This window comes from Gorilla gorilla, chromosome 13, assembly GCF_029281585.2.
Source record: "Gorilla gorilla gorilla isolate KB3781 chromosome 13, NHGRI_mGorGor1-v2.1_pri, whole genome shotgun sequence".
NCBI lineage: Eukaryota > Metazoa > Chordata > Mammalia > Primates > Hominidae > Gorilla > Gorilla gorilla.
Genome location: NC_073237.2, coordinates 30,863,188 through 31,006,767, shown reverse-complemented (window position 1 = coordinate 31,006,767; position 143,580 = coordinate 30,863,188). Strand labels below are relative to the sequence as shown.

Below are 143,580 nucleotides of genomic sequence, written 5' to 3'. Positions count from 1 at the left end.
AACCTCCGCCTCCCGGGTTCAAGCGATTCTCCTGCCTCAGCCTCCCGAGTAGCTGGGATTTCTAGTAGAGACGGGGTCACTCCAAGTTGGTCAGGCTGGTCTCGAACTCCTGACCTCAGGTGATCCACCTGCCTCGGCCTCCGAAAGTGCTGGGATTACAGGCGTGAGCCACTGCGCCTGGCCAGGATACAGAATGGTTTTATTCCCAAAGAAACTCTCATGCTACATCTTTATAGTCACGTCTTCCCCATAACCCTAGCCCCTGGCAACTACTGATGAGTTTTCCATTGTCATAATTTGTTGTTTTTTAAAAAATAGACTTCTAAGAGTAGTTTTAGGTTCACAGCAAAATTGAGCAGAAAATACGGACGGTTCCCATATTTCCTCTGTCCCCCCAACGGGCACAGCCTTCCCCACTATCAGTATCTCGTGCCAGAGTGGTACGTTTGTTACAACTGATGAACCTGCATTTGGTACATCATTAACACACAAAGGCCATAGTTTACATTAGGATTCACTCTTGGTGTTGTATGTTCTGTAGGTTTGGACAAATGTATAATGGCAGGTGTCTACCATTAGAGAATTGTACAGAGTAGTTTCACTTCCCAGAAATTCTCTGTGCCCTTTTTATTCTTCCTCCCTCCCCACTAACTTCCGGCAACCACTGATCTTTTTCTGTCTCCATAGTTTTGCCTTTTCTAGGAAGTTATGTAGTTGGAAACATAAAGTATGTAACTTTTTCATTTTGACTTCTTAATAAGATGCATTTTTCTCCTTGTTTTTTCATGGTTTGATAGCTTATTTTTTATTTATTTTTTTTGAGATGGAGTCTCACCTTCTCCCCCAGGCTGGAGTGCAGTGGCGCGATCTCAGCTCACTGCAACCTCCGGCCCCCGGGTTCGAGCGATTCTCCTGCCTCAGCCTCCCGAGTAGCTGGGATTACAGGTGCCTCCCACTGCACCCTGCTAATTTTTGTATTTTTAGTAGAGACAGGGTTGCACCATCTTGGCCAGGCTGGTCTTGAACTCCTGACCTCGTGATGCACTCGCCTCAGCTTCCCAAAGTGCTGGGATTACAGGCCTGAGCCACCACACCTGGCTTTTTTTTTTTTTTTAAGTGCTTAATAACATTTATTTATCCAGTCATCTACCGAAGGACATCTTGGTTGCTTCCAAGTTTTGGCAATTATGAGTAAAGCTGCTATAAACGTCCATGTGCAGATTTTTGTGTGAATATGTTTTCTATTTCTTTGGGTAAATGCTAAGTAGTGTGATTACTGGATTGTATGGTAAAGTATGTTTAGTTGTAAGAAACTATCAAACTGTTCCAAAATGGATGTATCCTTTTGTATTCTCACCCTTGGTGAATGAGAGAGTTCCTGTTACTCCACATCCTCACCAGCATTGAGTGTGGTCAGTGTTCTGGATGTTGGCCATTCAGATAATAGGTGTGTAGTGGTATCTCATTTTAATTTGCATTTCCACATGTGGAAATCTTTTCATATGCTCATTTGTCATCTCTATACTTCTGGTGAGGTGTCTGTTTCAGGTATTTGACTCATTTTTCAATTGGGTTGTTGTCTTACTGTTGAGTTTTAAGAGTTTTTTGTATATTTTGGATAATAGTTCTTTATCAAATCAAGTTTTTACAGATATTTTCTCCCAGTCCATGGCTTGTCTTTTCATTTTCTTCCTTTTTTGTTTTCGAGGCAGGGTCTTGCTCCATTGCCCAGGCTGGAGTGCAGTGGCATGATCATAGCTCACTGCATCCTTGAGCTCCTGGGCTCAAGAAATCTTCCGGCCTCAGTCTTCTAAGTGGCTGGGACTACAGGCACGTGCCACCATGCCCGACTTTTGTGTGTGTGTGTGTGTGTGGAAATGGGGTCATGCCATGTTGCTGAGGCTGGTCTCAAACTCCTGGCCTCAAGTGATCCTCCCACCTTAGCCTCCCAGAGTGCTAGGATTACAGGCATGAGCCACTGCATCTGGCCTCATTTGCTTGACAGTGGCTTTTACAGAGTAGAAAATTTTAATTTTAATGAAGTCTAGCTTATCAGTTATTTCATGGATCATGTCTTAGGAGTTGTATCTAAAAAGTCATTAAACTCAAGATCATCTAGATTTTCTTTTTTGTTATCCTCTAAGAGTTTTATGTACAGTTTTGAGTTTTACATTTAGGTCTGTGATCCATTTTGAGTTAATTTTTGTGAAGACTGTAAGGTCTTTATTTTATTGTGTCTAGATACATTTTCTTACATGTAAGTGTCCAATTATGGCATCTCTTGTTGAAAACACTATCTTTTCTCTATTATATTGCTTTTGCTACTTTGTCAAAAATCAGTTGAGTGTATTTCTGGGCTTTGTATCCTGTTCCATTGATCCAGTACCACACTGTCTTCATTACTGTAGATTTGTAGTAAATCTTGAAGTTGGGTATTGTGAGCCCTCCAACTTTGTCCTTCTCTTTCAACATTGAGTTTGCTATTCTGGGTCTTTTGCCTCTTTGCGTAAGCTTTAGAATTGGGTTGTCAATATCCACAAAATAATTTGCTGGGATTTTGATTGGGATTGTATGAAATCTGTAGATTAAGTTGGGAAGAACTGACGTCTTTACCATATTGAGTCTTCCTGTTCATGAACATAGAATATCTCTGTGTAGTTCTTTGATATCCTTCATCAGAATTTTGTAATTTTCCTCATTTAAATATTGTATGTATTTTGTTAGATTTATACCTAAGTATTTTCACTTTGGGGCTGCTAATGTAAATGGTATCATGTTTTAAATTTCAAGTTAATCCCAAGCCCTAACCCTTGGCAACCACTGATCTGTTTTCCATTATTATAATTTTGTCATTTTGAAAATGGTATAGAAATGGAAGCATATAGTATGTAAACTTTTCGCCTTTTCAGATTGGTTTCTCTCAGCTTGGTTTATGATGATTTTAATGTTATCAATAGAGCAAGCAAAGTCTTAGAGACTGAGTGTCATCCTGCATGGGGAAAGCTTCTCATTCTGTTAGAGGAAACTGGAGAGCAGACATCCAGAAAGCTTTGAGAAATACTGGTATATTGATTTAGAAAATTGTTTTTTGTATGGCAATGAAATTTGCTTAAGGGTAATATGTCTCTTTAGGGCATGATTGGTGACGTGGGATGTATGAATTCTAAATTTTTGTCTGCCACTTAGTTTAGATTACTTATCTATTGAATATTTCCCAGGCAAGGGGAGTTAGCACATGATGAACAGGACTGGAGATCTAATTACAAATGATAGTAAACCAAAGTGCAAAATAACAATGTAAAAATGTCAGTTTAAAATGCTGCACATGGTTGAGCTGCTACTAATCCTGATGTTTTTGTCTTGGGGTGTGGTGTGATCTAGATTGTCAGAAGCTTCAGTTCTGGTAAAAGAGAAGGTGGGGACTTTGTTTGCTGTGCCCTCTCTCCCCGTGGTGAATGGATCTACTGTGTAGGGGAGGACTTTGTGCTCTACTGTTTCAGTACAGTCACTGGCAAACTGGAGAGAACTTTGACAGTGAGTATTACTTACTAAGTTCATCTAAAGAAATATGGTAAGACTTGCGTCTTTCTGAACTCTGAAGTATGTGCCTTTTCCAGAGCTATCAATGTGACCCTCAGTATAAAATATGTTGTTTTAAAACATTTAGCTCCATGTCAAATTCAAGAAGTAAAATTAATGTCAGCTGCTATGATGATCCCCAAATCTCAGTGGCTTAACACTATATAAGTTTGTTTATTTTTATTTTATTTTATTTTATTTTGAGAGGGAGTCTCACTCTGTCACCCAGGCTGGAGTGCAGTGGTGTGATCTCGGCTCACTACAACCTCTGCCTCCTGGTTTCAAGTGATTCTCCTGCCTCAGCCTCCCAAGTAACTGGGACTGCAGGCACGTGCCACCACTCCTGGCTAATTTTTTGTATCTTTAGTGAAGACGGGGTTTCACCCTGTTGGCCCGGCTGGTCTTGAACTCCTGACCTCAAGTGATCCACCCGCCTCTGCCTCCCAAAGTACTGGGATTACAGACATGAGCCACTGCGCCCAGCCTAAAGTTTATTATTATGTCACAATGTGATGTGAGTTGGAAAACTCTCCTCCATCTTTCTCCTATGCCATTTGGAATATGTGGCCTCCCAAGATCTCTTTTTCCCTTCCACCCACATCTGGAAGCCTCATCAGAGTGATTTATTGCAGATCTGTACACCCTAACCCTGTGCTTTACGTGTTCCAGGTGCATGAGAAGGATGTGATTGGTATTGCACATCACCCTCATCAGAACCTGATTGCTACCTACAGTGAAGATGGACTCCTAAAGCTCTGGAAACCATAATTCAACTTTTCTTTTTAAATCAGCTTGAAAGCACGTACTTAAATGAAGGCATATTCATGTAATGTGCTTTTTTTTTTTTTTTTTTTTTGCCAGCTTTTCTAAGCAAATAGATTGTCTGAATTAGTCACAGAATAATTTTGTGAAAATTCATGTTTAAGTAGCAACTACCCTTTCTTTTTTTATATATTTTTAAGGTATTAGTTTATCTTCTTCTAACTGGTGCAGTCACTTAATGTTTTCATTAATCTTCGACCTGGAGAGTGAAATACTGATATTTCTAGAAAAAAATTCTACTCCTTTGATTATTTGAAATGCTGAGGAAAATGTCCCTCCCATAGTAAAACTTGTAAATAAGGAACTATATCATATTCAGTAGCTGTGTTCTGTTCCATCTTTTTTTTTTTTTTTGAGATGGAGTTTTGCTTGTTGCCCAGGCTGGAGTGCAGCAGCACGATCTTGGTTCACTGCAACCTCCGCCTCCCAGGTTCAAGCGATTCTCTTGCCTCAGCCTCCCGAGTAGCTGGGGACTACAGGTGTGCAACACCATGCCTGGCTAATTTTTTTGTATTTTTAGTAGAGATGGGGTTTCACCATGTTGGCCAGGCTGGTCTCAAACTCCTGACCTCAAAGGATCCACCCGCCTTGGCCTCCCAAAGTGCTGGGATCACCCGCGTGAGCCACCATGCCCGGCCCATCTTTTTTTTTTTTTTTTTTTTTAAGATGTTAATAAACTTTATACCTTTCTGGAGACTTTGTTCTAAAATGTACATAAATGCTCATCTAGTTAACATATTTACTTAGAATGTGGGAGGAGGAGTGACATTATTATCCCTGAATCTCAAGTACAGCAGAAGTGAACTCCTGGGATAGTAGGATAGACTAACATGTAAAAAGGCCAGGTGATGCATAGGTTCTCATTTCACTGCCCTCAGCCTTCCTCTCCTTCTGAGCTGTGCCTTCTCACACGTTCAGTCAACTCCAGGAAATATTGTCTCCATCTTCTGGATAGAACTAGTTGCAGGATCCGTTACAAGAATTCAGAGTTTTGGCATCTCCCCTTTGTATGTTGTAGGAGAAGGTTTGGCATTGAAAATGTGCTGTTGTTCCAAAGAAAAATTAGCAAAGGACTTGAGATTTAGAAAAGTCTCCTTTGTAATGTGCATCATTACCAGTTATCTAAAGAAAAACATGTAAAAGCCAACAAAACCCTTGAAAATATTTTGCATATGGATGTCTGTTTCACGTTTCAACTGAAGATGTATAGAGCACCTCTGATGATGAGGAAGATACCATGCTAGGCAGTACTTTCAAGAACGTGAGTTCTTATTTCTGCAGGCCTTTTGTGGCCCCTTTTAAATGTTAGCATTTATTAGGTACAAACTAGTGGGGAAGGTTTTTTTAAAAAGTTTTGCAGTCTTGTAATTTACCTTTTTAAAAAATTTATTTCATTTTTCTGAGATGGAGTCTTGCTCTGTTGCCCAGGCTGGAGTGCAGTGGTGCCATCTCAGCTAACTGCAACCTCCACTTCCCAGGTTCAAGCGATTCTCCTGCCTTAGCCTCCCAAGTAGCTGGGACTACAGGCGCATGCCACCATGCCTGGCTAATTTTTGTATTTTTAGTAGAGGGGGGTTTCGCCATGTTGGCCAGGCTGGTCTTGAACTCCTGACCTCAGGTGATCCGCCTGCCCTGGCCTCCCAAAGTGCTGGGATTACAGGCATGAGCCACTGCGCCCAGCCTTGTAATTTACCTTTGATGGTGACCCGAAATGCAGTATGATCCTATATGTGGCACGTAGTAATGTTCAGTGTTTGCTGAATTAATTCTGGGCAGCACTAAGAAATTCCTCTTTCCCAGTCATATTCTATAACACATTTCCCATTTGCCACAAAACCTGCAGCTTTTTGGTCCAGGTAATGACATTTGCTGCCATTTTGATGATTTAAAAATGGTCATGGGAGTTGAACATAGTCATGAATTCAGGATTCCTGAGCATGTAGACAGTCATCCCAGTGGAAAGACACGTTCACTTAAGAGAAGTTTAAGTTAGAGGAAACAGTTTATGCTAAAAAATTTTTAGAAAAATCCTTGAGAATTTTTGATTTAGTCTTGACCTCATGAAGCTGGTAGTTATGATGTGCATAGTTTGTACCACCGTTTATGAAGATGGAGAATCTAGTCAGCACGTGTTGGTTTATTCTAGGAATTTTTATGGAGCATTTCTGTTGCTGGCACCAGGTGCTGAATATGGTTAAAAAAAGACTCGTTTCTGCCTAAACATAGGGAAGAAGAGCAAATTAAAAGGAGTAATTAAAACTGATAAAAGCTCAAGTTACCTTTGTGATGATGAGAGGCGGGGCAGTTAACGCGAAAGGGTTGGGAAAGGCTTCCTGGAGGGACTGGAGGGCGGTCTAAGCACAGGGAACCTAACCGGGGACTCCACCGTGGCATAGCAGCAAGGTATGTGCCGGGCAAAATGATAGGTGTCTTGGGAGACCAGGCAAAGAGAGCTGGATTAGGAGCCGTTAAGTATATATTTTTCTTCTTTTTAAATAAAATAATGCACTGGGTGAACATGTAAACGCTAAGTTGAAAATCTGCCTTTCCCAGGTAACCCTTGTTAATCTTTCTACAACTTCATTTCGTACAAACCTGAAAAACACACTGATTTTGTCTTTAAATGGGCACACGCTGCTTACACTCCTCGGCGCCTAGCCTTTCTGAAGCCCCACGCGGCCGTCCCTCCAGCACTGAAGTCTGGGACAGCCCAGCTCCCCTCCAGCGCCCTCAGCCAGACCGCGGCGGGGTCGGGCCGCGCACGCGCAAGGCGGACGGCCGGATCTGGGGCGCCGCTGCTTCGGGTGGGCGCGAGGTAGGAGTCCCATCTTGGGTCCAGGGCCGGTAGAGCCCCTTACCGGAGGTAGGGAGACTGCGCACCCGCTAGAGCCAACTGTCAGGGCCTGCAGACGTCGGGTGTCGTCACTGTTACAAAATTGGCGGTCACATCGTCTTAAGGGCCGGTGGCAGCGGCTGCGCGAACGGGAGTTGACTGCCGGGAATCAGTGCGCACTTCCTTCTGAATTGGGCGTGTGCAGTCGGTTCCTAGGGAAGTGCTCTGCTGCAGCCACCAGATTTAACGGATGCTGCTCTCTAGCACTTAACATAGAAGCTAAACTACCTGGCGTTAAAATTAATTCCATGAGCATAAGGACATTTGTCCTATCCCCTATTCTGCTGTTGAATTAATGACTGGAAAATATTGCGCGGAGGTATTTGGGGGTAGTATGGCTTTTTTTTTTTTTTAACAGCAAATGGTATAAATCTCAGGTACAATTCAGTATCTTCTTCACCAGTTGTTTTTTTTTCAGCATGTATTATTACTACCACTAACAGCCTCTGTTGAGCCCTTCATTGCTATGTAAGCAGCCATATTTAATTCTCAGAACAATGTAATGAGGGTGCGCAAATGCACATGAAGAAACAGGTTTCCAGACGTGAGGCACCTAACTTAGTCCAACTTGCACGAAGCTCGCATTGAAAACCAGATGTGACTCCAAAGCTAGGTTTTTTTTCTCTTGCCTCACTCTCAATATTGCTGTCAGTTCCTCCTCAATCTTTAGGTTTGGGCAGGGACAAAGAATACATGGGTTGTTTCTCCACGTGCTGCAAACACATTCACCTAAGCAGAGCACAGGTAGTGAGATGAGTAGAGAGAACTGAATTAGAGGATTCTGGATGTCAGTCTTTGCTGTCACTTCTTTTGGCTTGTGCTAGAACAGTGGTTCTTAAAGTGTCACCTGATAGACACATTCTAAGGTCCTATCCCAGACCTACAGAATCAGAAATTGGTGGTGGGGCCCAGCAAGCGTGCTCAAATTTGAGAGCAGGTAGACTACAGGGTAGTTTCCGCATATACAAAAGGTGTTTTAATTCTTGCTGTCAGTCTCAGAAGTTTCATGCTGAGATAACCAAATTTAAATGATAAAGGTGCAAGACTGACTCTTAAAATCACATTTTTCAAATTGCCATGGCTTGCTAGTGTTCTCATTCACTGTGCTTTTACAGCTTCATTTTCCACTATTTTAAGAGAAGAAATTGCTATGAAGTGTATGTCCAAGTGAGGAAGTTTCCTGGTCTGAGGTTGTTTAAAACTTACAATAGGCCGGGCACGGTGGCTCAAGCCTGTAATCCCAGCACTTTGGGAGGCCGAGGTGGGTGGATCACGAGGTCAGGAGTTCAAGACCAGCCTGGCCAACATGGTGACACCCTGTCTCTACTAAGGATACAAAATTAGCCGGGCATGGTGGCACACGCCTGTAGTCCCAGCTACCTAGGAGGCTGAGGCAGGAGAATAGCTGGAACCCGGGAGGCAGAGGTTGCAGTGAGCTGAGACTGTGCCACTGCACTCCAGCCTGGGTGACAGAGCAAGACTTGGTCTCAAAAACAAAAAAAAAACAAACCAAACTTGCAATAGCAAGGGCTGCCCATTATTTAACCTTCCACGGCAATTTTAACAGTGGTATTCTGTTCCAAGTGGTTAATATTAAATCCATGTGTCAGTGTTGGTGGCTTTCAACCTTGGCTGCGCATAATCATTTTGATGCTTAGGCTACACCCAGCCGAGTTATACAGAATCCCTGGAGGGTGGGACCTGATGAGTGTTTTAATGTTTCCCGGGTAATTCCAATGGTAGCCAAGGTTAAGAACCAGTACCGTGTGTACAAAAAAGTTGAGAAGCTAATTTCACGTACAGAAAATTTGCCACTGTTCCAAGAGCACTCTCAAGCGACATAATTGGCCTCTACTCCTATTCCCTACAAGTATGAATGGGCAGGAGAAGCATCACAGAGAAAGCAGAGTTAGTGCTGGAACTTGTATTTTTGTGGATGATGACCTTGGTTAATGTTTTAAGGGGCTTTGTTTTTTCATAGGCTCTCCCTCATTATATTGTTCTGAGAATTAAATATGGCTGCTTACATAGTAATGAAGGTTTCAACAGAGGCTGTTAGTGGTAGTAATAATACAAGCTGAAAAACTACACAGACAAACCTATCAGTTTCTGCCTCTTCAGGATATAACTATTAGGTTAGTGCAATAGTAATTGCGGTTTTTGCCATTAAAAGTAATGGCACATTACTTTTGCACCAACCGACCTAATATGACTTTCTTTTAGTGTTCTTAGGATTTTTAATTGTAAAACATGTAACAAATTTTCCTAAACAATTGTGCAATTCAGTGGCATTATTTACGATGTTACGCAACCACTATTGTATTTCCAAAATGTCATCACCCTAAACAGAAGCCCTGTAACATTGTCAATTAACTTCTCCTTCCCTTCCCCTCAGCCTTTGGTACTGTTTCTGCCTCAATGCATTTGTCTAGTTTAGTTCATATAAGTGAAATTATACAATACTTGTCCTTTTTTATCTGGCTTATTTCATTTAGCATGTTTTAAAGGTTCATCCATCTATCAAACAGTAAAGTGCTTCATATTTGGGGGAAGTATAAAAAGTATTCCTTTTAATCGCTGTGTATTTCACAGTGTATGTACACATGTATATTGAGAATTGAGAGATTTGTATGTACACATTAACCATTTGTTGGTGGACAGTCAGGTTTCCCCTTTGGGCTGTTGAGAATGCACAGTAAACACTGACCATACGAGTTTTTTTTTTTTTTTTTTTTTTTTTGAGACAGAGTCTCGCTCTTGTCGCCCAGGCTGGAGTACAATGATACAATCTTGGCTCACTGCAACCTCCACCTCCTGGGTTCAAGCGTTTCTCCTGCCTCAGCCTCCCAAGTAGCTGGGATTACAGGCGCCCACCACCACACCCGGCTAATTTTTGTCTTTTTAGTGGAGACGGGGTTTCACCATGTTGGCCAGGCTGGTCTTCAACTCCTGACCTTTAGGTGATCCGCCCGCCTAGGCTGCCCAAAGTGCTGAGATTAGAGGTATGAGGCACCGCGCCCGGCCTTCATTCGTTTTTAATTCCTTTTGTATAGTCATCCCTCAGTATCCATGGGGGTACTGGTTCCAGGACTTTCCATGGATACCAGAATCTGAGGGTACTCAAGTCCCTGATATAAAACGAGATGGTTATTTGCATATAACCTACACATGCTGCTTAATTTAGCCATCTAGCTCTAGGTTACTGGTAATACCTAATACAATGTAAGTACTATGTAAACAGCTGTTGTACTTTTAACAGCTTAAGTCTGTACATGGTCAGGAAACAATTTTTCCCAATTGTTTTTGATCCAAAGTTGACTAAATCCATGGATGTGAAACCCAAAAAGGAGGGCCAGCTCTGGGTCATGTGGTAATTCCATGTTTAGCTTTTTAAGCAGCTGTCAGACTTTTCTACAGCAACTGCAACATTTTACATTACCACCAACAAAGTACAGAGGGTTCCAATTTCTCCATATTCTTATTTTCCATTTTTTGGATTAGAGCTATCCTATTAGGTATGAAGTGGTATCTGGTTTTTATGTGCATTTCCCTTATGACTGACAAACGCTGAAAACCTTGTGTGAGATTTGTAAAAACTTTTAAGTGTCCTATAAACAATGCTTTTTTTTTTTTTTTTTTTTTGAGACGGAGTCTTGCTGTCACCCAGGCTGGAGCGCAATGGCGCGATCTTGGTTCACTGCAACCTCCGGACTGGGTTTGAGCAATTCTGCCTCAGCCTCCCGAGTAGCTGGGACTACAGGTGAGTGCTACCACACCTGGCTAATTTTTGTACTTTTAGTAAAGTACACCACGTTTTCACCAAGTTGGCCAGGCTGGTCTCAAACTCCTGACCTCAGGTGATCTGCCTGCCTTGTCCTCCCAAAGTGCTGGAATCACAGGTGTGAGCCACCATGCCCGGCCTAAACAATGCTCTTAAATGCATTAAAATACAGGTTGGGAGATTTTTAGAATTTGTACATAAACCCAGTGAAAAGTGAAATATCACAAAGCACTTTTTTGAACACCGATCAATTATACTTTCCTGAACATCTGCTTCACATCTCTAACTTTAGGGTAGCTGTGGGTGGCTGGCACAGACTAAAAGGAAGTTGACAAACACTGATGGTTTGGGAACCTTATTTTTTCAACACAGTTTTTCTCCTTTTTAAACTTGTATTCTTTATGAGAACTTGTTCTCTCATGCTCACTCCAATGTTTGCAGTTTTGTAAGTCCCCTTCTTCTTGGCTCATTACCCAGTCCTCCACTTTTACTCCCATCCTATTTAATATTATTTAACTATAGTTCAATAGTACTTTTGTATCACTCATTCAGACTAGCTAAAATCAAGCTATGTATATTAGTTAAAAGCCAAAATTTGATGATCTGGGAAAAAAAAGCCTGTAGTGACACACATTGGAGATGCTTTGTAATTAGTATATTAAGGAGACAATACATTTCAAGAATTGCTTAAATTCTGATACCCAGATTTAAGCACGTGAACATATGAGACTTTTAAACATACAATTAAAGCTATTCATCATAATTTGCTATACTACCAACATTACTTTGGAGCAAAAGTCAAATGGTTTAAAGTAATCCTGTAACATACCTAAAGAACACCTTCCTATATTACGCATGCAAATTCTCCACGTAAAGGTCTTTTCACTTTAATTTCTGTTACCCAGCTCTGAAGTCACTACTTGGGCTTATCATGGTCCACAGACAAGGAGGGGGGCAATGACCAGGACTGGTCAAGATATATATATGGATATATATATATATATATGAGAATGGCACAGCAGAAGGAAACACAATTCTGGAAGTGCAAGCCTTCAAGAAGCAGCATATTATGATAAACCCCTCCTACAGAAAGGTATCATTTTTATCACTGATACCACAGGATAAATTATATATTACGCCATCTTCAAGTAACAGTTGAGGCAACAGAATAAATGCAGAGGCATTACAATGAATCCCACACTTAATATAAAGAACTATACAGACCAACACTTCTCTACAAAATTTTTTTTTCCTCATTGCCAGTTAAATACAGAGTTTTACTTTCATAGCTTAACAATGAAGGGTCATACACTGAAGCCAATACATATACCTAGCATTTCAGTCTAAGCTTGTCCACGTACATAGCTGAAGTCAATTACAAGGTTTGGCCTAGAAATGCTAGGGGAACTTCTTTGTAGTTTTTACAGGTATTAAACTTCATCTTGCACACTGAAGTCATCATACATACAGGGCAAAGTCAGAGCTTTTATATTTGCGTTTATTCTTCATTTAACTTTTTAAAACACTACTATAGTTTATTAAAACAAAAACAAGAGCAAGTAGTGAGCATATTATGATTACAGTCCTTCACTCATTCACTACTGCACATTATATGCCAGCAGTGAGTGTTATTCACTGGCCCATTAAGAGGTCTGACACTGAACACCACCTCTGGGATGATGTTCATCATCCTCATATGCTTCTCCATTGTAGTGGCGCCGTCTTTCCTGATTTGGATCAAAGTCCACCAGTTCTACTTGATCCATCTCATCAGTCTCTTCCACTTCCTTCCTCTCGGGTAGGAGTTTTTCCAGCAAAGACAGTTTATCAGGAGAGAGAAAGCCATTCTCAGGAAAGTTTACCTTCAAAAGAAACTTTCACTGTTCAATCTGATTTCATCATTAGCTCCCTTAGAGTATCATGGACCCATTTTCCCAAGAAAAACACAAGTAAACACGTAATATTTAGGTGAATCTGCCAATCTCAGGTTAGAACAGGCTCTAAAAAGGCACAGTGCATAGCACACTCTGAACTAGAGTTCAAGGATTATGACCAGAAGTCAGGCTTTATTAAAAATGATTGTATTAAATAAAACTGCACTTTAACAACCATTGTTCTATCCAGCAAACTGACTTTTTAATACCAAAACCCATCCTGCAACAGCCTAACCCTTCTTACGACATATTTAAACAAAGCTATTCTTACTCTCAAAAGGGTAGTTCTTCCTTACCAAAGATGTTTTTAGGCCAGGCGCGGTGGCTCATACAATTGGGATTACAAATCCCAACACTTTGGGAAGCTGAGATGGGCAGATCACCTGAGGTCCGGAGTTTGAGACCAGCCTGGCCAATATGGTGAAACCCCATCTCTACTAAAAAGCCCAGCGTGGTGGTGGGCACCTGTATTCCCAGCTACTCAGGAGGCTGAGGCAGGAGAATTGCTTGAACCCAGGAGGTGGAGGTTACAGTGATCCAGGATCGCACCACTGCACTCCAGCTTGGGTGACAGAACAAGACTCCCGTCTCAAAAAGGAAAAAAAAAAAAGTTTTAATTAATATTTTTATGGTGACAGGCCAATTTAAGACTCAGGAAAATGACTGGATTGCTGTATACCTATTAACAAATCAAGCATTACACTATTTTGCCAAGAAATCTGCAATTATTATAAAGCACCTCTCAACTTTAAGATGCCAGTTACAACCTTTCATTAGTAAAATACCCACTTGTCCCACACACCCTTCCCACAACCTATCTTTAAATATCCAATTAATGATGCAAAAAACCCCATCCTCAACTTGTTAACAAAGAATGCTCAACATGACAGGAATAAGTAGTTATTAGGTAAATTTTCTTTTTTTGAGACGGTCTCATTCTGTCACCCAGGTTGAAGTACAGTGACACGATCTTGATTCACTGCAGCCTTGACCACCTAGGCTCAAGCAATCCTCCCACCTCAGCCTCCCGAGTAGCTGGGACTACAGGTGTGTGCCACCATGCCTGGCTAATTTTTGTACTTTTTGTAGAGATGGGGTTTTGCCATGTTGCCCAGGCTGGCCTTGAACTCCTGAGCTCAAGCGATCCACCTGTCTCGGCCTCCCAAAGCACTGGGATTATAGGCGTGTGCCAGTGGCACGTGGCCAGATCCATATATTTCTTGCTGTGGAAAAATGTAAGTTTCAGGTTCTTTGGCATTCAGAAATTTTAATTCTTTTTTTTTTTTGAAGAGACAGGGTTTCACTATGTTGCCCAGGCTGTTCTCAAAACTCCTGGGCTCAAGGGATCCTCCTGCCTCAGCCTCTCAAAATGCGGGGATTACAGGCATGAGCTACTTGCACCTGGCTGAAATTTTACTTTTTTATCAGATTTAGTAAGCCAATTGTTCTCAAGTATTCTTAAAGTACATTACAGCTTACCTTAAATTCGATGATTAGGCGACCCTTTTCATATGGTCTACGATAAATTGGCATGCCTTCATTTAGTACACACTTGATATCTCCATGCTTGACAATCTGACCTAAAAACATCGAAGCCAAGTTCTTCCTTAAGTATGGTGACATTTTTATGAGGCAGGGAATATAAAGAACAGAGCACTATCCTAGCTCATTGGCAGGAGTAAAACTTATGTGGCAAAGCAATCCTGTTACCTTTCACTTATGGGTTTTCCAAGGGGTGACAAGAGAGCCAAGACCTTATAACTTCATCTAAGCCCAGAGAAGGATATGTAACCGAGAAAGAAAAACAATGGGTTTCCCTCAGTGCCTATACTTCACTTGGTTATCAGGAGACAAGGAAAATACTAGAATAGAAAAGAGAAGCTTAAGCTTGCCTAGTTCCCATACCTGGATGAGAGGTGATGACGATGGTTCGGTTGTCAAGAGTAGATATTGGCTTCTGGAAGCCACACAATGCTTCAACGAGCTGTATGTCCATACACATGAAAAGGTCTTCTCCTCGTCTGCATAAAATATGACACATATTTATATTTTTCAAATCACCAATCAGTAGATGTACCAAAGCAGGCTGTTTTTTTGTTTAATAAAAGCAAAGAGTCTTTTACAAAGACACCCTTTTCTTCCCCCATTGTAAAAATCAAGCAGAGCAGAGATCTGGGAAGAGCAAACATGTGGAACCTGCCAGCCCCGTTTCCTAGATAAGGATTCAAAGTCATTCCACACACTCTAGGCAGCCTTTACCATTTACCATCCATGAATTGTTTCATTACCTAGTTTTAAATCTGGTTCCTCAGAGGGGGAAAAAAAAAACAACTCACAAGAGTGAGGGTTAGGCCAGGCACTGTGGTTCGCATCTGTAATTCCAGCACTTTTGGAGGCCGAGGAGGGTGGATCACCTAAGGTCTGAAGTTCAAGACCAGCCTGGCCAACACGGTGAAACCCCATCTCTACTAAAAATACAAAAAATCAGCCAGGCGTGGTGGCGCGCACCTGTAGTTCCAGCTACTCGGGAGGCCGAGGCAGGAGAATCACTTGAATCTGGAGGCAGAGGTTGCAGTGAGTTGAGATCGTGCCACTGCACTCTAGCCTGGGCAGGGTCCTAGATAATTTAGGCTCTATGAAATTAAACAATGAGGATATGTCCAATTTAAAGGGACTCTAACAATTTCCTCATTGATGAACCTGAAATAATAGTTCCTGGCATATTGTGAGTGAACACAGCCTTTCATATTTAACGTTAACAGCCCACTTCCTCCTTCTCATGCTTAGACTTTCCTTTTCCAACCCACATTAATAGAACATCTTTAGGCTGGGCGCGGTGGCTCATGCCTGTAATCCCAGCACTTTGGGAGGCCGAGGCAGGTGGATTGCCTAAGGTCAGGAGTTCGATACCAGCCTGGCCAACATGGTGAAACCCGTCTCTACTAAAAATATAAAAATCAGCTGGGCGTGGTGGTGGGCGCCTGTAATCCCAGCTACTCGGGAGGCTGAGGTGAGAGAATTGCTTGAACCTGGGAGTTAGAGGTTGCAGTGAGCCAAGATCTCACCATCGCAATCCAGCCTGGGCCTGTTGAGCAAAACTCCATCTCAAAAAAATAAATAAATAAATAAATAAATAAAACATCTTTAATACCCTTCTCAAATGACAGCATCAAAAGCCTGAGCTTGACAACATTTCCCATTATCTTCAGACATTTGTAAAATATTAGTCTTTTTTTTTTTTTTTTTTTTGAGACCAAGTTTCGCTCTTTTTGCCCAGGCTGGAGTGCAATGGCGCCATCTCAACTCACCGCGACCTCTGCCTCCTGGGTTCAAGTGATTCTCCTGCCTCAGGGCCTGCCACTACACCTGGCTAATTTTTTAATTTTTAACAGAGATGGCATTTCACCATGTTGGCTAGGTCGGTCTTGAACTCCTGACCATCCGCCTCGGCCTCCCGAAGTGTTGGGATTACAGGCGTAAGCCACCAAACCAAGCCGAAATATTAATTAATCCTAAACTAGTTTAAGATGTTCCCAATTTCACCTCCACTCCATTTAAAAAAAAAAAAAAAAAGGTGGGTTCTTACTGTCACCCAGGCTAGAATGCAGTGGCATGATCATAACTTTGAACTCCTGAGTTCAAGCCACTCTTCTGCCTCAGCCTCCCCAGTAGCTAGGACCCTGGCCTCAAGTGATCCTCCCACCTCAGCCTCCCAAGTTGCTGGGAATATAGCATGCACAGAGGGTGTTATGTTAGCCATGGATCACAAACATTTGCTGTTAATCATCCATCTTTCTTGTGCTTCAGTGTTCATCATACTCGTTATTTAGCTCAAAATGGTAGACCTGAATTTATACTTAGTACTGAGTTCCAATTTAAGTTTCCTACAGAGATGCTTTTGGGTATTTATAATTAAAAGCAATTCAATTTATCATAAATAAGATTGAAAACTGGTGAGAGCTTTAAGGCACTTAAATTGCTTTACAAAGATTGAGGGCAAATTTTTGTCCAGGGATGTTTTCCCCACCCATCTGCTGCTTAGGTTCACACAAAACATCTAACTGAAACACATTTTCAACGTTCCATACTTAGAGACAAAAAGCTAAAAATCTGACCCTATGTATTCAACCTCTTATGATCTGAACAATGGTTAACAATCTTCCTGAGAAATAGGTTCTAAGAGTAATGGAAAACACTTTAAAAAAAACAAAAACAAAAAAAAACAAAACCAACAACCCAAATATGTAAGATATCAATTTGAGTGGTTGGTAAAAGTCTTTACCGAGTAAAAACAGCATGGTCCTTCTGATCTAACACAATGATAATATCGCCTGGCTCCAGTCCTGGTTCTTGGTCTCCTTCACCATGGAATGTTATCTTCTGGCCATCTTTCATGCCTAAAAACAAAACATTAATTTTGTACTTTTATTAAATATCCAACTAAGGTCAGAATCATAAAATCTATACAGAGATGTTTATGCATAAAAATCACAGAAATGACTAAGAAAGCCCACTTAAGTAGTTCAGTCCAATTTGCTCCTGAAGAAAGGTATCATAGTGGAGAACACAAACTCCAGAGGCAAAGAGACTAGCCTTCAAATCTCAGAGCTGCTATTCACTGGCTGGATTACCCTGGGGAAGTAAGCTGCATATCCTTTCCAAGTTTCAACTTTCCCACAGACACCTACACCTCATTAGCAATATTTAGAGTATTAACTCAACAGGTTTATGCTGGTACTAAACCATGACTGGCAAACACTGGTTATAACCAAAAAATGTTAATTAACTATTTCAGTTTCATTACTTATAACACATCAAATTACTTCTATTAAAAGTCTAACAGCAATGTAAATCAAGACCCTTCTATTGTAGTATTTATATATAAAACTAAAAAAATTTTAAATCTATAATCTTCTCTTGAGATAGGATCTTGCTCTGTTGCCTAGGCTGGAGTGCAGTGGCACAAACATGGCTCACTGCAGCCTCCATCTCCTGGGCTCAAGTGATCCTCCCACCCCAGCCTCCCGAGTAGCCAGGACCACAGACCAGCTAATTTTTGAATTTTTTTTTTTTTTTTTTTAATAGAGATGGGGGTTCTCATGTCGCTCAGGCTGGTCTTGAACTACTGGGCTCAAGGGATCCTGCCTCGGCATCCTATAGTGTTAGGATTACAGACCTGAGCCCCTGTGCCTGAAAATCCATATTTTAAAGAACTATTCAGTATAGTCCCCTTAAAAAAAGGGTAATTACACTTTGAGAGGCCGAGTCAGGAGGATACCCTGAGGATAGCACCCTGGACCACAGAAGTTCGAGACCTTGTCTCATTTAAATTAAAACAAACAAGCAAACAAAACAATCAGTGCTAGACACTCCCTTAGCCCATGTGGTCCATAAAATACAAGGGGAGGAGTCTTTTCTAACAGGGCAAAAAACACGCCTTTTTTTTTTTTTAAACTGAGACTTCGTGCCCCTCACCTCTGACCCACATATTTTAGTTCAGTAAGGGTTTGGGCAACGTCTCTTAGAACATAACTCATGTAAGAAAACCTGTGTTTGTAGAGTATTACACCAAAGCAGTTATCTCCTGATTATTTCCCAAGATCACTCTGGTTACCTAACAGAGCAATCATGTTTCACCTTTACGTATGGAAAATGTTAATCCTGTATAAACAGAGCCAATAGTACAATGAATTCCTACATATCCATCCAATTTGGCTTCAGCAGTTACTAACTCATGACTAATATTTCATGTATTACACCCCTACGCATGCCCCCCACATATATACTTTCAAGCAAACTCCAACTATATCCATTAACCCACAAATACTTCAGTACGTACCTCTTAAATAAGTACTTAAAGCGCTATCAGTATCATACACTGACAAAATTAAACAATCTGTCTTTAATCGTGTATTGAGGCAAAATAACTTGTTATGCTAGGGAAGCAATTAAACTCAGCTAGGTTTTCCTGAATAAAGAGCAAGGGTAGGCATAGCACAAATGCCTTCACTTGCTATATAGTTAGGGCATTAATTTCAAGTTCTCACTTACAGTCCATTGTTGATAGGTTCTTGGAAATTGCTTTAAATGAAATGACACATAACAAGACCAATTTTTTTCCCCTCAGCTGTGTTATAGTGACATGACATTATTTGAGGACCTGCATGACATTATTTGAGGTCATTCTGCTAGAAGTCCCAGTTTCCAAGAACCTATCAACAACGTTAAGACTTACTCTATATGCTATCGGTATCAAGAACACCTCAAAGTATAAACCCTAGGCATGGGCCCACTAAGGGGGAAACACAGATTTATTAAGTTCAACAACTGGCCAAGGAAACTTATTTTTACCTTTCAATGTACTACATTCTTGGGTGGAAAACCCTGGGGGTCAGAGAGGCCAGTATCATGAGTCACATGATAGAATCCTATTGCAGCCACTTATGTTAATGTAGATTTGTATATTAATATGGAAATATGTTCAAATATTAACAGTTCCAGATTGGTATCATACCATAGTACAGTATAATAGTAGACCCATTTATAAACAGCAAAATCTGAAAAGAGATTACCATAATGTTGATTTAAGTTTCCTTCTGGGGTTATACACATTTCTTAAAATTTCTGCAGTGTATTGCTGTAATACATTTTAAAATGTTTTTGCAAGTTCACAAGAGTAAAATTTAAAAATTGACAAATCAATCAAATCCCGAGAATACAAAAAAAAGGTTACATAGTTATTTCTAAATCTGGAGCCCAATGGGTAGGGAAGTGTCAAGTCTAAAAAAAGGAAAAGTAGTCTAAATTATTTCAAATCAATTAACGGAGCATTTAAATATAACAGATGGGCAAGTAAGCCAATTAAGTGGGCCAATACGCTGATTTAAACAAGCCCAGGCCAGGTATGGTGGCGCACACCTGTAATCCCAGCATTTTAGGAGGCCAAGGCAGGCAGATCATTTGAGGTCAAGAGTTTGAGACCAGCCTAACATGGTGAAACCCCATCTCTACTAAAAATACAAAAAAAATTAGCCAGGTGTGGTGGTGCACACCTGTAGTCCCAGCTACCTGGGAAGCTGGGGCAGGAGAATCGCTTGAACCCAGGAAGCGGAGGTTAGAGTGAGCCAAGATCGCATCACTGCACTCAAGCCTGGGCAACAGAGCAAGACTACCTCAGAAAAAAACAAAAACAAAAACAAAAACATGCCCATTGGTTTAAAAAATAAACATGAGGCGGGGTGCGGTAGTTCATGCCTGTAATCCCAGCACTTTGGGAGGCCGAGGCAGGTCATCACCTGAGGTCAAGTGTTCGAGATCAGCCTGGCCAACATGGTGAAACCCCGTCTCTACTAAAAACACAAATCATTAGCCGGGCATGGTGCTGGGTGCCTGTAATCCCAGGTACTTGGGAGGCTGAGGCAGAAGAACTGCTTGAACCCGGGAGGCAGAGGTTGCAATGAGCTGAGATCGTGCCATTGCACACTCCAGCCTGGGAAATAAGAGCGAAACTCCGTCTCCAAAAAAACCATGAATTTTAATGAGACCCAATTCTTCACCCAACTCCCCTTTCAAATCCTTAAAAAGTATGCCTATCCCTTGATCTAGTAACTCCTAATTAAGAATGTGTACAATTAATTCTAATTTTTTAAAAGATGGAAGAACTATGGTTTAACAGGAGAGAATTAAGTTTGGAACACTATTCAATCATTTACAGGACCACAGATTTCAAAAGATGATCCTGTTATATTAAATGAGGAGATTCCTAATATATTCTGTATTAGTAATACACCAATGTGCAAAATTATATCTCGATAAAAGAACATTATTTACTAAGCTGCTAAGAGTTATTTCTGATTGATAGGATCATATATAACCTAATTAAGAATGATTTTTAAACAATTATAAAATGTTAATAATAAATCTGCCACAGCATTCAAGACTTCAGAATAAGTAACTCAGAACTCACCTTTGTCAATATGAACTTCTAAAATTTTCTTCTCTCGAACTATCTTCCTTCCGTTGCAGCTTTTACATCTATCTTTAGGACTGATCCGCTCCCCATGGCCCTGGCACTCCATGCACACAGATTGAATTTGCTGAACCATTCCAGGTCCTATCTGATGAATTCTTATTTGCATTCCAGTACCTCGGCAATTGGGACAGCACTCTACTGCTCCTTTCTTACCTCCTCTACCTAAATTTAAAAAGAAAATTAAATAATGTATGAATTAGTAGTGTATACAGTAGTAAATGTTTTAAGAAGACAATTCCTAAATGCTATACTTTTAATATTTTCGAAGTCTGATGGAATGCTACCCTCTGAATGTACAACTGATGAGATCATTCTAATGAGTTTCATTCTTATTAGAACACACTTTCCAATAAATAACTTTTACTTATTACAAAAAAGATACCAAACTAGCTTGATCCCAACTGTATTTAAAATATACACAGAAAAAAGTGCTGATATTTCTTTAGGTGGGAGGTTTTCAGTTGGTTTTCTTCGTATCTGCCCTCCCCTCCCCCAAAATCTAGGTAGTGTACATGAGTCAATTTTACATATCTATCTAGAAGTCTTAGCTCCATTTTCAGGTGTCATATTAAAGGTGCTTTAAAAAACAAAACAAAACAAAAAAACACCGTACCTTCACATTTGTCACAAATCACATTCTTTTGCAGAGCCAGTTTTCTTGTTGCACCATTATATAAGTCTTCTAGGGTTACTGAGAGCTGATGTACAACATTTTTACCTAAAACAAAGTATTTCTCATTGCAAATCTGTTTAAGATGCTGGATCTTATTTGTGCTAAAGGCACTATAAAGAATGTGGCAAAGAATAATAAAAGATGAGCCTCACAGGGTACATCTGTTGACTACCTACTATATACACAGAATGTTCACATTATCACAGATGATCCTCAAACTGTGATGTAATCACAGATGAGGGAAAATCAGGTCAGAGATTAAATATTTGCTTAAGGGCACAAACGTGGCCATCTTGGAAATATGGTAAGCAAAAGCATTACCTTCAAAGTCACTTGAGAAAAACCAATGTTATTTAAAAGGGCACATTTCACAATAATCCAAACATTCATTTCTGTCACAATATATTTTTTGAAGCTTTCACTTCGTACCGTATTGAGCAACATGGGCAATTACTTCATCCAAAAATTCTGTAGCACAGTAAATTCTCATTAATCAAGATTGGCCAGGGAAGCTGATGTATTTATTAAGTCACCACAGAAGAGTATCAATTTCTACTTCTTCCTGATTTAGTAGAAAACAGCCCATTTACTGCTGGGCCAGCACTGGTTGTTTTGAAGGCCAAATTTCTCATACCTTTTATAATAGCATTACCCAACAGAACTTTCTGCAGTGATAAATGTTTTATATCTGTTCTGTCCAACGTAGCAGCCACCAATCACATGTGCTTATTGAGCATGTAAATGTGGCCATTTAGACTAAGAAACCGTATTTTTGTTTTTGTCTTAAATTAATGGAGCCACACATGGCCAGTGGCTACTAAGGAGTGCCTTACTTCACTTAAATCAGAATAGGAAATGGAAGGTCAAGATCTCATAAGGACACTGAGGTTAGAAGTATGAAGTCACCTGCTAATAAGTTAGTAAGTTCCTAACTAGTGATCCTTCCACAAAGACTTATTCACAACAATATTATTGCCTTTCCACCAACTGAAAAAAGTTCTCAAACTCATTTCTGTACAACATGCCTAATGAACATTTTAACTTTCTAATCAAGCATGAAATACCATTAATTATGTCCTTCTGCTTATAGTTCCACCTTTAGTTTTGGCACGCTAAAATCTAGCTGCCCTTATTTTGAACAGTGTTGAGTATAAGGAAGGAAAAATAAAGCTTCTAGAGCTTGATGAAGCACATTTCCCCAAAAATAACCTCTCAATATGATCATAAGCCACATAAAACAGCTTGCCAATGTTAACCTGCAGGTTCTTTGTAAGGTAAGTGAAAAACCACCACTACTTTTTTGTGGACAAATTCTAACAATTTACTAAGCAAGTCATTAGGATTGTGGACTTTCTTTTTAAGGAGTTTAAGTATCTTAATAAAAACATAATCCTTTCCTTGAAGATCTTTAAAGAAAAACTGAATAAACAATTTCCCAAATCTTTCTGAACCTTAAGAAGCTCAAAGTGAAACTTAATGGCTTGGCCATTCATTCTAAAACTGGTTCTGCTCATCAGCCCTTATTTGTATACACTATACTGGAAATAAAGTGAGACTGATTTCTCTTGAACATTTTACTCCTATAAGCAGTATTTCTAGAGCCCATAGGCCACTTTCCTGATAAACATATTAAATACATAATTTTGACACAATAAAGCTGAAACAAGATTAGATAGATGGCAGGCAACGAACCAGTTTTCAGCCCTGGCTCTGTTGGCTTGCTATATGAGCTTGAAGAAGTTTTAGGTTTCTGAACTTTAACTTACTCCCATTTGAAAAAGACCACTGTACCTACCATCAAATTCCTTTAGGGAGTGAGGGAACACCAAATAAGATCTGTAAAAAGGGCTTGGAAAATTATATTGCTATATACTTTGTCCTTTTTTTTTTTTTTTTTTGAGACAAGAGTCTCGCTGTGTGGCTCAGGCTGGAGTGTAATTGGGCGATCTCAGCTCACTGCAACCTCCACCTCCCGGGTTCAAGCGACTCTCTTGCTTCAGCCCTCCTGAGTAACTGGGATTACAGGCACGCAACACCATGCTTGGCTAATTTTTGGATTTTTTTGTTTTTTTTTGTAACAGAGATTCACTCTTGTTGCCCAGGCTGGAGTGCAGTGGCGTGACCTCCGTTCACTGCAACCTCCGACTCCAGGGTTCAAGCGATTCTCCTGCCTCAGCCTCCAGAGGAGCTGGGATTGCAGACGCCCACCACCACGCCAAGCTAATTCTGTAGTTTTGTAGAGATGGGGTTTCACCATCTTGGCCAGGCTGGTCTCGAACCCTGACCTCAGGTGATCCACCCACCTCGGCCTCCCAAAGTGCTGGGATTACAGTATGAGCCACAGCACGCAGCCTGTTCTCATAATTTGTTTGATAATATCTAAGATTTTTGGAAGCAGTCATTTGCTACCACTCTGTTGGCTATTTTTTAGGTCCCTTAAATCTCATTTTAAAAAAAAGCGACACCACTGGCCGGGCGTGGTGGCTCACACCTGTAATCCCAGCACTCTGGGAGACCAAGGCAGGTGATCACCTGAGGTTTGCAGTTCAAGACCAGCGTGACCAACATGGTGAAACCCCATCTCTACTAAAAATACAAAATTAGCCGGGTTTGGTGGCGCATGCCTGTAATCCCAGCTACTTGGGAGGCTGAGGCAGGAGAATCGCTTGAACCCGGGAGGTGGAGGTTGCTGTGAGCTGAGACCACGCCGTGGCTCTCCAGCCTGGGCAATAAGAAGGAAACTCCGTCTCAAGAAAAAAAAAAAAAAACCACAACAAAAAAACACGACACCATAAATCAGAGGCAGTTTGTGGTCAGTTTGCAACATTATACCAACATGTAAACAAGCATTTAAAATGGGTGATTTCTCAAAGATCTGCTCTGACCAACAGCTAACTTTAGTTAGCTGCACAAAGACTAGATTCTTCTTACCTCTCCTCTCTCTCTGCATCCTTCCTCCTCCTCCAAAAAACATATCAAAGATGTCCATGGGGGAGCCAAAACCGCCACCTGCTCCACCCTCTTTAATTGCCTGTTCTCCTCCTTTGTCATATAATTCCCTTTTCTTTGCATCAGAGAGAACTTCGTAGGCTTGAGAAATCTGTTTAAACTGTTTGAGAAAAGAGGAGTGAATTTCATTTTTTAAAAAACAAGTGTTACCTAGCTACATTACACTTGATCTTAGCTAAAAAGGCCGAGAAGTGATCATAGTTACTATATTAGATACTCGATTTCAGGCCATAATAGAAATACTATACGTCTGGCAAAAAACTATTCAGATATGTTTAAGAGTAAATACTATTCACCTTCTCTCCTTCATTTGGATTCTTATCAGGATGGTACTTCAAGGCCAGTTTCCTATAAGCCTTTTTCAATTCTTCCTGAGTAGCATTGGGTTTGACCCCCAAAACATCGTAGTAAGTTGTTTCTTTCACCATCTTCTACTGCCTGAAATAAGAAAATGCAACTTTAACCGGCTTTCAACTGGTAGTTTTTAATAAAAAAGAGAGCTAAGGCCGAGCAATCTCTTTGCAAAATCCGATTATAAGAACACCACCTTCCCTAAATTTCACCAAAAAGGTAACAATTCCTGCGATAATTCAGCTATAAACTCGAACAGACAAAACAAATAATCATTATCGGGAAATAATTCGAGAGCCGCCTTCTAGCAGCTGGTTCCAATTTTTCCACACCAAAGCTTCCATACTAATATAACAACTATTATCTGGATTCTCCCCGTTTGCCCTAGAGGCGGTGACAGTTGTAACCAAAAGAAGCACTGATATGTTCAGTCTATCGGTCATTACACTATCACTGTCTTTGGCAAATCTGATAAACTCCATATACTCTCCAGAAAAAGACGTCTGGGCACACAGTGGTGGGGGGAGTGGTTTATAGAACAGGTTACTGGCTCCACACAGCAAGCCCTCCACCGCCCACGGCTTACAGCTTCTCCAGCCGAATCCCTCTCGCCCCTCAGGCTGGCAGAGTTTACCTGCCAGGTTTCCCCTTGCACTTGGCGCTGACCGATTTCCTTCCTTTCTCCCTCCCACCCTGGACCCAAGTGGCGGTGGGGAAAGCCCAGCCCTCAACAAACAAAGGGAGGGGAAACAGAGAAAGCGAAACCAAAATCCGCAGTCTCCGCCCGGCTCCCCCCGCAGCCCCTCGCCCCTGCATCCCTGTGCGCGTGCGCAGGGTCGCCAACCCCACTCCCCCCTACCCCGAGCGAGCACGGACGGGGAGGGCGGCCGCGGGGGCGCGCACGGAGGGGCAGCCGAAGACAGTAGCTCCTTGGAGATCCCAGGCTGGGGAGGGAGGGAGGTCTAGGAAAGGTGTCGGACCCATTCACTGTGCGTGCCGGGGATGGGTTGCCAGGGCACCACACCAGCCGTCCAAAAGGGAAATCGTGGGCCCAGGAACTGACAGCGGTCCTACCCACGCGGCCAACTGCCTCCCGACCGCGGCTCCATCGGTTTCCCGGCGCCAATGGCGCCAGCCAGGGGACTAGGGGCAGCGCGAGGGCTCAAACTCACCGGTGCGGGCTGAGGCCGGTGTGTGAGGGAGCGGGAAGGAGCGCGGAGCTGTGCGCAGCTCGAGTAGCTCGGGTAGTTACCACTCCTCCGCCTCTCACCGAGCGTTCTGGAAAGTTCCGCCCGGCGCGCCGCAGCCGTCGTCTTTTGTAGCCGAACCCGGGCGCGTCACCCGCCGGAAGTCCCGCCCTTCTCGGCCGCTGCCACCGCCCCGCCGTTACCTGGGCAACGGCGCGGGGGCGCACGGGTCGGGAGGAGCTGCGCCGAAAGGCCTTGTGGGGGTTGGTGCTAGCGCGGCTTCCAGGCGCTCGTGGAATCTTCTGGAGCCCTTTTCTCCACTCAGCGAGCCTGAGAGTGCGGAAGTCTCCGGCTGGTGGGGCATGGCCCAGGAGCAGTGCAGGTCCTAGGGTTCCCAAACCTGTGGGGTGGTCGCCTCGGCCCGCGAGGGCGGGAAGGGCTGGGGTACAGTGACCCAGCGGGAGCTGTGTGTGAACGGGAAAGCTCTTGGAACAGTCTTGCCCGCCCCCACCCCACCCTCTTACGGGCTCCTCTTCTCTTTTTGGGAACGTGGCGAGCAAAAAATGCTTGAGCCAGGTGGGTCTAGTCCCCAGACCAATAGCATAGGCCTTGGGTCTTGCTGTTTTTCACGCGTGGTCCAAGGCGGCATAATTAATCAAATTGTGAAGTTGTTAAGGCTTTTTGTGCAAGTCCAGGCCCCTAGACACATGTTATCTGCCCTGGACCTCGCTGCTTCCTGCAGATTCAGCTCAGTGTGTCTGGGACTGAGCTAAACAGTGAGACGTTTGGACCGTCTTCGATGTACAGAGGGCCGTGGACTCCTCTGGTCAGGTTTTCGCCCAGTTTGGCTACAGAGTAGCAGCAAGAGTGTCTAACTAAAACAATTTGTTTCATTATTTGACCTAACTTTTAAATCCTACGGGTCAGGGAACCTGGATGTACAATCTGCAACGTAAGACCTCGGACTTGAAAATGGTACCACGGGGGCTTAATGGGAATTGGGGTCCGCTTCTTTATCCAGGGACACAGCAGGTATGTCAGTATCTAGCACCAAGAAAGATGGAGTTTGCCACGCTCGGTAGCTCACGTGTGTAATCCCAGCATTTTGGGACGCCAGCGTGGGCTGATTGCGTGAGCTCAGAAGTTTGATACCAGCCCAAGCAACATGGTGAAACCCCGTCTCGATTTAAAACAAAAAGAGCACTGGAGATGCAGAGTTGAAACGCCCCAGTTAGACTTTAGTGAGAAGCCAAACAAGTCAAGAGACTGCCGGAGAAACCATGAGGTAGAAGTCAGTAGGGGAGAGCCTCGTATATTAACCTGATAGATCAGGGAGAGTTTCTTTGGGAAAGTGGCAATTGAGCTGAGTTTTGAAAATGGGAGGAGAGCAATGGACAAAGCACAGGGGAAGGCTATACTAAGGTGTGGAAGAATATGATGTTTTTAGGAAATTGCAACTAATTGGATATAGCCATAGCTAAGGGAGCTAGAATAGCTGGAGGTGAGGCTTCAAAGCTAGTTAGGGCATGCCTTTGTCTGTTGGTATATATGCTACGCTAAGAATTTTGAACTTTATCCTTGGAAGCATCCTCATGCTGCCTCTTCAGCCTTTTCTCTTTCATTAATTTTAACTGTGCATTCCGGTCACAGAACTATCCGCAGTTTCCCATATACACCTTTTCACCTTTGTATGCTTTTGCATTGGCTGACAGACACCTGATTTTTTTCAGTCTTGGGTGTTGCCTTCTCAAGTATCACCTCTGGTATAAAGTTTTTTGTTTAAACCAACCGTTAATAAACGTCTAATATTACCAGGCAGTGTACTAGGGCTTTGTAATACAAAAATCACGTAAGTCAGGCCGGGCGCCGTGCCTCACACCTGTAATCCCAGCACTTTGGGAGGCCAAGGTGGGCGGACCACCTGAGATCCGGAGTTCTAGACCAGCCTGGCCAACTTGGTGAAACTCTTCTCTACTAAAAATAGAAACAATTAGCCAGGTATGGTGGCACGTGCCTGTAGTCCCACCTTCTCGGGAGGCTGTGGCAGGAGAATCGCTTGAACCTGGGAGACGGAGGTTGCAGTGAGCAGAGATGGTGCCGCTATACTCCAGCCTGGTTGACAGAGCAAGACTCTGTCGAGTCTGAGAAAAAAAAAAAAAAATCACATAAGTCGTGGTCCCTGCCTTCAAGGAGCTCACAACATAGGGAACCAGAAACATAAACAGTTGAGTGTTAAATGCTAATAAAGGAAGAGTAGGGGGTGCATGGTGGCTCAAGCCTGTAATCCCAGCACTTTGGGAGGCCAAGGCAGGGGGATCCCTTGAGTCCCGGAGTTTGAGACCAGCCTGAGCAACATAATAAGATCTCGTTTCTACAAAAATTAGAGTTAGTGTGGTGGTGTGGGCCTGTACTCCCAGCTACTTGGGAGGCTGAGGCAGGAGGATGGACCTGGGAGGTCAAGGCTGCAGTGAGTGGTGATTGCACCACTGAACCTCAGCCTGGACGACAGAGCAATACCCTGTCTAAAAACGAAACTAACAAAAAAGTTAACACTTTTAAGAAGCATTCTTACGTAAAATAAAATAAAAAAACTGGCAATAACTTTCTATGTGGTCTTCGTTTGTACAGAAATGGGATCATTATACAAGCTGTTTACAGCTTGCCCTTTTCACTTTGTCATCTTACTACGTCAGGATAAATAACTAATCTGCTTTGTTATTTTTAATGGCACAGTATGTAGGCACCGTAATTTATTCCCCTACTGATGAACATTTCAGCAATTTCCAGTGTTTTACAAACTGCTGCAGAGAAATTAGCAAATACAGCTTTGAGTACTCATGCAAGTATTTCTGTTAGATGGACAGCTAGAATTGAAATTGCTGAGTCAACATGAATGCAGATTTAAAATTGTAATAAATAAGTTTCCATACTGGTTTGTAACTGCTTCCAGCAGTGTGTGAGTGGGCCTTGCCAATATGAGGGCCTTTTGTTGTTAAATCTTTGCTAAGCTTGGAGATAAAAAGTGATATCTTATTGTTTCGAGTTTCTTTGTTAGTAAGTTTAACCATGTTTTAAATGTTTACTGACTCTCCTGTCAACTGTTCATATTATTTTACCATTTTTCTGTGGTGTAATTCCACTATTTTAATAATAGCCCTTTTAGGGGTAGATATTAGTCTGTCATGTGTTACAATTATTTTCTTTAGTATATTCTTCGCTTTTTACTTAGTATCTATATATATATTTTTCGGCCATATAAAGATTTTAATTTTTATGTAGATAAATTGTGACTCTTCCTTTTTGGCCTTTTTCTTCTCTCCACCTTCCCCTTCATCAGTGCAGCATTATAAATATAAATCTGTTGTCCCAGGTTTACAGGTTACGTCTAGTACTTTCATTGTTTCCCTTTTTTTTTTTTTTTTTTTTTTTTTTTAATTAACAGCCTTGATGTGTTGCCCAGGCTGGCCTCGATCTCCTAGGCTCAAGTGATTCTCCTGCCTCAGCCTCTTCAGTACTTGGGACTACAGACACCTGCCACTGCATCTGGAATCATTGTTCCATTTTAAACTTAAATTTTTTATTCCATCTGAAAGTTATTTTGGTGTAAGGACTGAGGATTATTTGTAAGTAACTGATCTTTATTTTTCTCCAAATGGCAAGCTAGTTTGTCTAACACTAATCTTATTTTTCCTGACTAATGTGAAATCCGCCCCCCAACCTTTTTTTTGTATGTGCAGAGATAGGGTCTTCCTATGTTGCCCAGGCTGTTCTTGAACTCCTGGGCTCAAGCAGTTGTCCTGCCTTGGCGTCCCAAAGTGCTGGTATTATAGGCGTGAGCCACCACACCTGGCCACCACTTTTAATGTATACTTAATTTCAACTGAAATACATGGTACTACTTCCCTTCATTGTTCTTGCTTTTTAGAATATTCCTTGTATTTTTTTAATACGTTTATTCTTTCAGAGGAACTTAGGAATATTTCTGGCAGATTCCCCCCAAATCCCATTGTGAGTTTTATTGTGATTACAGTGATTTTATATATCAGTTTGGAGAGAATTAACATATTTAAAATGTTGAATCTTCCTACTCATGAACATATAACTGTATATTTATTTTCTTCATTTTTTAAACTAGGTCTTCATCATTTCTTCTTAAATGTGTTACTAGGCATTTTTTGTTGTTGCTGTCATGGATGGCCTCTTTTCTTACCATTATATTTTATTTCAGTGGGATATTTCATACTTTCTTTTTTTTTTTTTTTTTGAGACAGAGTTTCTCTCTTTTTGCCCAGGCCGGAGTGCAGTGGAGCCATCTTGGCTCACTGCAGCCTCCGCCTCCCAGGTTCAAGCGATTCTTCTGCCTCAGCTTCCCAAGTAGCTGGGATTACAGGCATGTTCCACCACGCCTGGCTAATTTTGTATTTCTTAGTAGAGACAGGGTTTCTCCATGTTGGCCAGGGTGGTCTTGAACTCCCAACCTCAGGTGATCTGCCCGCCTCGGCCTCCAAAAGTGCTGGGATTACAGGCGTGAGCCACCACGCCTGGCCAATAACTCAATAACCACATGGCCGTAAGTGTTCATAGAGGTAGCTGGAGATGGCTGGAGGCCTGGCAGGAGCCAAGTAATAAGGGCTTGGGCATTATGCTAAAAAGTTTGAGTTTTGTTTTGAAGGCTCTTGAGAGACACTGGAGGATTTTAGGGATGGGGTGATATAACCTGTGACAGCTGACTTTTTGTTTCTTTTCTCTTTCCTCATCTGTTCTTTCTTTTGTGAGGACCTGCCAGGCACTGCGCTAAACACTATACAAATGTTGCCATATTGTAATCCTCACAGTAACCCTCGTTTTAGAGCTGATTTGATTACATTTAAATTTCACAATAATCACTTGGGTGCTAATGCGAAGGTTGGATTCTTAGCAGGTTTTTATGGTGAGCGATCAGATCAGAAATGATGAGGCCTAAATAGAAGAAATGGAGAGGGAGAAAAATAAATACAAATATAAAAACATGTAAAGTCTTCAGGTAGAGAGTCATGGTGACTTGATGCAGAGGTGGGGAGGAGGAATGACTTCCAGCTTTCTGGCTTGAGCAACAGGATGGTTGGAGATGCCCTTCCTGGGGTAGGGAGCCCAGAAGGAAGAAGAGGAGGAAGAAGCCAGGGTAGGAGCAAAATTGGGTGAAGGAAAAGGTGAGTCCAGGTTTGAATGAGTACAACTACAGCTATACTTTTTTCTTTAGTTTACAAAGAAAAGGAGTCGGAGCCGCGGCGGTCATGTGGGACGTGGATGCAGACGCAGGCGGAGGCGCCAACTGCGGGGATGGCCAGGGTGATCACAGCTGCCCCGGGGGTGCGGACACCCCGGCAGCTCCGGCCAGCGGAGCTCCCCCACCGCACGCGTCAGGTCCTAGCAGAAACGCGGCGTCTGTGGCCAGGGGCCAGGAATGCGGCCGCACATATTCACCCTCAGCGTGCCTTTCCCGACCCCTTTAGAGGCAGAAATTGCCCGTGGGTCCCTGGTTCCAGATGCCGAACCCCACCAAAGGGTGGTTGGGAAGGATCTCACAGTGAGCGGCAGGATCCTGGCCGTCCGCTGGAAAGCTGAAGACTGTCGCCTGCTCCGAATTTCCCTTATCAACTTTCTCAACCATCTTTCTCTGGTGGTGCGGACCCTGCAGCACTTTGGGCCCCCAGTTTCCCGCTAAGCTTGGCCTGGGAAAATGCGGCGAGGTCTAACCTTGCGTCTCCTCCTAGGCAGTGCATCCATCCTCCCTAGGGCAGGGAATTCCCACAGTTGCTACTTTCCCGGGAGGGCTTCATGGTCGGCCTGTACTGCCTTTGTGTGCTCGGGGGTCCCTTGTTTTCTCTGGTTCTTAAATGTTTGTTACCACAGAAAATAAAACTGAGCTACTATTAAAAAGAAAAAAGAAAAATTTTTATCTGCACAAAGTGGAAAGTAAATCCTAACTAAAATGCTATTTTTTATGTTTGTATAAATTAATTTAAATTTCTTGGAATATTTAGTTTTTAATTAACTCGGGCCAGATTTTTATTTATTTATTTATTTATTTATTTTTTGAGTAGCACCAATTTGTTGTGGTTCTTCTCTTCTGACTACGTACAATTTCAGTCTTTTTTGTGAACTCTCTCCTTCATTCCTACCCCCACTCACCACCCCTCATTTTTTTAAACTGAACTTCATATTTAAGAATAGTTTTAGATTTGCGGAAAAGTTGTCAGGATAGTAGAGTTCCTGTTATTCCGCACTCAGTCTTACCTATTGTTAAAATTTACATTAAAATGGTACAGTTCCCACAACTAATGAATCAACGTTGATACATTATTATTAACTAAAGTTTGTTCTTTATTTGGGTTTCCTTAATTTTTCCCTTTTCTGTTCCAGGATCCCACCCAGGACACCACATTACTTTGAGTTGTCATGTCTCTTTAGTCTCATCTTGACTGTGACAGTTTCTCAGACTTTATTTTTAAGGACCTTGACAGTTTTGAGGAGTACATATCTTTCTTTTTGAGACAGTCTCGCACTGTTGCCTGGGCTGGAGCGCAATGGCGTGATGTTGGGTCACTGCAACCTCCGCCTCCCAGGTTCCAGCAATTCTCCTGCCTCAGCCTCCCCAGTAGCTGGGATTATAGGTGCCTGCCACCACGCCTGGCTAATTTTTTGTATTTTTAGTAGAGACGGGGTTTCACTATGTTGGCCAGGCTGGTCTTGAACTCCTGACCTCGTGATCCACCCGCCTCGGCCTGCCAAAGTGCTGGGATTACTGGCATGAGCCACAGTACCTGGGGAAGTACAGTCTTTTTTTTTTTTTTTGAGACAAAGTCTTGCTCTTGTCCCCCAGGCTGGAGTGCAATGGCGCAATCTCGGCTCACTGCAACCTCCGCCTCCTGGGTTCAAGCGATTCTCTTGCCTCAGCCTCCCGAGTAGCTGGGATTACAGGTACCTGCCACCACGTCTGGCTAATTTTTGTATTTTTAGTAGAGATGGGGTTTCACCATGTTGGCCAGGCTGGTCTCAAACTCCTGACCTCAGGTGAACCGCCCACCTCGGCCTTCCATCGTAGTAGAGATGGTGAAACCTCATCTCTACTAAAAATACAAAAATTATCCAAGGTGTAGTGGCATGTGCCTGTAGTCCCAGCTACTCGGGAGGCTGAGGCAGGAGAATCACTTGAACCCAGCAGGCAGAGGTTGCAGCAAGCTGAGATCGTGCCACCGCACTCCAGCCTGGGTGACAGAGCGAGACTTGGTCTCAAAAAAAAAAAAAATTAAATAAAAAATAAAATTTTGGTTTTCATTTCTGACTCCTGGCCAGAGGTCCTAAAACCGTTGAAATTTCCTAAGTGATAAGAGTGAAAGTGGTATCTTGTTATTCATAACAAGCCCCTTTCAATCACATCTGAGATTATATTAATGAAGTGACTTTTGGAGAGCCCGAAAGAATGGGAGGGGTGGGGGGGCGCTGGTTGCTAGGGCAACTAACCAAGTGATTAGAGGGTTGGAACTTTCAGCCTCACACTATGACCTCCAGGGAGGAGAAAGGGGCTGGATATTACCAGTGGGCAATGGCCTAATCAATCATGCTTACATAATGAAGCCTCAATAAAAAAAACCCTAACCAAAGGGGTTTGGAGAGCTTCCAGGTTGGTGTTGGAAGGATTGAGCTCCCGGAGAGGGCCTTGAAGGTCCGTATCCCTTCCCCAAACTGAGAAATGTAAAAATTATTTCTAAGTTCTGTGAGCTGTTCTAGCAAATTATTGACTCTAAGGCAGTTGTGAGAACCTCTGTGCTGTGGTCTGAATGTTTGTGTCCTATCAGAATTCATAAATTGGAAATCCCCAAGTTGATGGTATTCAGAGATGGGGCCTTTGGGAAGTGACTACGTCATGGGATTAGTGCCCTTACAAAAGAAACCCAGGAGAGCTTGTGAGTCCCTTCTGCCATGTGAGGACACAGCTCTGTCTACAAACCACGAAACAGGCCCTCACCAGACACCCATTCAGCTGGTGCCTTGATCCTGGACTTTCCAGCTTACACAAATGAGAAATAAGTTTCTGGTGTTTGTAAGCTACCCAGTTAATGGCATGTTATAGCAGCTCAAATAGATGAAGACACCCCGATTCATAGCCAGTCTATCAGAAGTACAGGAGACCCTGGACTTGCTATTGGTATCTTAAGTTGGAGGTAGTCTTGTGAGACTGAGCCCTTAACCTGTGGGATGTGCAATAATGTTGGATAATTAGTGTCCACATTGAATTAAATTGTAGGATACCCAGTTAGTATCTGCAGAGAATTAGAGAATTGTTTGGTTTCAAGCCCCTCCACCCCCAACATTTGGTTCAAAGTATTATGAATAGAGGAACAGTTTTATTTTTAGGCAAAGATTTTTGTCTGTTTTGTTTTATAATATATCCCAAGCATCTAGAACACTGCCTGGTACAGAGTTGGTACTCAATAAATTATGAATGAATATGCATTTTGCCAGAATTTGTGCCAGGTACTGGGCATATAGTTGTGAAAAAGCGGAGATGGTTCCTGGCCTCTTAGAACGTCCAGCCCAGCACTACACAGTCCGGTGATTTTTCTGCCTGCCTGGGCTGCCCTACTCTAACATCAGAGTGCCTAATTGCTGAGCTCAGAGTAGACTTTCCTCTTAGCAGTGAGTACTTTTCAGATAGTTTTGTTTTTATGCTTTTTTTAATTCTTAAAAAATGGGGGGGGGGGAGTGTAATGCATTCTATTTAGTCACTCTAAGTTAAAAGTCCACAATTTTCCTCAATACAGAGACAAAATAGTGTTGTCTTTAAAGCTCCAGGCCTGGTAGAAAGCCGAAAGAAGTCGTGAGGTACATTCAGTTTACTTTTTCTTTCTTTTATTTTTTTAAACCTAAAGGAAGATGGTTCTAATGTTTTATACTACCGAAGAGTGAAAGGATATGCAGTAAACATATTTATTGCTGTCTTTTTTGTAAACTGGATTGCTCATTTATGAGATCCTGACCTATTTCTTGAGATCTTCTCTGTGCTGTTTGTTGAAATGAATTTTTACATGGCTAAAACGCTTAAGAAAAAAAGCTAAAATTGAGTGTATTGAGAGATTATCTGCTGGTTCAGCACACTTCAGATGTTGTGTCAGCAACAATACTTTCTCTCACCCTGTTCTCACACAGGAAATCACACCATCACGGGAAACTACAAGGTTGGGAATATACCTGGAAAGTGGAAAGAATTCGGGAAGAATACTGCTGCACAGATATGAGACTGAACAAAATGACTTTTAATAGCCCTTCAAAATCTCAGACTCTTGGTCTAGATAATACAAACTCCTAGATCCTATTTGGCATCGTTTATTCAAAAAAATTCAGTTGATAACATTTTGTGTATATACATCTTCTAGATAATTATTTTAATTCTTCACCTCACCTTGTTGTCAAATGTATTCTAACTTAAGTTTGATATTTTATCTGAATTTCCTTCCCTGCACAAAAATTCAGATGCGGATGTGAATTGTTTTGCCCCATAATCTTGTTGTCAGAAAAAAACTGATGAAAGGAAACTCTCATGGAAATAGCTTTGATTAGTTATAAACAACTTCAGTGTGTCCTATAAGCCCATGATATGACACCAAGATCTACTCTGTAAGATTAAAAAAAAGTTTTCTTGCATGCTTGTGGCAGCAACCTTGTTTTAAGATTGGTGTATTGTGACATTCTCAACAAAACACAGAACAAAAGAAAATACGGGATGGGCGTGGTGGCTCACACCTGTAATCCCAGCACTTTGGGAGACTGAGGCAGGCAGATCATGAGGTCAGGAGTTCAAGGCCAGCCTGGCCAACATGGTGAAACCCTGTCTCTACTAAAAATACAAAAATTAGCGGGGCATGATGGTGTGCGGCTGTAATCCCAGCTACTCGGGAGGCTGAGGCAGGAGAATCACTTGAACCCGGGAGGTGGAGGTTCAGTGAGCTGAGATTGCGCCATTGCACTCCAGCCTGGGCAATAGAGTGAGGCTCCGTCTCAAAAAAAGAAAAGAAAAAATACAACTCAGGCAATGACCCTTATGCAAGATCTTCTCTAATGCCTTTGATAATTTATAAGGCGTTATCATTTGTGTTCCCACATCACGCAGTGTACACACCTCCGTCATAGCATTTATGCAGATGTGTATAATGTATTATAAACATTGAAGGCAGTGCTTTCTTCCAGAAGGGTTTACAGCCACTTCCAAGGATACAACAAACAGAGACAATATACCCCAAGATGCCATACATTAAAAGTGTGGAGAATGAAAAATATAAAAACACGGGTAGTAACAAAATGGAACCAGAGACAAAGCTAAAATGCATACAAGAATGACCTTCACATTTGCTAAGCTGGGCCATGAATTTGTCTCTAAACTGACAACCTCATTGGTCCTACAATTCATGGTATCTGAAGATAAAACATCAATCCAGTACTCTGGAGAAGTAAAACTATTCCTAGAATGGAGATCAGATTGGAATGTCTCCCAGGGATGCTTATAAAGAGCACATTGTGTTATGTGAGGAGCAGTGTCCTTGACAGTATCCCTGACCGGGTGACCAGTGCAGAGGGATGCCTCTGATGGCAGCACAACAAAGGGCAATTTGCTGAGCTACAGCAATACTACTAGGGTGGAGGACTGTCTTGGTGATCATGGCTTAGCAATGTTTTATCTCCAGCACCTAGTATAGTAATTGGCATATAGCAAGTGTCAAGAAGTGTTTGTTGAGTGAATGTCTAACGGACAAGACCCAGTTTAAGGGCCCCCTTTAGGGCGGCTCCCCTGATTACCAAGACCTGATGTCCTGCTCCCCAGCTCTGCATCCTTTTGTTAAGGATGTCCTGCTGCTCCCCAGCTATGCATCCTTTTGTTAAGCTGTTAAGTGGTACAGCTATGGAATATTTATTCTACTGTTGGGTTAAACTGCCATTTTCTACCACCTACCATGATTTCTAATAAACTGCCCTTTAGATATTTTTGTGTTAAATTTCCCACATCTTCTCCAAATATTGGAGTGAGGCCAGGGGTCTTTGTTCATACACACTTGCTGGTGGTGGTAGTGGTGGTTCATCAAGAAAGTCCTGTACTTACCAGACTGAGAGGTCAGTCCTCAGGTAACCTTATGAGTGCTATTGGGTTAGACTCCTACATCCAGGTTGTCCCTCAGAGCAGAGGCAGGGCTGGTAATGGTGCCAGAGTAGGCCTTTGCCATCAGTTTCTGTGCTGAGCACTGGGAAGACCTAGGCACAAGCCACAGTGGTATCAGCATTAAAAGGGACTCTGCACTGAATTAGCAGCTACTGACTAGGGTCTCTTTACACTCCTGTTGGGATATGGAGTTGGGTTGAGTGCATAGGTTGGAGTTCAGTTATTTTTAGCTGCCACAGTTAGAGCCCTAGGGGTGAGGCCTGATGTAAAAGTCTTTCTTCCTGGTGGTTGCCCCCGCCTGTCATTTCTTTCATCTCCCTGTTATCATTGACATTGAAAAGGCATTTTAGAGCAGGAGCTTGGTCTTTTTTGTTGTTGTTTTTTAGACGGAGTCTTGCACTGTCGCCCAGGCTGGAGTGCAGTGGCGCAATCTCGGCTCACTGCAAGCTCCGCCCCCCGGGTTCACACCATTCTGTCTCAGCCTCCTGAGTAGCTGTGACTACAGGCACCTGCCACCATGCCCGGCTAATTTTTTTGTATTTTTAGTAGAGACGGGGTTTCACCGTGTTAGCCAGGATGGTCTCAATCTCCTGACCTTGTGATCTGCCCGCCTTGGCCTCCCAAAGTGCTGGGATTACAGGCATGAGCCACCACGCCTGGCCCTCCATGAGCAGCTTCCTACCTGCCTAGTCATGATGTTGTCTTCATCGTGAAGAAGTTGTGATGAAGATAACTGTTCATCTGCTGTGTAACTTTACCTTTTTCTTTTTTTCAACAGCAATGGCACTGTCAGATCTAGGACAGGAAACTGGGAAAGGCATTGTAGTGGCTAACAATACAAATTCTGGAAACTGAATCCTGGCCCCGCCACAAACAAGTTACTTATTTTTTCTGTGCCTCAATTTCCTTGTCTGTAAAAGTGGATAATAATAGTATCTAGCTCATAGAGTTATTGTGAAGAGTAAATGAGTTAACATGTACAAGGTGTGCAGAAGAGTATCCACACATAAATAAACATTAGTAAATGTTTGCTAATAGTAATGGTCATAGAAATTATCCTATTCAAACAGAGGAAATAGTAGAGCTAGTAAATCAACATTACATTGATTTACTAAAATATTGATTGAGTACCTACTATATGTCAGGGTCTTTTCTAGGTCAGTAAAACAATGTTGACTGTGACAGACACAATCCCTTTTCTCATGGAGCTTATGAATGAGTGGGGCACAGACATTAACATTTACACAAGTATATAAGGCAACTCTTCTATTAGGAAGTTGAGCCTTGACCCAGATTTCAGACAATCTTATGACTTCCAGAACGTGGTAGGAATAGTGCCCCCACCCTTTTTTTAAAAGCGAGTGTTCTGGTTATCTAATGCTGTTTAGCAAGCTGCCCTCAAAATAGGTGACTTAAGGTAGCAATCATTTATTTAATCAGAATTCCGCAGTTGGGGCAGGGCTTAGCAGGGATAGTGCATCTCTGTTCTGTGTAGCAACTGCTAGGGTGGCTTCCCTAGGGCTGGAGGACCCACTTCCAAGCTGGGTCACTCATATACTGACTGTTACTGGCTGGGAGCTCTGCTGGGACCTCTCCTTCATGTGGCTAAGTTGGGCTTCTTACAGCATGGCAGCTGGATCCTTTGAACAGGAGCACCCCAAGAGGATAGGCCACAATGTGTAAGCAGTTATTAAGGCTCTGCTTGCATTGTACTTGATAATGTCCCATTGGCAAAAGCCAGTCACTCAGCCAAGTCCAGTCAATGTGGAAGGGGACTATGCAAGGGTAGGAATTCTGAAAGGTGAGAATCAATTAGATCTGCTAAAGTAATTGGCTACTACAGAGAGAAAGGCTAAGTATACATTTTCTAAAAAATTTTGTGTTCTTTTTTTTTCTTTAATCATGTATGCTATATCCTCTCTCTCTAAAATATCCAAGAAGTCATACAGGTGAAAAGTAAGGTCTCTTGTGAACCAAAGCCCTTTGGAGGGTGGTTAAAATTTTTGTTATAGGCCTCATAATTTAGGAGCAATATTATTCTATGAAAGCAGAAGTTTTACTGTGGTTAAACGTATGGTGAAGACAGTTGTTGAAATCGTATTATTTTCACATAGAGAGCTGGAGCTTTGCTTGTGAAAAGAATGACAAAGTAGGAGTGTCTCGGGGTTGTCTGAATGGTGTAAATGTGTAGACATTCAAATTTGTTGTCAAGAGGAACCAAACCATGCTCAGGAAAATGCCACTGGACGTCCAGTCTGAAGTGCAGTAAGAAAGACAAGTGGGAGAAAGAGCAGCAATGCAATATTGGAAAGACTAGCAGTAAGGAGACTGCAGGTTCAGGAGAGTGGAACGGCTCAGCACTGAGGCTGTGAAAGGTGAGCGTGTGCTGCAGCTGTCCTCAGTAGACTGAAAGCTCCTTAAGGGGAAGGGCTGTGTCTGGCTTGTTGATTCAACATGGACCCCACTGCGTGACACAGAGAAGGCACTCTAAGTGTTTGATGAATGGATACATTTAAAGAAACGCAGAATTGGAAACCATTCCCTCTCTTTAAGATTCTGGTGCCATAAAATAATTAGAGTAACCTTTTAAAAAATATGGCACTTCAGGCGGGCACGGTGGCTCACGCCTGTAATCCCAGCACTTTGGGAGGCCGAGGCAGGTGGATCACAAGGTCAGGAGTTCGAGACCAGCCTGGCCAAGATGGTGATACCCCGTCTCTACTAAAAATAAAAAATTAGCCGGGCGTGGTGGCAGGTGCCTGTAATCCCAGCTACTCGGGAGGCTGAGGCAGGAGAATTCCTTGAACCTGGGAGGCGGAGGTTGCAGTGAGCCAAGATCGTGCCACTGCACTCTAGCCTGGGCAACAGAGCAAGACTCCATCTCAAAAAAAAAAAAATATATGGCGCTCCACTGATTAAAATCCTTTAATGGTTTCTCATTTCACCCAGATATCCACATGACTTTTTTCTTCTTTCAGGTCTGTGCTCAAGAGAGGCCTCCCACACTACCAAGACATCCTCACCACTTTTTTTTTTTTTTTTTTTGAGACGGAATCTCACTCTGTCACGCAGGCTGTAGTGCAGTGGCACGATCTCAGCTCACTACAACCTCTGCCTCTCAGGTTCAAGCAATTTTCATGCCTCAGCTTCCCAAGTAACTGGGATTACAGGCGTGCACCACCACGCTCTGTTAATTTTTGTACTTTTTAGTAAAGATGGGGTTTCACTATGTTGGCCAGGCTGGTCTCAAACTCCTGAGCTCAGGCAATCCACCTGCCTTGGCCTCCCAACGTGCTGGGATTACAGGCGTTAGTCACCACCCCCGGCCATCCTCACCACTTTCTATATCCCACTTGTTTTTTCTTTATAGCATTTATCCTCACATGACCTGTATCTTTCTTTTCTTATGATCTGCCTCACCCATTTAGACTGTAAGATCCTTGAAAGCAGGAACTTTTTTTTTTTTGGAACGAAGTTTCACTCTTGTTGCCCAGGCTGGAGTGCAATGGCATGATCTTGGCTCACTGCAACCTCTGCCTACCGGGTTCAAGCGATTCTCCTGCCTCAGCCTCCTGAGTAGCTGGGGTTACAGGCGCCCGCCACCACGCCCGGCTAATTTTTGTATATTTAGTAGAGACGGGGTTTCACCATGTTGACCAGGCTGGTCTTGAACTTCTGACCTCAGGTGATCCACCCACCTCAGCCTCCCAAAGTGCTGGGATTACAGGTGTGACCCACCACGCCTGGCGAATGCAGGAACTTTGTTTTGTTCACTGTGGTAGCCCCAGCTCCTAGAGTGATTCCTGACATGTAGGAGTTGCTCAGAGTTGAATGAATGAATGAATGCAGCCAATGGAGAGCTAGAGCTGCTCTGGTTTCATCTGACTGGAGGCCAAGACCCTGAGACTGTGGGATGTGGGTATCCGTGTGGGCTCCTATAGCCATGTCTCTCCCACTTGACTAGTAAGAGGAGGTGGTCTGACAGTGCCAAGAGCCCAGGCCCTCCTGTTCTGGGAACTACTATTGCCTATCTGTGATTGTGAGATTGAGGGCCCGGATACCGTAAGGTTCTTATGGTTTGGAGATGGTGCAGAAGGCAGCCCCATCAGTCTTTAAAGTAGCCAGAGAAGTTTTCTAAGTTTCAACCCAGGACTCTTGACTGAATGGGTTCAAGAAATTGAAGGAAAGGCCCTGTGTTTGGGCAAATAGGCAAGGAGAGAGTGGTAGATGAGATTAGAGAGATGGACAAGAACTTCTGTAAAACTGACCAAACAAGGGAGTTTATTCTTAATTTGATGAGCATTGGTAAAGGATTTAAGCAGGGGAGTGACATGATCAGGTTTGTTTGTGTTTTGAATTTTTTTTCCCTTTTCTTTTCTTTATTATTATTTTTTTTAGAGACAGGGTATCGCCCTGTTACCTGGGCTGGAGGGCTGGAGTGCAGTGTCATAATCATGGTTTACTGCAGCCTTGGACTTCTGGGCTCAAGCAGCCCTCTTTCCTCAGTCTCTCAAGTAGCTGGGATCACAGGCACATACCACCATGCCCGGCTAAGTTATTTATTTTTTATAGAGACAGGGTCTCACTTTGTTGCCCAGCCTGGTCTCAAACTTCTGGTCTCAAGCAGTCTTCCTGCCTCGGCCTCCTAAAATGCTGGGATTACAGGCATGTGAAATATTTTCTCTAGTTGCAGTGTGATTGGATTGGAGGGGACAAGAGTGAATTAGGGAGAAAAGAAAGAATAACATTCCAGAAAGAATAACATTCCAGAAAGAATAGCACGAACATCAAGGAACTCAATGTACTGATGTATTGGGGTGGGGGAAAGGGTAGGAAGTTCAATATTGCTGGTACAAGGCTGGGACTAAAGAGGTGGTGGAAGGCAAGGCAGGTTAAGTAAGTTAGAAGGCATTCCTGTGCCTTTCTTCTTAATGTTTATAAGAAATTTCAGGATAGACCACTATAAGATCTGTGATTTACACAGATCAGCATTGCTGAATTGAAATAAAATTTTCCACAAACCACCAATGATATGAATGTCAGTGCTTGGGATTACAGTAATCATCTCCTAAACTCTTAAAAATTAGATCCTTGAAAGAGTTAAGAGTTAATTAGATTCAAGAAATCAGCACATAGTGGGAGAAGTTAACCAGTCCTAAAAGCAGGAGTTGAAAATAATAGAGGGTAAATTATAGTTGGAAGATTTTAAAGTGAATTTACAGGGTGTAGTTTATGAATACCTCATCATGTTTACACTGTAATGTATAGAACAGAACTGCTCAACTGGTGTCCCAATTACAGGTATGATTACCAAGAATTTGAAAAGATTATCATTAAAAAATCTTAATCAGGCCTACGCGGTGGTGCACATCTGTAATCCCAGCACTTTGGGAGGTAGAGGCGGGTGGGTCACCTGAGGTCAGGAGTTCAATACCAGCCTTGCCAACATGGCAAAACCCCATCTCTACTAAAAATACAAAAATTAGCCGGGCATGGTGGCACATGCCTGTAATCCCAGCTACTGGGGAGGCTGAGGCAGGAGAACTGCTTGAACCAGGGAGGTGGAGGTTGCAGTGAGCCAAGATCGTGCCACTGCACTCCAGCCTGGGTGACAGAGTGAGACTCCATCTCAAAAAAAAAAAAAAAATCTTAATCAGAAGCTGTGTGTGGTGGTTCATACCTGTAATTCCAGCACTTTGGGAGGCTGAGGCTGGAGGACTGCTTGAGGCCAAGTGTTTGAGACCAGCCTGGGTAACACAGTGAGACCCTGTCTCTAATTAAAAAAAAAAAATCTTAGTCAGAAATTGTATAGCTATTTTATCATGAAACCTTAATGTCATAAAGGTTATATTTACAGAAATATGCTCAATTTCCTCATCAAAAAAAATCTAAAAATATTTTACTTGGATGTGTAGCCAAAATCAATGTTATTTTCCCCAATACTTTGTTGTTTATTTATATTATTATATATAATTATAAAGAAAAAATAAGGAAATTTTTTTCACCAAGCTCCTCATAGGCCTCCCCTCAGATTTACCCCCATGTGTTCTGCAAATATTAGAATTTTATCTTTGTGCCATGACATAACGAAGTTGGGAAGCAGTAGGAGGTTAACTTACCTAAAAAGTAAATAAAATGATATCATTAGAAAATAGGAGGAGTGCATTAGGTTGGATTCCCCCAGAGCAGACAGTGTCACAAGGATTTGGAATGCTGGTACTTTGGAGATGATCCCAAGAATTACCAGTAGGAGAGTGAAGAAGTGAGACAGGGATGGGAAGGAAACCAGCAGAGGACGGGTTGATAGGCAGAGTACCCCTCTGGGCAGCCTGGGCTCAGTCTTGGTGGGGAGCGTTGGGGAGACAGTGTAGTACACACATCAAAGTTGTTTCACCCTAGGGGTGAGAAAACATGTTTACCTACTTTTTTTTTTTAATATCTTTTTCATTACGCTTAGTAGCATAAATCCCCTCACTTTAGACCTGTATATGGTCAGAGAAGGCAATGTTGCAGTTCTTGCAGTAAGAAGTTTTTGGATATATGAAACATGCAACTAAATTTATGTTTCGCTAGATTTTCATTCTGTCACCACTAAATAACTTTTATGATTTGGCATCAGACCTAGGACTGCCTATAGAAAAGACTATGTTTTGTCTTGTCCAGTTGATGCTGCCCCCAAATATCCCTTGAGTCAGTGAACTTCTGTCCCTTCGTTCAGGCTGCCAACGTCCTTTGCACTGCATCAGTAAACTGCTAACTGCTTTCCACTTTTCTGCTTTTGCCTTCCCCACTAGTCCATTCTTGCTCACAGCAGCCACAATGACCTTCATAAAATGAACATCAAATATGTTACTTCCTAACTAACTCTTCAGGGGTTTTTCAATGAATGATGAATCCACATACAGTTCTTAAATGGTTTACTATTGTCCTTGCTCAGGCCTCCTTATCTTCCTTTCACTAACTCCATTGGATTTTCACCTCCACTGGACTTCTAGCAACTCTAAAAAAATAATCTAAAAGCCCTGCTGTTGGGCCTTTGCACATGCTCTTTCCTCAGTTTGGATCACAGACCTAGAATACTTTTCCATCAAGTCTTCATGTGTTTGTTTCCTTGCTGTCTTTCTGGACTCAGTCTAATTGTCCTTTCCTCAGATAGGCCTTTCTTTCTTTCTTTCTTTCTTTCTTTCTTTCTTTCTTTCTTTCTTTCTTTCTTTTTTTTTTTTTTTTTTTTTTGAGACGGAGTCTTGCTCTGTCGCCCAGGCTAGAGTGTAGTGGCGCAATCTAGGCTCACTGCAAGCTCCGCCTCCTGGGTTCACACCTTTCTCCTGCCTCAGCCTCCCGAGTAGAGTAGCTGGGACTACAGGCACCCGCCACCTTGCCCGGCTAATTTTTGTATTTTTAGTAGAGACGGGGTTTCACCATGTTAGCCAGGATGATCTCGATCTCCTGACCTCGTGATTTGCCTGCCTCGGCCTCCCAAAGTGCTGGGATTACAGGTGTGAGCCACTGCACCCGGCCAGATAGGTCTTTCTTGACGCCCTCACAACCCTCTCCATCTCTACTGTTTCTCTGGAGAACTCTGACTAATACAACTTTCCCCAAATGCCAAAACAAAATGAGGTGTCCCAGCTATACTCTCTCTCAGAATTTCATATTTTTCCTTCTGAGCAAGTCTCTGGACCAGGCAACCACAGCCTCTGGCTTCACCTGCTTTTCCCTTAGATCAGGTAGGTACTCTGCCTCCAACTGCTTTTCCCTTAGAGCAGGAGTCTCAAAATCTTAAAGAAAGAAGGGCTTTCAGGGGGCCAGACAGGTTATATAAGTGAGTGGGTGGAAACAGTGGCAAACTGGAGAGCACATGGCAGCTATTCACAATTCTAGCTATTTGTTGTTAGACTTGGCTAGATTTATTGATTTTTCCCCCAAGAGATCAGGAATCCTGATTTTTTTTAAAAATTCTTTTTATTAAAATTTTTTTATAGAGAGAGGGTCTTGCTATGTTGGCTGGGCTGATCTTGAACTCCTGGCCTCAAGCAATCCTCCTGACTCATCTTCCCAAATGCTGGGATTACAGACATGAGCCACTGAGCCCAGCCAGAATCCGGGTTTTCAGGTGAGATCTCATTTCTAACTGTTGGAATTAAAACAAACAAACAAACAAACAACAAAACCCTGAGCAGAGTAGCCAAAAACAATCTTGAAAAAAAAAAAGAATAAAGTTCTTATAGTTCCTGATTTCAAAAAGTATTACAAAGCTATAGTAATCAAAACAGTGCAGTACTAGCGTAAAGACAGACATACAGACTGATGGAATACAATAGAAATCCCAGAAGTAAATCCTTGCATAAATGATTAAATGATATTCAGTAAGTATGTCAATACCATTCAGTGAGGAAAGGGCAGTCTTTTCAACAAATGATATTGCTAAAATCTGGGTATCCACATGCAAAAAATTGAAGTTGGAGCCTTACCTTACATAGTACAGAAAATGAACTCAAGGCCAGGCACAGTGTCTCACACCTGTAATGTCAGCACTTTGGGAGGCTGAGGCAGGAGGATTGCTTGAGCCCAGGAGTTCAAGATCAGCCTGGGCAACATAGCAAGACCTCTGTCTCTATTAAAAAAAAATTAGCCAGGCTTGGTGGGACATGCCTGTAGTCCCAGCTACTTGGGAGGCTGAGGTGGGAGGATTGTTTGAGTCTGGGTGGTCAAGGCTGCAGTAAGCTGTGATTGCATCACTGCACTCCAGCCTGGGCGACAGAGCAAGACTCTGTCTCACAAAAACAAAAACAAAAACAAAAAACAGAAAAACAAAACCACACCTCAAAAATGGATCAAAGACCTAAACATAAGACTTAAAACTATAAAACTCTTAGAAGAAAACATAAGGGAAAAGTTTCATGACAGATTTGGCAATGTTTTCTTGGATATAACACCAAAAGACAGGCAGCAAAAGTAAAAATAGGTAAATTGAAGTACTTCAGAATTAAGTTTTGTGCATCCAGGGATACAACCAGCAAGCAGAGTGAAAAGCACCCTATGAAATGGGAATCTTATATTTGATCAGAGGTCAATATCCAGAATATATAAAGAACTCCTACAACAAAACAACAACAAAAAAACCCCATTAAAAAATGGACGAAGTACTTGAATAGACATTTCTCCAAATACATACAAATAGACAGGAAGCTTATGAAAAGATCAACATCACTAATCATTAGGGAAATACAAAGCAAAACCACAATGAGATACCATTTCACACCCATTAGGATGGCTGCTATCAAAAAAAAGTAACAAGCGGCCGGGCGCAGTGGCTCACACCTGTAATCCCAGCACTTTGGGAGGCCGAGGTGGGTGGATCACAAGGTCAGGAGTTTGAGACCAGCCTGGCCAATATGGTGAAACCCCATCTCTTCTAAAAAAAAAAAAAATACAAAAATTACCCGGGTGTGGTGGCAGGCACCTGTAGTCCCAGCTACTCAGGAGGCTGAGACAGGAGAATCGCCTTAAGCCGCGAGGTGGAGGTTGCAGGGAGCCAAGATTGCACCACTGCACTCCAGCCTGGGTGAGAGAGCGAGACTCCGTCTCAAAAAAAAAAAAAAAAAAAAAAGAAGTGTTGGCAAGAATGTGGAGAAATTGGAACTCTTGTACACTATTGGTAGAAATGTAAAATCATCCAGCTGCTATGGAAAACAGTGTGACAGTTCCTCAAAATATTAAAAATGGAATTACCATATAATCCAGCAATTTCACTTCTGTGTATGTATTCAAAATAATTGAAAGAAGAAATTTTAAAAATTGTTTCACATTAAAAACAAATTTCAATGGCTTTAGGGGTACCAATGGTTTTTGGTTTCATGGATGAATTGTATAATGGTGAAGTCTGAAATTTTAGTGTACCTATCACCCGAGTAGTAGTTACACCCAATATGTAGTTTTTTTAAATCTCTCATCTTCCTCCCACTCTCTCCACTTCTGAATCTCCAATGTCCATTATACCACTCTGTATGCCTTTACATACCCAAAGCTTAGCTGCCAATTGTAAGTGAGAACATGTGGTATTTGGTTTTCCATTCCTGAGTTACTTCACTTAGAAAAATGGCCTCCAGTTCCATTCAAGTTGCTTCAAAAGACATTATTTCATTCTTCTTTATGGCTGAGTAGTATTCTGTGGTGTATATGTACGACATTTTCTTTATGCACTCATCAGTTCATGGGCATTTAGGTTGGTTCCATGTTCTTGCAATTGCAAATTGTGAAAACAGGATCTCAAAGAGATATTTATACACTCATGTTCATAGCAGCATTATTCACAATAGCCAAATGGTGGAATATACACGGATGGATGAATGGATAAAGTATGGTGTGTACATGCAATGGAGTGTTATTCAGCTTTAAAAAGGAACTTTTTACACATGATACAATGTGGATGAAACTTGAGGACATTATATTAAGTGAAATAAGCCAGTCGCAAAAGGGCAAATACTGTCTGATTTTACTGATATGAGGTACCTAGAGTGGTCAGACTCATGAAAACTGTAAGTAGAATGGTGGTTGCCAGGTGTTGGGGGAGGGAAAATAGGGAGCTATTTAATCGATACGGAGTTTTTTTTTTGAGGCGGAGTCTTGCTCTATCGCCCAGGCTGGAGTGCAGTGGAGTGATCTTGGCTCACTGCAACCTCTACCTCCCGGGTTCAAGCAATTCTTCTGCTTCAGCCTCCCAAGTAGCTGGGACTACAGGCGAGTTCCGCCACACCAGGCTGGTGTCGAACTCCTGACCTCAGGTAATCCACCTGCCTTGGCCTCCCAAAGTGCTGGGATTACAGGTGTGAGCCACCGTGCCTGGCCGAGTTTCAGTTTTTCAAGATGAAAAAGTTCTGGTGATTAGCATGGCAATATGAAGTGCCTGAAAGTCTTCACTGCCTGCCATACCTTTAGCTATGCATTGTGCCATGTGATCTTGCTTTTCTGGCCACTAATACACTATAGACAATGGACTAGGCCTAACAAGCAGGACATGGAAACTCTGCCCAATTTTGCACATTATATAGTGAATGATGTAATTAGAATGATCCAATCCAACTTCTGGATGCATGACACACAAAGGCAGGTCAAAGAAGCACCCTTAACCGACAGGGATGCTTAATTCTGAGGGAACAACAAAACTGGTCAAGTCACCAGAGTTGCCTCTTTTTATCTTGGGCAGTTGTGAACAACATTCCTCAGCTGTAAGGCCTGTGTGGCTGCTGAGATGCTGCTTGTGTTTTCCCACTTCCTTATATGACCCTAATATAAACCTGCATCTTCTCTACTAACAAAAGCAAGCCTGTCCTCTGTGTTTCTTGGAAGATCCTCCCACCTTCAGTCTTGAAGGTTCTGATAGCTCCATCATACCATTAAGTCTCTGCTTTTCCATGGAAGGAAACAATACTCCACCTTGATGAAGAATGTGACTCCTTAAGTCTCAATTTTGTTAAAGAAAAGATTATTCAATGATACTTGCTGAAGCATGGTAAGGAAGACTTTATTCAGGAACTTCATGATAGGTATATAGAGCTCACTGCAACAGGGTTTTGCAGTGGAAGAGAGATTAGGCTCAACTCCAAACAGCAGCATGGGCAAGTGGGCATTTATGGCCAAGGAGCTGTGTAGGGGTCAGTGGATGGAAAATTACTAAGAGGAAACATCGGGGTAAAGGAGTTTCTGGCTAAATAGACCTAACAGGATTCTTGCTGGAGACAGGCCAAGGTAATCAGACATCATCTGGGGGATAGTGGAGAATAAGGAACCTGATCAGATATTGAGAATAACCACATAAGGCGGGGTGGTGGTGGTGGTTCTTGCTAAACTGACTTAGCCAGGGTCTGTGCTAAAACTGGATTTTACAGGGAAGTGCACAGATGGGCCTAGCAGAAAATTCAGAAACCTAATTCAACCAAAGAATTTTTGCCAGTATGTTGTACTTGAGAAAAATTACAAACTATACTTTTACCCCCGAGATAGGGATTGTTCCTTCTGCCAAAATGCCTTTGAATAACTGCAATATGATTCTTAGGGAACTTTCTGGAATTGCTGTAAAAAAATCAGTACACGCATCTTATCCCTGCATCTTGCTTTTTTCCTCCCGGATTGCCCCTCAGTTCATTTAGTGTAGACAGCACTACAAAAAACAGGTTTCCCTGCCTCTTACCCCTCCATTCTTTCCTCCCTGCACAAAGGAGAAAGCGGACTGTAGTTTAAAAAGCAAGTGGCAGTGCTACAGCAGCTTGTCTGCAGCAGGAGAGATGGCCTTAAAGGTTGTGAACGTCTCCTTATGGAGTATCGAGAAACTGCACAGCCACCTAGAAACGTCCACAGAGGGATTGGGTCTGAAATGTCACCCAATTCAGAGACTGTGAGGCAGTGACAGGCGAGTGGCCCTCAGGCAGAGAGATGCTGAGAGAGCTGGTCCCTACAGGCATAACTGCCAGGATCCTCAGTTGGACCACGGCCCAGAGAGAACCCAATTGGGGCGGGCGCTTTTTGATCTGGGAACTGGGCAAGATTCTTTCAGCCAATCCGTTAGAGAGGTGCTGGTGACGTTACTGGCCGCGTTACAGCCGGCCTCTGACGTCATCCCGCAGCGCCGGAAGCGGTGAGGCACAGTTGAGTAACGTGAATTTGTCCGTCTCCGACTTCTGGAGGTAAGGTGGTCGTCAGCCTATCTCTTCTGCTGGCTGGGTACAATGCCGCGGGTGAGCGTTCGGCCGAGGCTGCTCCTACCCTTGAGTGATGTGCCTTGAATGACGCTGCTTTCATTCGCTGCTCTCACGGCTGCTTTCTCCGTCCTCCCCTGTTACTCCCTTGGGCTGTTTCAGCGGGCGCTCCCATTGGTCTTCGACCCACTTTGCGTTTGTTCACGTGTGCTCCCGACACCTATATGTACCTTGGTCGCAACACAAGCCGAAAAAATATTAGAGAATGGGCCCTGTCCAACCAAGGAGGCGGCCCAGCTTGTCGGGAAGGACAGCGTTTCCGCCAGAAATGCTTCGTGAAAGGCCCTTGAGGGACCTTAGCAGCATCCTCAACAGGCCTTGTAGGGAATGTCAGAAGAAGCAGTCCTTGGCCGGGCGGGGTGGCTCATGCCTGTAATCCCAACACTTTGGGAGGCCGAGGCGGGCGGATCACCTGAGGTCGGGAGTTCCAGACCAGCCTGACCGACATGGAGAAACCCCGTCTCTACTAAAAATACAAAACTAGCCAGGTGTGGTGGCGCATGCCTGTAATCCCAGCTACTCCGGAGAGTGAGGCAGGAGACGTTCTTGAACCCGGGAGGCGGAGTTTGTGGTGAGCCGAGATCGCGCCATTGCACTCCAGCCTGGGCATCCAAGAGCGAAACTCCGTCTCAAAAAAAAAAAAAAAGCAAGCCTTTCCCCATACATACCAGTGATAGTGGCTTAACAAAGCAGGGATAAAATTTCTATTTGGAATTGCTGTGGTCTAGGTTTGGAACTTTTGGGGATTGTTCATATGTGAGACAATACAGATTTGTGCTCGTTCTTCTTAGTTACACAGTTATCACTTTCTTTTTTTCTTTTTCTTTTCTTTTTTCTTTTTTTTTTTTTTGAGACAGAGTCTCACTCTGTTACCCAGGCTGGAGAGCAACGGCGTGATCTCGCCTCACTGCAACCTCCGTCTCCCGGGTTCAAGCTATCTCTGCCTCAGCCTCCCAAGTAGCTGGGATTACAGGCGTGTGCCACGACGCCTGGCTAATTTTTTGTATTTTTAGTAGAGACGGGGTTTCACCATGTTGGCCAGGCTGGTCTCAAACTCCTGACCTCAGGTGATTCGCCCCCCTCGGCCTCCCAAAGTGTTGGGATTACAGGCGTGAGCCACTGTGCCCAGCCGCAGTTATTACTTTCAAATGATCTTTTTATATGTCCACAGCTCCTGCTTGCCCTACCTTCACTATTAACAAGAGTGATAATAGTGTTGAATGCTTTTTATCAGACACTGAGCTTTACGTACTTTGTCCTTTAACTCTTGTGACAACCCCATGGTGTAGAGCAATTGTTAATACCGCTTGACACTTGAGGGAATGAAGGCTTGGAGAGGTTAAATAACTTGCCTCAAGTCACACAGCGAGTAGGTGGTAGAACCAATGTTTGAATTCAGGCAGTCCAACTTCAGAGACCTTGATCTTCGCCACTGTTCTATATTGTTTTTCTTCGACTGTCCATTAAGCTCCCAGACACCTACTCTTTGTTACCTTTTATTTTTATTTTTATATTTTTTTGAGACGGAGTCTCTCTCTGTCGCCCAGGCTGGAGTGCAGTGGCGCGATCTCGGCTCACTGCAAGCTCCGCCTCCCGGGTTCACGCCATTCTCCTGGCTCAGGACTACAGGCGCCTACCACCACGCCCGGCTAATTTTTTGTATTTTTTAGTAGAGACAGGGTTTCACCGTGTTAGCCAGGATGGTCTCGATCTCCTGACCTCGTAATCTGCCTGCCTCGGCCTCCCAAAGTGCTGGGATTACAGGCATGAGCCACCGCACCCGGCCTGTTTGTTACCTTTTATTTTATGGAGAAAATTAGGGTCATGAGATGTGCTTTCCCTCACATTTCTGCCTCTGCTTTCCCTTTTAAAGTCATCAAGATTTATACCCGTTTCCTTTTGTCTCAGAGGATGAATTGTCTCTCTAATCAAAGCAGTTTCTTTATGTTTGCTTCTGATATTTTATGCTGTCACTTATGAGACCTTGTTTTCATTTGTCATTTCTGTCTCCCAGTCGTGTATAAACAAGGCCAGGTTTCTCAGATCTCTGACACTTCCCCTTGCCAAAGAAAGAAAAACTCCTTGGTGATCCATTATAACTTTAGCTGTCATCCAATAACTTTCTTTCTCTTTATATCCAAACTGTTTTAGTGAGTATTCTGAACTCTGCCTCCATTTCCTCACCTTTTGTTTCCTTCTGTATCTAGCTCTCAGACCCATCATTCCCCTGAAATTTCACCCCAAGGTCACCAGTGACTATTGTCAAACCAGATAGAAATTTTTCGATTATTACTGGATCGGGGACTTTGCTGCTTTTGGAACTTGGTCATCCCTTTACTCCCTTCTTCTTTGCTTTACGTGTCAGTGCTCTCAGATGATTTATTCAACAAGTATTGATTGGGATACAGAGATGAACAAGACAGATAAATTGTTTTCTCTTAAGGAATTTACATTCTAGCTGTTCTCCATGTGCCTTTCTTAGCAGTCATTTCTGCTATGGGTAGTCATTTTCCTCCTTCCCTAAAATGTTGGGTGTTTCTGTTGTTTGTGACTTTGGCATATGAACAATGAAAAACTTCTTTTTTTTTTTTTTAGCTTGACCAATTTTTTTTTTATGCTTTAAGTTCTGGGATACATGTGCAGAACGTGCATGTTTGTTACATAGGTGTATACTAAGTGCCATAGTGGTTTGCTGCACCCATCAACCTGTCATCTACATTAGGTATTTCTCCTAATGCTATCCCTCCCCTAGCCCCTCACCCCCTGACAGGCCCCAGTGTGTGATGTTCCCCTCCCTCTGCCCATGTGTTCTCATTGTTCAACTCCCACTTATGAGTGAGAACATGTGGTGTTTGGTTTTCTGTTCCTGTGTTAGTTTGCTGAGAATGATGGTTTCCAGCTTCATCCATGTCCCTGCAAAGGACATGAACTCATTCTTTTTTATGGCTGCATAATATTCCATGGTATATATGTGCCACATTTTCTTTATCCAGTCTATCATTGATGGGCATTTGGGTTGGTTCCAACTCTTTGCTATTGTTAATAGTGCTGCAATAAACATACATGTGGATGTGAAGCTTGACCAGTTTTTATAAAATGATTATACTTATGTGACCACCATCCAGATTAGGATACAGATACATAATATTACCAGCATTCAGAATGAAAACTGTTCATTCTGTACACATTGCCTGAGTGAACCCATCAGCTGGCTTGGTTTTAACTACCTCCTACATGCTCCCAAATTGAAATTGTCAGCTTAGACCTCTCTGAGCTTTACCCTCACCTCTGAGTATCCTGCTGGACAGCTCTGCCTGCAAGTCCCACAGACACTTCAAATTCAGATGACTGAAACTGAACTCAGTGTCTTTCCTGGACTTAACTCTTATCACATTCATCACTAAGTCCTGATAGTTTTACCCCCTAAACATCTCTCAAATCTGTGCAGTCTTCTCCATCTCTACTGTTGTCCTTTTACCTGCAATATCATGGCCTTCTAACTGATTTCCCTGCTTCTAGGCCTGTTCCCTCATATCTTTTCTCTACACTACTCCCCTCCACCCACCCCCAGATGGTCTTTGGAAACAAGTCTGTATCAAATTCCTGCTTAATCTTTAAAGATCTGTCCATGCATTCATCCATTCTTTTCTCTAATTCATTCAGCAAACATTCATTGTCTACTGGCTTGCAAAATCCATTGAAAGTTCTAAAGTTTGAGCTTCTCAGCCAGGGCTCTGCCTGATCTGAACCCTGCCTGTATCTCCAGCCTCTTCTCTGCCTCATGCTTTAGGTTCCAGCAACACTGAATGGCATCTTCATTGGTACTGTGCTATTTCTTCTTTGTGTACTTGCCCTTGTTGTTCTCTTTGCTTGGAATCTTCTCCCTGTTTCCTTTCTCCACCTCCTGCTCCTCGCCTAATTAGGCTGCTCCTTTTCACCTAATTAACCCAGTTTATAAATGGGACTCATTTATAAAGTTTAGGTCCACCTCCTCCAGGAAATTTTTTCCTGACACCTCCTTCCTCCCAATCTCGGTTGGGTACTCTAGCATTGTGCTTCCACCCTTTGCACAGAGCAATCATCATGTTTACCACATCTACTATTAATATAATTGTTTCTGTGTTTTTCTCCTCCACAAGATTTATTTTTTTTAGATGAGGTCTTGCTGTGTTGCCCAAGCTGGACTTGAACCCCTAGGCTCAAGCAATCCTTCCACCTCCGTCTCCCAAGTAGCAGGGACTACAGGTACGTGCCACCATGGCTGGCTAAGGCTGAGTTTTTTGAAGGCTGGGCTCATATATTATCTCTTTATTCCCAGTACTAGAATGGGACAAGATACACAGGAGTGTAGTAATTTTGACTGAATGATCAAATGAGTGAAGCCAAAAGTTATATGATGCAGTGGTTAAGAACCCATTCTTTGGAATTCAAATCGTAGCTCTGGCACATATTGGCTATGTGACTTGAACATGTTACTTATCTTCTCATCCTGAATTTTCTCTTCTCAGAATGGAGTTGTGAGTGTTAAAATGAGACCATGTAAGTAAGACATTTAGCATAGTGCCTAGCACATAGTATGCACTTGATAAAGGTGCTGAAAACTGGGGGATCCTGGAGTAAAGACCAGGCCTAGCCCAGGACAGTGATCTCCCGAAACCCCTCCTCATTGTTTTGTGAATGCGTAGGCAGTGATGCAGTCTGTTAGCAGGGAGATTATAATCTTGTTTGGAAAGTAGAATTACATCCACATTAAACAGTCAGAGAACTGTGAAGGTAGTTTGACCACATCCAATAATAAGATGTAGAGAAGAGAAGACAGCTCAATGAAGGCTTTAGGGAGGAGGTGAGGCTTGAAAGTTAAATAGGATTTGGGTTTTAGGATAAAGGAATACCAGGAGACCATATTAAGAATGACTTAGGCCAGGCGTGGCTCCTACCTGTAATCCGTGCACTTTGGGAGGTCAAGACAGGAGGATTGCTTGAGGCCAGGAGTTTCAGACCAGTGTAGGCAACATAGTGAGACCCCCATCTCAAAATAAAATAAATTAGCAAGGCATGGTGGTGTGTGTCTGTAGTCCCAGCTACTCCGGAGGCTGAGGCTGGAGGACCACTTTAGCCCAAGGAAGTTGAGGCTGCAGTGAGCTGTGATGACGCCCTGCACCCAATCTGGGCAACAGAGTGAGACCCTGTCTCAGAAAAAAAAAAAAAAGAGCGATTTATTTGAGAGATGCTGTTCAGTATATTATACTTGAAGGGTATACATACAGGCATACCTCGGAGACGTGGGTTTGGTTCTAGACAACTGCAATAAAGTGAACATATGAATGTTTTGGTTTCTTAGTGCATATAAAAGTTATGTTTATACTATACTGTAGTCTGTTAAGGGTACAATAGCATTATGGCTGAACAAACAATGTACATACCTTAATTAAAAGTACTTTGCTAAAAATTGCTAACAGTCACCTGAGCCTTCAGTGAGTTGTGATCTTTTTGCTGATGTAGGGGGGGCCTTGCCTTGACGTTGGTGGCTGCCGACTGATCAGGGTCATGGTTGCTGAAGGTTTGGATGACTGTGGCAATTTTTTTTTTTTTTTTTTGAGACGGAGTCTTGCTCTGTCACCCAGGCTGGAGTGCAGTGGCGCGATCTCGGCTCACTGCAAGCTCCGCCTCCCGGGTTCACACCATTCTCCTGCCTCAGTCTCCAGAGTAGCTGGGACTACAGGTGCCCGCCACCACCCCCGGCTAATTTTTTTGCATTTTTAGTAGAGGCGGGGTTTCACGATGTTAGCCAGGATGGTCTCGATCTCCTGATCTCGTGATCCGCCCACCTTGGCCTCCCAAAGTGCTGGGATTACAGGCTTGAGCCACCGCGCCCATCCTGTCTGTGGCAATTTCTTAAAATAAGACAATAAAGTTTGCTGCATCGATTGATTTTCACAAAAGTTTTTCTGTAGTAAGTGATGCTGTTTGATGGCATTTTTTTTGCTTTTTCTTTTTGTCTCATTTATTTTTTTGAGCCCAGTTTATGGATTTTTATAGCATTTTACCCACAGTGTAACTTCTTTCAAAAATTGGAATCAGTCCTCTCAAACCCTACCACTGCTTTATCAGCTAAGTTTATATCCTCTGTTGACATTTTCTTTTTTTTTTTTTGAGACGGTGTCTCACTCTGTCACCCATGCTGGAGTGCAATGGCGTGATCTCGGCTCACTGCAGCCTCCGCCTCCTGGGTTCAAGTGATTCTCCTGCCTCAGCCTCCTGAGTACTGGGACTACAGGTACGTGCCACTACACCTGGCTAATTTTTGTGTTTTTAGTAGAGATGGGATTTCACTCTGTTGGCCAGGCTGGTCTCGAACTCCTGACCTTGTGATCTGCCTGCCTCAGCCTCCTAAAGTGCTGGGATTACAGGTGTGAGCCACTGCACCCAACCTCTTTTTTTGTTTTTTTTGGAGAGACAGGCTGGAGTGCAGTGACATGATCTCGGCTCATGGCAACCTCCGCCTCCTGGGTTCAAGTGATTCTCGTGCCTCAGTCTCCCGAGTAGCTGGGATTACAGGCGCGTGCCACCACACCTGGCTAATTTTTGTATTTTTAGTAGAGACAGGGTTTTATCATGTTGGCCAGGCTGGTCTTGAACTCCTGACCTCAAGTGATCTGCCCGCCTAGGCCTCCCAGAGTGCTGGGATTACAGGTGTGAGCCATAACACCCAGCCCTTTGTTGGCGTTTTGGTAATGTTCATTACATCTTCATCAGGAATAGATTTCATCTCAAGAGACCGTTTTCTTTGCACATCCATAAGAAGCAACTCCTCATCCATTAAAGTATGATCATGAGATTGCAGCATTTCAGTCACATCTTCAGGTTCTACTTATAATTTTAGTTCTCTTTATTTCTGCTATATTGGGAGTGACTTCCTCCATTGAAGTCTTGAACCCCTGAAAGTCATCCATAAGGGTTGGAATCAACTTCTTCCAAACTCCTGTTTATGTTAATATTTTGACCTCCTCCCATAAATTACAGACGTTCTTAAGGGCATCTAGAATGGTTGAATCCTTTTCAGAAGGTTTTCAATTTACTTTTTCCAGGTCCATCAGAAGAATCACAGTTGATAGCAGCTATACCCTTATGAAATGTATTTCTTAATTAATAACACTTGAAAGTCAGAATTACTCCTTGATCCATGGGCTGCAGAATGGATGTTGTTTTATCAAGCATGAAAACAATATTTATCTCCCTGTATAATATATCTCCATCAGGGATCTTGGGTGCATTGTCAATGAGCAGTAATATTTTGAAAGGAATCTTTTTTTTATGAGCAGTAGTTCTTAACAGAGATCTTAAAATATTCAGTCAGTCATGCTGTCGTCCAGGCTTTGTTGTTCCATTTATAGAGCACAGGCAGAGTGGACTGAGTATAATTCTTAAGGGCCTTAGGATTTCTGAAATGGTAAATGAGCGTTGGCTTCAGTTTAAAGTCTCCAGCTGCATTAGTCCCTAACAAGACAGCCTGTCCTTGAAGCTTTGAAGTCAGGCATTGACTTCTCTCTACCTGTGAAAGTCCTAGATGGCATTTTCTTCCAGTAGCATCAAAGATCAAAGATCACTGATCACAGATCATTGTAACAGATATAATAATAATGAAAAAGTTTGAAATATTGTGAGAATTACTAAAATGTGACACAGAGACCTGAAGTGAGCACATGCTGTTGGAAAAATGTCACTGAAAGACTTGCTTGACACAGATTTGCCACAAACTGTCAATTTGTAAAAAATGCAATATCTTTCAAATGTAATAGAGCAGAGCACAAAGCAGGTATGCCAGTATGTATGTGTTTCTTGGGGAAGAGAGGAGAGAGAGGGATGGGCAAGTGGGACTAGTTCTGTGAAGAGGAACGGGAGGTGAAATACATAAGCACTGTGGAGTTACAGTATGATGAGCTTAACTTCAGGCCTGAGGGACTTGAGATGGATCAGGGCAGGGCAAGTTTCCAGGACTGTGGTGGATATTATGGTAGCCCCCCAGCCATGTGGAGTTATTTAACTATTAAGTAAAAAATGTAGTTTCTCTGTTGTACTAGCTACATTTTAGATGCTCGATTGTCACGTGGTGGGTAATTTATTGGACAGTTCAGGTTTAGAACATTTCCATCATTGCAGAAAATTCTATTGGACAGCATTATTTGAGGTTACCTGATTTCTGGCCTTGTGTGGTCTATCAGATCACTTGAGTTCTTTAAGGAATAATCAGAATTTCTTTCTGACGAATCCCCTCAACTCTAGAATGAAAGATACAGAGCTGGGCCGGGCGTGGTGGCTCACGCCTGTAATCCCAGCACTTTGGGAAGCCGAGGCGGGCGGATCGCCTGACATCAGGAGTTCGAGACCAGCCTGGCCAACATGGTGAAACCCCGTCTCTATTAAAAATAAAAAAGTAGTCAGGTGTGGTAATGCACCCCTGTAATCCCAGCTGCTCAGGAGGCTGAGGCAGGAGAATCGCTTGAACCGATGAGGTGGAGTTTGCAGTGAGCTGAGATTGCGCCACTGCATTCCAGCCTGGGCAACAGCAAAACTCCATCTCAAAAAAAAAAAAAAAAAAGATATAGAGGTGAAAAATAGAGAATTGGGATTTATCCACCTAGATGTGAGAATGGATGGGATTGCCCAAAGAGAGGAACAGAGCATTCCATCGTAAGAAGAGCCATAGAAGGAAGGGAGAGAGAAGGCAGGAAAGAAAACTGGGATAATTATTACTCTCATGCAGAGAGTAAATAGCATTTGATAATTCACTTGTAAATATTTATTGTATGCCCGCTGTATGCCAAGTGTTAGATTAGGTGCTAGAGATATATTGATAAGCGAAAATGGACATGACCTCTATTGTCATAGTTTTCAGTTTATGGAGTTTTACTGGAGGGACTGGGTTGAAGATTCAGGAACACCCATCCTTCTGCACTTGCCATATTGTAAAACACTCCATTTCTAAAAGTTGGAATTGGAGGCTGAAACGGGTGAAGTTACTATTTAAGGTTGGTTACATAACCGTTGTGCAGTCACTACTTCAGCTTCTCAGGAAGTAGTAAAAACGAACACCATAACTTGAGAACTTTGGGGGAATAAAGTATCTGTATTGATGGAGGGCAGAAAGGGTAGTTCTTATTATCCTGCATCTGCCAGCCATGCTCTCTGCGGCTGACTGGATTCCTCTCTTGCCCTGCTCTCAAAATCTGTTCTCTTCTGGCTTCTCTTATTGTCAGTGTGAGTAGTCAGTCACCACATATTTCCCAATGCCTAGTGAAGACATATTTCACTTCTCAGTCTGTTACTGCTCATTCATCTGTTTCCAGCAAGTGCAAACAGATGCCCCTTGGAACGCATAGCATTTAAAAGTGGGACCTGCCCATAGCACCATCATCATTTGAGGCTCCAGGTTTAGGATTTTAGATTTATAGCTGACTCTTCATGCACCTGCATCAGCTCCTTCACAGAGACTTGCTGAACTGCCTTTTTGACCTCTCTGGCCCACGTTATATTAACAGCCTCCTCACTAATCTCTGACTCTGGATTTCTCCATGCTAGACTGCCTACACACAGCTGTTAAGTGTTCTTTAGATGCTGTTGTTTTATCTTACTGTGAAGCTCAAAACCTGGCAGTTGTCTCCTCTTGATTATGGTAAATGTAAACTTTTCAGCCTAGTATTCTTTCAACACTTCTGTCTTTTTTTGTGACTCTCTGAGGCAGCTCCTCTGGTTCAGCCAACTAAGTCTGCTTTTACCCCGACCTATGGCTTGCCATTGCCGAAATCTGTGTTGTCACTTGTGCTTTTTAAAATGGAATGGCCCCTCCCACTCCATTTCTTCTTTATCAGTCCCCTTGGCTCCTAGCCATCTCTAACCAGGAGGTTTCTGGAAGCCTGTACTGGCTAATACAGGACTTTTTACCTCCTTAGTACTCATATACTCGCACTAATCTTATTCATTTGAATTTGCATCTCCTCAGCTGTCATTTGCTCACTTTGCCTTGCATTGTCTTGTCTTTGCAGATGGTAGTGAAACTGATTTTTAAAAATCGGGTTTCTTTTTTCTTTGCTTATGGACATGAAACTTGTGCAGAGGGCATACGTGCTGCCTTGACTGTAGGCAGGTTTCCAGGAGAGGCGTGTTAGAGGCTTGAGCACTGATAAGAGTCTGGAGTCTAGAGAGGCATCCTCTCTCTGCCCATAATTCCCTGTTTCACCTCATTGGGTGATCTCATCCTCTCTCTCTTTGCCTCAGCCTCTGTGACATGTTGATGCCTCTCAAATATATGCGTTTAGTCCATTCCCCTCTCTTGAGCTTCATACCCACGTATCGCAGCTTGAGTCTTGAATCTTCCACAGGCAACTTAAACTAATTACATTTCAATATGAAGTTGGTCCTTCTCTCTTCACTTTCCTTTTTATCCCCAAATTATGTCTCCTTGTATTTTTCATTTTTGTTAATGGGCATCTTCCAAATTTGAAGTCTTTGGTGAGTGTCTCGCCTTTTTTTTTTTTCTTGAGATGGAGCCTTGCCCTATCGCCCAGGCTGGAATACAATGGTGCGATCTCTGCTCACTGCAACCTCTGCCTCCTGGGTTCAAGCAATTTTCCTGCCTCAGCCTCCCGAGTAGGTGGGAGGCACCTGCCACCACGCCTGGCACCTGCCACCACGCCTGGCTAATTTTTGTATTTTTAGTAGAGATAGGGTTTTACCACGTTGGCTAGGCTGGTCACAAACTCCTGACATCGTGATCCGCCTGCCTTGGGCTCCCAAAGTGCTGGGATTACAGGCGTGAGACACCGCACCTGGCCAGTGTGTCCTTTTATTCCTTTGTCATTCCCCAAATGTCATCAGTAATTAAGTATATCTTCCAGATTTCTCCTGGCTCTTCTTGCTCTCCATCCCCTTTGCTTCGGCCATTGTTGAGGCCTCATCTCTCTTCGGAATTTCTTGTCTCTTTCTCTTTTACTGATAGTCCACATGGCCACAAGGGTTGTTTTTCAAAAGAATATCAGCACTTCCATTGTTTTGCAGGTTGTGTATTGCACAAAATTGCCACATTCACACTTTAGAAATTGTAGGTTTGCAGCCGGGCACGGTGGCTCACGCCTGTAATCCCAGCACTTTGGGAGGCCGAGGCAGGCGGATCACCTGAGGCCGGGAGGTCGAGACCAGACTGACCAACATGGAGAAACCTAGTCTCTACTAAAAATATAAAATTAGCTGACTGTGGTGACACATGCCCATAATCCCAGCTACTCGGGAGGCTGAGGCAGGAGAATCGCTTGAACCCAGGAGGCAGAGGTTGCGGTGAGCCAAGATTGTGCCATTGCACTCTAGCCTGGGCAACAAGAGTGAAGCTCTGTCTCAGAAAATAAAAAAAAGTAAAGAAATTGTAGATTTGCATATTTATTATGACTGTCTCCTGGCAGATGGGAGTAAAATATATTGTTCTAACATCAGTATGTCATGACAGGGAAGGAAAACCTATGACACATAAAGACACCTAAGCACTAGAGAACATCTTTTTTATGTCCTTAGTTCTCTGGCAGGCAAACTCCTTCTCATCCTTTAAAACCGCACATTAATATCCCTTCCTCGTGAAGCCTTTTAAAATATTCTCCACAAGAGTCAGTCAGTCCTTTTACTGGGCTAATGCCATATTTGGTTACTCTCTTCTTGTAGTGTTTATCACGTTATATTGTATATATTGGTATATGATTCTGTCTGTCCTACTGCACTCCAGGCTCCTCAAGGACAGGGACAATGTCCCTGTTTTATTCATCCTTTGACTTTCAATATGTAGCCTAATGTCCAGCACATATCAATACATGTGTAACAGGCCAGGTGTGATGGCTTATGCTTGTAATCCCAGCACTTTGGGAGGCAGAGGCGGGTGGATCACCTGAGGTCAGAAGTTTGAGACCAGCCTGGCCAACATGGTGAAACCCTGTCTCCACTAAAAATACAAAAATTAGCCAGGTGTGGTGGCGGGTGCCTGTAATCCCAGCTACTCAGGAGGCTGAGGCAGGAGAATTGCTTGAACCCGGAAGGTGGAGGTTGCCGTGAGCCGAGATTGCGCCACTGCATGCCAGCCTGGGGGACACAGCGAGACTCTGTCTCAAAATAAATAAATAAAATAAATAAATAAATGTGTAATAAATATTTGATTGCCTAGCATGATTCAGGCAGGGAGGTAAATACTTACTCACATTATCTCATTTAATTTTCACAACAGCCTCCTGAGTCCCGTCATTATCATGGTTTATAGGTGAGGAAATTGATACTAGGGTGGTAAAGTCACTTGCCTCAAATGAACAGCTGGTAGATCACATGCATGGTGGCACCGGGTGTGGCCCTGGAGGACTCGTGCTAGTGGATCTGTTTTTCTAGTGATTCTTTTGTTTTGTCCCTTAGAGTGATGATGCGGGTGTGCTGGTTGGTGAGACAGGACAGCCGGCACCAGCGAATCAGACTTCCACATTTGGAAGCAGTTGTGATTGGGCGTGGCCCAGAGACCAAGATCACTGATAAGAAATGTTCTCGACAGCAAGGTAACTGGTCATAGAAATGTGGAGATTACTATGGTTATGTGGGATAGTGATAACCAAAGATGCATATTTTCTGGGTGATCTTGATGGAAAATCTATTGTCTGCCAAAAATACAGCTCAGGAACCGAGCTCTTTTAGCCAACACCAGGGCCCTATTTATTCCTGATTCTGCCCTCCCAGTGTGATAATGTTCAAGGCAGGGTGGGTGAAGGTTGGGAGCAGTCAAGTTCATCCTGTTACCATGGGATGGTGGAATTGAGTCCTGCCCTCCTTTCCCCAGGGACATTGCTCAGTGGGCAGCAAGATGTAAACTCTGGAGTCTATAGGTGAAACCATGTCTTTCTGAGAAGTAATGGGGTAGTGCCATCCTTTACATATTGCTTCACGCAGAGTATTATGAGACAGTGGCATCTAGCACTTGTCATAGGGTTTAGTAACATGAAAGTCCTTGCCCTCAGAAAAAAATCCTTACCATGTACCTTGTTTTTTCCTGTAAACATGCACACTGCTGGCTGGAGTGTGACCCCCCCACAGCAAGGTTTCCCAAGGGTTCTGAACTTAGAGAGTTGGCATCTGCAGCACTGATTATGATCTTTCCTATATGAGTTAATCTAAGTGGAGGGATACAAAGCCATGCTTGAGCTGAGTAGGCCCAAGATGCAGAAGCAGCGGCTGCTTCTCTCTCTGTTCCCTTCCTCACAACAGCAACTGAAGGGGCATCTATGTGGCACCCTGTCCTCTCTGGGGAGCAGCTGTGGTGGTTCTTCTTTCCTCCCTGTCTCAACTTCAGATACCTTGTTCATTTATCAGAACAGGAATGCTTAATGTTACCACTTCTCACACATGCTCAGATTGTTCTGTCTCTGCAATCATCTTTCTAGAACATTCTTTCCACTCCTTCTACCCAAAGCCACCTGAGTTTCTGTTTTCCAGCAATGTGTCTTTTACTGTTTTATCTTTTAAAGGCATCTAATAGTTGTTTTTCCAAAATAATAGTGGAAGCCTGATTTAATCCTTGTCAAGAGTTTGTGTGAGAAATGGGTCTTTTTTTTTTTTTTTTTCTCCTGAGACAGGGTCTCACTCTGTTGCCCAGGCTGGAGTGTAGTGGTGCGATCTTGACTCACTGCAACCTCCACCTCCTGGGGCTCAAGTGATTCTCCCACCTCAGTCTCCCAAGTAGCTGGGACTACAGGCATGTGCCACCACACCTGGCTAATTTTTGTATTTTTTTGTAGAGACGGGGTTTTGCCATGCTGCCCAGGCTGGGAGAAACGGGTCTTCTTTTCTGGCGGCAGAGTCTGTGATCATGAGCAGGCCAGGGGTTCTGGAATAGGGAAACTTGTGGGGATTAATTGAAGCTGCCTCATAGGGATCTTGGCAGTAGCTAAGGGAGTATGTACGCTGTTGGACATTTTATGAAAGGATTTAAACCTTTAGAAATTGGTAGGATTTGGAGCTCCAGCCACCTGCAATAACAGGTGATTGCTAATAGGCCTTTAAGGAAACACCACCTGTTCAGCTGCCGCCTGTAGTGAAGCTTGTTTTCTTTAGGGAAGATAGGAGCAAGTGCCTGGTTCTTTGTTGCATTTGTGTTTAACTTTTTCCAATCTCTTTCAGTACAGTTGAAAGCAGAGTGTAACAAGGGATATGTCAAGGTAAAGCAGGTAGGTGTATTTATAACTTGGAATTTTATACTCGATGATTTTCTTGTGCTGTTGACTTTAGGGTGTCTGTGCCAGCCAGTGAAGGCTTCTCTGTCATGTATGGAAGTGATGGAGTAATATAGGTGAACATAAGGCAAGGTGCTTGGCATATAGTAAGTGGTTAACATAGCAGTGGCTATCTTACTGTAGGTGCTGTTGCTATTATTATAATTATTTTCTGATTGTTTATTCCATAGGTAGGAGTCAATCCCACCAGCATTGACTCAGTCGTAATTGGGAAGGACCAAGAGGTGAAGCTGCAGCCTGGCCAGGTTCTCCACATGGTGAATGAACTTTATCCATATATTGTAGAGTTTGAGGAAGAGGCAAAGAACCGTGGCCTGGAAACACACAGGAAGAGAAAGAGATCAGGCAACAGTGATTCTATAGAAAGGGATGCTGCTCAGGAAGCTGAGGCTGGGACAGGGCTGGAACCTGGGGGCAACCCTGGCCAATGCTCTGTGCCCCTAAAGAAGGGAAAAGATGCACCTATCAAAAAGGTGAGGGTAGTGTGACTGGTAGATGATGTGGAGAAGAAATGAAATATAATGACTGCTTAATTGTTTTGTACACTGTAAAGTTCAGAAATGCGTGAGGGGTTATTAACCATGATGAAAGAGTCACTTGTTTGTGGCGTGAAAATCATTTGGATGAATGTTCCTTTATGTGCTTTTTTCTTAAATTCCTCAGGTAAGCCACCTGAAGGTAGAACAATAATGGCAGTGTGTACTTAACATTGAACAACTAAAGTGGATCAGTTGTTTATGCATCTATAGAAGGTTTTCATAGATCATGTAATTCACATGCTGATGTCAAAGTGGAGAATTGGTCAGGCTGTAGCTGCAGTGAGAGAGGGCAAAGAAGGTATGACTCATACTCTGGCATTTCTCGCCTTCATTTAGAACAGCCAGCTGTGAATATAGGAAGGCTGGCTGGGTGCAGTGGTTCACGCCTGTAATCTCAGCGCTTTGGGAGGCCGAGGTGGGCAGATCACTTGAGGGTCAGGAGTTTGAGACCTGCCTGGCAAACATTGTGAAACTCCATGTCTACTAAAAATACAAAAATTAGCTGGGCCTGGTGGTACACACATGCTTGTAATCCCAGCTACTCGGGAGGCTGAGGTGGGAGGATTGCTTGAACCTGGAAGGCGGAGGTTGCAGTGAGCTGAGATGGCACCACTGCACTCCAGCCTGGGCGACAGAGCGAGACTCCATCTCAAAAAACAACAATAATAAAAAACGGCTGGGTGTGCTGGCTCACGCCTGTAATCCCAGCACTTTGGGAGGCCGAGATGGGCAGATCACCTGAGGTCAGGAGTTCGAGACCAGCCTGACCAACGTGGCAAAACCTCATCTCTACTAAAAATACAAAATTAGCTGGGCTCCCTCTCCCTCTCCCTCTTCCCTCTCCCCTCTCCCCTCTCCCCTCTCCCCTCTCCCCTCTCCCCTTTCCACGGTCTCCCTCTGATGCCGAGCCGAAGCTGGACGGTACTGCTGCCATCTCAGCTCACTGCAACCTCCCTGCCTGATTCTCCTGCCTCAGCCTGCCGAGTGCCTGCGATTGCAGGCGCGCGCCGCCCCGCCTGACTGGTTTTCGTATTTTTTTGGTGGAGACGGGGTTTCGCTGTGTTGGCGGGGCTGGTCTCCAGCTCCTAACCGCGAGTGATCTGCCAGCCTCGGCCTCCCGAGGTGCCGGGATTGCAGACAGAGTCTGGTTAACTCAGTGCTCAATGGTGCCCAGGCTGGAGTGCAGTGGCGTGATCTCGGCCCGCTACAACCACCTCCCAGCCGCCTGCCTTGGCCTCCCAAAGTGCCGAGATTGCAGCCTCTGCCCGGCTGCCGCCCCGTCTGGGAAATGAGGAGCGTCTCCGCCTGGCCGCCCATCGTCCGGGATGTGAGGAGCCCCTCTGCCTGGCTGCCCAGTCTGGAAAGTGAGGAGCGTCTCTGCCCGGCCGCCATCCCATCTAGGAAACATGGAGCGCCTCTTCCCGGCCGCCATCACATCTGGGAAGTGAGGAGCCTCTCTGCCCGGCCGCCCATCGTCTGAGATGTGGGGAGCACCTCTGCCCTGCCGCCCAGTCCGGGATGTGAGGAGTGTCTCTGCCCGGCCGCCCCGTCTGAGAAGTGAGGAGACCCTCTGCCTGGCAACCGCCCCGTCTGAGAAGTGAGGAGCCCCTCCGCCCGGCAGCCGCCCCGCCCGAGAAGTGAGGAGCCCCTCCGCCCAGCAGCCACCCCGTCTGGGAAGTGAGGAGCGTCTCCGCCCGGCAGCCACCTCGTCCGGGAGGGAGGTGGGGGGGTCAGCCCCCCACCCGGCCAGCCACCCCGTCCGGGAGGGAGGTGGAGGGATCAGCCCCCCGCCCGGCCAGCCACCCTGTCCGGGAGGTGAGGGGCGCCTCTGCCCGGCCACCCCTACTGGGAAGTGAGGAGCCCCTCTGCCCGGCCAGCCGCTCCGTCCGGGAGGGAGGTGGGGGGGTCAGTCCCCCGCCCGGCCAGCCGCCCCGTCCGGGAGGGAGGTGGGGGGGTTAGCCCACCGCCCAGCCTGCCGCCCTGTCCGGGAGGGAGGTGGGGGTTCGGCCCCCCGCCTGGCCGGCCACCCGGTCCGAGAGGTGAGGGGCGCCTCTGCCCGGCCGCCCCTACTGGGAAGTGAGGAGCCCCTCTGCCCGGCCAGCCGCTCTGTCCGGGAGGGAGGTGGGGGGGTCAGCCCCCCGCCCGGCCAGCCACCCCGTCCGGAAGGTAGGTGGGGGGGTCAACCCCCCGCCCGGCCAGCCGCCCCGTCCGGGAGGGAGGTGGGGGGGTCAGCCCCCCGCCTGGCCAGCCGCCCCGTCCGGGAGGTGAGGGGCACCTCTGCCCGGCCGCCCCTACTGGGAAGTGAGGAGCCCCCCCGCCCGGCCAGCCGCCCCGTCCGGGAGGGAGGTGGGGGGGTCAGCCCCCCGCCCGGCCAGCCGCCCCGTCCGGGAGGTGAGGGGTGCCTCTGCCCGGCCGCCCCTACTGGGAAGTGAGGAGCCCCTCAGCCCGGCCAGCCGCCCCGTCCGGGAGGGAGGTGGGGGGGTCAGCCCCCCGCCCGGCCAGCCGCCCCGTCCGGGAGGTGAGGGGCGCCTCTGCCCGGCCGCCCCTACTGGGAAGTGAGGAGCCCCTCAGCCCAGCCAGCCGCCCCGTCCGGGAGGGAGGTGGGGGGGTCAGCCCACCGCCCAGCCTGCCGCCCTGTCCGGGAGGGAGGTGGGGGGTCAGCCCCCCGCCTGGCCAGCCGCCCTGTCAGGGAGGGAGGTGGGGGGGGTCAGCCCACCGCCCAGCCTGCCGCCCTGTCCGGGAGGGAGGTGGGGGTTCGGCCCCCCGCCTGGCCAGCCGCCCCATCCGGGAGGTGAGGGGCGCCTCTGCCCAGCCGCCCCTACTGGGAAGTGAGGAGCCCCTCTGCCCGGCCAGCCGCTCTGTCCGGGAGGGAGGTGGGGGGGTCAGCCCCCTGCCCGGCCAGCCACCCCGTCCGGAAGGGAGGTGGGGGGGTCAACCCCCCGCCCGGCCAGCCGCCCCGTCCGGGAGGGAGGTGGGGGGGTCAGCCCCCCGCCCGGCCAGCCGCCCCGTCCGGGAGGTGAGGGGCGCCTCTGCCCGGCCGCCCCTACTGGGAAGTGAGGAGCCCCTCAGCCCAGCCAGCCGCCCTGTCTGGGAGGGAGGTGGGGGGGTCAGCCCACCGCCCAGCCTGCCGCCCTGTCCGGGAGGGAGGTGGGGGGTCAGCCCCCCGCCTGGCCAGCCGCCCTGTCCGGGAGGGAGGTGGGGGGGTCAGCCCACCGCCCAGCCTGCCGCCCTGTCCGGGAGGGAGGTGGGGGTTCGGCCCCCCGCCTGGCCAGCCGCCCCATCCGGGAGGTGAGGGGCGCCTCTGCCCGGCCGCCCCTACTGGGAAGTGAGGAGCCCCTCTGCCCGGCCACCACCCCGGCTTGGAGGTGTACCCAACAGCTCATTGAGAACGGGTCATGATGACAATGGCGGTTTTGTGGAATGGAAAGGGGGGAAAGGTGGGGAAAAGATTGAGAAATCGGATGGTTGCCGTGTCTGTGTAGAAAGAGGTAGACATGGGAGACTTTTCATTTTGTTCTGTACTAAGAAAAAATTCTTCTGCCTTGGGATCCTGTTGATCTGTGACCCTACCCCCAACCCTGTGCTCTCTGAAACATGTGCTGTATCCACTCAGGGTTGAATGGATTAAGGGCGGTGCAAGATGTGCTTTGTTAAACAGATGCTTGAAGGCAGCGTGCTCGTTAAGAGCCATCACCACTCCCTAATCTCAAGTACCCAGGGACACAAACACTGCGGAAGGCCGCAGGGTCCTCTGCCTAGGAAAACCAGAGAACTTTGTTCACTTGCTTATCTGCTGACCTTCCCTCCACTATTGTCCTGTAACCCTACCAAATCCCCCTCTGCGAGAAACACCCAAGAATGATCAATAAAAAAAAAAAAAAAAAAGAAAGCGAAAAAAAAAAAAAAAAAAAAAAAAAAAAATTAGCTGGGCGTGGTGGTGCATGCCTATAATCCCAGCAACTCCAGAGGCTGGGCAGGAGAATCACTTGAACCCGGGAGGCAGAGGTTGCAGTGAGCCGAGATCACGCCATTGTACTCCAGCCTGGGCAACAAGAGCGAAACCCCATCTCAAAAAAAAAAGGAAAGAATATAGGGTCGGGTGTGGTGGCTCACGCCTGTAATCCCGGCACTTGGGGAGGTGGAGGCCAGTGGATCACCTGAGGTGAGGAGTTCAAGACCAGCCTGGCCAACCTAGTGAAACTCCGTCTCTATTAAAAAATACAAAAGTTAGCTGGGCGTGGTGGTGGGCACCTGTAATCTCAGCTACTTGGGAGGCTGAGGCAGGAGAATCACTTCGGCGGTTGCAGTGATCACGCCACTGCACTCCAGCTTGGGTGAGACAGAGTAAGACTTTGTCTCAAAAAAAAAAAGAGAATATAGGAAGGCAATGGAGTGAAGTAGAGTCAAGTGAATCTTGTTTAATTCTCAAAAACTAAGCTTATTTCCAAGTTTAGTTGTGCTATCACACAGTATTAACTGTTGCCAAATTTAATTATTGGCATTTGTAATTTACATTGCCTTTTTTTTTTTTTTTTAGGAATCCCTGGGCCACTGGAGTCAAGGCTTGAAGATTTCTATGCAGGACCCCAAAATGCAGGTCAGAATACAATTTTGGAATTTCAGTACATTTCATGTTGTAAATGACCACTCCACAGAGGTCTTAATTACAAATGAAATCAAAGGATATCAGTCTTTCTGAATGAGATTCATTTTATTGCGCTGTTCTGTGAGAACAAGAGGCTTTTCACATTGGCAATAAAGTAGCAGCTGTAATTGTTTGGAGAGAAAGCTAAGTTCTTCAAATGAATATCCCCTCTGCCTTGTGCCTTTTAAACTTCTGGGTACTTTAAGGGAAGTTGCATTAACCTTAGTATGGTTCCTTTCAGGGGAGCATCAGAGATAATACACTGTGACAGTAGTACTGTGCTGCCCTGGCATTAACAGTCAGACATCCCTGTAATCCCAGCACTTTGGGAGGCCGAGACGGGAGGATCACCTGAGGTCAGGAGTTCGAGATCAGCCTGACCAACATGGAGAAACCCCGTCTCTACTAAAAATACAAAAAATTAGCTGGGCGTGGTGGTGCATGCCTGTAATCCCAGCTACTCGAGAGGCTGAGGCAGGAGAATCACTTGAATCCGGGAGGTGGAGGTTGCGGTGAGCTGAGATCGTGCCATTGCACTCCAGCCTGGGCAACAAGAGCGAAACTCCATCTCAAAAAAAAAAAAAAAAAAGCAGGCATCATCCTTGAGGAGCCTTTGAGTCCCACTTCAATTACATTCCTTGTTGACAAGGGGCAGGTCTAATAGGGCTCACTGGAACCCACGTGTACGTGTCACACAGTCTGCCATGTTGGAGTGGAGAAGGGTGCTTTTGAATTTATGTCTACAGAGATTTTACATCACATTCTTGGGAACTATTTTGTACTGTGCATCTTCTGTGTATTCTGTGTAGTGTGGTGGTTGAAAACAGACTCTGGATTCAACCACATCTGAGTTGGAATCCTAGATTTCCCTCTTAGGAACTATGACTTGTGCAAGACACTCAACCTATCTGAATCTCAGTGCTCTCCTCTCTCAAAACTGGACTATTAAAACCATTTGCACAAGACTGTGGGAATTAAGTGACTTAGTGAATATAACAACCAGGCACACAGAAGATTCTTAGTAGATGTCTGTTTCCTTCTCTTGTATCCCTCTGCTAGGTTTACAAAGATGAGCAGGTGGTGGTGATAAAGGATAAATACCCAAAGGCCCGTTACCATTGGCTGGTCTTACCGTGGACCTCCATTTCCAGTCTGAAGGCTGTGACCAGGGAACACCTTGAACTCCTTAAGCATATGCACACTGTGGGGGAAAAGGTGATTGTAGATTTTGCTGGGTCCAGCAAACTCCGCTTCCGATTGGGCTACCACGCCATTCCGAGTATGAGGTAAGCCAGGTGGGTAGTGCTGCTGGCTCCTGGTTCTGTCCAGGTGGGCAGATAGATTCAGCCTGGGCTTGCTGAGGGCACATATTGCACTGAGACCCAGGGAAGTGGGATGGAGTTTTTCCAAAGCAGGTGGGCTGAAGCTTCTACCTCTCTGCCTGACTTGCATGCAAGCTTTGAGTTCCCACTTCTGCCTATAATTCAGTCATATTTGGTTCTTTGTTCCTCTCAAAATATAAACCTTCGAGAGCCTAATATATGAACTAGATGAAGCAGCTTCATTATCCTCAGATAAAGAATTGTGGTCAGTGGCTTTTATCAGATTCTTCAAAAGCATCTATAACCCCAGAATGATTAAGGACCATTACTCTGAAGGAAACAAACATCATAGACTTCTGTAATGACAGCTTAGTAGATCCAGGATTTGAAAATGAAATGAGAGAAAAGTATAGAATTTGTTTTCCTGTGGCTTATGCCCAGAAGGATTCAGAAAGGAATGACTGATTTCTTTCAAAGAATACAAGCAAGGTGGATCTCCGTGATTTCTTTGATTTAAGCAATAAGATGATAAGTCTAGATTTTAGAGTTTTTATTTTGTTTTTAAAAAACTGTGATAGAATATACATAACAAAATTTACATTTTAGTCATCTTTAAGTGTACAATTCATTGGCATTACTATATTCATATTACTATGCAACCATTAGTACCATCCATCTCCAGAACTGTTTTCTCTTCCCAAACTGAAACTCTGTACCTTAAATAATAACTCTCCATTTCCCTCTCCCACTCCTGGCAACCACCATTGTACTTTCCTTCCCTGTGAATTTGACTACTCTAGGTACCTCATATTAGAGGAATCATACAAGGGCATATTTGTCCTTTTGTGACTGGCTTATTTTACTTATTTACTTACTTATTTTACTTTACATAATGTCTTCAAGGCTTATCCATGTTGTAGCATGTGACAGGATTTTCTCTGCTTATTTTTTTTTAACTACCAACACTCACATTTTATTTAGGTGAATAATTATGACTTAGGTTACTGGCCACTTGAACCAAATGAAATCTTTGTGCCAGATTTTTCCCTAGTCAGTACTGATTCTTTTAAGTTGAGGCACAACTTACATACAATAAAGTGCATAATAAGATGCATAGTTTGATCAGTTTTCATAAGCGTGTATAATCTTGCCACTATCATTCTGATTAAGACACAGAAGATGTCTATCCTTTCATCCCAGAAAGTTCCCTTGTGCCCCTTTCCAGTTAATCCTCCCTCAAGCATTGCTTTTATTTCCTTCAGCATAGATAGTTTTTGTCTCTTCTAGAGCTACCATGTATAAATGGAATCATACATTGCATACTCTTTTTTGGTCTGGCTTTTTTGGGTCAGCATAATTTTGAGATTCATGTGTGTTATTGTGTGTATCATAGACATATGTACTTTATTTATTTTTTTCCCCTTGAGTAAATATTTAGGGATCCCAGTCTGGGCAACATGGCAAAACCTGTCTCTACAAAAAATACAAAAAATTAGCCGAGGGTGGTGGTGCACACCTGCTACTTGGGAGGTTGAGTTGGAAGGATCACTTGAGCCCAGGAGGTTGAGGCTACAGTAAGCTATGATCACGCCATTGTACTCCAGCCTGGGCAACAGAGTGAGACTCTGTCTCAAAAAAGAAGAAGAAAAAAAACGAATAAATATTTGGAGATGGAATTGTTAGGTCATAGGGTGGATGTATGTTGTACCTCACTTTAAAAATATAATTTTTTTTTATTGTTAAAGGCTGATTTGAAAATTTAGGAGGGAAAGTCACCCATAATCCTGTTTCCCTAATGCAGAGCCCCTAACAGAGCCCTTGGCCACTGAGCCCTTTTCACGTAGTGATCATGATGCCCATACCTTTTTCCTACAGTGAATGTTGTCGTGCTAAGGAGAATGCTCACAGCAAGAGCTGTGGTAGGTATATATGGGAGGCAAAATGAGCCAATAAGCAAAGTTGCTATTTATATACCCTTTTATATTACTCTGTATGATGTAATTTTGAATAAATGAACATGTTAGAAAGGAAAAGGTGATAAACAAGTAAAATTATTTTTCCTATTGTAAAAGTAGTGTTTTCAATTAAGAAAATATAAAAAATTAAGTATGAAAAAGAACAAAGACCTTTCATAATACTAACTGTAGATAACTAAACTATAGACCTTATTTTAGATAACTTACTAAACTGTAGACCTTATTTGAATTTCACCCATTTTTCCTGTATTGTTCTTTTTCTACTCCAGAATCCAATCTCACATTTCATTTATTTGTTCTCTCTTCTTAGTCTCCCTCAATCTGTGACAATTCCTACTTTCCTGGCTTTCATGACCTTGACACTTTTGATGAATACTGGCTAATTGTCTTTAGGATGTCTTTTAATTTGGGTTTGTCTAATTTTGTTTTTCATGATTAGGTTGATGTTATGCATTTTTTTAATCACTGAAGTGATATTTCTGATTGTGTCCTTCTCAATATGTCATATGGGGGGGCATGATGTTGAGATGGTTTATTACTGGTGATGTTAACCTTGATCATTTTGTTAAGGTGGTGTCTGCCAGGTTTTCACCTTCAAAATTACTGTTTTTTTTTTTTTTTAATTAATGAATATTTTGGGTTAGATATTTTGAGACTATACTACTATTTCTCCTCAAACTTGCACCCAATGATTTTAGCATCTATTGGTGCATCTTGCCTGTAATAGTTATTGTATTGGTATTTACTCTATGGTGACTGTATACTTCCTTCACCTAACTTATTAGTTGAAATTATTCTGTGTGAAAGCACTGTTCCGTCTTTCTCATTAGTTCTTTATTCAATCATTTAATGGTATGGACTCATGGATGTTTATTCTATAGGTTATAATTCAATACTATAATTATTTTGTTGCTCAAATTGTTCAGCTTTGGTATATTGAAAGCCCCTTTAGGTCAGCTCTTGTGTCACTTAGATATGCCTTCAACATCTTTTGGGCAATTTATTTTCTGGCCCCACAAGATGTTCCAGGCTTATCTGGAATGAACCACTTCTCCAAAGAGCCCTAGGTCTTCTTGGGCACTAGGTTTCTGTGAGAGAAGTGGTTGATTCCAGGGTGTCCTTGCTTCTAGGTCCTCTCAGCCATAGAGCCAGAAATGCGTGTATGAATCCTAACCCATACACACACACACACACACACACACACACACACACACCCCTATAATTCTGTGTTTATCTACCTTTATTTGTATGTGAAAAACCATGAGTTCATACTGATATCTCTAACACCATTCCAACTCTGTAAGTTTCATTCTTGTTTCCCTTTTCCTTTTTTGTAACTGCTTTTTCCAGCAGTAAGAAACCTGGCTCTCATTAGTTGCAATAACTTCATTTACTTGTTCAGTCCTAGTGTACCCATAAAATAGTTACAGGATTCCTAATCCATACCCCTGTGAGAAGGACATTTACTAACTGGAGTACAGTACTTGCCTATAGTTCTTTTTGTTTTTAGCCTTATCGTATCTAGTCGAAACACTGTTCTCCAAAGCTAGGTTACTATAGTATAGTAAATATAGTTACTATATTTTCTTCCTCAATCCATTTAGTGTGGTTTCTTCATTCATTTGTAATACAGCTATGCTTATTTATTAGTGCTTATATTTCATTTTGGATTCTGCACACATGTTGATTGATTTTGATTATTTATTGGGAGAACGTGAAATATTACTGATTATAAGAGTGAAAGCTGTTATACAAAAAGGCATTCTACTTGGTTTAACAAGTCCAAAAGAGAATTCCTGATTTTCTTCCCCAAACCTGCTTTTTCACCTAACCTTCTTTATCTCAGTATGTAACACTCTCCCAAAGCAACATGCAGCCCATTAATAAGTTCTGTTTGTTCTATTCCAAAATGCATTCAAAGTAGGATTGCTTGTTGACATCTCAGCTGCTACAGCTCAGCTCTAGTGTAGGCTGTGATTTTCTGGCCTAGACTGCTGTAGCAGCCTCCTTAACTGGTTTCTCCATGTCCCTCCCTATCCGTCCTTTCTTCACACAACAGTCAGAGTGATCTTTTAAACGTGTAAATCAGGTTGCCCCTATGGGCTTGGTTTGTGAGGAAGGGCCTGGCCCAGCCTGTCAGGACCACTGAGGCTTGTTTCTTGCCATCCTTTCCACCTCAGTTTTACACACTTCTCACCTCCAGCTGGCTGGGTGTGGGGAAGACCTGCCAGAGCCACATTGGACAAGGTGGTTCCCATGGCCAAGTAGATGGACAAGATGGTGCAGAAGAATACAGCTGGAGCATTGGATTTGCCAAAGGAGCTTAAAAATATTCCCATGACCATGGAATTATTACAGCCCCCAGAAGAATCAGATATCAGTTAATGCTAATGGCAAGCAGCATAAAGATGAAGAAGTTACATCTTTAACAGTCTGTCATGAAATCTGGGAAAAAGTTACTACCAACCGAGAAAGACCCTGAAGAAAAGAAAAAAGAACCTGCAGTTACATTGCAGAATAACCCTGAAGCGAGAGAAGAAAGTAGCTCCGGTGGCAGTGCAAGCAGCAGAGAGGGTGAGACAAATGCTCTAGATACTCGTGTTTCATCTTTTATTCAGGAACGAAGCACTTCTGACTCTCTTTGGTTAAAGTGTTGCGAGGTGCTTGCTGCAGCTCTCCAAACAGGAGATGGCTACACTGCTATTGGAGCTGGTGAGGAAGAATTAGGACCTCAAATTGAGGAGGCTGTATATCAAGAAATTAAGGAATATAGATATGAAATGCAAAAGTAGAGTATGAAGTAGGATATCAAATCTTAAAGAGCAAAGAATCCAAATTTAAGGGAAAATGTACCATGTGAGAATATTCCTCCTGTCTTATTTGCTAGAATGATGGCACAGGAAATGGCTAGTGATGGGCTCAGAGAGATCTGGAAAAACTTGACCAAAGAAGCCATCAGAGAGCATTAGGTGGCCAAGGCAGGTGGAACCCAGAGTGGCTTGTTCACATGTGCAAATGTAGTGCTGATGTACTGATAACATTCGTTGTCTGTAATGAATGTGGACGTCAGTGGAAGTTCTGTTGAGTTGGAATAACTACCAAAATATCTGGACTATTAAGAAATTAGATTTTGTATGTTCATTGCAGCACTATTCACAGTAGCAAAGACATGGAATCAACCATGATTGATGCCCGTCAGTAGTAGACTGGATGAAGAAAATGTGGTACATATACACCATGGAATACTACACAGCCATAGAAAAGAACGAGAACATGTCCTTTGCAGCAACATGGATGGAGCTGTAGGCCGTTATCCTAAGTGAATTAACACAGGAGCAGAAAACCAAATACCACATGTTCTCACTTATAAATGGGAGCTAAATACAGAGCACACATGGACACAAAGCAGGGAACGACAGACACTAGGGCCTATTTGACAGTGGCGGGAGGGAGGTGGGGGAGGATTGAAAAACTACCTATGGGGTACTATGCTTATTACCTGGGTGGCGAAATAATCTGTATAGCAAACTCCTGTGACATACAATTTACCTGTATAACAAACCTGCACATGGATCCCTGAACCTAAAAGTTTTAAAAAGTTACCTATATTAAATATATTAATGATAGAAAAAAAAGAGAACCAACTTGGTAGTTAGCAAAACATAAGTTATATCCAAAAAAATATGCTTTTAGTAGTGTGATGGGACAGAAGCCCAGTCATAGTAAATGGATCAAAAAGTGAATATCAACAATTAGAGCTTTAGGGTTTGCGAACCACTGGTGTAAGAAAGTGGGTCATGAAAGTGGAGTCAGCAGAAACAGTGCTCATCTGGCTTGTAGTTGAGGGAGAATTGTAGCCTTTTCCTGTCCTGCTCTCCTGTCCCCCACCATGGATATTGAAGGTGGGAGGATACATACCATAAATGTTTATGGGACAGGTGATACCTCATTTAAAATCTGCTGTCTATTATTTATCAGAAATTGCACTTGAGCTTTATTTCTTTCATTTCATCATCTTAGCAACCCTGTAAAGTAGGAATCTTCACTTCCATTTCACAGATAGTGTTGTTGGGGCTTAGAAAATGATAACCCCAAATAAAGGCCTCAGAAGCAAAATTTCTCCTCGACCTTCTCCTGCCCCCTGTCTCTTGCCCCTCATTCTCCCCCTAAGCAAGCCATAGAAACTATAATTCCTCTTTCTCAAGGCAGGTTATAGAAACTAGAACCTTCTTCCTCAAAGCCAACCAAAAACCCCAAAATATTACTCTAACCTTCTTTTCTATGTAGACCTGGCTATAAAGAAATTCCCTGATCTACCTTGTTTGATGGTAGGTCATAAGACTGCCATTCCCATACCTGGGAAGAAGGAATGCTGCACAAAGGTTAAGAAGAATCTGGACAGACAGGCCTTGCTGGGTTTCCCCACTCAGTCTATTCTCATTAAGTCGTATACCCTTTTGAAGCAGTAATGGTTCTACATGGCTTTCCATTCTTCAACAAACCCAAGTGTAAAAATGGATAGTTTTCCCCGTATCTTTGCATCTTCATTTGGAAGGCTCCTGTGTCACATAAAACTTGGATTAAATAAATTTGTTATGCTTTTCAAAAAACAAAAAAAGATGGATTTTGTAATTAGATTTAAAACTGGCCAAGCAACTAGTTTTCCTAAAAATTAGATTTTTAAAGCAACACACTTGGGTTAGTCCTTGTTTTTGACCTAATGCCCCTTCTTTAAATACCTTCTTATATCGGAGACCATATGATAATTATATGGTATCTGTTTCAGTTTTTTTTTTTTCTTTTTGTTTTTTGAGACAGAGTCTCATTCTTTTGCCCAGGCTGGAGTGCAGTTGTGCAATCTCAGCTCCCTGAAACCCCTGCCTCCCGGGTTCAAGCTAGTCTCATGCCTCAGCTGTCCGAGTAGCTGGGATTACGGGCATGTGCCAACATGCCCAGCTAATTTTTGTATTTTTAGTAGAGATGGGGTTTTGTCATATTGGCCAGGCTGGTCTTGAACTCCTGGCCTCAAATGATCCACCTGCCTTGGCCCCCCAAAGTACTGGGATTACAGGCATGAGCCACTGCACCCAGGTTTTCTCCCCCCCATTTTTATAAATGAATTTTTTAATTCATTTTTTGTTTTTGTTTTAAGAGATGGGAGTCTCACCCTCTCTCCCAGTCTGGAGTACAGTGTCAAGATCATAGCTCACTGTGGCCTTGAACTCCTGGGCTCCAGGTATCCTTTTGCCTCAGCCTCCCGAGTAGCTGGGGCTATGGGTGTGCCACCATGCCTGGCTGATTAAAACAATTTTTTAGAGATGAGGGTCTCACTATGTTGCTCAGGCCAATGTTGAACTCCTGACCTCAAGTGATCCACCTGCGTCAGCCTCCTGAGTAGCTGGGATTACAGGTATGAGCCACGTGCTTGGGTCATTTTTATAAATTGATATGAAACTTTTATCAATTAAAATTCTGGTAATTTATTTTTATCTCTTTCTTAAGTGAAAATGTACCTAGACTTTTTTATTTTTTAACAGTTTAAAACGTGCAGTAGAAATTCTCTGTTAATACATAAATGGAAATTACATTTTTTTTCATATTGGCATGTGTCTACAAATATTAAAGGACAAGAAAAGGTAATATAATTTTAGGTTTAACAAATATGGTGTATATTCAAATAATACTTGACCAGCTTATCTAAATTGTACATAATATTTGGACTAGCATATGAATTTGATTTTAATTATTATGTTCACAAGCCTGGGATAATTAGATATTATTTTGCATCTGTGACTGTAATCATTTCTTGTAATTTCTTGTGCAGGTGTATTGTACTTAATAGATTTTACTTTTGGAAATATGACTGTTGAAATTAGCTTAGCTTTGTTTATTTACTGTTTGTAGAGTATTTTCGTTTTGGAGAAGAACACTGTTTTAGTTTAGGACGCTTTTCAAGAGTGAAAGCTTCTGATGATTTTTTTTCCCTCATAGGAAGAAATACTGGAAAGAAAATGTTAGTATAATGCAGTTATTGTAACAGCTTATGACTTGATTTTGATTTGGAAACCTATACTGACCAGATATTAAGCTTAAGGATTGTATAAATCATTAAAGCTGTGGTATTTTCATATGGAGGTTGATAGATAATTTTTTTGTCTTGAGTCTTATTTGGTGACTTTCTATTCATGTAATTCATCATGTGTGAGTGAGGTTGTTGAACAAACTGAACACATGGGCTACAGCAAGTAGTTTTTATTTTTTTTTATTATACTCAAGTTCTAGGGTCCATGTGCACAACATGCAGGTTTGATACATAGGTATACATGTGCCATGTTGGTTTGCTGCGCCCATCAACTCATCATTTACATTAGGTATTTCTCCTAATGCTGTCCCTCTCTGAGCCCCCCACCCTCCTGACAGGCCCCGGTATGTGATGTTCCCCGCCCTGTGTCCAAGTGATCTCATTGTTTAGTTCCCAACTATGAGTGAGAACATGCAGTGTTTGGTTTTCTGTCCTTGTGATAGTTTATAGCAAGTAGTTTTACAGTACAGATCTTTCCATTACATTTTATTGTTTAAACAAAACAAAATTTGTTTTTCTGTTAGGAATAAGAAAAAAATGGTTTTTACATAGGTTCTTACGGTACGCTTGGAGTACACTTACAGGCCACTGCTGCAGTCTACATTTTATTGTGCTGAATCTGCATTCTATCAGATACCCATGGAAAGACCTCAGTATATGCTTTGCACTCTGCTTTGCTCCCCTTTTCCAATTTCCTATTGCAAATCATTTTGATGTAATACAGAAAAAACAGCATTTAAATGTCTACATGAAGAGTTGACCCGCTAGTGTCAGCCGACCTCTACTTTGTCAGTTCATAGTTAAATCTTTTATCATTTCAAAAATAAAGTGCATTTTCTTTTTCTTTTTCTTCCTTTTTTTGGCGATGGAGTCTAACTTTGTCACCCAGGTTGGAGTGCAGTAGCATGATCTCAGCTCACTGCAACCTCCACCTCCTAGGTTCAAGTGATTCTCCTGCCTCAGCCTCCCAAGTAGCTGGGATTACAGGCACCTGCCACCACGCCCAGTTAGTTTTTTGTATTTTTAGTAGTTTCACCATGTTGGGCAGGCTGTTCTTGAACTCCTGACCTCAAGTGATCCACCTGCCTTGGCCTCCCAAAGTGCTGGGATTACAGGCGTGAGCCACTGCACCTGGTTGCATTTTCAAAATAATGAATTTAAGAATAATAAAATTAAAATAGGCCCACTTTTAAATTGTGGTCCATTTTATAATTTAAGTTTTTGTTGTTAACAAAAAAAAAGAGTATAAATCAGATAGTAGCACTCTTCGGCTGAAAATCCTTCATTGGCTTCCCAGTAGATTCAGAATAGAATGCAAACCCTTTGTCGCCTTTAAGAGGCTTTATGACCTGGCTCCTGCCTCGTTTCTGCTGTTTGGCTCCAACAATTCAGGCCATACATTTGGGCCATATTACCTTCTTTCTCTTTCTTGGTTGCACTGAGCTTTTCCTCATGTCAGGGCCCCTGCTCTTGGCCTCCTCACTTTCTGAGACACTCTTCCCACAGACCTAGCTTGCCTGGGTGCTGTCTCAGTTCAAATCACTTCCTGGGAGATGCTTTCCCCTGAACACTGTTAACTAAAGAGGGCAGCTTCTACCCCTGGGCACTCTATCCCATTTTCCTTGTTTATTTTTTCTTGGCAATGTTAATTCTTTAAGTTTTTTTTGTTTGTTTGTTTGTTTGCTTATTTATTATTTGTCTTTCCTCATTAGCATACAATTTCTATAAGGGCAGAGGCTTTTCCCATTTTGTTTCTTGCTAAAGTCTCAGTGCCTGGAACAGTGTTTGGCCATAGTACATACTTATTGAGCATTAAATATTCTTAAGTAAATGAATGAATCAATTGAATTAAATGGACACACTATCAATTCAATAGTATGAATATTCAAAGAGTATTCAATAGTATGAATATACAATGTACTCATACTCTTTGTCATTTTGATTAAGCCATAGTTGTTAAAGAGTTTAATGCTCAGTTTTTTTTTCTTTCAACTAGCCATGTACATCTTCATGTGATCAGCCAGGATTTTGATTCTCCTTGCCTTAAAAACAAAAAACATTGGAATTCTTTCAATACAGAATACTTCCTAGAATCACAAGGTAAACAGTGTTCCTTGGTTTTCACATTTGTTTCATTTTCTGAGCTGTTCTTATGTTTGATTTGGTTGTTTCCCTGAATAACAATCTGACCTCAAAAACCTACGTACAGCTTTGTGTTCCCTGTAAAGCGAGCCCTGTGAAAAGAAACTGGATTATCTGGATTGTAGTATTATTGCCACTTTGCTGTGAGTTGTCTTCTTGGGGGACCTAGAAAGCTATTATGTCAGGGTCAGTGTTTTATTGTGACAAAAGGGGACTTAAAGGCTGCCGGGAGAATTAGTGGAGTTCATGGATAAGAAAGCTGTGGACAATTCTTTGTCTCTTCTGCCATCAGTTGGGTGGGAGCTTCGGGGCTGCCTCCTGTCAGGAGTGGTGAATTAGCAGGGGGAAGCCTGTGTATATGTAGAAGAAAGCATTTTCTGGTGTGTAATGCTTTCTTACACACCAGGAAAGCATTTCCTGGTGTGTAAGAGCTTAAGCATTGCTGGGGTGTTCACAGTGGCAGCTGGCATTTACCAAGGGCCAACCAGAGGTAAAGCACTCTGATGAGCTCTTGACAGAGTAACATGGATTGCCTAGAGTGTGTCCTGAAGGAGTGTATTATTTCAAAGGTGGGTTGCTCATATTTATAATCAAAGGTGGGTTGCTCATATTTATAATCTGATTAAGCTCATTTTGCCTGAGGGAAGTCTAAACTAAGCTTACAGAGCTGTAGAATACCTGGCCTGGCATACTGATTGGAGTCACGTTTTTGATTTTTTTTTTTTTGGTATCTCATATTGGTTTTCCAGAGTAGCTGGGATTTGACTTTTCTTCCTTGCCTGCAGCTGTGATCGAGATGGTACAAGAGGCTGGTAGAGTGACTGTCCGAGGTGGGATGCCTGAGCTCTTGAAGCTGCCCCTTCGTTGTCATGAGTGCCAGCAGCTGCTGCCTTCCATTCCTCAGCTGAAAGAACATCTTAGGAAGCACTGGACACAGTGATTCTGCAGAGCCTGAGCTGCTGCTGTGGTGTGGCCCACTGGAGCAAACTGCTGGCACCTATTCTGGGTTGCTTGTGAACTTCTACTCATTTCCTAAATTAAAACATGCAGCTTTTTCACAAATTTATTCTATTATTGAGTGGCCACAATGTAGAGTGGCTCAAAGTACTTCAGGATTAGGAATTTGGGTTTGTCATAGATGTATTCTCTGGTGAGGGTGGCTGGGATATACCTGACCCACCATCTTCAGAAGGACCCATGTCAGGTCTGACCATTGGGAGCAAAGCCATGTTCACACTGACCTAATGCAGAGTATGGAAGCAGTGGGCTGCTTATACATTTCTGTTTCTTAGATTTATCCTCCGCCTCTGTAGGCGTGGACAACCTTTAATCAGAGCATCTAGAGTGGCCTCTTGTTTATCCTGAAGATACTGATGGGTCTTGTTTTCTGTTAGTCTGTTTTGTAATATTCTTTTCCCTTCCTTCATGGGGAGGCTTAGGTTGTCCAGTCCTTCCGTGCCCTTCTATCCCAGATTACCTAAATGTTCACTTCTCAGGAATTCTGTCTCATCAGTTCTTCACAGTGAGAAAAGAGGCTAGATGATGGTGTCGGGGGTTGGAGTTTTCTTCTAATAGCAAGGGTTCCTGGCTGTGAGGAAACAGACACATGTTCGTCATGATTGAGCTGTGAAGTCTTCTTGGACCTGTTGTCTGAAAATAAAGTTAATTTGTTTGAGGTATCTCTCTTAAGTAGGTGGAGACTATTGAAGTTCAGCTGACAATCACAGCATAGGTTCCGATGCATGAAAAGGTGGTTGGTGAATGAAAAAGTTGTGTAGAGCCACTACTTTCTTTTTCCCTGAGAATAAATTTGGATAAAACAGTTGTATTCAGTTGTTTTTTGGGATAATATTAGAACTAAAGGTGATGGGAAAACTAAAAAGTTGTTTTTGATGAAATTGTGGATATCTTTGGGGATGTGACTTTTCACTCAAGTTGTGAGAAAAAAGGAAACACCCTTAACAAAAGCTTCTTCTGGAGAGAAAAAGCCACAGTCCGTAGAGTCATTTGACCTCAATGTCTTTCACAAACAAACAAGATGCCACAGTGGTTACTTAGTGAACATAGGTATAGTAATAATTATATAATTAATGATCATAGCAGCTCACATTTGTCTGACTCCTGTGTGTCCTGCATTATGCTAAACACTGTACTCAAGTGATCTCATTGAATTCTCACTGTACATAACTCCATGAGGTTACGTGCTATTGTTATGCCCCTTTAATGGATGAGCATCTAATATTCTATAATGGTTCCTGGGCACTATCCAAAGTTGGTATTGATTCTGATGCATCAACTCATTATTTTTCTTATCAATTGAACAGTATAAATGCAAGACTAACAGCAGAAGCCATAGAACCCAGGGGCCTTGGACCTGTGCTGATCAAAAGCTTTCCGTGGCATTTCATTGATTTCCCTGAGATCAGCCAGTTCCTTTAGCCCTTTTTGTCCATCTCTCATTCCCAACATCTTTCATCTCTTTTCTCTGCTCCTTCTGCACTCCAGGATTGTAATCCTTACGTCATTAGTCCATCCATCCATAGTTCTATCTGGCTTGATGCTGGACCTTTGGGCCTGCTTGATTGTCTGCTTCGTCTCCTGAGGTGGTTGTCTACATACACTGTGGCTCCTGGAGGTTCTTCCCCAACCCAGTTGCAGAGGGCATGTGGCTTCATAGCCTTTTATTTGCTGTCATCAGGTACCAGGCACAGAAACTCTTGAAAATTGTCTGGGCACGGTGGCTCACGCCTGTAATCTCAGCACTTTGGGAGGCTGAGGCGGGCAGATCACAATGTCAGGAGATCGAGACCATCCTGGCTAACACAGTGAAACACTGTCTCTACTAAAAATACAAAAAAAAAAATTAGCCGGGCATGGTGGTGGGCGCCTGTAGTCCCAGCTACTTGAGAGGCTGAGGCAGGAGAATGGTGTGAACCCAGGAGGCGGAGCTTGCAGTGAGCTGAGATTGTGCCACTGCACTCCAGCCTGGGTGACAGAGTGAGACCCCATCTCAAAAAAAAAAAAAAAAAAAAATCATGGGCATGTTAGTTAAGAACAGGCTCTGGATTCACACCTGGGTCCCAGTCCTGGCTCTGCTACTCACAGCTGAGGGATCTTGGGCAAGTTACTTATTTTCTCTGAACTTTGGAATTCACATATGTAAATGGGCATAACAGAGTTGAGTTATAAGGATTAAATAATCTATGCAAAGGGTTTAGCATAGTATCTTGCATAGAGAAAGACTCAATAAATGGTAACTGGAAGCCTCTGCTTTTATCTCAGTGGAGGCTGGGAAAGAGGAATTCACCTGATCCATGCCTCTCTCTGCATCCGAAGCCTTACTGCCCCTGGAAACTTTCTAAATATGTACTCCATGGACTCCTTAGATCAGAATTACTGGTTTCCCTTTAAAAAAATGTAAGCACTTGGGCTTTACCAAATAATTACTGAATCACAATCGCGAGGGCCTAAGAATCTTCATTTTAAACCATTCAGGATGAACTTGATTTTATTGATGTTTGAGAACCACAATATAAATGAACCTTTGGCTTCAAAGCACCTTGCATTTCTGAAGCTTATGGATTTGGCTGTTCCCTGCCAGGACACAAATAGCATTTTCTGGTTAGCTGCCTGGGCCTGTCATAGGTCTGCCTTCCCTCTGCTGTGTCAGGGTTATTTCAGAGTCTGGGGAGACCTCCGGCATTAGCTGAAGGGGAGTCCCTTGTTACAGGGATCAGCCCTTCCTTTCTTCAGGAGTTTGGCAGAGCTCCTTTGGCCCCAGGCTTTTAGGAGCCATGTCTGGAGATGACTTCCCCTCAGTTGCTCCCGTTCCCTCTTCATGCCCAGAGATCAGTCCAGTGGCTTGGTCTGGGACCTGTAATGAACACTGCCAGCCTTAGGCTCAGAGCGTAAGTATTTTTCCTTCTCTTGGCCTGTCTCTGAGATACCCAGGTACAAATGGTCCTTGTAGGGACTAGATCATACTTGAGATGGTCGTTAAGGATGTCTTTAGATTCAGGGATATTTTCTAGAGCCTGGCATCTGATAGTCACACAGACTGGACATGGCTGGATATCAGAGAGTCAGGACTCATCTGTCAGTGTTGGCCTAAATGCTTCCCTCTGCTTCCAACAACTCCAACTTGGAGGGAGACTTTCGCAGGGCTCTGAAGATTCTACCATAGACTAATTTTTAAAAATGTGATGAAAGCCGTGAAACCTCTTCAGCATAATGAATATTTACACATTTTGTATATGTTATCAGGGAATTTATGGAGCCACTGAAGTGCTTCCATAGGGTCTGTGGACCCCAGTTTAAGAATCTCAAGAGAAAAGGGTCATCACCATGCATCTGGGATATACAGGAGGGGTCTCAGGTCACTGTGGAGGACTGGCGCCCACCACCATGCCTGGCTAATTTTTGTATTTTTAATAGAGATGAGGTTTCACCATGTTGGCCAAGCTGGTCTCAAACTCCTGAGCTCAAGTGATCTTCCCTCGGCCTCTCAAAGTGCTGGGATTACAGGCGTGAGCCACTGCACCAGGCTTTTTCTTTTTTTAAAAAATATTTTACCAACCAAGAAGAGGCATTGTAGTTCTGGCAGCCACAAGTTGAAAGCTGACACAACCCACTGCCCCCACCCCCAACTTGTACTGTTTGACATTTATTGGAGGAAAAAAACTATCATTTATTCACATTGAAGAATTAGTTACTGGCCAAAGACCTTTTGTAGAATCTTCTCCAGAAACTGTGGGAGGTCCTCCTAGAATGCTAGTTGGAGTTGCCAGGGTCCAGAGGCACCTCCATGTCGTGGGTCACCAGACCACCAGCCTTTGTGGCTCTTTCCCCAGCTGCATTCTGGAGGTAGGAAGCTGGGCCCAGGGCAGAGGAGGGGGCATCTGGGGATGTCTGAAGAGTCAGTTGAGCAGCTGAATCACAAGCATTCTCTAGGTTACAAATACATTGCTCAGAGACTAGGACTGCTTTCGAGAACCCACAAAGTGGAAGATGTTCATGACAAAGCAAGAGGGTCAATAGGTCAAATACTAAAATGTGTTCCCTCCAGCTGGCCAGGCATTAGGAAAGAGACCCAAGATGTGGGAGGGAGGCCCCAATAGGTATCTGAATCCCGCACATCCCCGCAGTAGCTCAAAGCCTCTGTGTCCCCTTTATGTGAATGAGAAAAGGCACGCCCTGCAAGCAGAAGCTTTTAGCTCACACTCACTTGAGACTGAGGGCCACATAGGGTGCAACCGTACAATCTTACGGTGTGGGGTCCCTGTTTCTCATGAGGTTCTCTAGGAAAGGTAGTTTTTTTGGTTCTCCGTCATGTACCCAACGAAATTAAAATATGGAACAAAACAGCCTTGCAATAAAATTTCGTTGAGTGAATGACACCTGTGTCAATACACTTGGAATGGATGTAGAAAAGAAAACTTTTTCTGTTACATCTGAATTTGATTGGCAAGCGTGTTGTCCAGTGAGTCTGCATCTTTGCCCTTAGAAACAGTTATTTTATTTTGAAAAAAAAAAAAAAAATCCCTTCTTTTCACAGGTGTTGATCTTTAATTTTTTTTATTTAAACATTTTTTCTTGCCTTCTTCATTTTTCCTTCATATGACTTTGGAAACATTCTGATAAACACCTTACTGCCATTGTTTATGGGAAAAAAGTATATCTTACAGGTTAGAATTAGTGGAACATAAGCATGTTAATATTTTTCCACAGAATTTTCCAAATCTTTGCTAACAAAGCAAGTGATTAGGGAAATTGGGGTTTTCCGTGTCTTTTCTGTGGTCTATTTTTGGGGCTTGCCATGTTTGGCCACCAGATGGCAGCATTTGAAAAAATAAATTTTTAATTGTCTTCTACAAGACAAAGCTGTTTTTGAAGCCCCTTTATAAAGTATCTTATGTTTCAGAATCAATACTTCAAAATAAAATATATAAGGGGCTTTTAAAATAAGACTGATGTGTGTTTAACGTATCTCCTAATTAAGATAGAAGTTTGAGGGGAAACCAGTGTGTGGGTCAAAATACAAAACATACACGATTGACTGGGAGGCTATTTGGCTGAGAAGTGAAATAGACTCTAAAGTTGGCTGGAAGCTGGGCGCGATGGCTCACGCCTATAGTCCCGGCACTTTGGGAGGCTGAGGCTGGCGGATCATTTGAGGTCAGGAGTTCGAGAACAGCCTAGCCCCTAGCCAACATGGCAAAACCCTGTCTCCACCAAAAATACAAAAATTAGCCAGGTGTGGTAGCACGCGCCTGTAATCCCAGCTACTTGGCAGGCTGAGGCACGAGAATCGCTTCAACCCAGGAGGCAGAGATTTCTGTGAGCTGAGATCATGCCATTGCACTCCAGCCTGGGTGACAGATCAAGACTCTGTCTCAACAAACAAACCCCCCAAAACATTCTTTCTATTAAAAAAAATAAGTTGGCTAGAGCCAAGGTTGAAGCCTGATTCTGGCACTCATGAAATGGGTCTTGGGGCATGTCAATGCATGGTAGGCATTGAAAATATGCTGGCAAATTTTCTTAATTTGACCCCAAGTTAGTGACTGTTGTTCTCATCACAAGAATACCTGGGAGTAGCACTGGAAGCAGACACTTCTTTTGGGCATATTCTTCAAAAATGGCATCATTTTTACGTTGACAATTGCTAAGTCGCTGGTGGTCAGATATTAGAGGAAGCACTGTCAAAGCAGGACGGTTAATATACAGAGAAGGTAAAGGGCTGTGTCTGCATTTTCCATGGGCCAGCTTCCCCGCAAACCTCCTTTTGATAGAAGAACCTAGCTTCATCGGTCTTGCAGCTCTTCCAAGCCTTCTGTCTTTTAAGCGGCAGAATAAAAGCTCCAATGCCAAATAGTACCAGAATATTAAAATTGAAAAGGACTTTATGTACCAGGGGTCCTGACATTTTGAGGGAGTCATAGATCCAAAATTTGGTGAAGATGATAGCCCCTTTCCCATATGTTTTGCATGTAATTTCAAGGGAAGCACCCCAAAAATCAATAATCCGTGGATTTTCTAGGGCAGGTCTTCTCAGCTGGTGCGTGTGTGTGTGTGTGTGTGTGTGTGTGTGTGTGTGTGTGTGTGTGTGTGTATCCCCTAGATTCTAATTATTTTGAACCAACTGGCAGTCCTTTTTTCCAAACTACACACAGAAAGTCACTCTGCTACCACTGGGCATCTAATCTCTCTGGTGCTTTGGGGCAAAGTTTAATCTCTTGCCTGGAGAATCTATCAGAACTCTTTATTCTAGTAGCCTCTGATGTTCCATTGAGGGATTTGAAACATAGAAGTGACTGTTACAATATCAGCAACCAACTTATGTCCTAATTAAACATCAAGAGTGCTTGCATTCCCAAATTCATGCTGGGAGAGAATATACTAAAACGTTAATTAGCGGTCCTCTCTTGGTGGTAAGAATGTGGATAATTTAAATTGTGTTATATTGTTGTGCACACTTCTAAATTAGTTACAGTGAATACATATTTGGGAGTGTGAAAAAAGCCTCAAATTTTATTTTTAAAAAGTGATAGGTCACAAAGGAATGTAATCAACTTTCAATTATTTATATTAATAGCTGATAAAAAGTGGCTAATTTTTTTTTTTTTTTTTACAAATAATGCCAGTTCCATTCGAGTGTTCTATGGCCCTCCAGAGACAGGCATCCTGCAAGGCCAGATTTCAAGACCAAATTTGCTTGAGTCTGAGAATGACACACGTGAAGGTAATTCATTTGATCTGATGGATCTGATATTCCTAACACTAGATCTAGAAAAAGTGGCTTTTTCTCTGTTCGCCCCTAACCTCAATGTCTGCGAGACACCAACTACATTTTAGTTATTCAAAATTGCTGTCCATAGCAACTTTCTGTTTGTACTTACAAATGCCTTTCACCACCCATTGAGATCCCATGATTTCCCTTGTAAATTATGTTAATATGAAATGTTACAGTAGGTTTCCAAATACTGAACCACCTTGAATTCTGGGGGTGAATCCTCTTGGTTCCCTAGGGCTTCTCTTTCAGTATGGACTTTGACTCTGAAACATTCATGATGGGATGGGTTTGGGGAGTAAGATTTATAGATTGATTTATGTATTTGGCCTGGTCCCCAGATTTTAACAAAAGTATCAGGAAAAGGGGAAGAAAAGATGGAAAATGAGAAGAGTGGTTAGAATTTTGGCTTGTTGGATCAGTTCCCAGAACATCCTTTGTGTTAGAGAAATCAAGTAATGGGAGAAGTGGAAAGAAAACAAAAAAGTTAGTGAAGCTAAACCAATCTACATAGTGAAGACAGAAGGGGGAGAAGGACTGAAAAAGATAGGTGAACATTTGGGGCAGACTTTGAGGTATCTGGGAAGTGGGAGCTTTGGAGTGCTCTGGGAGATTTGGGGAAAAGAAGGGGATTTGAAGAAGGGTTGGTCTCTCTGGGTATAAATGAGTCCCTTTTAATATATTTTTGAGAGATACAAACAAAGATTATATACTTGATTAATTGTTTTTTCTTTTTTTGGTAGAGACAGGGTCTCGCCATGTTGCCCAGGCTGATCTTGAACTCCTGGCCTCAAGGGATCCACCCATCAGCCTTCCAAAGTGTTGGAATTATAGGCATGAGCCACTGCACGTGGCCTTTTTGGCCACATTTTGACTTCTGTTGTTCCTATTCCAATTTCTCATTTCTTGCATTTTGTATTTCTTCTTTTTTTCTTGATAACATTTGCTAGATGTTTGCTTATAAAATGCTATTTTTTAGAAAAGTAGTTCTTTTAACTCTTATTTTTGCCTTTTTTTTTTGCTTTTAAAAAAACTTTTGAGTCAAAGTTCATATACTTTAACATTAAGAATTTTCTTTTGGCTGGGTATGGTGACTTACACCTGTAATCCGAGCACTTTGGGAGGCTGAAGCAGGCAGATTGCTTGGGCCCAGGAGTTCAAGATCAGCCTGGGCAACATGGTGAGACTCCATCTCTAAAAAAAAAAAGTTAAAAAATTAGCTGGGTGTGGTGGCACACATCTGTAATCCCAGCTACTCGGGAGGCTGAGGTGAGGATCGCTTGAGTCTGGGAGGTCAAGGCTGCAGTGAGCCATGGTCATGCTACTGCACTCCAGCTTGGGTGACAAGCTGGAGTCTCTTTTGGGTCTCAAAAAGAAAAAAAAAGAATTTCGTTTTTAGGATGAAATAAAATTTTAAAAATAATGAAAATATTTATGGCTATAAATTGAATGTTGGGTTGAACCTGAGATTTAGAGAGACTGCCTTGGCTGTTGATAAGAAGAAAATACTTACTCTAGTTTCAAGATCTGAACCATCAGGTTTTCTTGTTTCCATCAGAGAAGTCACATGTCAGGATGCTTAAGTGTTTGACCATAGGATAAGGCTTTGTTCCTTGTATATTTCACAATTTTTTTTTCTTTTTTCTTTTTTTGAGATGGGTTCTAACTCCGTCACCTAGGTTGGAGTGCAGTGGCATGATTATAACTCACTGCAGCCTTGAACTCCTGGGTTCAAGTGATCCTCCCACCTTAGCCCACAAATATTGTTTCTTCCTATTTTCTTATACATGAGTAGCCTTCTACCCCCGAGCACAGAAACAGAGGATCTGCCATTAGTCTTTTATACTTCAGCATGATTTTACAGATCACTATTATCTTTTCCAGACAGGAATTTGCATTTCAATTCTTTTTGTGCAACAAAAAGCTTTGTCCTCAGTTGAAGGATTTTTAATTTTAATGAAGTCCAATTTTTACATTTTATCTTTTATAAATTGTGTTTTGGTGTTGTAAAGTCATTGCTAAACTCAAGGTCACCTAGATACCTAGATTTTCTCCTATATTATCTTCTAGGAGTTTTATACTTTTATGTTTTATATTTATGTCTGTGATCCATTATGTTTATGAGTTAATTTTTGTGAAAGGGGTAAGATCATTATTTAGATTCATTTCCATGAATGTCCAGTTGAAGCATTTTTAAGCATTACCAGATGGCGAATATTTTTTTTTTTAGTGAGAAAAGACATTTATTTTTCTTATGTAAAACATATATTGTATATAACAGTAATAATGACATAAGCTGATTTATAAAGAAGGCAAAAATAAACAATATTCAGAATAAAAAGCTGATAGCAGTAGAAATTTAAAAATGGAAAACTTTTTTTTGTGTGTGTGTGTGTGAGACGAAGTCTCGCTCTTGTCCCCCAGGCTGGAGTGTGATGGCACAATCTTGGCTAACTGCAACCTCCGCCTCCCAGGTTCAAGCAATTCTCCTGCCTCAGCCCCCCGAGTAGCTGGGATTACAGGCGCCTGCCACCATGCCCAGCTAATTTTTGTGTGTGTATATATATATATATACACACACACACATATATGTATATACACACACACATGCATATATATACACACACACACATATATATACACATACATACACATATATGTATACATTTATTATACTTTAAGTTCTAGGGTACATGTGCACAATGTGCAGGTTTGTTACATAGGTATACATGAGCCAAGTTGGTTTGCTGCACCCATTAACGTCATTTACATTAGGTATTTCTCCTAATGCTATCCCTCCCCCAGCCCCCTACCCCATGACAGGCCCCAGTGTGTGATGTTCCCCGCCCTGTGTCCAAGTGTTCTCATTGTTCAATTCCCATCCATGAGTGAGAACATGTGGTGTTTGGTTTTCTGTCCTTGTGATAGTTTGCTAAGAATGATGGTTTCCATCTTCATCCATGTCCCTGCAAAGGACATGAACTCATCCTTTTTTATGGCTGCATAGTACTCCATGGTGTATCTGTGCCACATTTTCTTAATCCAGTCTATCATTGATGGACATTTGGGTTGGTTCCAAGTCTTTGCTATTGTGAACAGTCCTGCAATAAACATATGTGTGCATGCGTCTTTATAGTAGCATGATTTATAATCCTTTGGGTATATACCCAGTAATAGGATCACTGGGTCAAATGGTATTTCTAGTTCTAGATCCTTGAGGAATCACCACACTGTCTTCCACAATGGTTGAACTAGTATACACTCCCACCAACAGTGTAAAAGCATTCCTATTTCTCCACATCCTCTCCAGCATCTGTTGTTTCCTGACTTTTTAATGATTGCCATTCTAACTAGTGTGAGATGGTATCTCATTTTGGTTTTGATTTGCATTTCTCTGATGACCAGTGATGATGAGCATTTTTTCATGTGTCTGTTGGCTGCATAAATGTTTTCTTTTGAGAAGTGTCTATTCATATCCTTTGCCCACTTTTTGATGGGGTTGTTTTTTTCTTCAAAATTTGTTTAAGTTCTTTGTAGATTCTGGATATTAGCCCTTTGTCAGATGAGTAGATTGCAAAAATTTTCTCCCATTCTGTAGGTTGCCTGTTCATTCTGATGGTAGTTTCTTTTGCTGTGCAGAAGCTGTTTAGTTTAATTAGATCGCATTTGTCTATTTTGACTTTTGTTGCCATTGCTTTTGGTGTTTTAGTCATGAAGTCCTTGCCCATGCCTATGTCCTGAATGATATTGCCTAGGTTTTCTTCTAGGGTTTTTATGGTTTTTAGGTCTTACATTTAAGTCTTTAATCCATCTTGAATTAATTTTTGTATAAGGTGTAAGGAAGGGATCCAGTTTCAGCTTTCTACATATGGCTAGCCAGTTTTCCCAGCACCATTTATTAAATAGGGAATCCTTTCCCCATTTCTTGTTTTTGTCAGGTTTGTCAAAGATCAGATGGTTGTAGATGTGTGGTGTTATTTCTGAAGCCTCTGTTCTGTTCCATTGGTCTATATCTCTGTTTTGGTAGCAGTACCATGCTGTTTTGGTTACTGTAGCCTTGTAGTATAGTTTGAAGTCAGGTAGCATGATGCCTCCAGCTTTGTTCTCTTTGCTTAGGATTGTCTTGGCAATGCAGGCTCTTTTTTGGTTCCATATGAACTTTAAAGTAGTTTTTCCCAATTCTGTGAAGAAAGTCATTGGTAGCTTGATGGGGATGGCATTGAATCTATAAATGACCTTGGGCAGTATGGCCATTTTCATGATATTGATTCTTCCTATCCATGAGCATGGAATGTTCTTCCATTTGTTTGTGTCTTCCTTTATTTCATTGAGCAGTGGTTTGTAGTTCTCCTTGAAGAGGTCCTTCACATCCCTTGTAAGTGGGATTCCTAGGTATTTTATTCTCTTTGTAGCAGTTGTGAATGGGTGTTCACTCATGATATGGTTCTCTGTTATTGGTGTGTAGGAATGCTTGTGATTTTTGCACATTGATTTTGTATCCTGATACCTTGCTGAAGTTGCTTATCAGCTTAAGGAGATTTTGGGCTGAGATGATGGGGTTTTCTAAATATACAATCATGTCATCTGCAAACAGGGACAATTTGACTTCCTCTTTTCCTAATTGAATACACTTTATTTCTTTCCCTTGGCTGATTGCCCTAGGCAGAACTTCCAAGACTGTGTTAATAGGAGTGGTGAGAGGGGGCATCCCTGTCTTGTGCCAGTTTTCAGAGGGAATGCTTCCAGTTTTTGCCCATTCAGTATGATATTGGCTGTGGGTTTGTCATAAATAGCTCTTGTTATTTTGAGATACATTCCATCAATACCTAGTTTATTGAGAGTTTTTTAGCATGAAGGGCTGTTGAATTTTGTCAAAGGACTTTTCTGCATCTATTGAGATAATCATGTGGTTTTTATCGTTGGTTGTGTTTATGTGATGGATTGTGTTTATTGATTTTCGTATGTTGAACCAGCCTTGCATCCCAGGGATGAAGCCAACTTGATCGTGGTGGATAAGGTTTTTGATGTGCTGCTGCATTCAGTTTGCCAGTATTGAGGATTTTTGCATCAATGTTCATCAGGGATATTGGTCTAAAATTCTCTTTTTTTGTTGTGTCTCTGCCAGGCTTTGGTATCAGGATGATGCTGGCCTCATAAAATGAGTTAGGGAGGATTCCCTCTTTTTCTGCTGATTGGAATAGTTTCAGAAGGAATGGTATCAGCTCCTCTTTGTACCTCTGGTAGAATTTGGTTATGAATCCGTCTGATCCTGGACTTTTTTGGTTGGTAGGCTATTGATTATTGCCTCAATTTCAGAGCCTGTTATTGGTCTATGCAGAGATTCCACATCTTCCTGGTTTAGTCTTGGGAGGGTGTATGTGTCCAGGAATTTATCCATTTCTTCTAGATTTTCTAATTTATTTGCGTAGAGGTGTTTATAGTATTCTCTGATGGTAGTTTGTATTTCTGTGGGATCGGTGGTGATATCCCCTTTATCATTTTCTATTGTGTCTGTTTGATTCTTCTCTCTTTCTTCTTCATTAGTCTTGCTAGTGGTCTATCCATTTTGTTGATCCTTTCAAAAAACCAGCTCCTGGATTCACTGATTTTTTGAAGGGTTTTTTGTGTCTCTATCTCCTTCAGTTCTGCTCTGATCTTAGTTATTTCTTGCCTTCTGCTAGCTTTTGAATTTGTTTGCTCTTGCTTCTCTAGTTCTTTGAATTGTGATGTTAGGGTGTTGATTTTAGATCTTTCCTGCTTTCTCTTGTGGGCATTTAGTGCTATAAATTTCCCTCTACACACTGCTTTAAATGTGTCCCAGAGATTCTGGTACGTTGTGTCTTTGTCCTCATTGGTTTCAATGAACATCTTTGTTTCTGCCTTCATTTCATTATTTGCCCAGTAGTCATTCAGGAGCAGGTTGTTCAGTTTCCATGTAGTCGTGAGGTTTTGAGTGACTTTCTTAATCCTGAGTTCTAATTTTATTGCACTGTGGTCTGAGAGACAGTTTGTTGTGATTTCTGTTCTTTTACCTTTGCTGAGGAGTGCTTTACTTCCAACTATGTGGTCAATTTTGGAATAAGTGTGATGTGGTGCTGAGAAAAATGTATATTCTGTTGATTTGGGGTGGAGAGTTCTGTCTATTACGTCTGCTTGGTGCAGAGCTGAGTTCAATTCCTGGATATCCTTGTTAACTTTCTGTCTTGTTGATCTGTCTAATATTGACAGTGGGGTGTTAAAGTCTCCCATTATTATTGTGTGGGAGTCTTAGTCTCTTTGTAGGTCTCTAAGGATTTGCTTTATGAATCTGGGTGCTCCTGTATTGGGTGCATATATATTTAGGATAGTTAGCTCTTCTTGTTGAATTGATCCCTTTACCATTATGTAATGGCCTTCTTTGTCTCTTGATCTTTGTTGATTTAAAGTCTGTTTTATCAGAGACTAGGATTGCAACCCCTGCTTTTTTTTTTTTTTTTTTTTTTTTTTTTTTGCTTTCCATTTGCTTGGTAGATCTTCCTCCATGCCTTTATTTTGAGGCTATGTGTGTCTCTGCATGTGAGATGGGTTTCCTGAATACAGCACACTGATGGATCTTGACTCTTTATCCAATTTGCCAGTCTGTGTCTTTTAATTGGGGCATTTAGCCCATGTACATTTAAGGTTAATGTTGTTATGTGTGAATTTGATCCTGTCATTATGATGTTAGCTGGTTATTTTGCCCGTTAGTTGATGTAGTTTCTTCCTAGCATCGATGGTCTTTACAATTTGGCATGTTTTTGCAGTGGCTGGTACCGGTTGTTCCTTTCCATGTTTAGCGCTTCCTTCAGGGGCTCTTGCAAGGCAGGCCTGGTGGTGACAAAATCTCTCAGCATTTGCTTCTCTGTAAAGGATATTATTTCTCCTTCACTTATGAAGCTTAGTTTGGCTGGATATGACACTCTGGGCTGCAAATTCTTTTCTTTAAGAATGTTGAATATTGGCCCCCACTCTCTTCTGCCTTGTAGAGTTTCTGCCGAGAGATCTGCTGTTAGTCTGATGGGCTTCCCTTTGTGGGCAACCCGACCTTTCTGGCTGCCCTTAGCATTTTTTCCTTCATTTCAACCTTGGTGAATCTCACAATTATGTGTCTTGGAGTTGCTCTTCTCGAGGAGTATCTTTGTGGTGTTCTCTGTATTTCCTGAATTTGAATGTCGGCCTACCTTGCTAGGTTGGGGAATTTCTCCTGGATAATATCCTGAAGAGTGTTTTCCAACTTGGTTCCATTCTCCCTGTCACTTTCAGGTACACCAATCAGATGTCGATTTGGTCTTTTCACATAGTCCCATATTTCTTGGAGGCTTTGTTTGTTTCTTTTTACTCTTTTTTCTCTAAACTTCTCTTCTCGCTTCATTTCATTCATTTGATCTTGAATCACTGATACCCTTTCTTCCACTTGATCGAATTGGCTACTGAAGCTTGTGCATGCGTCACGTAGTTCTCGTGCCATGGTTTTCAGCTCCATCAGGTCATTTAAGGTCTTCTCTACACTGTTTATTCTAGTTAGCCATTCGTCTAATCTTTTTTCAATGTTTTTAGCTTCCTTGCTATGGGTTCGAACATCCTCTTTTAGCTCGGAGAAGTTTGTTATTACCGACCTTCTGAAGCCTACTTCTGTCAACTCGTGAAAGTCATTCTCCGTCCAGCTTTGTTCTGTTGCTGGCGAGGAGCTGTGATGCTTTGGGGAGTATAGGCGCTCTGGTTTTTAGAATTTTCAGCTTTTCTTCTCTGGTTTCTCTCCATCTTTGTGGTTTTATCTACCTTTGGCCTTTGATGTCGGTGACCTACAGATGGGGTTGTGGTGTGGATGTCCATTTTGTTGATGTTGATGCTATTCCTTTCTGTTTGTTAGTTTTCCTTCTAACAGTAAGGTCCCTCAGCTGCAGGTCTGTTGGAATTTGCTGGAGGTCCACTCCAGACCCTATTTGCCTGGGTATCACCAGCGGAGGCTGCAGAACAGCAAATATTACAGAACAGCAAATATTGATGCCTTATCCTTCCTCTGGAAGCTTCGTCCCAGAGGGGCACCTGCCTGTATGAAGTGTCAGTCAGTCCCTACTGGGAGATGTCTCCTAGTTAGGCTACACGGGGGTCAGGGACCCACTTGAGGAGGCAGTCTGTCTGTTCTCAGAGCTCAGATGCCGTGTTGGGAGAACACAGTTCTCCAGAGCTGTCAGACAGGGACGTTTAAGTCTGCTGAAGTTTCTGCTGCCTTTTGTTCAGCTATGCCCTGCCCCCAGAGGTGGAGTCAACAGAGGCAGCAGGCCTTGCTGAGCTGTAGTGGGCTCCACCCAGTTCAAGCTTCCCCAGCTGCTTTGTTTACCTACTCAAGCCTCAGCAATGGCGGACGCCCCTGCCCCTGCCAGGCTGCTGCCTCACAGGTCGATCTCAGACTGCTGCGCTAGCAGTGAGCAAGGCTCCGTGGGCATGGGACCCGCCGAGCCAGGCACAGGATATAATTTTCTGGTGTGCCATTTGCTAAGACCATTGGAAAAGCACAGTATTTAGGCGGGAGTGTCCCATTTTTCCAGGCACAGTCTGTCATGGCTTCCCTTGGCTAGGAAAGGGAAATCCCCTGACCCTTTGGGCTTCCTGGGTGAGGCGATGCCCCGCCCTGCTTTGGCTCAGCCTCCATGGGCTGCACCCACTGTCCAACCAGTCCCAATGAGATGAACCAGGTACCTCAGTTGGAAATGCAGAAATCACCCGTCTTCTGCATCGATCATGCTGGGAGCTGCAGACTGGAGCTGTTCCTATTCGGCTATCTTGGAACCAAGCGGAAATTTTTTAATATAAAGTGTTTCCTCCTCTCCCAATGTCCCATGTCCCTAATAATGAGAATTTGTGATTACAATAATTTTAAGAGAAAAGAATACAGTTGCTAGCAGAAAGCCATGCAAATTAGGGAGACTGGAGTGTGAGACCTCCCCCCTCCTCCAGCTGTTTTTCTTCCACTGACAGCTGGCAGCAGGGTGGTGTTACAGGAGCCTCTGCCTTCTCTGGGCTGGATGTGTCAAACCTTTCTAACTCCAAGGAAACCATCAGCAGAGGCCCCCTACTTCCTGCCTGTGTCTGTCTGCCAGTATGCAGACACCGTGAGATAGGAGCAGTGCTCAAAGAACTATGCATTTGCTTTGGTATCTTAATCCCAAATCCACTTCAAGATTTGGGGGAAAATGAGCAACCTCCAGTGTTAAGTGTGAAAAGTCAGTTCTTTGTGGAAAGCATGATTGAATTTTCACAAATGAGGAACTTGTCACAGTGTGTGATCTGCCCAGAGGCACTCTCCAAAACACCAAAAATTCTCCAGGAATGTTTTCATCTTTTTGAAACTCCAGTTTGCATTTCCAGGAGCCAGGCTGACCTGTGTGCACAGTGTTCTGTAAAGGCAGTTTGTTTTTTCAGTTAAAGGTGGTGGGAGGAACACTGGAGTGGTGTCCACTGTTGAGAAAGAGATGGGAACTCATTCCTGAAGGGAAGATGGGCGTAGAGAGCATTGGGCTGCCCAGGCATGTGGGCAAGCAGTGAGAACAGAAGTCTTTGGGGACAAAAGTAAGTCCTGTGCTAGATTTGCCAAGAGAAATATCAATTGATCTCTTTAAAATGAGATCCCTCCTACCCCTTACCTGGGGCCTGGAAAATGTGGTCTGCTAGGTATGGAGACACAAAATAAACAGTACTGAGGCTCCCTGTGTGTCAGTCACCACCCCTGGCAAATGCCAAAATGCCTCACTTTGCTCAAGGAATTTACAACTCAAGGTGTTTGTGTCACAGGCCAAGACGGGTGTGGAGGATCTGGCCATCAGAGGACAGAATGCTTCCCATATGCCAAGGCGCCTCCTCTTGTGTTGACGCACACCATTTTCCTGAAACTGGTTACTGAGCCTGGAATTTCTGTTAACGTTCAAAGGCAAATGAGAATTACCAAGCTGAGACGAGGGCTGGGGGTATGCTGTCTTCCTTTAGTCCCTTTCATAAAAGCCCTTGTGCTGTCCAGCTGCCTTTCTTTCCAGAAGGTGGTGGTCCAGTTTTAATTATGTTAACAGAGGGAGTATAGCTAAAAAACGACTTACTCCATCAAAATCTCTTCCGCTACCAAGAGCACAGAGACCAGCAGGTTTGGCTGTTTGAATCCTCCCTGCTCTGCATGGCTTTTCGGAACCTCGGATCCTTCGCCTTAAACTCAGGGGTTAAAACCCTAAGAATTAAACGAAATAAAGTATCTAAAGTGAGCACAGAGCCTGGCCTAGAGGGTTGAGTTTCCTCCTCCTCCCGGATAAGGGAAGCGGTGATGGGGCCAGGTGGAGCCCGAGGGCCTTCCTCGGAGGCGGTGCGGGCAGCAGGTGAGCGCTGCGCCCCGGGAGGGTCCGAGAAGGGTCCCTGGGTGGGGGGAGGGGGAAAGGGGCTGCGGCTCCGGCCAGCGGGGAGCCCTGGCCCGCCCTCTCCCTTTTCGGACCTCCGAGGGAGACCGGCCGAGAGCTGGGCCAGGTGGGCTGCACCGAATGGGGAGAAGCGGCTGCGGGAGCCGCGGCGGAATCCTCAGCTGGAGGGCGCCCCAGAGGTCTCCGGGCTCCTTGTCTCCCTGGCTCCTTGGTAGGCGCGGGAGGCGCCCATGGGGCTCCAGCCGGGGCCTAGCAGGCGGTGACAGATGGCTGGGGATGGAGGAGGCTAACCCCGGGGCTTTCTCCCCGGCGCCCGCAGGGGACTTCCAGGCACCCTTGACGGCGGACCGAGCTAGGGCGCGGGGCCGCTGGTGCGGGGACCTCCCTGGGCTTTGGGGTCATGAAAGGCTCCCAGACGCTCTGGCCCCGCAGGCGCTGCTCGTCACCGGGACCGGGCTTGGTTCGATCTGGGCAACAGCAGTTACACTGCGGCCGCTGCTCCGCCCAGGCCAGGGCAGTGTGGGGGCGGGGAGGAAGGGGACGCATAGTTTCCTCGGGGCTCCTGTGTGGCCAGCCTAAAAGTGAGGTTTTCGTCGCCTGTGGTGAAATATCTGCGCCTCTTCCATCCTCAGTAACCAGTACTGATTTTCCTTAGCGTCTCCTGTTATCCAAAGCGACCACAACCTAGATGACAGCCCCACTAGAAGCTTTGAGGTCACATTCTCTGGAATCTCCACTTAGCTGTGCAACACTTGGCAAATTGACTTCCTGTTCCTGGGATTTCTCACTTGTAAAACAGACACTGTAATACCATCTACTTTGTAGGGTGAATGTCAATATTACATGAAATCATGAGAGTAAAGCATTTGGTAGATGGTCACTCAATGAATGTGATGATTATGGCAAGGAGTTGTTTTTCAAGGGAAACTTGCCTGTGAAATTGGTTTAATACATTTATTCATCTGCATTCTTTGTTTCTTTTCTGTCCTAAGTAACTACACAACAATGAGCAGGCTTAAGAAAATACCAACTTTGGTAGATGCTAAATACGGCTTAGGACGAAGTAAGACATCCTTGACAAGACAAGTCGCTTTTAATTCAAAAGAATTTTGAGAAAAAATAATTTAGCCCCCCTTCCAAAGATAAGAGATTACAGTGGTAGTTTCTATATTCATTAAAAAACTTATGTTTTTAAAATGGAAAAAAATGCTCTGTCCGGTGACAGGTTTAGGGGAGTTCATTTCACAAGTGTCTGGAGCAACAGTTAACTTCAAGGTCGACGTCCAGATATTTGGCCAGGTAAAGAATCATTTCCCAATCATTTGCTGTGCCAGTGTGGAAAGTAAACATGCTGAATAATTGAAAACAGCTGTTGTTTCTGTAATAGTCACCCCCTGCGTCCTTTCCTGCTGTTTTCCACGTGCTCTATCCCCCAAATCTAAAAGCCTGTAAGCCAATATGACTAATAGCAAAGGTGGTCATGAGGGCATTTTTCCTCCTTCTGTGACTCATTTCTTTCTGTGTGAGACGACTCCGTAGACATAACACAATTGAGTCTTGCATGTTATCTACCCCTTTATTTAAAACCCAAAGAGGACTTACAAAAAGAGAAGAAATCTCTTTAAAGGTGAAAAATGCAGTCAAGTTACTTGCTCACAATCACATTTGTAGGCTAGCTTAAGAGGACTTTGTATTATAATAAAAAGTGTTTCTGAATTGCTTTTTAGTTCATCATCACTGTATTCATTATATATAGCTCTGTTTCTGGAGAAAAACCTAATTTTTTTTTTTTTTTTTTTAATGGCATTATCTAATTGCACAGTCATTTTCAGCCATACAAAAGCCAACATTAAAAATGAGCAAAGGGAAATAATTACGACTTGCAGGCTGGGAAGAGGTAAATAATCTGATGTGTAGTTCTTGTGCGTGAGGGATTTAATTAGACATCAACAGAAAAAGAATTTTTTTTCTGAAGAAAAAAATATAATTTAATCCACAATGTGTTCAGCTATAGAGAGTTTTATTGACAGAATTCCTTTAATGTTTTTCTGATTCATTTGGTGCTTAACAAAGGGATTACTTTAGCTCTTGTGTCTTGATTGACTATTGTATGATTCTTTAATCTTAACTTTTATTGACTAGTGAAATAAAATAATTATAGTGAGAGATTTTAATATGTGTATATCAAACTTGGACATCTCTGTTAGGGAAGCAGGAGCCTAGAGGAGCCAGGATGATACCATTTTAAAATCAACTCCATCTTGAAACTAGCAAGGCACATTCCTTGTCAGTCATGACCCATGGTCCTTAGATGTTTACAGCTAAAGTAGCAGCTTGTTAACGCCTGCAAGGACACACTCCTACAATAACAGAAAGTCCAGATGTCCTGATATCCATAACAGTATGTGCTTTGAATATAATTGTAGTTATGGTTTGAGGTACTCACACACTAGAATGTCAAGGATAGTTTTATTTAAATCAGTATTACACATTTTGTCATGCTGTCTGCTCACCCTCATGTAGACTCAGCTTAGCTTAGTCTTTATATACATAAGACCCCCTACATAAGAAAAACTTAAAGCAAAGATGGTGCGTTCCTCTGCTTGCTTTCTGAGGGTGCTGTACTCTGGAAGGGAGTAGCTTCTAAATAACTTGCTTCTTTCACTGCACTCTGTGACTCACCTTGAATTCCTTCCTGCGTGAGACCCAAGAACCCTCTCTTGGGCTCTGGATCAAGACTCCTTTTCCGGTAATGAATCCAGGAGGCGAAAAAATAAGGACATTTAGGAATTGAGCAATTCAGTAAACATTTGTGTGTGTGTGTGCACCCACGTGCATACATACACTTACGTGTAGAGGATCTAGAAAGATCTTTATATTCTTTGAATAGAGAAGATACACATTTCCCATATGATCATAGTACCTTTAAAATAGTTGATCCCATATTTGGCCACAAAGAAATTCTTTTTCTTTTCTTCCCCTGGAGATAGGGTCTCCGTCACCCAAGCTGGAGTGCAGTGTCACGATCATAGCTCACTGTAACTTCAAACTCCTGGACCCAAGCAATTCTCCCGCCTCAGCCTCCTGAGTAGCTAGGACTATAGGTGCATGGCACCATGTCCAGCTAATTTCAATTTTTAAATTTTTTGTCGAGATAAGGTCTCACTATGTTACCCAACCTGGTCTCAAACTCCTAGCCTAAAGTGATTCTGATCCTTCACCACCCCACCAGCCTCCCAAAGTGTTGGGATTACAGGTTTGAGCCACCACACCTGGCCTAAGCAATTCTTGATACATTAAAAAATAGAAGAGGTATACCACAGGCCATGATATGGCTTGGATCTGTGTCCCCACCCAAATCTCATGTTGAATTGTAATCCCCAGTGTTGGCGGCAGGGCCTGGTGGGAGGTGGTTGGACATGGGGGTAGTTTCTCACGAATGGTTTAGCACCATTCCTCTAGTGCTGTTCTGCTGATAGAGTTATCATGAGATCTGGTTGTTTAAAAGTGTGTAACACCTCCCACCCTGCTCCTGCTCCAGCTGTGTAAGACATGCCTGTGTCCCCTTTGCCTTCTGACATGATTGAAAGTTTCCTGAGGCCTCCCAAGAAGCTGAACAGGTGCCAGCATCATGTTTCCTTTACAGCCTGCAGAACTGGGAGCCAGTGAAGCCTCTTCTCTTTATAAATTACCCGGTCTCATGTAGTTTTTTTTTTTTTTTTTTTTTTTTTTTTGGGGATGGAGTTTTCGTTCTTGTTGCCCAGGTTGGAGTGCAATGGCACAATCTCAGCTCACTGCAACCTCTGCCTCCCAGGTTCAAGCGATTCTCCTGCCTCAGCCTCTCGAGTAGCTGGGATTACAGGGGCATGCCACCAGGCTGGCTAATTTTTTTTTTTTTTTTGTATTTTTAGTAGAGACAGGGTTTCACCCATGTTGACCAGGCTGGTCTCGAACTCCTGACCTCAGGTGATCTGCCCACCTCGGCCTCCCAAAGTGCTGGGATTACAGGCGTGAGCCACCGCTCCCGACCATCAGGTAGTTCTTTATAGCAGTGTGAGAATGGACTAACACAGGCCACAGTATTTGAACATAATTAAAATTATAAATTAATAATTTAAAAAGTATCTAAAAATCTTGACCACTTGGATGTGAAGAATTATACTGCCAGATAACTTTTGGATTATTAAAGAAATCAATGCTGAACTTGCACGCTTAGCAATGTAAAGTCTAACATACAAGAATCTGTAGGATATAGCAAAAGCTATTTTCAGAATCAAATAGATTGATTTAAATAGCTTTCATTGTACAGACAAGAGACTGAAGATAAACTCATCTTAAGAACTTAGAAAAAATATATAAAAAATAAAGAGAAAATTAACCAGAGAAATTAGGAAAAGGGAAGTTACAAAATTAAGGCCGAAATTAACAAAATAGAAAGCAAAAACTATGTACCAAAAGGTCATATAGGCCGGGCGCAGTGGCTCATGCTGGTAATTCTAGCACTTTGGGAGGCCAAGGCGGGCGGATCACGAGGTCAGGAATTCCAGACTAGCCTGACCAACATGGTGAAACCTCGTCTGTACTAAAAATACAAAAATTAGCTGGGCATGGTGGCACGCGCCTGTAATCCCAGCTACTCGAGAGGCCGAGGCAGGAGAATCGCTTGAACCCAGGAGGCGGAGGTTGCAGTGAGCTGAGATTGCGCCACTGCACTCCAGCTTGGGCAGAGCAAGACTCTGTCTCAAAAAAAAAAAAAAAAAAGTTATTTAAATTCAGAAGTTGGTTTTTTTGAAAAGAGCAATAAAGTAAATAAACTCATCACTAACCAGGTTAAAGAAAAAAGAAAGCACAATTATATGATATTTTGAGTAAGAAAGAAAGAGACATAATTGAAGGGGGCCTGCCCCTCCACACGTGTAGGTATTTCTCGTCAGGTGGGACGAGAGACTGAAAAAAGAAATAGGACACAGAGACAAAGTATAGAGAAAGAACAGTGGGCCGAGGGGACTGGCACACTCAGCATGCGAGGACCTGCACCGGCACTGGTCTCTGAGTTCCCTCAGTATTTATTGATCATTATTTTTACTGTCTTAGCAAGGCGAGTGTAGCAGGGCAACAGGTGGGGAGAAGGTCAGCAGGGAAACATGTAAGCAAAGGAATCTCTATCATGAATAATTTCATGGAAAGGTACTGTGCCTGGATGTGCACGTAGGCCAGATTTATGTTTCACTTTACACAAACATCTCAGTGTAGCAAAGAGTAACAGAGCAGTATTGCTGCCAGCATATCTCGCCTCCAGCCACAGGGTGGTTTTCTCCTATCTCAGAATAGAACGAATGGGAATGGTCGGCTTTAAACTGAGACATTCCATTCCCAGGGATGCGCAGGAGACAGAAGCCTTCCTCTTATCTCAACTGCAAAGAGGCCTCCCTCTTTCACTACTCCTCCTCAGCACAGACCCTTCAGGGATGTCGGGCTGGGGGGTGGTAAGGTCTTTCCCACAAAGCCATATCTCAGGCCGTCTCAGTTGGGGGAAACCTTGGACAATACCCAGGCTTTCTTGGGCAGAGGTCCCTGCGGCTTTCCGCAGTGCATTGTGTCCCTGGTTAATCGAGAATGGAGAATGGTGATGAATTTTACCAAGCATACTGCCTGCAAACATATTGTTAACAAGAAACATCCTGCACAGCCCTAAATCCGTTAAAGTTTGATTCAATACAGCACATGTTTCTGTGAGCACAGGGTTGGGGCTAAAGTTACAGGTTAACGGCATCTCAAAGCAAAACAATTTTTCTTCGTACAGATCAAAATGGAGTTTCTTATGTCTTCCTTTTCTACATAGACACAGTAACAATCTGATCTCTCTTTCTTTTCCCCACGCATAACCACAGAAATAGAAAAGGTTAAAAATGATTTAAAGAGAATGTTGGTTGGGCATAGTGGCTCACATCTGTAATCCCAACACTTGGTGAGGCTGAGGTGGGCAGATTGCTTCAGCCCAGGAGTTTGAGACCAGCCTGGGCAACATAGGGAGAACCCCCATCTCTATAAAAAATTTAAAAATTAGCTGGGTTTAGATGGCATACACCTGTAGTCCTAGCTACTTGGGAGGCTGAGGTGGGAGGATTGCTTGAGCCCAGCAGGTCGAGGCTGCAGTGAGCTGTGATCACACCACTGCACTCCAGCCTGGGGAACAAAACTGTCTCAAAAAAAAAAAAAAAAGAGAGAGAGTGTTAACTTGAACTCTAACTATCTGGAAATCTTGAGGATTTCCTAGCAAAATATAAATGAATAAAAGTGACATAAAGAGAAGCTGAAAACTTGAACAGACTCATTACCATAAGAGGTTGGAGAAATGATTATAGCTGTATCCTTAAAAAAGAGCTGGTGCCAGGTGATTTCCCAGCTCAATGTGACCTGACTATTTTTTAAAAAGCAGGTAATACAGTGTTATTTAAACCAGTACGTATCAAACATCAATAGGAATCACTTGGAAATCTTGTTAAACTGCACACTGTGATTCAATAGGTCTGAGGTGGAACCTGAAATTCTGTATTTCTTACAAGCTGTCAGGTGATGCTGATGTTACTGGTCCATGTTGTTTGCACTGCAAGGATTTAAATGACTCAACACCATAAAACAGGCCGGGCAGTGGTTCACACCTGTAATCCCAGCACTTTGGGAGGCTGAGGTGGGTGGATCACTTGAGGTCAGGACTTCCTAACCAGCCTGGCCAACATGGTGAAACCCTGTCTCTACTAAAAATACAAAAATTAGCAGGGCGTGGTGGCTGTGCACCTGTAATCCCAGCTCCTTGGGAGGCTAAGGCAAGAGAATCCCTTGAACCCGGGAGGCGGAGGTTTCAGTGAGCCAAGATCACGCCATTGCACTCCAGCCTGGGTGACAGAGCAAGACTCCATCTGAAAAAACAAACAAACAAAACAACAACAACAAGAACAACCCATAAAACAGGATGGAAAGTTCCTTAAGTCATTTAATAAAGCCAGCACAGCTTTCATAGTTCAATCAGGTACAGGGGATGCAAACAAAAGGGTATGACAGACTAATTTCACTTGCACATGCATTCAGCAAATGTTTATTGAGCACCTACTAAGAATGTCTGTTACTGTTCTAGGGGCAGGGAATATAGCAGGGAACAAAACAGGTTAAGTCCCTGCTCTCTTGAGATTACTTATTGTGATACTGGCAAAAAGCTCCCTTGGCATCTCTGGAGTAATAAGAATATCTTTTATATGCCAATGAGGTGACTGGTGGCTGGGAGCCCCTAGAGATCTTCAGGATGAGGGCTGGTCACTGGAAAGGCCAAGGCATGATTAGAGGGCTCCAACTTCCAGCCCCACCCTCCAGCCTCTAGGGAGAGAAGAGAGGCTGAAAGTTGAGTTGATCACCAATGGGTAGTGATGTAATCAGGTATGAAGCCTTCATAAAAACGAAAAGACAGGGTTCAGAAGAGCTTCTGGATAGCTGAACGTATGGAGTTTCCTGGAGGGTGGCACCCCAGAAGGGCATGGAATCTCTGCTTCCCTTCCCACATGCCTTGTGGTATGCATCTCTTCCAGCTGGCTGTTCATCTGTATCCTTTATAATAAATGGGTCAATGTAAGTAAGTGTTTCCCTGAGTTCTGTAAGCTGCTTTAGCAAATTAATTGAATCCCAGGAGGGAGTTGTGGAAACCGTGACTTAGAGCTGGTTGGTCAGAAGCACAGGCCACAATCTGTGCTTGCAACCAGCATCTGCAGTGGTGGGGGCAGTCTTGTGGGACTGAGCCCTAACCTGTGGGATGCAATCTCCAGGTGGATAGTGTCAGAGTTAAATTGAATTGGCAGCCATCTAGCTGGTGTCCACTGGAGAATCATCTGCAGAACTGTCTTGGTGTGTGGGGAAAAACCCACACATCTGGTGTCAGAAATGTTGAGTGACTCTGTGGGAGTAGAGAGTAGAAAAAACACTTTGGTTATTTATGTAACCTTACACTTATTAATACAGATGCAAAAATTCTAAATAAAGTATTAATAAAAATCAAGTTATATAATAATAATATACTGCTATAGAGTATTTTAATTATGCCCTATTCTATATATTTCAGGTATACAGGCTGGTTCACTATCAAGATATCTATTACCATTAGTAATGAATTATGATAATACTATAAAGGAAAAACCATATGATCCTGTCAGTATACACTGGAGGAACATTTTATAAAATGTAATAGCCATTCCTAATAAAAATTCTAAGCTAATAGGGTGTGATGACTTTTCTATTAAAAAACAAGTCTAAGTAACAATACAAGGAAACTACTTATCTAGGATAAGGACTGTATCTCTAAACCCAATAGCAAACATTGTTCTAAATAGCAAAACTCTGAAATCATTTCATTGAAATCAGAAATTAGAAAAGGATGTCCATGTGCTATTATTATGTTACATTGTCAAAATAAGGTAAGAAAATAATTGCCATAAACTTTGAAAAAGACGAAATAAAACTATTTATGTTTGTCTATGTGACTTCATTATTTGCCTAGAAAACTCGAGGGACTTTAGTAATAAACTATTTGAATTGTAGGTCATTTTGGAAAAGTGGGCAGATGCAAGATAAATATACAAAAAGCACCAACTTCTCCCTGTATTAGCAGTAAGTACTTTGAAAGGAAATTAGAAAACTATTTTATTTTCTACAGTTTTATACAAGCTTAAAATACTTAGGAGTGTAATTTAAAAAAATCTTTTGTCATTTTATAGCTCCCCACCGCAGCTGCCCCTACCCTTCCCTTCGATGACGACGTTTGCAGGGTTCAGGGCGACCAGGGAACAAAGCTGGGGCCTGGCAGACCCACTACGCTGCCAGCTGGAGAGAACAAGTCACAATGACAAATTATCACAATTAGCGCCTGTACTTGGGGGAATCTGCAAATTGGGGAAGCCCCAGCTCCTCATTGTACAGGGGTCTGTTTGGCAGTGACCTTGCTCTGGAGATGACATTCCTTCAGCCTGAGGGAATTGACGTTGATGAACCCGTGGCATCAATCGGCTCATAATCCCCCTGCACGTTCATGCTCACCAGCTCCTCGTTGTAGAGAGACAGTGGGGACTCCCGACCGAGGATATACACCTGGCCCTTGAGGACGGACACCTGCACTTTCCCTTCTACTCATTCCCGGGACTTGGCGTTACAGTGGCGGACAAATTCACACTCAGGGCTATGCCAGAAACCGGTATACACCAGCTCAGCAAATTTCAAGCCCAGGCCTTGTTTGATTTTGCGCACTTCTCGGTACATGGTGAAGGCCTTGATGTCTAAATGAGTGTGGTGAAGGATGGTGCCTGCTGGGGCCTCGCAGATACCTCAGGACTTCATTCCAATGAAGCGGTTCTCCACGATGTCAATACAGCCCACGCCGTGCTTGCCTGCAACTTCATTCAGGTACACGAAGAGCTCCAAGGAGGTCTGGTGGGTGGTGCCATCCTTGACGTTGGTCACCTTCACGGGGACCCCTTTTTTGAACTCGATCTCGAGAATGTCAGGGGTGTTGAGGGCTTTGGCTGGGTCCTGGGTCTTTGTGTAGAGACCTGGAGGCACTTGGTTCTTGGGGTTCCAGGATTCCAGCCTCATAGCTGATGTGCATGAGGTTCTCGTCTGTGCTTCACGGGCTCTGGGGAGTGACTGGAATGGGAACCCGATGTTGCTTTGCCTATTTCATCAGGTCATTGCAGCCCTTGAACCGGTTGTAGAACTCGGGCATCCTCCAGGGAGCAGTGACCTTTATCTGGGGGGCCAGCAAGTAGCAGGTGAGCTCAAACCGGACCTGATCATTTCCCTTTCCCGTGGTGCCGTGGAACACACACTTGGCCTCCTCCCGCTGGGCGATTTCCACTTGTTTGCCGGCGATGCCGGGCCTGGCCAGAGAGGTGCCCAGGAGGTAGCAGTTCTCATACAGTGCGCTGGACTGGATGGCCGGCCAGATGAACTCCTCCACAAACTCCCTGCTGGCATCCTCAATGAACACCTTTTTGGTCCCAAGCTTCAGTGCCTTCTTCCTGGCTTCCTCGAAGTCTTCCTTCTGGCCAGTGTTGGCCAGGTAGGCAATGATGTCATAGCCTTGTTCCTTCAGCCACACGAGGATGCAGGAGGTGTCCGGGCTGCCACTGTAGGCCAGAACCACTGAGCCTTTGCCGGACATAGCATCTGGGATTGGAGGCTCGAGTTCCTGGCATCTGCCATCTGTCTTCACGGTGCGGTGAACCACTCGGGCTCAGGGAGCGGTGGCAGGCGACAGAGCAGGGAGTATAATTTCAAAATACCAAACCATCCACAAAAACCCAGAGAATAGTACCCATAACCCAGCTTCAACAATTGTCAATATTCTGCCCTTCTTGTTTCATCCTGCCTCTCCACCTTACCTACTGGAGTACTACTTTAAAGCAAGTTTCAGAAATCAAAATAATTTCACCTTGACAGTAAAATTAATAAGATATAAGACCTATTTAAAGTTATAAAAGCTCAATTAAAATTATAAATGTTATCTGAACAAATGGAACGACATCTCATGTTCTTTAATGACTTGGAATCATAAAATCTATTTAAAGATTTTTAAAAATTATTTATTTATTTTCAGAGACAGGGTCTTGCTCTGTTGCCCAGGCTGGAGTGCAGTGGCAGGAGCATAGCTGTACTGCAGCCTCATACTCCTGGGCTCAAGGGATCCTCCTGCCTTAGTTTCCCAAGTAATAAGGAATACAGGCACGCACCACTATACCCAGCTAATTTTTTTTAAAGACAAGGCCTTGCTATGTTGCCCAGGATGGTCTCAAACTCCTGGCCTCAAGAGATCCTCCTGCCTTAGCCTCCTGAAGTGTTAGGATTAGAGGCATGAGCCACGGTACCCAGGCCTGAATTTTAAAATATAAACCCAAAAGCACAGGCAACAAAAGTAATAATAGACAAATGGGATTGTATCAAACTAAAAAGCTTCTGCACAGCCAAGGAAATAATCTACAGACTTAAGAGACAACCTACAGAATGAGAGAAAATATTTGCAAACCATACATCTGATAAGGGATTAATATCTAAAATAATAAGGAACTGAAACAACTCAATAGTAAGAAAACAAATAATGCAATTAAAAAATGGTCAAAGGATTTGAAAAGACATTTGTCAAAAAAAGACAAACAAGTGACCAAGCACAGTTATCTTTTGGGATCTGTAGGGAATTAATTCCAGAACACCCTGCAGATACCCAAATCTGCTGATGCTCAAGTCCCTGATATAAAATGATAACAGTATTTGCATATAACCTACACACATCCTCCCATATACTTTTATTTTTTATATAAAGACGGGGCTTCACCATGTTGGCCAGACTGGTCTTGAACTCCTAGTCCCAAGTGATCCTCCCGTCTCGGCCTCCCAAAATGCAGTGATTACAGGTGTGAGACATCATGCCCAGCCCCCTCCCATATACTTTAAATCATCTCTGGATTACTTATAATACCTAATAAAATGTAAATGCTATATATGAATACTATCCAGCTTCAAGAAAGAAGGAAATCCTGCCATTTGTGACACCCTGGATGAACCCAGAGGACATTATATTAAGTGAAATAAGTCAGATACAGAGAGACAAATACTGCATAATCTCGTTTGTAGGTGAATTCTAAAGAAGTTGAACTCATAGAAGCAGAGAGTGGAATAGTGGTTATCAGGCTGAGAATTGGGCGTTGGGGAGATGTTGGTCAAAGGATACAAAATTTCAGTTAGGAGGAATAAATTCAGGAGATCTATTGTACGGTATGGTGAATACAGTTAATGCATTGTGTTCTTGAAAATTGCTAAAAGATTAGATTTTAAGTGTTCTTACCTCAAAAAAAGATAGGTATGTGAAGTAATACATTAATAAGCTCAATTTAGCCACCCCACAGTGTATACATATTTCAAAACAATATATTGTACACAATAAATTATATAATTTTTGTCAATTAAAAATCTTAGAAAAAAATACATTGGGCCAGGCATGATGGTTTATGCTTGTAATCCCAGCACTTTGAGAGGCGGAGGCAAGAGGAACTCTTGAGGCCAGGAGTTCAAGTCCAGCCTGGGCAACATAGACCCAGTCTCTACAAAAATTAAAAAACTAGGCGAGTGTGATGGCACGTGCCTATAGTCCCAGCTTACTCAGGAGGTTGAAGTGGGAGGATCACTTGAACCCAGGCGATCAAGGCTGCAGTGAGCCATGTTCATGCCACTCCACTTTAGCCTGGGCAATAGAGCCAGAGCCTGTCTCAAAAAACAAAAACAAAAGTAATTGGTTACCTCAGGGGTAGGTTTGGAAGATGTGGGGTATGGACGGGGCTGATTAGGTTTTTTTTTTTTTTTTTTTTAAATATATCCCTGTATTGCTTCATTTTGTGCACAATCTTTAATACTTTTATAATACAAAAAAGAGAAATTTTAAAAATGTGCTCTATCTCCAATGTCTAGAACAGTGTTTGGCACATATTTGGCATTCAATAAATGTTGGTTGCATAAATAAACAAATGGATTTTGTTAACATTTGTTGAGTACCTGCAGTGTGGTAGGCATTGGACAGCAGGTACTGCCTCGTATTTGTGTGGTCTACAAGCCATTTGAGTTCATTGGATTCTGGTATATCAGAGAGCAAACTACATGCCTTCAAACATAACAAACGGAGACAAAGTTACAGCTACTCCTCTAGCCAAAGACACTAACCCTGCTCTCTGAGTGCATCGTAAGGATCCTACTGATGTTTATTTCATATCTTTGATATACAGGCACACACCGTCCACACTTCAGGCAATCATTTACACACTGAGTGGGAGTGTGATAAGGGCATGTGGAGTAGGAGAAGTTTTCTGATCCGGACTTTACTGACTGCGCTAGAAAACCCTGATGATATCCTTTCCAGTGTTTCTAAGAACAATTCTTCCATTTCTAAGCATGATTCTTCCATTTCTAAGCAGCATGTTGTCTGTTTACTTACAATTATTTTTTACTTGTTATCTGTAAATGTTGGGGTGATCAGACCCAACACCAGGTCGTGGGGGCGACGAAGTCCTGCTGAGTCAAAGGAATGAGAAAAAGACAGTTTGAGAGAGAAAGTCGGACCAGGGGGCCATCCTGAGTGTGGAGCCTGTGAAGGCCCAGAGCTCGGGGAGCCCACACTGTTTAGTGGTGCTCAAACAAAGAAACAGGTGGTGAGGATGTGGGGGGTTGAAAGGAAACTGTGTATCAAGTGAATGAAAAACATATGGCGGTTTGAGATAATGGGAGTGCTAGAAGCAAGGAGCCAGCAAGTCTAGCAGACATGCAAGCCCTGCCTCAGCTTCTCTCCGGACACTCAGCTTTTTCTCCCAACAGTAAATAAGGTTCTTTTTAATTTAAAAATAAATAACAATTTATTTTCTTTTCAGAAATTTGGCTCAGTTGACGGGGTTGAGTTTCTGCAGTGATTGCTGAATTAATTATTAATTAATTAATATTATTATTTGAGACAGAGTCACTCTGTCACCCAGGCTGGAGTGCAGTGGTGTGATCTCAGCTCACTGCAACCTCTGCCTCCCCAGTTCAAGTGATTCTCCTGCCTCAGCCTCCCTAGTAGCTGGGATTACAGACGGGTGTCACCATGCCCAGCTAATTTTTGTATTTTTAGTAGAGACAGGGGTTTCACCATGTTGGCCAGGCTGGCCTCGAACTTCTGACCTCAGGTGATCCACCCACTGTGGCCTCCCATAGTGCTGGGATTACAGGCATGAGCCACCATGCCTGGCCCAGCTTCTTATCTGGTCTTTTTGTCTCCCTGCTGTTGCCACCTTCTACCCCCTTCAAATCCACACTCTACAGCTTCTAGGGATTTTTTTTTTTGAAAACGCAAATCTAGCCATGTATATCAGACACATCTTCCCTACCTCTGTAGATTCTCTCAGTTTCTTGATTCTCTCAATCAATTTCACAGACCCTTGGATTATTGTTCTATGCAGGCCCCTGCAATTCCACTTGAGGCAGACCAACCATACTCTTGGCTTCTCCCCTACTTCTGGGTAAAGAAGTCAGGGTTAAATCCTCTGGGGCAACTTTGACGAGCAGGAGAAAGGAGTCCCTTCCATGGACTTGTCCGGGGCATGGTTTTCCCACGTACCCTGTCCAGGGACATCTTGTGTGGCCAAGCAGTGCACTTTTTAGCTTTCGAGTAAAGCTAAAATTGGCTTTGCCTCTTTATGGCTTGTCATAAAGCAGTAAGCAGTTGCATTTGTTTTCAATTCTTCCCTCACTTCACTGCTCTGAGGCTTTACTTCCCAATAAAATTTTAGCACCTTAATCCTACCCTTAAGCTCTGTTTTCTAGGGAACTTGGGCTAAGATATGAAGTTATTTTCTGCTTGAAAAGCTTTCCTTGGCTCTTTATTGCTTCCAGAAGTGTTTATGGGGATGGGGACAGCAGTTTGGAGATTAGTAGGATTTCTTTTCTAGTAGGTATGGGTGTATCTGAGCATAGTATTTTATTTAATTACTTTGTTTTTTTTCCTTTATATTATAGTTAAGATATTGTATTATTAAAAATTAGGAGTGCAGATAGGTTATGTGATCCATGATTTTCACTTCAGGATAGTAAAGGGCAAGCTACAGAATCTTTCAATAGAAAGGGGACATTGGTAGAGACAGGGTTTCACCATGTTGGCCAGGCTGGTCTCGAACTCCTGATCTCAGGTGATTCACCTGCCTTGGCCTCCCAAAGTGCTGGGATTACAGGCATGAACCACAACCACCATGCCCGGACTTGTCTCTGCTAAAAATACAAAAATTAGCTTGGTGTGGTTGTAGGCATCTGTAATCCCAGCTACTTGGGAGGCTGAGGCAGGAGAGTATCTTGAACCTGGGAGGCAGAGGTTGCAGTGAGCTGAGATTGTGCCACTGCACTCCAGCCTGGGTGACAAGAGCGAAACTCGGTCTCAAAAAAAAAAAAAAAAAAAAAAAAAAATAGAGACATTGGGTGTAACAGGATTGAGTGAGACTTCTGATTACAGGGTCTGGTCCGAATCGCTCAATTTGACATACCTGGTCTCCCTGGTCTACTGTTGCCCCCTCTGCAGCCTTGTAGCCTACTGCATTCTTCTTCCAGCCCTCCAGGTCCAAGACAGAAGCATCTGCCCTCTGGGTAGCAGGATGAATGAACAGATGAAGGGTGTCAAGGGCTCACACAGATTATCTGTTAAGAAGGTTCTTGGAAATTCCACATGACTCTCTCCTTACATTTCTGTGGGCAGAAAGCCCATGTGACTCCACATGGCCTCATGTGACTAAGCTTTATGGGAGGCTGTGAAATATGCACTTTATTTTGGGCAACTACATGTCCAATTAAAATTTTTATTATTATGGAAGGAGGACAAAATGAAAATTGGAGATGTTGAAAAGTCTCTGCCAATGTTCCTTTGCACAAGAAAAAAATCGAGTTGCCTCTCTTTTTCTTTTTGACTTATTTATTACTTATGTTGCAAATATGTTACAGATTTAGATGTTTCAATCTTTTAACTTCGTTTGAAGATTTCTCTCATTATACAACGTTTAACAATTATGCAACTCTGTGGTCCCCAACCTTTTTGGTACCAGGAACCAGTTTTGTGGAAGACAGTTTTTCCATGGACTGGTGGTGATGGTTGGTGGGGTATGGATGGTTTCAGAATAAAACTGTTCCACCTCAGATCATCAGATATTAGGTTCTCATGAGGAGCACACAACCTAGATCCCTCGCATGCACAGTTCACAATAGGGTTCACACTCTCATGAGAATCTAATGTGGCTGCTGATCTGACATCAGGCAGTAATGCTGCATTGCCTCACCTCTTGCTGTGAGACCCAGTTCCTGATAGGCCACAGACCCACAGTTCGGGGGTTGGGGACCCCGATGTAGCTAAATTAGGCATTCTTTTCTTTTTTTCTTCATTGTTTCTTGATGTTTGTGTTTTGCTTAAATAGGCCTTTCCTGTCCATATGTTCTTACATTTTTTTCTGGTAATTTTATACTTTTGTCTTTTGACTTTAAGTCTTTATCATATCTGGCATTTTTTTTTTTTTTGGATGGTATAGTGTGAGGTAGGGATGCATCTTTATTTTTTTCAATTTTTACCTAATTGCTACAACTTATTTGTTAAACTAGGCTTCATTTCTCATTCCTTTGAAATGCCATGTTTATGGTAAGTTAAATTCCAATACATATGAGTCTGTTATGGACTCCCTGTTCTGGTTCCATTGAGCAATTACTCAACTCATATCACAATTTTTATTACTATTATTTTCTAGAAATTATTGTTTTTAACTTTAGGTATAGGATCTCACTATGTTGCCCAGACTTGTCTTGAACTCCTAGGCTCAATCTTCCTGCCTCAGCCTCTGAGTAGCTGGGAGTACAGGCATGAGCCAACACGCCTGCCTTGTAGAAATTCTTTATTCTCCCTTCTTTTTCTTCTCCTCTTCCTCCCTACTTTTGTCTTTCCCACTTCCGTTTAACCTAGCCAAGCTAATACAGTACCCCCATGAAGATGAGGCAAGCAGGTGCATGCTTCATTCTCTATCTTCTCAACTATAGCTTCTTCTGTACCTTTCCTACTCATCACCTTTCCATTTCTTTGGTGCCCAGTATCATGCCTTCTAGGACTTGCATTGTGTGGAAATTCTAGAATTAATAGGATTGCTACTTGTAGTTCAAACTTTTTTTTTTTTTTACGCTTCTTTTTGGACCTGCATTGTGCAAAATCTTCTGTTTTTCTCTATTGCTGGAATTAAAAATTCTCTTTAGGTTCTCTGAAGATGTAAAAACATCACTGACACCAGGATATATGGATTCACCTCTTTCTTTATTTCCTCCTTTATTCATCTTCTTTGACTGCCTGATTGGTTTCTTCAGGAAGGATGAAGCTCTTCTCTGACGTAGTGAGTGGGTGAATCTCAGAATTATGTGGCACATGAATGAGTTACATGGTGCTCAGTAGTCCCATATGGTCTTGTGAACAATTTGCTCCCCCAAATTCTGGCTGAATTTGTCCTGGATGCAGATAATAAGGAAGTTCATGTGACTCATAATGATGAGAAATAGGAGCATCCCTCCCTATGCTCCACCTCCCAGGGCTCTTTGGACTATTCTGCTGTGACCTACCTTGACTTTCTCTATGGTCATGGCCTATCTGAACAGTGTTCTTTTTCTTAAACATTTTATTAGCTCAGCCGGGTGCGGTGGCTTACATCTGTAATCCCAGCACTTTGGGAGGCTGAGGCGGGTGGATCACAAGGTCAGGAGTTCAAGACCAGCCTGGCCAACATAGTGAAACACTGCTTCTACTAAAAATACAAAAATTAGCTGGGCATGGCCTGTAGTCCCAGCTACTTGGGAGGCAGAGGCAGGAGAATCGCTTGAACCCGGGAGTCGGAGGTTGCAGTGAGCCGAGATTGCACCACTGCATTCCAGCCTGGCAACACAGCAAGACTCTATCTCAAGACAAACAGAAAACATTTTATTAGCTCAAATAGTTACTCTTCCAGATGAATGTTCTATGCAACTTGTCAGATTCTATTTTAAAAATTAGGATTTTCCTTTGATTATTTTTAATTTATCAATTAATGGGAGGGGTATTGCCCATATTAACCGTGTTGGATTATCAGAACAGATTTTGATGCCAAGAGCTGGGACTGTAGTGGGTTTTGTGTGTATATATATATGTGTGTGTGTGTGTGTGTGTGTGTGTGTGTGTGTGTGTGTCTAGAATGGTGGTGGTGGGAGGTAAGCATGGAGGGTTTTCCTTTATAGTGTCATTTTCATAGCAATTTTAGAGGGAAAAGTAAATTTGCTGGCTCACTCTGCCATCGTGGACTAGAGGCTCTGAAAACTTTTATGAGATAAAACAATCTATATTTAAAAAGGATTCAAGGCCAAATAAGCCAATACAGTTTAGTTTACCTTAAAATGTTAATACATTATAAAGTCACTGAAGAATACACATGGAAAAGTTGCCATAGTAACAGTCATTTTCATGAAGTGGATTTAGATACTAAATTCTTGAGTGATGGCATGCCTTGTTATTTGCTTTAAGGCATCTATAGTACTCTCTTTCTTGTCTCCTTGGGGAATAGAAAATGGGAAAGGGACTTGTACCTGATGCAGTTCTGTGGTTGAAAGCCACAGAAGTCAATTTTGGCTTATTTAAGTTGAAAATGTATTGGTAGGATGACGGGATGGTTCATAGAGTTAAAGGAAATGTGGAAGAGAGGGAATTCAGAGAGGGGCTTTGGAGGGATCAGAAATTTGGAGCAACTCTGAGGACCTGGGGATCAGTAATCATGGGACAGCTTCTGATATGGTTAGGCTTTGTGTCCCCACCCAAATCTCATCTTGAATTATAATCCCCACAATCCCCACGTGTCAAGGGAGAGACCAGGTGGAGGTAATTGAATCATAGGGGCAGTTTCCCCCATGCTGTTCTCATGATAGTGAGTTCTCATGCGATCTGATGGTTTTATAAGGGACTCTTCCCCCTTCACTTGGCACTTCTCCTTCCTGCTGGCTTGTGAAGAAGGTTCCTTGCTTTCCCTTTGCCTTCCACCATACCATGATTGTAAGTTTCCTGAGGCCTCCACAACCATGCTGAACTATGATCAATTAAACCTCTTTCCTTTTTAAATTATCCAATCTTGGGCAGTTCTTTACAGCAGTGTGAAAATGGACTAATACAGCCTCTTTAGGGCAAACATAAGGATGAGTGAGCTCTTACTATTTTCAATTTTGTTTCCCTACATTTGGAGTTCAAATTCCAGGGAGGTTCTGATCTGCCTGATTTGAAAAAAAATTCTGTGTGTGTACACACACACACCCCCCCACACACACACTTTTCTTTTTTCTTGTAGAGCGGATTCTTGCAGAGAAATTGTTCTAGTGGCTCACAGCTCTTTCAGATTATAAATAGTAAACCACAGGTAATAGACTAGGGATGATTATACAAAAAATGCCAGTTTCAAATGGAGAAACACATTATGCTGGAACAGCTTTATTTCTGTATGTGATTTTTCTTAAAACTTGTCATTCTCTTGGACTTCTTGTATCTTTCATGTATCTATGTGTTCCTGCTGTCTTGTCTTCTTGTTCTTCATTTCTGATTTTCGTCAGTAAATTTCAATTGTGAAGATGCTGTGCTTTATGATGTTCTTTTCCAGGGACTGCCACTGTGGCTCCTTCCCTAGCCCTTCCTCTGTCCTAGGCAATGTCCAAAATGCTACACATTTCTAGATCTCACTTTTCCCCTTCCTTCTGTCCTCTTCCTTTAGTGTCTTACTTTTAAGACCAGTTAAATATTAAAACAGAAATGTCACCGTATAACTGGTTAACAGTGAGTTAATGTTACCTTTGACAGATTGTATTTTTGTTCACAATTCTTCAACCCTCCTGTGTCCCTGCCTTTTGCTATGGGACTTTTTGTTTCCTCTCACTAGAGAGGGACTATATTTCCCTGTCCTACTGATGTTGGGATTGGCCATGTGATTTGCTTTGGCCAATGGGATGTCAGCGAACATGATGTTGGCAAAGGCTTAAAATATGCTTGTGGGTTTTGGCTTGCCCTCTTGTGCTTCTGCATTGCCATGAACATTTCTTGGTTTTCTGCTGTTCCCAATAGAAAGTGTGACATATGGAGCAGAGCTGCCCCAACTGACTCGCACACCCACAGCCTGAGGCTGAGCTGTCCCAGCAGACCTGCAGACTTATGAACACGAGAATAAATGCTTCTTGTTGCATGACCTTCAGTTTCAGAAGAATCTGTTAAGCAGCACTTTTGTGGCACTATTTAATGAATACATTACTTTTACCAGTGAATGCATTTTCATTTAAACTGGGGTATTCTGGAGTTCATATTTGTATTCATGTGAATATTTTATAGATTCATTCATGGTAGCAAGAAAATGCTGGGCAGAAGGTGTCTTGTGGGATCTCCTCAGTATGCAACAGGAGGCAAAAACCTACTAAATACATGTTAGTTGCTCACATTAGATGATCAGTGTTTTCATTAGAGAGTGGAGTAGTTTCTGAGAAGCCTTAGTAACTCAGTATCCTTTCCCAGCAAAGTACATTTTCACCATAGTTCTGGTATAGGTTAGAATGTGCCTCTGGTTACTATGAACTTGCCAGGGCTTTGATGGGCTCTTGAAACTGCTTAATATGGTACCGAGCAGATTTCCAGGTAGAAGTCCTCCAAGGTGGAAGCCAGCAACTCTTTCCTGGAACTTGCTCTGTCTGAGATCAACTTTGAGTTTATCCTCTAGTTTTTTCTTTTCTTTTATTTTTTGGTCTATAAAGATCAGTGTTTTAATTTTGAGAGGCTTCTTATTTGTGGCAGCAGGCAGTATATAGAGGAGTGCTCATCTGTCATCCATGTCTTCCAGGAGCTCATGCTCTGAGAAGACACTGTGAACGGTGTTTTAAAATATTTTAATTTATTGATTTATGGAGACAGGGTCCCACGTATTGTCCAGGCTGACCTTGAACTTCTGGGCTCAAGTGATCCTTCTACCTCAGCCTCCCAGGTACCTGGGACTAGAGACACACACACCACCACACCCAGCTTCTTCTTGTTTTTTTATGCTTACGTAAAATACTTGCTTCTTATAAAATAGCCAAACAATACATAAATAAATGGCATAGTATGTAAAAGTTCTCAGTAATCCTACATCTCAGAGATAACTACTCACATTGCAAATGTATGCTTTTTAAAAAAAAATTAACAAATGGAATTACACTATAATGTCATTTTGCAGCTGGCTCTTTCCTACATAACAATATATTGTAGCCCTCTTTCCTTGTTAGTCAATACTGTATTGGAAAGGCCATTCTCTTTTAGGTATAATTTTGTTCTGCTTTCTAGGATTATATCATAAGCCAATGTAATTTTTTTAATTTTATTTTTTTGAGACAAGGTCTCACTGTGTCACCCAGGCTGGAGTGCAGAGTAGCTGGGACTACAGGCACATGTCACCATGCCCGGCTAAGTTTTATATTTTTTTGTTTCACCATGTTGCCCAGGTTGGTCTCGAACTCCTGAGCTCAAGCAATCTGCCTGCCTTGGCCTCCCAAAGTGCTAGGATTACAGGTGAGAGCCACTGTACCCAGCCAATATAATTGTTTATTTGCAACTGCTGAAACAACAAAAACTTGGAAGAAAAAATTTTAAAAAGGATATTAGATAACCAAAATCAACGCTAGAAAGTCCAGGTAATAAAAACTCATACTGTTTACTCAGGAATGGATTTCAGTCTGAGGCAATTTTGTTTTAAAATTTAAATTTATTTTATTTTTTTTTAGAGACGAGGTCTCATTCTGTCTCCCAAGCTGGAGTGCACTGGTGAGATTATGGCTCACTGCAGCCTCGACCTCCTGGGCTTAAGCAATCCTCCTGCCTCAGCCTCCTGAGTAGCTGAGACCACAGGAGCATGCTGCCATGCCTGGCTAATTTTTGTATTTTTGGTAGAGACAGCATTTTGCCATGTTGCCCAGGCTGGTCTTGAACTCCTGGGCTCAAGTGATCCTCCTGCCTCAGCCTCCCAAAGTGCTGGGATTACAGGTGTGAGCCACCATGACTGGCCCCCCTGCTTTTTTTTTTTTTTTAACTTTAGATGCAATTTGTACACCTTAGCATAAACCCTTAGTAGAAGCAAGACATTAGAGGCAAAGGAACTGTTAGAAGTATGCTTGTGGAAGCAGGAAGAAGTGACAGATGCCATCTGACTCTGAGGAAGGATTCAGAAAAAAACATTTCAAAAGAGTTTTAAAAAGACAGTAACCAAGGACCTTTTAGTATAGAGGCGGAGGATCAGCAAATCCTCAAGAGTTCCTGAAAGTAGTCCCAGTGAGAGGGCTGGTGTTCACGACAGTCGCCAGCCCTAGGAGAAGACTTACAATTGCCCACTGTGTTGAAACAGGGAAATTGTTATGCATCTTAGGAAAAGTGTCATCAAAATATGTAAAATCAAATGTGTAAAGGGCAAGCTCCAGTTACATGAAAAAGATAATTGGGTAGTTCCTTCTTCACCTATTGAGTAGACCCGGTTGACCATTCTTTCCTTGAGGGATGTGGAAGCAGCGTGGATCCACTTCCCAGGCTCCCCACTTGCAGATAGTTTGGCCTTGAGACTGAGTGCATTCAGAGGAATGTGAGCAGAAGGGAAGGCATCTCATTCAGATCTGGTCCATGAACAATATTCTTCTTCCTCTTTCCCCATCTGTTGGTGGGATGTCAAAGTTCAGGGCACCCTGAAAAGCCTGTATTGAAGACAGCAGGGCTCCATCAGCCTGGTTCCTGACCTTCCTGTCTATCCAAGGCTGATCAGACTTTTTTTTTTTTTAATTTTAATGTGCACAAAGAGGCAATGATTAGACTTTTAGGTAAGTGAGAAAGTAATTTTCATTTTGTTCTCCTATTGAGAAAATGGGGTTCATCTTTATAGCTGCAAGCATTACCTTCAGTTACAGTATAACACAGAGGCAAATACTCTTACCCCAGGCAACCTGCAATCTATGAAGATAGCACAGCTCCACTCGTTTATATTCTTTTGTGTGAAGTCTCATTACCATGAAAATATGACAACAAATGGACCTGGTGAGCTTTTCAGCATAGTGTCCTCCCATCGTCCAGTGGCTGATCACTGGGATCCTGCAGAAAGCCCAGCTCTCTATGTTTGGCATTACATCGTCACTGCCTTTGGTCTTGAATGGGGTCTCAGTGGGCCTGGGGAACTTCAGTTGTACAACCCTTGCACTTCCCTGGAAACTATTTGGTTCAAATCTTTATGTCTTACAGCACAGTTTTGTAGTTTTCTTTCAATCTATACCCTCCACATTTCTTGTTAATGGTTATTCTTTATATATAAACAGATCATGTTGCTATTAAAGTGGTGGGATGTATATTTTTCATAATATTCATCATATTTGATTTATTGTTCATATATAGCAAAGTTAGTGATTTGGGTAATTTATTGTATAACCAGCTCCTTAGCGAATGTTTTGATTAGTTCTGATAGTTTGGCAGTTGATTTACTGAAGTTTGTACGTGGATTGTCATTCGATAATTCTTACCCCTTTCTGATAGTTTTACTTATTTATTTTTATTGCCTTCTCCCCACCCCTATTTGTTAAAATATTCAGAGCAATGTTAAATAATAGCTGTAATATTGGTTATTCCTGTCTTGATATAAAACTTATTCTATATTTGTAACAGTCTTGATTTCTTATTTTTTGTTTTTTTCTATTCAGGGATATGTGAATTTTATTAAACGAAGGAAATTGTTCCCTAGTTTAATGCTCTGGAATGGATTACAGAGCATGGAAATTACCTGTACCCTGGAGTTGTGTTATTCTCAAATTATGTCAACTGGGGTGTGGAAGAAAATCATCTAAATTCTTTAAGAAGAAAGAAAATTGGAAAAGCAAAATACAATTTTCCCCTTTAAAAATAGAAGCCAGCTTATCAGTAAAGTGCTTGTTAGCTAGATTTTGAAGGTTCAAAAAAAGTGTCTAAGACAAATGCATTTGCTTTGATTGAACTAACTGTTCTCCAGCATCTGACACCCAAGGAGAAGATAAGAATTTTTCTAGCACTAAAAATCCTGTTAGTTCCTATCCTGTAGCACACGATAGATCTTTTTTTAGTTTACTGTCTCTAACATTTGTGAAATACTGTTTAGACACATTATATTATTATTATTATTTTTAAGACAGAGTCTTACCCTGTCCCCCAGGCTGGAGTGCAGTGGTGCAATCACAGTTCACTGCATCCTTGAGCTCCTGGGCTTACGTGATTGTCCCACCTCAGCCTCCTGAGCATCTGGGACTACAGGCGCACATCACCATGCCTGGCTAAATTGTGGTTTTTTGTTGTTGTTGTTTTTTTAATAGAGACAGCATTTTGCCATGTTGCCGAGGCTGGCATTATGCTATTTTAATAGTAGTTTTTATGAAGGGGAATAATGAATAGCCTGTATGTTCAGTGATGTAAATGATTCACAGAAAACTTCTGAGACCATCCTTAAAGGCGAATTGTAATTAACATTTATATAAAAACATACACCTGATCTCTTCTATAATAGATTAAAAAATGAAATAATTATTGGCAGTTTTGCCCCCTGAAACCTAAACACAATTCAATAAGTAATATGGTGAGATAACTATATGGCCATGGATAACCCCAAATTATAATGTAAACCAAACTCATCCAGTCAGTGTACAAAATGGATTGAATGTAAACATATTTGGCGCATACTGTATGCAGAAATGGGCACACACTTGTAGGCTATGTGCATCACCCACTGTCCTCAGCCCCTTGCTCTGCCCTCCCCTCTTCTTCACCTCCCCTCCCACTTTGAGAAACCCATTCATGGGGGAACCCATTCAGCCTAACTTCCTTCTTCTCCTTTTCCTCCATTAGCTCCCCCAAGCTCTAAGCTTGGAGGCAATTGAGGCTGCTCACAGGTGAGTGTGCCACGTGTGCAGCTGCCTGAGTGGGATTTTCTCTTCCTGCAGGGAAATGGAGCACACCTAGGAATGACCTGCCAGCCCTCCCACCCCTCCCCAGCCCATTCCGCTTCCCTTCCTCCCAGGAGGGATCTGGGCGGTCAGCCTCCATCTTCTCAGGGTCACTTCCCCTGGGCCTGAAATGCAACCTGACATTTGACTCAAAGTTGACAGACCGGGCTCAGGGCTGTGTGAGGCCAGGAGGGAGGGGGCACAGGAGCTAGAGCTGTCTGGTGTCTGGACCTGAGCTGCCAGGAAGTTGTCCTGTGTAGGCTCCATCAAAGCCGTGCTGGTCCACGTCATGGGGGACTGCAGAGGACAGTGGTGTCGGCAGCAGGTCCCACTGATGCAGCACTTCAGGCTGCCCTCTGATGGGAAGGAGGAGGGCTGCCATGGGCTGAATGTGTCCCCGCAACATTTCTGTGTTGAAGCCCTAACCCCCAGTGTGATGGTATTTGGAGGTGGGGCCTTTGGGAGGTGATTAGGTTTAGATTAGGTCATGAGGGTGGGATCTTCATGATGCAATTAATGTCCTTATAAAAAGAGGAAGGCAGGCCGGTGTGGTGGCTCACATCTGTAATCCCAGCACTTTGGGAGGCCGAGGAGGGCAGATCACCTGAGGTCAGGAGTTTGAGAGCAGCCTGGCCAACATGGTAAAACCCTGTCTCTATTAAAATGCAAAAAGTAGCTGGGTGTGGTGGCGGGCGTCTGTAATCCCAGCTACTCAGGAGTCTGAGGCAGGGAAAAGTGCTTGAACCCGGGAGGCAGAGGTTGCAGTGAGCCGAGATGGTGCCACTGCACTCCAGCGTGGGTGACAGAGCAAGACTCCATTTCAAAAATAAATAAATAAAAAGAGGAAGACAGAGTTCTGTTTCTTTCCATACCAAGGAAAGGCCAGGTGAGCACACACTGAGAAGGCGGCTGTCTATAAGCCGGGAAGAGAGCTCTCACCAACAATGGAATCTGCTGGTACCTTGATCTTAGACTTCCCAGCCCCCAGAACTATGAGAAATACATGTGTTGTTTGAGCCACCCAGTTTATGGCGTTTTGTTACACCAGCCCAAGCTGTCTAAGGAAAGGGCCATTCCACACAGTAGAACATGTGGAGTGCCTCTGTTGGCTCTATCTTTTCAGACAGTAGGCACCTTCTAAAGTATAGATCCTCTGTCCCTACCCCCTTAATAAATGTAAATTTTCCACAGATTCACTATTATTGTATCTTAATGGAATTACTCTAAAACATGTTCACCTAGCCTTAGCACCTACTTCCTGAAAGTAGTCCCAGTGAGAGGGCTGGTGTTCACGACAGTCGCCAGCCCTAGGAGAAGACTTACTAGATTATTCAGAATTTAATCTGTCTGCATGTCTATTTCTTTTATGCTGTGTATCTTCTCTTGTGACTTTTGGCTGGGTGCGGTGGCTCATGCCTGCAATCCCAGCACTTTGGGAGGCTGAGGTGGGTGAATCCCTTGAGCTCAGGAATTTGAGACCAGCCTGGGCAACATGGTGAAACCCCGTATCTACAAAAAATACAAAATTAGCCAGGTGTGGTGGCACACAACTCTAGTCCCAGCTATTTGGGAGACTGAGGTGGGAGGATGGCTTGAGCCCAAGAGGTCAAGGCTGCAGTGAGCCATGATCGTGCCACTGCACTACAGCCCTGGGTGACAGAGCGATACCCTGTCTCAGAAAAAAAAGACTGACTTTTAAAATAGCAATATCTGTAATAATTTGAACTTACGGTTACATTTACAGGATTGTAGTGCTCACTGCGGTCTTTTTATTCCATAACATCCATGCTCTGGTTTCCATCTGTGGCTGGAGCGAGGCCTGTCAGGAGTTTCCCTGGAATGTTGTGTGGTGGTGAACCCCAAGGCCTTGCACGTCTGAGCATGCACAAGTTGCTTTTCATGGGAAACACAGCTTAACTGGTGGGGAACTGTTGGATTATATCTTTCCCTCTTAAAATTCTAGCTTTTGTGTTGTGGGCAAAGGTTAGCCTGACTTTTCTTCTTTGTAGGTAATTTTGTTTTTGCTGCTTTGATGCTTCCAGGATTAATTTCTTACCTTAGAGTTCATTATTTGCATCTTGGTATGTCTGGAAGCTGGTCTTTTGCCATTTAATTCCACCTGGCTCCTAATGAGTCTTTTTCATCTAAGGATGTAATTCTTTCTTTTTTAGTTCAGGCAGGTTTTTTTCTCTTTCTTTATATGATTGTTCTTTCTTTTCTATTTGTTTTGGTCTTTAGGCCCATAGTTATTCATATGTTAGATCGTCAGTCTGTTTTCGGTATCTATTTTCTTTCTCATAATTTTATCTCTGTTCTATTTCTTTAGCTTTCTGGGAAAGCATCTCAAATTTGTCCAAACATTATTGATTTAATTTTTCGCCGTGTTGATTCTACTCTGCATTTCTTCCAGTTTTCTGTAAGCTTTTGTCATCACATATCTGGTATCACAACATTCTTCCTGCTCTCATTTTAGGCTGTCTGGCTCTTAGTCAGACTCTTTTCCGACTCAGGCGGCTGCCTTAACACCTTGTCCCAGACATGTCCATCTGGGCCTGCCCTGCTCACAGCCCTTAAGAGGACCCTGGAGGGGCAAGCCCAGCACACCAGAGGCATCTCTCTCCTGCACTGGCTTTGGCTGATGGGACCAGGGATGTACATTTGAACTTAAGAGGCTTCATCTTTCACAAATTTGAAAAAAGCGACAGAGAGGAAAGTAGGCAAGTAGTTTAGGCACTAATATTTTATTGAATTCACTTTTTAAAAAAAACTTAGTGAATGTGCGAAACATATGTATAGTGAATACTCAGGTATGCATGAAATATCACACTTAAAACTCTCTGTTCCTTGCCTGAATTTTGACTCTGGACCCCATCTTGTTAGATTGGTGGGAATTCACTTAATTTTTTTAATGGACTTTCTCATTCCAGGTTGGTAAAAAGGAGGTCTCACACAGCTTTAGGACATTGGGGTGGAAGCCCCAGGCATTGGTTCTCAGTCTGTTCTGATTATTACCGAGCCGTCTTGCACCGCACCTTCCGGTCCTAGGTCTGCTGTTTCTGTGCCAGGCATGGCGTGTGCAGCATTTTGGCATAACTGGGAACCTCTCAGCGATTCCTCTTGGAGGGCTTACATCTCCAGGTTTCGCCAGTGAGAGGGCTGTGGTCTTATCTACTTGTAGGCTTCTGGGAATCTTTTCTTGGTTTTAGGGAATATACTCATGTTCCTTCTTATTCCCTCAGAGACTCTTTTCTCCCTCAGGACATTTGGCAAATCTCCAACTGCTTTAGGTTTTGGAGCCAACAATCAGGAAGGGAAGCGTTGCAGCAACTTCTGCTTTCTGCCCTGCCGTAAACCTCCACAAGGAAGGAAGCACAGAGCCTGTTACTGCTTGAGAGAGAAAAAGATAAGAAGGAAACAGGTTGGGCAGGGCGTGGTAGCTCATACCTGTAATCCCGGCACTTTGAGAGGCTGAGGAGGGAGGATTGCTAGAGTTCAGGAGTTCAAGACCAGCCTAGACAATGTAGTGAGCCCCTGTCTTGAAAAAAAAAAAAAAAAGATGAAAAGAAAAGGAGGAAACACAAATTTATATTATGTAATGTTATGCTAATTTATTGCTTCTGGATTTCTATGTTTTACATGAAAAAAAAAACAGATCCCACTATATAGTTACTATTGTTTCTTTTTTGAGATGGAGTTTTGTCCTTGTTGCCTGGGCTGGAGTGCAATGGCACGATCTCGGCTCACCGCAACCTCCGCCTCCCGGGTTCAAGCAATTCTCCTACCTCAGCCTCTGGAGTAGCTGGGATTACAGCTGGGATTATGTGCACCACACCAGGCCTGGCCAAGTTTTTGTTTTTTTTTTTTTTTTTTTTGAGACGTAGTCTCGCTCTGTCGCCCAGGCTGGAGTGCAGTGGCGCGATCTCGGCTCACTGCAAGCTCCGCCTCCCGGGTTCACGCCATTCTCCTGCCTCAGCCTCCTCAGTAGCTGGGACTACAGGCGCCCGCCACCACGCCCGGCTAATTTTTTTTTGTATTTTTAGTAGAGACGGGGTTTCACCATGTTAGCCAGGATGGTCCCGATCTCCTGACCTTGTGATCCACCCGCCTCGGCCTCCCAAAGTGCTGGGATTACAGGCTTGAGCCGCCGCGCCCGGCCAGTTTTTGTATTTTTAGTAGAGACGGGGTTTCTCCATGTTGGTCAAGCTGGTCTTGAACTCCCGACCTCAGGTGATCCACCCACCTCAGCCTCCCAGAGTGCTGGGATTACAGGCGTGAGCCACCGTGCCCGGCTATTGTTTGTTTTTATTCAAACTTGATCTATGAGATTCTATCCAAGATTGGTGTTGTAAGGATATTTCTTGGGTATTCTCACTTCTAGATGCTTTTAGGATCTCCCTCCTAACTGGAGCTGGAGGCTGGTTCCTTGCTCAGCGATGGCACAGCCTGAGAGAAATGTGTAGGCCGTTAAGCCTTGGTCAGGCCTGGTGGGACATATGGCACAACCGTCTTCGTTTGAGGAAATGACTGTGCTGGGAGTCAGACTTGCTGCCGCCGGGCTTTTTCCTCACGCTCCTGCCAGCTTTTTCAGGGAAGGAAATGCCCTGTGTCCTGCCCAGCCTCTTCTGGACATTGCTGTTGCTGTCTCGGGGCTGAGCCTTGCTGCACTGGGAAGATGTGCCTCCTGCTTCCACTGCTGCTGCTCTGGTTTGAAGCTTATGCCCTGGGCCCCCAGCCCTCCTACCTTCTTAGGCCCTTAGATCCACTGCTCTAAAGTTCCTCCGAGAGAGTGTTTGTTGAGGGGATTCAGGTTCTCCCCTAAGTCCTTCCCACCAGACACACTAATCTTCTATGAGACGTCAGTTGGACATTGGCTTTTGCCCCCTTTCTTCATTTTGGCTACCAATATCATTATCTCTAGAATAATTTTTTGGCTCATGGATGGTACCTTTCCTTAATTTCTAGCACCAATGAGATTTGTCCCAGTTTTACATTTCCTTAGTCATTTCAGACACCTATGCTCAGATCTCCATCTGTTTGAGTTGAACATCTTTTCCCACCCCTCTCCTCCACCAGTTGTCTGTTGCCTTTAATTAACATCTAAATAGATAACACATTCTTCTTTAATTGTAATATGGAAATGTCTACAAACAAAACAGATACTTTTTTTTTTTTTTTTTTTTGCAAATGCCTAGGAAAGAGTGGTTCCAGTCAAGTTCATCCGAAGTTTTAGGCAGCTGCATCTACACAGCCCGGGGGCATGGAGGTCAGTGTATGGGGACAGAGGTAAATACCCACCATCTGTGCATCCCTTTGATTTTCCTTTTTTAGTGCCCTATTAATCATCTGGTGCTGAGGGACAGTTCTTGTTTCTTTAAATTCTTCTGGTTTGATTTGGATTTTATACATCACCTACAGCCTTCTGAAATGTCAGTGACTTGGATAGCTGTAGCTCCAGAAAACTTTTCTTTTGAGAATTTGGGTCCCTTTGAGCTCCCCGTCAGTCTGGGAGGCAAACATTCAATGAACACAGTGCAGAAGAGGAAGCCTGCAGATCCTGCGTGGCAGAGGAGCTACAACGGCAGGGTTCCACTTCTCTGTGTCTGACTGATGTAGCCCGCCGCCCCAGGCCACTGGGCCACCTGAAAGCTGAGCATCCTTTTTAAAAGAATTTTTGGACCTTTTATTTTGAAATAATTTTAGACTTAAAGAAAAGTTGCAAAAATTAAGTAGAGTTCCTTTATACCCTTCACCCTGCTACCTCTGTTAACATCTTACATAATCAGGAAATTAACATTGACAGGAAATTAACCAGGAAATGAAACCAGGAAATTAACATTCGTACAATGCTCGTAACTGAATTGCAGACCTTATTCAAATTTCCCCAGCTTTCCCCTAATGTCGTATTATTGAGCATCCTTTAAAAAATGATTTTTAATGCATCACAAATACTCACAAATGATTTGCATCGGATCTGTAGGCATACCTGGAGGCCCAAAGAGTGGGTTATATTAATTTTGAGTTATATGTTTGGTCGTTTGTGTGTTAATTTTGAAATCACAGACTAGCTCAGTGCCAAGCATGTAGTCTTGGCCGAATGAACATTGACTATGTGGCCCTATGCTTCACACTGTGATTTCAAAGACGAGCTAGATGGAGTCTCTGGAGTCAGCATTAAAATCTCTAGGGAAAATCATGTTCTTATGTTGGTAATTCCAAAGATAAGCTGTAAGGAGCACAGTTGGAGCATTTGCTCTCTAGAGATCACATGTTGTAAGGAAATTTTGCTTTTCTGAAAATTAGAAATTAGAAAAATCCTGTCAGCCAGTAAACTTTTAACAAATGGTGGAAACTAGAGCGAGACTGGGAGGAGAGGTATCAGGAATTAGGAAATGTAGCCTTGGCTGGCCTCCTCACCACACCTGGAAATATATCCCTTTGAGAGTAAATTAATGGGACCCCTACATTTACGGAATGAGGATAGTACTGATATTTGGATAACACTCTATAACCAGTGGTTTTCCATACAGCATGCCATTAGAAATCCTCCTCTCAAAACCTGATCATGGTGGTCTGGTGTGCAGAGTGAAATAAAGCATCTTCACTGGCTCTGTTTCTTTCCAGGCTTAGAGATGGCCTGGATCCAGAGGCACCCTGTGAGTGCAGTCAGTGCCAGCCTTTCAACATGCCCTATATGGTGCCTGCTTAGACAACTCTCATGCCTATGCTGTCAGGACCGGAATCCTCCCCACCAGGTATGGCCTTGCCTAGGGATTCTCTAAGTCTTATGTTTACCTGTGCTGTGCAGGTCAAATGTTCTAGTAGTGAAGGAATGACCCACTGATAGAAATGAAGTAGAGAAAGGCGACAATTTAGGAATTTCACCACTAGGCTAAACTACTTCCAAACATTCAGAGAACCTTGGATGAGCAGTTCAAAGTCCAGGGCAAGCACAGAAAATGTTGTGAACAGGTTTCACTCTTTATTATCCTTTGTTATGAAGATGATGTATTAGTAACAGTGCTACAGGTAGTTAGGCATGAGTGGGGCAGGAGAGGGCTCTCCCTCCACCCACTAGAAATGTCGGGTGATGGTTTGGCAATTATTGCGTTGCTTCTCTAAAACTTATAATTTGGCAGCACCAGGGAGAGGCCATTTCCTGATGGTTCACACCTGTTAACATCAAAATGCTAATTGAATGCAGGCCCCAGGGAGAAGCAACTTCCTGGGCATGCGTGTTAAGAGACAAAAATGGTGAAATATGATCTTCTGGGGGCACCCTCCACTGGAAAAGGAAGAAAGCCTCAGATGGGCATGAGTACAACTCCCTAAACTCACTGTGTGTGCTCAATTCCAAAGAGTAAGGAAAGCATGGGCATGCGGAAAGCCCACCCTAAGGGAAGAATCCTGGGAGAGAGGCGAACCTATAAAGTCCCCTATAAAGGCGAACCTATAAAGATCAAGGTCAAAGGTCCCTTTTGCTGTCTTCTTTTGCTCTCATTTCTCTCTTGGACCTTCAGTGCCTGCTTGGGTCTCTTTCAAGCTAATTTTCCTTTCTTTCCTGTTCTAAAGCCTTTTAAATAAACTTCCACTCAACTTGCCTTGGTCTCTTTTCTGCTTTATGCTCCTCGGTTGAATTTTGGACCCATACAGATATGCTGCCAGTAACTCGGGGAAACTTGGATCTCTTTCACTGTAACGGTGGTAATTGTAATCAACGATAAGTGCTTCTTCTGTGGTTTACTTGAATTATTTCCTTTAATTCTGACTGATTTAATTTTAATTCTGATTTAATCTATAAATCTGTAAATTTTAATCCTGATTTAATCTATAAATAGTCAATAATACAGATGAAGCTTAAAAAGTTGGGTAGCTAGATTGAGGTCAAGTAGCCAATAAGTGCACAGCAGAGCCTTGATTCACACCCAGGCATCCTGGCTAAGAGCCTGCCCTCTTAACCATAGATCATACTGGGACACAAGTAATCCCAACATCATTCTGTTTGATTTGACCTTCAGCATTCTCTCCTCTGATTTGTTTGACGCTCAAGGCCTGGTTTTCTTATTACCTAAAACGTATGCTCTTTGAGCTTTTGTTTCCTATTTCTTTGTAAAATGAGGTAACTCTGTTGGTCAGTCTCTAAGCTCCTTTCTAGGGCTAAAATTCTACAGTCCTGCAATTCTTTTTTTTTTGGTTGTTGTTCTTGTTGTTGTTGCTGAGACAGAATCTCGCTTTGTTGCCCAGGCTGGAGTGCAGTGGTGCCATCTCAGCTCACTGCAACCTCTGCCTCCTGGGTTCAAGTGATTCTCCCACCTCAGCCTCCCGAGTAGCTGGGATTACAGGTGCCCACCACAATGCCCAGCTAATTTTGTACTTTTAGTAGAGATAGGGTTTCACCATGTTGGCCAGGCTGTTCTCAAACTCCTGAGCTCAAGTGATCTGCCTGCCTTGGCCTCCCAAAGTGCTGGCATTACAGGCATGAGCCACTGCACCCGGCCAGTCCTGCAATTCTTGATATCACTCTTTAAGTGTTGGATATCTTTAACATTGCTGCTGAAAATATGCAACAAACAAATTTTAGGCTTGCAAAAATAAAGAAATCTGGATGGACCCACCAGAATGTTACCCAGTGTTATTTCTGGGTGGAGGGATGATGGTTGTTTTAAAAACAATTATATTTCTTTTTTCTTTCTTTTTTTTTTTTTTTCAGATGGAGTCTTGCTCTGTTGCCCAGGCTGGAGTGCAGTGGGGTGATCTCGACTCACTGCAACCTCCGCCTGCTGGGTTCAAGCGATTCTCCTGCCTCAATCTCTCAAGTAGCTGGGACTACAGGCATGTGCCACCACGCCTGGCTAATTTTTGTGTTTTTAGTAGAGATGGGGTGTCACCATGTTGGCCAGGCTGGTCTCAAACTCCTGATCTCAGGCAATCCACCCACCTTGGCCTCCCAAAGTGCTGAGATTACAGGCATGAGCCACTGTGCCCAGCCTATATTTATTTTTGGCTTGTCTTTGTTTTCTAGTTTTTCTCTAACATAAATATTTGTATAATAAACAAATATTAAAATTTAAGAAGTTGTGATCCTTTATTGTGGGCTGGTAGCCTACATTCAGCCCTTGACTTTGATGAGTAACAAAAGAATGAAATAGTCCCCTAGAAATAAGATAAAAATATTAAAAATTTTAATTGTGGTGAACAAAACCAAACCTAGCATCTTAACCATTGTTAGTTAAGTGTACAGTGCAGTAGTGTTAAGTATATTCATATTGTTGTGCAGGTAATCCCCAGAACTCTTTTATTCTTGCAAAACTGAATCTCTACACCCATTGAACAACTCCCCATTTCCTCCTGCCCTTCAGCCCCTAGTGATATGGACAGGAGACAGGGAAATACTAAGGAGAAGAGGGTGGTTCCCTGCCAAAGGCCCCACCCTTAAGCCTGGAGACCTGTGGCCCTAAGAGGGAACAGGCATTTCTGTTTTTGTGCCCAAAAAGTTGTCTTTTGGCCTGCCATGCCCTCCATCCTATATCCATATAAACCCTGAACCCCAGGCTTCAGAAGCAGACGAGCAGGTGAGGAGGCAGTGAAATAAGAGACAAGCAGACGAATGGCAGAACAACGCAGCAGAGAAAGAGAGAAGAGGAGGAATGTCTGAATATCGAGAGGAGTTTGGCTAAGGGTGGTCAGAGGGGAGTTCAGCTGCTGGATGGCCATACTCCAGGGAAAGATCATCTTCCCACTTCATCCCCTTTCTAGCTCCCCACCCATCCCTCTGAGAGCCACCTCCACTGCTCAATAAAACCCCGCATTCATCCCTCAAGCCTGTGTTCCAGGGACGCTGGGCAAGAGCTTGAGATACAGAAAGCTGTCACACTGGCCCTCTGCCCTTGCAAAAAGGCAGAGAGTCCATTGAGCTGGTTAACACTCAAGCTGTCCACAGACGGCAGGGCTAAAAGGGCACACTGTAACTCATGTCCACTTGGGCTCCTGCACCTGTCTGTCTATGTGCTTCCCCTCCCTTCAGGGGTTTGAGCAGCGGCAGTGACTGAACAGCTAAGCCACACCCCTGTTGCATGTCCTGTGAGGGGGAACAGGGAACTCTTCTGTTTCATTGGCAGCCACCATTCTGTTTTCTGTCTCTCTGAATCTGACTACTTTAGAAACCTCATATAAATGGAATTGCACAGTATTGTCTTTTTTGTGACTGGCTTAGTTCACTTAGCATAATGTCCTCAAGGTTCATCTATGTTGCAGCATGTGTCACAATTTTTTTCCAGTTTAAGGCTGAATAATATTCTGTTGTATGTATATACCACATTTTTTTATCCATTCACCTGCCGATGAATAGCATTGCTTCCACTTTTTGGCCATTGTGAGTACTACTACTTAAAGGTGTTTTTTAAAAAAATTGGGGCTGGTGCCTAATTCAGGGAAAAAAAGGAAGTAAATATCTATGTACAGTAAGTCCGCACTTAACGTCATTGATAGGCTCTGGAAACTGTGACTTTAAGTAAGATGACATATAATAAAATCTTTTTTTTCAACTTTTATTTTAGGTTCAGGAGGGTACATGAGCGGGTTTGATACATGAGTAAATTGTGTGTTGCTGGGGTTTGGTATATAAGTGATTTTGTCACCCAGATAGTGAGCATAGTACCCAATAGTATAGTTTTTCCACCTTCACACTCCTCCCACCCTCCACCCTCAAGTATGGCCAGGTGTCTGTTGTTCCTATCTTTATGTCCACGTGTACTCAACATTCAGCTCCCACTTATAAGTGAGAACATGGAGTATTTGATTTTCTGTTCCTGCGTTAGTTCGCTTAGGATAATGGCCTCCCGGTGTATCCATGTTGCTGCAAAGGACATGACTTCATTGTAATTTACAGCTGTATAGTATTCCATGATGTATATGTACCACATTTTTCTTTTATCCAGTCGACTGTAGGTGGGCACCTAGTTTGATTTTATGTCTTTGCTATTGTGAATAGTGTGGCAATGAATATATGAGTGCATGTGTCTTTTTGGTGGAATGACTTATATTCCTTTGGGTATATAACCAGTAATGGGATTGCTGGGTTGAATGGAAATTCTGTTTTCCGTTCTTTGAGAAATCCCCGAACTGTTTTTCACAGTGGCTGAACTAGTTTACATTCCCACCACCAGTGGATAAGCAGTCCCTTTTTTCCAAAATCTTGCCAACATCTGTTATTAACAAAACCAATTTTACCATAGGCTAATTGATATAAACAAGAGTCAACTTCCTATGACATATTTCTGGTCACAAAAACATCACCAAACTTCTAAATAAAGACTCCAAACACTTTTAATATTACACATTGAAATATGAAAGTGGACCATACATATACTTAAGAAAAATTAGCCGGCCGGGTGTGGTGGCTCACGCCTGTAATCCCAGCACTTTGGGAGGCCGAGGTGGGTGGATCACAAGGTCAGGAGTTCGAGACCAGGCTGGCCAACATGGTGAAACCCTGTCTCTACTAAAAATACAAAAATTAGCTGGGCGTAGTGGCAGCACCTCTAATCCCAGCTACTCGGGAGCCTGAGGCAGGAGAATCGTTGGAACCCGGGATGCGGAGGTTGCAGTGAGCTGAGATTGCGCCACTGCACTCCAGCCTGGGTGACAGAGCAAGACTCCATCTCAACAAAAAAAAGAAAAAAAAGGAAAAAAAAAGAAAAATTAATGAAAGCAAGTCAGATAACTACCCACTTATTCCAGTTCAGGGTGCAGGTGGCCAGAGCCTCTCCCTGCAGCTCTGAGTGCCAGGTGGGAAGCAACCCTGGAGTTCGACATCCCATCGCAAGGCAAACTCACAAGCACCCACGCTCACTCACACTGGGACCAGTTAGACACCCGATTTACCTAATGTGTACAGCTTTGGGATGTGGGAGAAAGCCAGAGTACCCTACGAAAACCCACGCAGACATGGGGAAAGGTGGGCAGATCACCTGAGGTCAGGAGTTCGAGATCAGCCTGGGCAACATGGTAAAACCCCATCTCTACTAAAAATACAAAAATTAGACCGGGTGTAGTGGCTCATGCCTGTAGTCCCAGCACTTTGGGAGGCCAAGGTGGGTGTATCGCTTGAGGTCAGGAGCTCATGACCAGCCTGGCCAACATGGTGAAACCCCGTCTCTACTAAAAATACAAAAAAAAAAAAAAAAATAGCTGGGCGTGGTGGCGGGCCCCTGTAATCCCAGCTACTAGGGAGGCTGAGGTAAGAGACTCACTTGAACCGGGGAGGTGGAGGTTGCAGTGAGCCGAGATTGCGCCATTGCACTCCAGCCTGGCGACAGAGAGAAACTCCATCTCAAAAAATAAAAATAAGAAAAAAAAATTAGCCAGGTGAGGTGGTATATACCTGTAGTCCCAGCTACTTGAGAGGCTGAGGTGGGAGAATCACTTGAACTTGGGAGGCAGAGGTTGCAATGAACCAAGATTGCACCACTGCACTCCAGCCTGGGTGACAGAGCGAGACTCCATCTCCAAAAATAAAAAGAAAAGAAAAAAATTTTTTTAAATAGCTTAATCAGATATTTAAAATTATAGAATTATAAAAGAGATTATAGGCCATGATTATACTGTGCCCAAATGTTGCTGTTGGAAAATCAGGTTCTTGTGACACAACCAGGATAATTTAGGCACATGGACACGTTGTAGGGTGTGTAGGGCAGGGTTCATTGGGTGAAAAGGAAGAAAAAAAGGGAAACAGGGACTCTCAGCAAAGTGAGAATCCTGCTAGATTGAATCCCCAGTTACCACATGGGAACAGGAGCGGCCAGGCTCCTCCCCCCTGCAAACAGTTCAAACTTCCCGAGGCCCCACCCCGTCCTCCCAGTGCACAGGTGGGTTGGAGATTCTCCAGGGAGCCCTTTTTACTTGGCTGTCTCAATATCCTATAAACTCCATGAGAAGTGTTGCACCAGTATTCTCCTTATGTAAAGAAAGCAAAGACTGATATGGGAGGTATTCTCTACCACAAATACTAAAACTTTTTTTTTGTTTTTAAATAATTTTAGATTTACAGAAGAGTTGTAAAGATGGTACAGAGTTTTCATATACCCTTCACCCAGCTTCACCTTATGTTAACATCTTATGTAACCATGGTACATTGTCAAAACTGGGATATAATATCATCAACTAACATACAGAACATATTCATATTTTACCAGTTTTTCCACTAATGTCTTTTCTTTGTTCCAGGATCCAATCTAGGATACCATGTTGCATTTAGCCATAAAAGTTTTTAATTAGGAGAACAAAAGGACTATCAGCTGTTAGGTCGCAGAGAATATTTGTCAGTGGATGCATAGGGGTGTTGGTCAGGGCGAGTTTAAAAATCCTCTTTTTGACACTGGTGTCCGATGCAGTTCTTCCCAACTGTGAGAATGCCTTTTTTGGCATGATGTGGGCTGTCCAAGGAGCCCCAAGTTATTGAAGACTGGGAAGGGCTTGATTCACCCAGATGGTTCCTCTCCCGTTATTGAAATTCTTCTCACGTATCAATCTGTTTTGTTTTTTTTTTACATTTGTACAAGGCATCTATAGCATGAGTCACAGTAAGAAACTCATCATGAGAAGGTGCCAGATTACAAAATAGATTTTCTTTTTCACCCTAATGGCAGAATCAAGATTTTAAAATTACTGTGATTCAGGAGGCTTAAGAGCATGAGTTTTGAAACTCCATGTCTTTTTTTTTTTTTTTTTGCCAATGTAAACTGTATTTTGGACTATAAAAAACTAAAATTGCCATTTAATTCAGGCAATCTCAGGTTTAAAACAATTGCCCTGCAGAGCTGTGCTCTTCAAGTTGGAAATGAAATGCGCAATTATACCATAAATGAGGACAGAGAGGGGACCACCAGGAGAGGCAGCACACGCCGCTTTGCTGTTCAGTGTGACTGAGTGTGTGTGTGTGTGTGTGTGTGTGTGCGCTATGAGTGTATGTTGATTGTGTGTTGTGTGTGTGGTTTGTATGGCGTGGGTGTCTTGTGTGTGGTGTATGTGTGTCTGTGGTGGGTATGTGGTTTGTGTGTTGGGAATGTATGTGCTATGTATATATGGGTGTGGTGTGTGCATGTGGTGTGAGTGCATTGTCTGTGCAGTGTGTGTGTGATGAATGTGGATTATGTGTATGTCTGGTCTTGTGCAGGGAGCTGAGACCCAGGGCTTAGGGTTTTTGTTTTAAAAGTATCTCTGCATTGAGATCAATTGGTAAAGTCTTTTCAAATGTTTTGCCTCTCCAGAAATCATTTGGTAGGTATTTTCTTAAGCCCAAATGTTTGCTTTTTAGGAGGAAACTTCAAATACTGTAACCTAGATTAAAGTGAAAGTGATTGCCGCATTACTGTAATTTCAGTGAATGCTGAAGTTTAATTAAGCAAACAAAGCCACTTTTGTTCAGTTATTATGCTCAGAGATTCAAGAGGGCCTATCTCTTTTGTCTCTGATGTATAAATCTGTTTCTTCTTGTCAGTTGTAGCCATTTCTTGCTCTTCAGAGGTGGCTACATGGGATGATGTGCCTCATTTTGGCATCTCTCCCCATTGGCCCTGTGCCACTCTGCGGGAGACAGACAGTGTTGTTCAGATGCTGAGTATGGGAGCCCTGGAATCAGACCGCCTGGGTCCAGCTGCTGGATCCACCAACTAGGTGAGGGCTTATCCTCAACGAGTTTCCTCATTTGTGAAACGGGCTAATGTTGGTACTTTCCTTGCAGGGATGTTGGGAGGCTTATGTGAGATGATGATGTAAACATAATGCATGGAACATAGTAAGTTTTCAGTGAACACACACTTTAGATGATGAGAGGATCTTGGACGGTTACAGCTGTCCTCCACAGGTATAGAGAAGGGGGGAAGCCATTAGTGGGCCATTTTGTCCAAGATTTGTTATGAATATATATTCCATTTTGCTTGCCTACACTGATTAGATTCATGAGTGACCTCTTACCTTGTGCATCAGTGTACCTGCCCTCTTGGTGGGATAACTAATGCATCACTTAACAAATGCTCATGAGGGGTTCTGAAGATGCCAGTATAGATCTGGTTCATTGTTAGGGCAAAAGTCCTTTGAGCAAAACTGCTCTCTCTCCAGTGTTGAAATTGGCCTTATCATCTATTTCCTGCACTGGAATAGGTAAGTGTCTCAGCAAAATGGTACTCTCAGAGCATTAAATGGTACTCTCAGAGCATTAAAAACAACGGTACTCAGAGCATTAAGAACAACGGTACTCTCAGAACATTAAAAACAATGACAACAACAATAAATGCCTGGCATATTATATAAGTCACTCTGACTCTGCAGTTATTTGCCATGATTTTCAGATGAAAGTTCACTATTTCAGATGAAAGTTCTGCTATTTCTGGGCCCTTATGCAGACATTAAGGTCTCAGCGAAGTGCCCATTAGAAGGCTCTGGGTGCTGAAATGGAGACTGTGGATGTGTGCTGCCTGCTGTGAAGGGCTCATTTGTGTTTCCTTTTTCTTTGTATTGGTTGAGGAGGATCTCCAGGCCCTCTCCTGGTGTGAGGAATGCAAATTGTGGATTCAAGGGGGCTCTGGAGGTGGGGGAACTCCTACAGAAACTCAGAGCCTTCCACGTGTCTAGCACTGAAGCCACTGCAAAAGAGTTTTGTGAGGACATGTAGTGCCCAGCCAGCTGGAAAGATGCTGATGGGGACAACTGCTCCATCCACCATGCCAGCATCCGCTTCTGCCTGCTGGCCTTCCTGGTTAGTGCTGGTCTTTAAAATCACTGCTGGGAGTTTTGCTGAATGTCAAAAGTTATCAGTGAGAAAGCATTCCTGCCAGGTTTCTATCAGAACTCACCTCTCCCTCTCTTCCTGTCTTTTCTGCTGTAACCTCAATCTGGGCCCCACAGGTGGATAAAGGGACGACCTCCAGGTAGTCGTCATTCAGTGTTAATGACAAAGCCTTCTCCTGCACCTATCCTTTAATCCCAAATTTATCCCATCTCCCTTCAATCCCATCTACTCAGCCAAGACTTCTTCATTATTTCTCCAGCAAGAGGTGGATCAGTATCTTCATCTTTTTTCAGGCATGACTTTGCTCCCTTCAGTTCACTTTCTCTCCAGCAGTTTTTCCAGGTCCATTTTCTTGTAGAATATTTTACCCCTTCTAGGTTCTCTGCTGCTAAACTTTGCATCAGGCTTAGCTGTACCTGCATGTCCTCCCCATCCAGCTCACCAAGGCAAGTTGTCTTTTTGATGTAGATAACTCCTGCCCTCTCACTTTTAATAAATGTGTCCAAATTTTCAAAGGGTGATGACAATTTTCTTTAGACCCTGAATTATTCACCTATACCACCTGGGGTTATGCTATTGATCAATCAACAAATCAATGAAGAAATTGGTAAATGATGAATGTTATTAAATGAATGTAATATGTATTTTGAGGGCACATAAAAGGATAAAATCTATTGGGCTGCTTTCAAGAAGCTTATAATCATGTTAGAGAGACAATATTAACATGTGAATCAATAAAAGAACAGATGACTGGTATGTATTAATTTTTACAGCCTGCCCACATGAAGGAATTGAGGTGCTTTACAATAAAAGATAGCTGTATAAATGTTACAATAATGATACAAGATCAAAAGTCATATAATGAGTAGATAATTAAAAAGGAAACCCAATGTAAGGTAAATTGTTAGGCTTCAGTACAAAATTTAAGACTGAGCTTCCTGGAAGTTAAGACAAAGGAGAAACATGAGTTACAAAATTTCCTTATACATTCCATAATTTTCTTACCTATTCCTGCACTGGAATAGGTAAGTGTCTCCGCAAAATGGTACTCTCAGAGCATTAAATGGTACTCTCAGAGCATTAAAAACAATGGTACTCAGAGTATTAAAAACAACAGTACTCTCAGAGCATTCATTGATTTATTTGTTGTGTACATACTGTGTTCCAGGCACCATGGATATGAAGGTGTACAAGATAAATTCTCTGTCTTCATAGGGTTTATAGTTTAGTGGGGAGAAAGAGTCAATAAAGTCAGTAAAGTAAGTAATTCCTGGTAGTGATGAGTGCCCTGAAGGCAAATGAAGTGGATGAATGAGATAGAGAGTGTTGGGAAGGCGGGGGAAGATGTTTCTGAGTCGCTGACATCTGAGCAGACAGCTGAGTGGTGAGAGGGAGCCCAGCTACCAGGCCCAGCTAACTTTTAGTATTTGTTATGGTAGAGTCTGGGTTTCACCATGTTGCCCAGGATAGTCTCAAACTCCTGAGCTCAAGCATTCCACCTGCGTCAGTCTCCCAAAGTGCTGGGATTACAGGTGTGAGCCACCACACCTGACCCAAATTATCTCTTAAGTAGCTCAAATCAAACATGTCCAAAACAGAAGTCCTGATTTTGCTCCCCAGACCAGCCCAGTCTTTATCCAAAGAGCATTTCAGGAGAAGGAAAAGGAAGCTCCAAGACCCAGAGGTAGGAAAAACTTGGTATATTTGAGAAACAGCCAGTCGGACTGGAGAGGACTTGTACAGAGTTGGGGATACAGTGGTGGTGGTGGGGAGTGGCAGAGGCCTGGTAGGAGATGAGGTTAGAGAAGGTAGCCATGTATGGCTTTGTAGAGATTTGGATTTTCCCCCCAAGAGAGATTGGGAACCAGTGGAAATTTTAATCAGGGAGCAATGTTGTATATTTGAATGCCTAATTCTAATTTCCTCTGGCTGCTGTCTGGAGAATGGATGTCAGAGAGCAAGAGTGGAAGCAGGGAGGCCAACTGGGAGACTATTGCAGAAGTCTCAGTGAGAGATGACAGTGGCTTTATCCAGGATGAAGCTGGTGGATTTGTGTTAAGTGTTCAGAATTGGAAGTAGAATCAACAAGACTTGCTGATTTGCTGCATGAAGGAAAGAAGAGAGAGAGGAATTGAGATTGCTCTAGGTTTTTGGCTTGAGACAATAGATGAATGATGATCCATCTTTTGAGATGGTGAAGACTGGGCTGGTTTGGGGAGCAAAATCAGGAATTCTGTTTTGGACATGTTTAATTTGAGCTACTGAAGAGATAACTTGGACCAGATGTGGTGGTTTACACCTGTAATCTCAGCACTTTGGGAGACTGAGGCAGGTGAGTCTCTTGAGCTCAGGAGTTTGAGACTAGCCTGGACAACATGGTGAAACCCAGTCTCTACCACAAGAAATACAAAAACTTAGCTGGGTGCGGCGGCATGCGCTTACGGTCCCAACTGCTGGAGAGGCTGAGGTGGGAGGATTGCTTGAGCCTGGGGGGAAGAGGCTGTAGTGAGCCATGATCACATCACTGCCCTCTAGCCTGGGCAACAGAGTGACACCCTGTCTCAAAATAAATAAATAAATAAAAGAGAGAACTCATTGAGATGTCAAGTGGACAGTGGTCAGGTAGATCCTTAAGTATGGATGTCAGGGAAGTGGTGGGGACAAGAGGTATACACATTCGGGTGTGAGCAGGCATCCAAGTTGTGTCTATGACTGTTTCAGTGGAGCACTTAACATAATGGACAGGGTTTTCTTTTCTCTTTTTTTCAGAAACCTATTGTTTGCTAATGGACAGTGTTTTCAATGGAACAAATATAGAAACATTTTTTCAAATGGCTGCTTTGTGACCGTATTAGTCAAAGTTCTCCAGAGAAACAGATGTGTGTGTATGTGTGTATATATATGTGTGTGTATATGTGTGTGTGTGTGTGTGTTTGTGTGTGTGTGTGTGTATAAAATCTCCTGGTTCTCAGACCTTTTTCACATTTGGACAGGAACCACACATCAGCTCTCCTGGGTCTCCAGCTTGCCAACTGCAGATCTTGGGATTTCTCAGCCTCCATAATCACATGAGTCAATTCATTATAATAAATGCTAAAGTAAATCTCTCTAGAGGGAGAGAGAATATCTTCTATTATGTATGTCTAAATAATACATATTTATTGGTTTCCAGAGAAACAGAACCAATATGAATCTCTCTCTATTCTATATAATATATAGAATATTATGTCATATATAATACATATGGTACAAGTCTGATGGGGTAGGAGACATCTCTGGTGGGGCAGCAAGTGTTGGTCAGGGAAGGATTCTCAGAGGAAGGGGGATCAGGGTTTTACTAGGTGGAGGAGAAGGCAGGGAAGTGGGGTATAGAGACAGGCATGGAGGTGTGGAGGAACCAAAGTGTCCAGACAACAGTGAGAAATTCAGTGTGACTGGTGTGTAGGGTGAACAGTATAGAGTGGAGGGAACTGAGACCAGTTGGGCCGAGGGAGTGAAGGACCTTGTATTTCTGCCTAAGGAACTTGGATTCTCTCCTGCAGGCCCATGGCTCTCTACCTTTCATGGGTACAAGAATCACCTGGGGAGCTCATTAAAAAAGGGAATTCCTAAGTCTTCTCTCGAAGGAGATGGTTGCAGTAGGTCTGGGGCTCAGCAAGCAATAGCTTAAGGAGCTCCCCCCCCCGATTCTTATGTGGTTGATAGACAGATCCCACCATTGCTATGGGCTGTGAAAGGCTTTTCAGAACTGGAAGTGACATGGTCCAATTTACTTTTTAGGAAGATAATTC

The 143,580-nt window shown here is 43.2% G+C and overlaps 3 protein-coding genes and 3 pseudogenes across 14 annotated transcripts in view; 4 read left to right on the top strand and 2 right to left on the bottom strand.

The window, feature by feature from the left end:
* SMU1 (SMU1 DNA replication regulator and spliceosomal factor) overlaps window positions 1-9,770 on the top strand; it is a 34,963-nt gene extending 25,193 nt beyond the window's left edge. Inside the window, exons 11-12 of the mRNA XM_004047920.5 lie at window positions 3,382-3,534; window positions 4,249-9,770. Coding sequence (XP_004047968.1) covers window positions 3,382-3,534; window positions 4,249-4,347 — 252 coding nt within the window. The 3' untranslated portion in view covers window positions 4,348-9,770. The remainder of the gene's footprint in view (window positions 1-3,381; window positions 3,535-4,248) is intronic.
* Window positions 9,771-11,708: 1,938 nt separating this feature from the next.
* On the bottom strand, window positions 11,709-26,584 carry DNAJA1 (DnaJ heat shock protein family (Hsp40) member A1). Its single transcript, XM_019033391.4, has 9 exons — window positions 26,247-26,584; window positions 25,020-25,161; window positions 24,646-24,823; window positions 21,655-21,759; window positions 20,976-21,203; window positions 17,292-17,406; window positions 14,915-15,030; window positions 14,489-14,589; window positions 11,709-12,937 (listed from the first exon to the last, which is right to left on the bottom strand). The coding sequence occupies exons 2-9, from the start codon at window positions 25,149-25,151 to the stop codon at window positions 12,719-12,721; spliced, it is 1,194 nt and encodes a 397-aa protein (XP_018888936.1). The 5' UTR covers window positions 25,152-25,161; window positions 26,247-26,584; the 3' UTR covers window positions 11,709-12,718.
* LOC101137029 (EKC/KEOPS complex subunit LAGE3-like) lies at window positions 26,508-32,209 on the top strand (annotated as a pseudogene).
* A 17,849-nt stretch (window positions 32,210-50,058) lies between these two features.
* On the top strand, window positions 50,059-109,966 carry APTX (aprataxin). Of its 12 annotated transcripts, XR_010130175.1 has the most exons (13): window positions 50,071-50,135; window positions 54,347-54,452; window positions 56,364-56,484; window positions 62,646-62,782; window positions 64,398-64,448; window positions 64,685-64,983; window positions 69,587-69,646; window positions 70,754-70,980; window positions 81,071-81,174; window positions 88,860-88,957; window positions 108,007-108,075; window positions 108,183-108,864; window positions 109,145-109,966. XR_010130175.1 is itself a non-coding variant. In XM_055351727.2 (10 exons), the coding sequence occupies exons 4-9, from the start codon at window positions 62,650-62,652 to the stop codon at window positions 108,071-108,073; spliced, it is 837 nt and encodes a 278-aa protein (XP_055207702.2). In that variant the 5' UTR covers window positions 50,071-50,135; window positions 54,347-54,452; window positions 56,364-56,484; window positions 62,646-62,649; the 3' UTR covers window positions 108,074-108,075; window positions 108,183-108,474. The 12 variants fall into 12 exon arrangements, 11 of the variants coding, with proteins under 11 accessions (XP_055207703.1, XP_055207695.2, XP_030870396.2 ...); XM_055351727.2 differs by lacking the exons at window positions 81,071-81,174; window positions 88,860-88,957; window positions 109,145-109,966 and having other exon boundaries at window positions 108,183-108,474; XM_063696279.1 differs by lacking the exons at window positions 88,860-88,957; window positions 108,007-108,075; window positions 108,183-108,864; window positions 109,145-109,966 and adding an exon at window positions 82,002-83,038 and having other exon boundaries at window positions 64,685-64,767.
* On the top strand, window positions 75,337-76,077 carry LOC101137758 (transcription elongation factor A protein 1-like; annotated as a pseudogene).
* LOC101143271 (argininosuccinate synthase-like) lies at window positions 108,374-109,621 on the bottom strand (annotated as a pseudogene).
* Window positions 109,967-143,580: the final 33,614 nt, after the last annotated feature.

Bases quoted from the DNA above. Each gene is read 5' to 3' on its own strand.
- DNAJA1 (XM_019033391.4), bottom strand. From the start codon at position 25,151: ATGGTGAAAGAAACAACTTACTACGATGTTTTGGGGGTCAAACCCAAT. The intron at 21,204-21,654 runs GTACGGTGTTTT...TTTTAAATTTAG, and splicing joins GATTTGTGACAAATGTGAAG to GTAGAGGAGGTAAGAAAGGA. The intron at 12,938-14,488 runs GTAAGCTGTAAT...TTTCTTTTGAAG, and splicing joins GCCTAATCATCGAATTTAAG to GTAAACTTTCCTGAGAATGG.
- APTX (XM_055351720.2), top strand. From the start codon at position 62,650: ATGATGCGGGTGTGCTGGTTGGTGAGACAGGACAGCCGGCACCAGCGA. The intron at 64,984-69,586 runs GTGAGGGTAGTG...TTTTTTTTTTAG, and splicing joins AAGATGCACCTATCAAAAAG to GAATCCCTGGGCCACTGGAG. The intron at 69,647-70,753 runs GTCAGAATACAA...TCCCTCTGCTAG, and splicing joins TGCAGGACCCCAAAATGCAG to GTTTACAAAGATGAGCAGGT.